Source organism: Ambystoma mexicanum, chromosome 7q (assembly GCF_040938575.1).
Source record: "Ambystoma mexicanum isolate Mex_15411 chromosome 7q, UKY_AmexF1_1, whole genome shotgun sequence".
In the NCBI taxonomy this organism is placed as follows: domain Eukaryota; kingdom Metazoa; phylum Chordata; class Amphibia; order Caudata; family Ambystomatidae; genus Ambystoma; species Ambystoma mexicanum.
This window is the reverse complement of record NC_090941.1, coordinates 1,131,439,594-1,131,583,772: the sequence shown is the minus strand read 5'-3', so window position 1 is coordinate 1,131,583,772 and position 144,179 is coordinate 1,131,439,594. Positions and strand designations below refer to the sequence as shown.

The window sequence follows — 144,179 nt, the reverse complement described above, 5'->3', positions numbered from 1 at the left end:
AAGGTATTCCCAGTATTATTTGGAACTGTGGGGCTTTGATTAAATCAAACACAATAGTCTCTCGATGCCCATCCTGACCCAATAGTGTCATCTCTGCGGTGGAATGAGTTACAGGCCCAGAGGCAATTTCAGTTCAATCGACTGTGGTGATGACATCTGAGGCGGTTTTTCGGCAGAGAGGTAGATTCATCCTGGAAGCCAATTCGTAGTCCACATAGTTTCCTATGGCCCTGCTATCAATGTATGCCCTTACTGCATGCATACGCGATGGCTGCCTTGGATCTACGAGGACCATTGGTATGATGAAATGCGAGGTCTGAGTATCCTTCTTCAAGCTCGGCAAGCGGACCTCTACGCTTATCGGCCGTGGTCGTTTCCCGAGTCTGAATCCATGTGGCTTTTATCAGCATCTCCTACCACCTTCTTGGGTGGTTTTACAGGGCAATCCCGTAGAAAATGCCCAGAAGTTCCACAATATAGACACAATTGCATTTGCTGTCTCCTTTCTCTTTCCTTCTGGGTTAAGGGTCCTTTAACCCCTCCGATTTGCATGGGTTCTGAAGCATCTGTTCCTTTGGGGTTAGCGTGGGTTTTGACCAACACCCGATTCTCAAACTTGGCTCAATCAGCCTTTCTGTTCTGAAGTCTGTGATCTAACTGGACCTCTAAATCTATATATTCAGTGCAGGCTTGAGGTGGATTCACGAGTTGAGCCAAGACATCCTTGAGTTCTCCTCGAAGCCCTCGATGCAATAACGTGATTCGTTTTATCTCAGGCCATCCCGTTTCCACTATCAACCTTTTAAAGGTTGCGATGTAGGATAGAAGGTCCTGGTTACCTTGTCGTAGGGACAAAAGTTCGTTATCCAGGGCCTGTCCTTGGGAGTGCCGGGCAAATAGTCTTTCCATGCTCATTTGAAAGCCCTGAAAATCCCGAAGAATTGGGTCATCCTGAGTAACTAGTGGAATTGACCAATCAGCTGCACTGCCGCTGAGATATGACAATACAAAGACTACCTTGGCTTGATCATTTGGGAAGGCTCCAGGTCTGCATAAAAAGTGCAAGCGGCATTGGTTCATAAACACGGCAAACCTTTTGGGATCTCCGGCAAAGCGTTTGGGCGGAGCTAATGGAATATTTCCTGGTAGGTTTATTTGCACAGTGTTACTCGATGACACAGGAGCTGGATTTCCTCCGGGACCTATTAGGGGTGCTTGTCCAACCTGGCTTTGCAGTAGTTGCCTAGCAATGTCATCAGTTCGCTCCTTTGACAAAATCAGTTCTCCCCTAAGGGCATTGGTTTTTTGACGGGCGGAATGCACTTCAGCCCTCAGTTCCCCTAGTAATTGGGCCAATTGGTCAGTTTCTGAGGTATCCATAATGCCCAGGTGGGAATTTGTGGGTAGGCTTTGCATTCTGTTACGCTCACCTGGCTCCCACAGGGGCGTCGATCTGAACTGGACAGCTGCGGTCTCCACCAATGTGACACATAGTGCCGAGATGACGGACTGGACTGGCCCAACTAGCTTCGTTTGCTTGGCCCGTAGGAATATTCTTCTGCAAATAGAGAAAGGGAATTAACCACCCATGGAGTTGAGTGTTAACCCCCCCACTCCCGCTGTTCTCCCCACTGATCACTTTTGATGTCCCCTCTTATAGTCTCACCTGATGGTTTAGAAAGATGAGCTCCCCATCCTGCATTGAGCACAGGGGTGCGTAGAGAACCAGTTGCTTCACTGGCTCGAAGGAATTGGTGAGTTCCAGAACAATATTGACTCTGAGATTCCCGGCAAGACGCCGTAAGTATGTAGTTTGAAAGAGTTCTAATGTCTGACTTTCACTCTTGTCCGATTCCTTGCAGGTTGCAGCTTCACCCTAGCGAAGAGTTCCTCGTGGCAACCGGTAATATTCAGGTAAGGGTTTATATTATCCAACACAGTTCAATAAAATAATGTCAATATGTAACCTGTTGCTTTCTCCCTCATTCAGGCGCTGAGAGAAAGTATGAAGTCTCGAGGAATAATGCCTCCGGTGGTAAAATCAGGTAAGTCTATTGTGGTGAGGCGGTTTCCCCTTGTTTGTCCCTATGATTCACCTTGCTGTCCTTTTGTTTCCCCTTAGGGGCCGGGGTTCGACGAGGATGCAGTGGAAGCTACGCCGACCCGTGAAGAGGAATAGTACCCCCGGTGGTAAAATCAGGTAAGTCTATGGGGGGTAACTAATATTGCCTCTGTGTATTCCCTTGGCTCACCTTGCTGTTCTTGTCTTCCCCTTAGGTGCCGGAGTGCGGCGGGAACATGCAGAAGGATGCAGTGGAATGTGAAGATGCTGCGAAGGCCGGTGAGTTCAGCACGGTGCTGCAGCAGGCGAGGTGACGCGTATAAAATAACTTCTTTCTTCCAGCTCAAAGGCGCGATGGATCGGGAATTCAGGTAAGGATCAAAGGTATTGCTCTTGTTCTTACCTTTTCTCCTTCTTTCTCCCTTTTTCTAGGAGCTCCAGACTCGAGGCGGGCATGGCAGAAGACTGGATGAAGAGTTGCAGGCACGGTGAGCGTTACGCTGCTGGATGCAGAATAACACGAAGCATGTGCTGCTCTTCGGGCGTGGTTTAAATAGCCTCCAAAGTAGTCCCAGGTAAGTATTCCTCACCAGCCCCACCCGAGTAAAAAAATAGTCCCTAGGTAAAGTAGTCCCTTCCAAGCCTCTTTTGGCTTGGACCTCTTGCAGCATGGTCTGCATCAAGTGAGTTTGCAGCATGGTATGCTTCAGGTAAGTTTTAAACTAAGAGCCTGGCGCCTATGGCGCCAGGACTGACTCTCCATATGAGCCTGGTGCCATAGGCGCGAGGACTGCCCCAAATAGCCCCTAGCAGGAGTTGTTGGGCTTGCTTAGACTAACTTGTTGCCTGCTTCCGTGGTTGCTGGACTTGGTCTGGGTCCCCAGGGGTAGGCATCATGACATCACACCAGAGTGCATTCAGGTCTCCTAGGAGACTAAGCACAGGGAGTTTTGGGCACCTCCCTCACATCCTGTTCACCCCAGACACTCAGGTGCCAGAGAAGGGCTTCAGCACTGAAGCCCGCCAAAGGGCATCGAACAAGGGACCAAACCTGGTTTAGCGCTCAGAGTTAAACACAAGAAGGAACTTTCCTAAAAGAAACGGCAAAAAAAGATAACCAGAGTCTGTTTTTACAGAGGGGTCTTGGGTGCCATATTGAAAAACATGGCTGACATGATTTTTAGCTACTGGTGTTCGCAGTCAGGAAAAATCATGGTAGTTTGTTCTAAAAGCACTGCCACCAGCCATTTCAAGAGGAAAGGGTAACATTTGTCTGTTACATGAGTGTTTAGACATAGGGGATGCTAGGCAACCCCTACATTACTCTATAGGACGATAGTGTGTGCTGGGTCTATGAATTTAAAAAGAATAGCAAAGTCAATTTAACGTTAGATGCACTGGGAGACGATAGTCAGTCCTAGAGAAGGTATTTAAACCTTGGGAAGTCTGAAAGACATCCCTGTGCCACTGTACTGAAGGTGCTGTATGACACACAAGAAAAAGATGATGCCCATGGAGTTGTCTAAAACTCCATATCCAAAGAACACAAAAGTAAAACACACATCAAAATACATGAAAGAGTGGGGAAAAAAGGCTCACACTCTTTCCATGTAAAATTAAAAAATTAAAAACCTAGAAATCCATCAAAGTTGCTGGGGGTCTCAAAAGGTACGGCAAATTAGCACATTCTTGAGAATTCTCCCTAAGTGTAACGCTCACCTGACTCCCATGGAGGCGCTGGTCTAGTCTGGGTTGCTGTGGCCTCTTCGAGCGTGATGCGCAGAACTCGGAACACCGACTGAACAGGACCCTCAAATCTTGCTTGTCTGGCCTGTAGGAATATCCTTCTGCAGATGAGAAAGGGGATTAACAGTCTGCAGAATAGTGTGCTTGCTCCCCCCTTCCCTCCTTCGTTCTTCTCTAACTTCCTCCGAAATCCCCGGTTGAAGCTCACCTTATGGTTTGAAAGGATGAACTCTCCATCCTGCTTCTGGTGCAGGGGCGCGTGTTTGTCCAGTTACTTCACTGGTTTTCAGAATGGCGCTGGCAAAATCCACTTGACTTTTCCGAGCGGAACGCCGTAAGTATGAAGATTACAAAAGTTCAAGTGTAGAGCCTCCTTTTCTGTTGCCTTCCTAACCTGTGATCTGTCCTTTATTTCAGGTGCAGAATGAAGGCGAGGCGTTGAGGGATTGAATTGCTGATGGTAAACTCAGGTGAGTTAGCGATGGGGGCGATCCCTCTTAATGTCTTTATATTCCTCCAGTAATGTCTTTTGTCCTTTCCCCTTAGGGGCCGGGGTGCGGTACCTGCCAACGAAGCGGTGCCGACCCGAAATGAGGAATGGTCCACCAACAGAAGACCGGTAAGTGTTATGGCGGAAAATTAGGCTTTCCTCATATGTTCCTTCTGCTCACCTTTTGTCTCTTCTTCTCTCCCCTAGGCGCAGAGATGTGGCGACCGGTGCAGACAGTCGCGTTGCAGCCAGAAGAACTCCCGAGGACAGGTGAGTGAAGCGCGGCGCTGCAGCGAGCAACGCGGTGCTTTTAAATGAAAGTCTTTTCTCAGGAACGCTGGCGTGAAGGTTCCGGATGCAGGTAAGAAGTTTGGTAAATTCTTGGTTTTCACCTTTCTCTTCTCTTCTTTCCTTACAGGTGTTCTAGGATCGAGGCGGGCGTGGCTGGAGACCAGATGCAGGAGCAGACACGGTGAGCGTTCAGCTGCTTGGATGCAGAACAACGCGAAGCGTGAGCTACTGTCTGGGCGTGGCTTAAATAGCCCCCAAAGTAGTTCCAAGTAAGTATCCTTCCCTGGCCATGCCCGAGTGGCAAAATAGTCCCAATGAAAAAATAGTCCCTTTCAGGTCTCAGGGAGGCCTGAATCTTGCAGCATGGTCTGCATCAGGTAAGTGCACAAAACACCTTCCTTTATGAGCCTGGCGCCTATGGCACCAGGACTGATGTCCAACATGAGCCTGGCGCCAACGGCGCCAGGACAGAGTCCAAAGAGCCCCTATAAGGGGCCGCTGGGCTTTTACCCGGGGGCATGATGTCTGCTCCCGGGGTTGCTGGGCCTGGCCTGGTGCTCCGGGGGTAGGCATCATGACAGCACTCCCCCCCAAGGCCCCTCCCAAGGTCGTTCCCTCTGGAGGTTTCGGCTTGTTTCTGAAATTCCGATGGAACCTTTTTACCAGCCGAGGTGCATGAACGTGGTCGCTGGGTTCCCAAGACCTTTCCTGAGGCCCGTACCCTTTCCAATCAATTAGATAGAAAAGTTTTGATTTTGAGATCTTAGAATCCAAAATGTTCTTCACCTCAAATTCAGGTTCCCCATCTATCTGGATTGGTTCTGGTGGCTTTATTAATCTGGTTCCTGGTTGCACTGGTTTCAAAAGTGACACATGAAAAACGGGGTGAATCCGTATGTTAGCTGGTAGATCGAGCTTGACTGCCACTGGGTTAATTATAGCTTTGATCGAGTAAGGGCCCAAATACCTTGGATTAAAAGTTTGAGGTCCCTTGAGCAATAAGTGTTTGGTAGCCAACCATACTTGATCCCCTATTTGGTATGGAGGCGCCTCACTCTGATGCAGATCCGCATTCTTTTTGTATTTCCCTTTCGCTTGTTGCAAATGTGCAGTTGCATCCTTGAAGGCTTGAGTTATCGTGGAATGCAAATGGTCCACTGCGGGCATTTCAAGGCTCAGAGGTGAGTCCAGGTCTGAAGTACGAGGGTGATGTCCATATAGGGTATAAAAGGGGCTTTGTCCAGTTCCAGAGTGTACCGAGTTATTGTATGCATATTCGGCCACCCATAAAATATCCTTCCAATTACCCTCCGATTGGTGCAACATACATCGTAGGTATTGTTCAAGGGTCTGGTTCGTTCTCTCCGTCTGACCATCGGTCTGTGGGTGGTGGCTGGTTGAGAGTCTTACATCGATTTGTGCCAGTTGACAACACTTTCTCCAAAAATGAGAAATAAACTGGCTTCCCCGGTCGGAGACTAGTATGGACGGGAATCCATGCAAACGGATGATATTTTCGAGGAATTCCTTGGCTAGAACAGAAGCTGAAGGTAATCCTTTCAACGGAATAAAATGGGCCATCTTGGAAAATAAATCCACCACAACCAGAATAGTATTGTATCCATTACAAGGGGGCAGGTCCGTGATAAAATCTAGTGACAAGGTGTGCCAAGGTGCTGGTGGAATGTCTAAAGGCTGAAGAAGACCGGCGGGTTTTGTCTTTTGGCCTTTGTTTTGGGCGCAAACTCCACAGGACATCACAAAAGATTTAATATCCTTTCGCCAGGAAGGCCACCAGAATTGTCGTTTAATTGTTTCCTCAGTTTTGGCAATGCCAGGATGTCCTTCCATCAGGGTATCATGATGACGGGAAATAACCAGTTCTTGCAATTCCTTTTCTGGCAGAAATAAGCGTCCTTGGAAGTAAGGTAGGCCATCTTTGACCGAAAAGTAAGACCCCCTTTGGATCCAATCCTGCAAGGCTGTAGAGTCCAGGAGTTGATTTACCCGTGCTTGAATGTCTTCAAGGGTTTGTAAAGAGGTATCCCCAAAATTCTTTGTTCGGGAATTATAGGCACAGGTTCAGAGTTTGTGTCTATTTCTCACATTCCTATTCGAGATATCGCGTCCGCTTTGCCATTCTTACAGCCGGGGCGGTAAGTGATTACAAAATCGAACTCAGCAAAGAACAAAGCCCATCGGAGCTGACGTGTCGATTGAGCCTTGGCAGTTTTTAAATATTGTAAGTTTCGGTGATCAGTGATCACGGTGATGGTATGCCTGGCGCCAAGAAGATAATGCCGCCAAGCCTTAAAGGCAGACTTAATGGCTAATAATTCCTTGTCGGTGATTGCATAATTTACCTCAGGCGGCGAGAACTTTCTGGACCAAAATGCTACGGGGTGCAGTTGGTTGGTTTCAGGGTCTCTCTGAGACAGGACAGCTCCCATGGCTAAGCTGGATGCGTCCGTTTCGACTACATATGGGAGATCGGGATGCGGGTGCTTCAAAATAGGTGCGGACGTGAATTTAGCTTTCAATTCCTGAAAGGCCTGTTCGGCTTCCTCGGTCCATTCGAAGCGTTTATTTTTTCGCAAGAATGCAGTGATGGGTTGTACCGCACGTGAAAATTCTGGGATAAATCTGCGATAAAAATTAGCAAAACCAAGCATGCTTTGGACACCTTTCACCGAACTAGGTGATGGCCATTTGAGGATGGCATCCACTTTTCATGAGTCCATTCGGACCCCTTTAGGTGTCAGGATGAATCCAAGAAACTCAACCTCGGTGGTATGGAAAACGCACTTTTCCAGCTTGGCAAACAGTTTGTGCTGGCGCAATTTCTCAAGGACGGCCCTGACATGCTTTCTGTGATCAGATTCCGAAGAGGAGTACACAAGAATGTCATCGATATATATGACAACACAAACATCGATGAGTTCCCGAAGGACATCGTTCATGAAGAATTGGAAGGCAGCAGGTGCGTTGCACAACCCGAAAGGCATCACCTGGTATTCGAATAATCCATATTTTGTACGGAAGGCCATTTTCTGTTCGTCGCCTTCTTTTACTCGCACCAGATGATAAGCCCCCCCGAAGATCTAACTTGGTGTATACGCAAGCGTCCTTCACCTGGTCAAGGAGTTCAGGGATCAGAGGCAGAGGGTAACAGTGTCCAGCTTGACCTTGCAAAAACTGTCTAGCCAGGTCATCAGTTATTTCCTTTGATACAATCACTTCCCTCCTGAGAGCATTAGTCTCTTGACGAGCGGCGTGTACTTCGGCCCGTAATTCCCCCAGTAGTTGGGCCAACTGATCAGTCTCAGAAGTTTCCATAGCGCCTGGGTGGGAATTTGTAGGAAGGCTTCGCGTTATGTAATGCTCACCTGATTCCCACGGAGACGCTGGTCTAGTCTGGGTTGCTGTGGCCTCTTCGAGCATGATGCGCAGAACTCGGAACACCGACTGAACAGGACCCTCACATCTTGCTTGTCTGGCCTGTAGGAATATCCTTCTGCAGATGAGAAAGGGGATTAACAGTCTGCAGAATAGTGTGCTTGCTCCCCCCTTCCCTCCTTCGTTCTTCTCTAACTTCCTCCGAAATCCCCAGTTGAAGCTCACCTTATGGTTTGAAAGGATGAACTCTCCAACCTGCTTCTGGTGCAGGGGCGCGTGTTTGTCCAGTTACTTCACTGGTTTTCAGAATGGCGCTGGCAAAATCCACTTGACTTTTCCGAGCGGAACGCCGTAAGTATGAAGATTACAAAAGTTCAAGTGTAGAGCCTCCTTTTCTGTTGCCTTCCTAACCTGTGATCTGTCCTTTATTTCAGGTGCAGAATGAAGGCGATGCGTTGAGGGATTGAATTGCCGATGGTAAACTCAGGTGAGTTAGCGATGGGGGCGATCCCTCTTAATGTCTTTATATTCCTCCAGTAATGTCTTTTGTCCTTTCCCCTTAGGGGCCGGGGTGCGGTACCTGCCAACGAAGCGGCGCTGACCCGAAATGAGGAATGGTCCACCAACAGAAGACCGGTAAGTGTTATGGCGGAAAATTAGGCTTTCCTCATATGTTCATTCTGCTCACCTTTTGTCTCTTCTTCTCTCCCCTAGGCGCAGAGATGTGGCGACCGGTGCAGACAGTCGCGGTGGAGCCAGAAGAACTCCCGAGGACAGGTGAGTGAAGCGCGGCGCTGCAGCGAGCAACGCGGTGCTTTTAAATGAAAGTCTTTTCTCAGGAACGCTGGCGTGAAGGTTCCGGATGCAGGTAAGAAGTTTGATAAATTCTTGGTTTTCACCTTTCTCTTCTCTTCTTTCCTTACAGGTGTTCTAGGATCGAGGCAGGCGTAGCTGGAGACCAGATGCAGGAGCAGACACGGTGAGCGTTCAGCTGCTTGGATGCAGAACAACGCGAAGCGTGAGCTACTGTCTGGGCGTGGCTTAAATAGCCCCCAAAGTAGTTCCAAGTAAGTATCCTTCCCTGGCAACGCCCGAGTGGCAAAATAGTCCCAATGAAAAAATAGTCCCTTTCAGGTCTCAGGGAGGCCTGAATCTTGCAGCATGGTCTGCATCAGGTAAGTGCACAAAACACCTTCCTTTATGAGCCTGGCGCCTATGGCGCCAGGACTGATGTCCAACATGAGCCTGGCGCCAACAGCGCCAGGACAGAGTCCAAAGAGCCCCTATCAGGGGCCGCTGGGCTTTTACCCGGGGGCATGATGCCTGCTCCCGGGGGTGTTGGGCCTGGCCTGGTGCTCCGGGGGTAGGCATCATGACACTAAGACCCTGTGGGAGCTGGTCCTATTCAGGCACTCTGACAGACAGAGGACAGGGGGGTGGAAGTTTCCTCCCCCACTTCCTGCCTGCCCAGACACTCTGGAGCCTAGGCGGGGATACATACTGGTTCCTGCCACATGGCAAAACACAAACAGACCTCCCCTTCCCAGAATGGTAGAAGAAGGGCTAACAAAGAACAACCACTTGGGTTGCCCTATTGTGCACTACCGAGTCTATGGACACTGCCTGCAGGATAGAAAACACACAATAGTTGTTAGAACACGTCCACTGCCACCAGCCATAACTAGGTGATTGTCTATGTGAGTAAAAAGTCACAGGAGCAGAGGGAAGGGGGTATTAAGTATCTCTTTGGCACTACACTGAAGATGGTGTGTGCCAATCTCTCCGACCATAGAGGTTTGAGAGAGACACTAAGTATCTCTCTATCCTTAAGAACTCAAGTTACTTAAGGACATAGGAAAACAAGTCTTAAAGGAGGACCCAAAGCGTCCCCTGCAACATTGCCCATGAGGAGCTGTGTGCTGAAGTAATAAAACACAGATGCCTTTACGAGCTATGGAGCAGACACAAGTTCTATTCAAATCACCCACGAATACAGAAAAAGAACAATTCAAGACACACAGCGATTGCTGATTTGGTTACAATACTTTTCTCCCAGGAACCCCCACCTCCAAACATCAATTAGAAGTGACCCCTCTGGATTGAAGGCCAGTGGCAGTGAGTGGGAACACAGTAGGAAAATCGCTTTAGGATTCTAATAAAATGCACTCTTTGTAAAACGAGATTCAAGGGGGAAATCGTGTTTCTTTTACTTCTTACGCCAGGTGCAATATGAAGGAAAGAAGAGCAATAGGGATTTCTTTTGGCCACACCTAAAAAGAACAGGCAGGGGTTTGTGGTTTCGGTCAGAGCACTATGGGAACAAGGGGGGCAATTTTGTTTTGCACCCTGCACATGCAAAGGCACTACCAGGCTCCACACTTCTGATTTAAAATGAAGGTAATCAATGGGGAATTTCATTTTTACCTCACATGCAAAGGAAATACCAGGCTTCACACTTATGTTTAATAATGAAGGGGATCGATGGGGAACTTCATTTTCCACCTTGCACACTCAGTTGGAAAAAGGGTTTTGAGATTAATTCTTTTGGCCGATCTTTACATCTATAGTGGCTCAAAGCACACCGGGAAGAGCTTGTTGGTTTTGAATGCCAACGAAATACATCCTGTGATATCTATAGGGGAATTAATTGATTTACTTTAATTAAATATGCTAAGGAGCTACACAGACGAACAGGATATTTTGCTAGGGGAAATAACTAGAACAATACTTGAAAATTGCAGGGTTTACACAATCTATGGCTTTGGGGATAGTTTTACTTACAGGAGAGGCCTTGGAATGGGCATCAGGGATCAGCAGGGAACCGCAGGGACAGCAAGGGTGTCAGTCAAGGAAAGTCTACTCTAAATCCTCCATGGGGTCCCAGTCAGCTTCTATGTCTCCTGGTTCTTGTCTCCAACGTAAGATTTGGGCCTCTCTGCTCGTATGTTTCTCGCACGACTTCTGCAGCAGGGTACCTCCCGGAATCAGTGAAAAAGGCCAGTTGTAATGCAAACTGGTATACTTATAGGGCAAATGACATCACACACGTGATATGAATCCCACAAAAGGGATTGGCTGGTTTTCTCGACCCACCTCCCACCTGTGTGTAACTAGGACAAGGAAATCAGGGGTGTGAGTTAGGACAGGTGTGGGAGGAGAAAGTTTCATCATCCCAAAATGACAGTGGGCACGGTGTGTTTAAAACTCTAAAAATCTATCAACATGACAAGCACCCTCATTTTTCAAATCTTTACATGTATGAATATATCTTTAAGAACTACATTTCAGGGCAAATCAGATGATGCTAATCTGAAGTCTGTACAGCCTTCCTATGCAGATATACTGTTTTTCTTCATTTACTCAGGAGCTGTATCAGTCAAAAATATGCCACTTCATAGTTTTCATGTTAATTATTTCCTTCACCCTCACACCAACTTTCAAATATCTTGGAATCAAGTGAAGGCCCAAATCAAATTTCATTCATTACTTTAGTTATGTTTATCACACACAAATCATTTTAGCATGGTTCAAAGGGGGTGACTGTCATCTTAAATAAAAAAAACTGTAATGACCGTTGTGGCATCTATGCTGCCCCTTTTATGCAATAATATGTATTTTCCTATTAATTCAACTGCAGCCTTTCCCTTTGTTCTCTTAAGTTGCATTTACCCCTAGGCACGTGACCAGGCAGAGGCTGGCTCATGTTTATGTCCGCCTCCCCCTTCAAGGCCTGTGAGGCCCAGATAGCAACTCTAAGGGACATTTTATGGGAATTGTGACTGCAAGGTCACTTCTGCTGCAAGGCCAGGCATGGCCTTATCTTCTGCTCTTTACCGTGGTTTACATCTAAGCAGTGTATTTCTTTCTATATTTTTAAGTAATGGCCCTGATTGATGGTTGACACCCAGGTCCCTCTCCCCAGGATAGCAGAGGCAAGGTCTTGGAGGTTAAATTTCATATTTGGAGAAGTGACCGGCTCATGTACCCTGCCAGCACTGGCATTTTAAACCAACTCACACACAGTGCAATTTACATGACATCTTATAAGGCACCTGGGCCTTATCCATGTGTACTATGTTTCTTTAATTTCACAGTTTCAAAATACACGAGTATCCCTTCTGGATTGACCATATGTATAGGGCAGTTATATGAGAAAACCATGCCCAAAGTTTGAAAGTCTAGTGATCACTCCTCTTAGCATATTGTCATTTAGATGAGGGAACAACAAAAAGAAAATTATTTTATTTCTTGTAAATGCAAGGAGCTTGATTTCAATTTCAATGACTGGAGCACAATCTGGTATTACATTTAAGATAATGTACGCACTGCTGTCTCTTTAAGTAAAAGTGCAGCCCTCCATGGATTGAGTAAAATGGCATTGTCAGTCACATGTCTTTCTTTTCTTTTCTGAAATGCATTGCATATATCTTCGCACTTTTGAAATTCAAGCCCACTTTCTCTCCTTTGGGATTTTAGGTCTGTTTTTGGTTCAACAGGCCTCACGTCTGACATCACCATTTCTGTTGTGGCCTTAGATTTCAATGGACATGTACAAATCACTCTGGTCTCTTTTTTTCTGGCCTTCAGGGGCTATATTCCACCCCACACATCCCCCCTCCTGGATCTTTGATTCCAGTGAGAAAGAGAGAAGAGCAAGGCGAGCGTGGAGTTTCTGTTTCCTTGTGTCCTGGGTTAATTCCAAAAATCTCCTTTGGAGCACGTCCACTCTTTTTCCTGTCCTGAGGGAGTGGCACTCTGGTCTGCACTCCACTCTTTTCGTATTTTGGGTATTGGTCCTGGACCCCTCCCTTTCTAGTAGCTCCACCTTCGGCCTGTAGAGCAAGGAGTTATTTAATCTGCCGAGAATAAAAGAGAGGTTAATTATTTCATACAGTACTCATTTCCCTGGTATGATCGACGTGTGAATTGACAACAAAATAACAAGTTATCATTTCATGTGACGTACACAATTTCCGACATGATTATTGCTTTTGGTACATTCCTGATAAGTATCAGTGGCTTTAATCCCTGTAAATGTGTGATTTGCTTCATCCCGGTTCCCTTTATTCTTTAGCTGGTTCCTAGGCTCTAACCTCACTGGGTTCTTCAATCAGTCGCAAGTTCTGTCTAGGATGACACCTTTTCAACAGATTGATATAGATCCATTTCTCTTACATCAGTTTTCCTTTAGGGATGTAGATCTTATAGGCGACTGGTGAGATTTTATCGGCAATTTCAAAAGCGCTGTGCCAGGAGGGGAAGAAATTCCACTCCTTGGTTTGGTTATTTTGGAAATTGTACAGGAATACCCTGTCTCCTACTTCATACACTTACTTGGTGGTATTTAAGTCGTAGTGGGTTTTCATTCCCCTTGCTGACTTCTATAAGTTTTGCTGAGCGCAAGCAAAAACACGCTGAAGGTGTTTTCATAAATTCTCAATGTACTCATGGGTCATGGACGCGTTGATCGGGGTCTGCTCTTGAGTTCTGTAGAGTAGATGTTGAGGTAGCACCATTTTTCGTCCAGTCATGAGCTCAAATGGTGACATTGTTGTCGCAGAAGATGGTGTAGACTTGACGGCCATCAGGACAAGCGGTAATTGGATGTCCCAACTAGGTCCAGAGTGGGCCAGGAACTTCTTCATGAAGCAAACAATCATTGTATTGTTTCACTCAACTCCCCTGCTCGAGGCTGGGTGGTAGGCAATGTAGAGTTTTCTCTTTACCCCAAGTATCGCCCACATCTATGTCATCACCTCACTGGTATAGTGACTTCCTTGGTCTGACTCAAGCCTTTGGGGAATGCTAAAGTGAGAAAAGATGTGATTGATCATTAGGGCGGCAGCAGTCTCTGCTTTGCAATATGGGTGCGGAAGACATTCCACCCACATCAATGTATTAGTCACTGTAAAGGAGTACAATCAAAATACAGCAGCCACCAAAGTTGGGGCAACACAAAAGGCAATGAGCTCTACAGAACAAACAGGTTAAGATATCATATTGCAGTTAATTCAGGTTTTTAATGGCAAAAAGAACAATTTACCACAAAGTAATAGCACCTACAGTTAATCACTCCCCACTGCAACACCCCCCCCCATACATTTGAACTTGATTCCTTTGAATGGAAGGCAATAGTAGGGAGTAGGAATATAGAGGGGAAATCGGTTTTGGGGTAAAGCCCACCACCACAAGATGGGAAGTCAGCAAAGAAATGGAAAACCTGTTTTTGGAGCAAAATGGCAGAATGGGGTTTTGATCAACACTCACAACTGCTAGGGGACAGAATATAAGAACATTCATATTGCTTACTCTTAGGGGATAGGCAAGGTTTTAGAGAATACTAATCAGCAGACCAGGGCAAAATAGAAATTAAGTAGGAAAATCGGTTTTGAGAAAAAGCAAATGCAAAGGGAAAATACACTGGCAAATGGAAATTCGTTTACACTGTGTTCACAATGACAGGCAGCTCGGGAAGGGGTTTAGCTTACAATAGGAAAATCGGTTTTCAGTGACAAGGACAGAGGTACATAACAGGTAGACTTCTAGGCAAAAGGGATTGCTCACACTAATGAAACCAGTTGGGTTTTAAACTGACAGATGCAAATAAGGATTCATATGGTAACGCACACAGCACACGGACAACTTTGGTTTTCAGCACACAATGGGAATAATATTTTGGAGCAACACTTTCATAACTATAACAATTAAATAAAATTGATTTACTTGCAAAAATACTAAGGGTTTACACAGAGAAATGCAGGTTTTATAATGGGGATATGCTAACATATGCAGGCAAACAAGTGATTCTTTTGTGGGGAGATGACTATTGGATATACTACTACAAAAATGAAGGGTTTATGTAAGTTAGGGCTGGGGTTATATGGGGTTATATGCTACTTTCATAGCAAGCCTTGGTTTAGGATTGTGGAAAGCCAGCTGGATCTCTGGACACTCTGGATGGATAGGGCAAGGGGTCTGGTCACTGCACTCTCAAAGATGGTAAGGTTCAGCAGGCTTCTCTCTGTCCTCCTTCTCCTGTCTCCTCGGTTTTTGTGTGTCAAGACCTAGTACAGTCCCCCTTATATAGCAGAAATGACAACACTAATTTTACAATCTAGGAGAGTACCATGTAATTATCCCTGCCGCCAGGATTGGACTGTTTCTCTCTCTCTCAGGATTGGATCAGGGATTTTGGAGCACCATCTGCCTTTCCCCTTTATTACCCTGCTTTGTTCTCAGCTCAACTTCTTGGCAAATACTAGTTATGTATCATAACTTCACAATTCTACTAGCAACTGCCATGTGCAACATATATTCAGGTTGAGTTGGTCATGGGAAATTAGATAAACCAACCACCAAATCTGTGCGATGTAGCATGGCCATGTGCCATCTTTTTGTCATTTTCATAAAATGTACAACAGTTATAAATAGGTAAGTTCTCAAGCATGTTCCTAATTTCATGTTCCACCTTTTCATCAAATCTCATAATTGTCACAAGTTCATAAACCTGATCTAACTGGCCATTACAGTACCCAGAGTCCCAGGTTAATGCAATTTATATCCTTAAAACCATCTGGAAATTACATGAATAATGGCATACAATAACAATCCTCAGTCTGATTGCTGCGCAAAATGCAGAAAATGAAATTGTCTTTTAATATTAATTGGGAGTGTCTTGTTCAACATATGGGAGAGCCTCTTCATTCCCCACAGCCATCTGTTCCCTGGGGTCAGCCTGTGACAAGAGGTTTTTATGAGTCTCTTTGAAATTGTCAGTTTGCTCTTTGTAGTAGGTGCAATAAGAACTTGCACCTTTTCGTCATGCTTTAGCCAAGGATTGCCTTCTTTGAAATCCCTGCATTCCTGCCATTATGTCTGCAGAACAGGGAATTTTGACGCTCTCAGCAGCATCACATTTTATTGCAGGCATGTTTAGAGGACAAGTGTGATACCCAGCTGGAAGTGAAGCTTGTCATTGTGAGGTTCCTGCCTCAGCCAAAACAGGTGAAAACTAATATACATCTGCTTTGGTCGCCCCCCACATCATGTTTCGCTGACATTTGTCTCTGAGCAGTGGAATCTTTTTCCATTGTGGCTTTTTAAAGCCGTTTTTATTTGCAAATACAAGTACAGGCCGTTTTTGCTTTTAATATTGAAAACTCCTGTCTTGTAGGTCACAGGATTCTTTGATTCCTCCCCCTTGGCTGAATTTATATTGCTGCTTGTCCATAGGTGATGATGGATAGGCCCCTTTCAACATGGTTCTTTAATTTTACATAAGCACACAAGAAAAACCCAGGCCGTTTTTGGCTGCAGTGTTTAATTTCTTGCCATTTATGTGAAATAAAAGCAAAAGCCAGGCCATTTCTGGTTGCAGTGTTTAAAGAAATGCTGCTGTTCAGGTGAAAGGGACCTCTCTTTGGGGCATTTATAATCACCCCCCAATGTAGAGATTTTCTTGAACTGACCATTTTCCTCCAGTGTAAACATGCCTATCCTGGACCCCCAACCTGCTCTGCTGTCTTAGGACTCTTGAACAACGGCTGGAGATGGACCAAAGATGGCCTTGCCATTCCAGGCTGTGATATGGTTGAGCCACCAGAGGAGCTCCAACTTTGCGTTGGGAGACAAGAGCACCATCTGTGAAATATGATAGATTTTTGCAGAGATATCTGCCTTGAGGCGTTCCAAAGCCCAGTAATGTAAGGGCGTCAGAAGAATTGACTGAATGGAGGCGGAAAGCATCCCCACTACCCTGAGAGAGACCTTCCCCTTCTTCAGGAGGAGGCAGATTTCCTTCCGAATTTTGGACAGACAGCTGCCAGGCAGCAGATGGTTATAATGCTTGGAATATATATTGAAGCCCAGAAACTGGATGCATTGTGTGGGCTGGAAGATCGACTTGTTCACATTTATGAACAAGCCTACGGTTTGTAACAGGGAGATAATTAGATTGTGGGATGTCGTAACCCACTCATTCAAGCCCTGCAACATCGCTAGGCATTGCTGGCAGCAGAAACATCAGAATGGCCATTGGAAAGCATGCTGCTCGCTCAGAATCATCCAAAAATGTGCAGTAAAAATCTGAAAATAGGCTGCCATTCACTTTTGCCTATCTTAGTGAGCACAGGAGATCACTGGCCAAAACCACCATTGAGCTATCCACCAAGTAGCCTGAAACCACTTGGAAATAGCAATGCTGATTGTCAAAAGCAACACAGAGATGTTTGGGAATTCATTTTCTTGATTGTCAAAATGTGCAAAAATCATGGCTCACAAATCACCAAAAAGATCCAACCTTCTTGTTGGGTGTTCCACATTACTCTATTGCAAGAATCCACATCAATACAATATCAGCAAATAATCATATGCTATCAAGCAAAATCCTATTTTAAAGATACTGATGTAAAGACAGCTGTCAAAAATGGGTGTAGTACCGTTGATCGCCTCCGATAGGTGCTGGCAATCTCTAAATTCTGACAGGAGAGCTGTGTTTCAGAAGCTAAATCTGCCAAAGAAGAGAATTCCATCAAAATGCCATATAGAGTGCTACACAGTGACCTCATGTTGAAAAAGACTTGATTTAAAGATATATTGCTTATTTTAAGTTTTAAAATTCATTTGATTTAATTAAAACTTCAAGAGGCCTTCTGTCCATGGGAACCCTTCAAACCTTGTCCTTCCTACCAACAGGAGAGGATATCGCATGGACATGTTAATTAGTAATTAGAACTGTTGTGAGAGGAGGAGATTTCCCCTGCTGGCAGGAGGAAAGAGACAATAGACTCTTTCAACTGAATAGAATATGCTGATTTGGGTGTGCCTGGTCAACAACTCCTGGCAGGAAACAAGACATGTGACCTATGAGTCAGAGCCAAGCTTCTGGGGGCAGAGACAAACCGTTGTGTGTATTGAATTGAAAGCAAATATATGTTTTATGAATTTGCTTATAAACAAAGCGTAACAAGCTGACAGAAAAATAAAACTTTGAGATTCTTACAATGAAAAATTCACTCACAATTTAAGACTAAGCTGGACGTTGTGTGATTGTCTGAGACCAAACTCCGGGATTTATTAATATTGCAGCTGTAGTGTTTTTGCTATGAACATAAGAACTTACAGTAATATGCCCAGGGAGGATCTGCATGCATGTATCAAATTTGGTGCAGAACCAATATTGCGAAACCCACCAAAAGCGCAAATAAGTTGTAATTTCTGAACCAAAGCTCCTAGGAAGATCAGAGTTGGACAAGAATGTCCCTTAAGTAATCTGTGATATGTGTATGTATTATGAACAAGTTGTGCACCTTGGAAATGTGCTTGTTATGAAAAAGAGATTTTCTTTGTAAAAGCAGAGGGGAGGGATTTCAGCTAAGCCATATACACAGCATCATGATGACACCTGATGACACGCTGATCATTTTCTCTAATCAGGGGACAGGAGATTCTCTGACCTATCAAATCCTTAGGGGGTTGGCCATGTAGAATCAGCCTCCACACCCACTTTGAAAACACATAAAAAGAGACTGCTTCGGACAGATAGGACATTCATTCCACTCTTCAACCAATTTCTTGGCGCAGCACCCTGCCGGAAGACTCCAGATCTAGATCCAGAGACCAGAACTTAGAATCCAGACTCTAGAACCAAGCTCTAGAACCCTGAAGCAAAGGCCTAATTCACAAGCTGAATCCTTCTCAGCAGGCCTTCAGAATCTTTTGCAACCTGATTGTAACCCCTAAACTTCCACTGGGCCTAACCAAACCATTCAGCAGCCTTGCTGAGCTGTGTTGCATCTAGCTAAGAACCCTGTGCTAGAACCAAGATCCAGGGAAAGCAGAGCTGTATCCAGGACCCGCTTGATCAAGTCTAAGAGGCCGCGCAGACCGCCGTGCAGTGCTGAACGCAGACCCAGTGCCTGAGACCTGTCCGGTGGCGAGAGAACCACAGCCCAAAGCCTTGACCAGATCTTGATGGGGTCCAATTTCCATTCCATTCCAAAACTAGTAGTGAGTATCTAGTCTAGAACTGTAAAGAACCAATCTCTTAGTTTAAAGTGATTCTCTTCCATTCAGTTCAACCTATCCAGAACTGCATTATAGAATCCTATGTTCACCCTGTTGATTCCAAATCTGTAAAGCGCCATCTGTCATTTTGAAATTTTGACTTTATGTCTGAAAATCTACCTTCACAAAAACATCTGTATCTTTTCTTTATAGTTTTTCCGTAATCGCGATTTACGCACACAGAAAAATTGCCGCGAATTGCAATTTATCTCCATTTCACCACTTGTAAAAATAGCTGCTTCTTGCTTTCCACTGCTGAATTTCGTTTCCAATTTGATAATCATTCATGAATCATTGCTAGTGTTGACCTGAACCAATCTAAAGTAACTATCACTCATCCTGAATCTCTTCAGTGAATTAAAATCAATTTAGCATAATTTCCCATCCATTGCAATCACATTCAAAAGCTTTGAACTTTGACATATAAATATATAAATAAGGGCTTCCATTGGGCATCCCAGACTAGGCATTGACTGATTTGGAGTGCTGCATTGAAGTCACTTACAAGATGCAGATGATCCTGGAGAATCCGGCAATTCTGCATCAATAGGGACATGTCATCCAGATAAATGATTATTCAAATCCCCTTCGACCTGAGGAAAGCCATTACTGGCTTCATTAGCTTGGTGAAGAACCACAGGACCGAAGAGAGGCCGAATGAGAGAGGCAAACTGCCAAACTGCCAAATGTTACCCCCCCTAGGAACTGGAGAAACGCCTGATGAAGGGGGCAGACCCGGACTACCAGGTACTCATTATTAAGGTCTATTTTGACCATCCTCCCTGCAGCAAGAAGGGTCATCTGAGGAGGTGAATGCCTTCCATCTTGAAATGTTGATAAACTACAAATGAGTTGAGGGCTCGTAGATTTATGACAGGGTACTGAGGAACTGGGAGGCCTTGAAGGTGACCTGGACTACTGCAAACTTGAAAATGAGATCCCAGACCTCTGCATCCACTGCCTTCTGTTTGGCGTTGTCAAATAACATTGCAAGGGGAGGTGTGAGCTGACAGGGAGGGAGGTAACATTCTATTTGAAACCCCTGTACTGTTTGAAATTCCCAAGGAAGGATCTGAAGTGGGCCACTCCCACTGAGGAAAGAACCTTGCCAACTTGCCCCCCAAATCTTTGCGAGAAGAAACACTTACAATACTTGGTAATACCTGGATTTATCCTTGATCAACCTGCACCTCTTCCGGCATGTCCTCTCCTTTGAAACCCCCTCTGGGGGTAGAAAACAGCGTGTGCTCCTCGAGCAAAGGAGGAATGATGTGCACCTCTGCATGCATATTGGTTGGGACGGGTAGAGCCATGCGAGGAGAGGCCAGAAGAGCGGCCTCTACCTCATCCAGCCTTGTCAAAAACCTTAGGGGCAAAATCTTTCGTAATGTTGGCCTGGGCTTTATCCAGGGCAGTGAAAGTATTCACATGTGCAGATCCTTTATGGACCTATCACCGGACAGGTTGCCTTGGGCTTTATGGCCTGCTTCCCCTTCTGCCATATCTTGTCATTTGGAATCAATGCACATAAGTAAGGACTTGCGCCTTCTTTGGAAATTGTGGTGTTGGTATTGCCGAGCAAGCAGACAAGCAGACCACCCTCTGTACCCAGCCCCAAAGAGCTTCAATATTGACTGAGGTATTAGATAGTGCAGCTTCCTCTGATCATTCAAAAATGTGTGTTAAGGGACCCAAAATATCCGGCAACTGTGCAGGACTTGGCCAAAACCCTTCTTGGGGTCCTTTCCTTTCTGGGATAAGAAAGACACCATAGGTGGGTCAATGTCAGGGGTAAGATACACCTTATCAGGAATAACCAGTCTAGGGCATTCAGAACGTAGCTTGCTCCTATCCTCCTTGGGTAAGGGCCTTCTAACCCAATAATGTAAAAAGGTAGACACAGCGTTAGATGGGTGCCACTTCGCAGACCTTGGGTTTTGGATGAGGTAGGGATTAAAAAATGGCACCCCACTGTCATCTAACAAAGGACCGGTAGCTCCTTAGGATAAATCCACAGGGGTGCCCTTCTTTTTATGCCTCTTGGGCAGGGAATCCGGATCCTCAGAACTATCCTGTGTGGACATGGGAGTTGAAGGAGTGTTAACAGAAGGTCCTGACCTCGGGTTACCCCCCATTTTACGCTTCAAAGCCCTTCTAGGGGACTGATCTTGACCTGGGGAAATGGACACAGGACTTAGTTGTCCTTCTGCATGTTTGGTCTTGGCTGAACACTTTCTGGGGACATACACTGCAAGGGAAAGGCCCTATCAGAATGAGGGTGAAAATCTGAAATTTTATTAATTAACCTATCAAAACCTAAGGCCAGGGTAGAGTTAAAATTATGAAGGGCAGAGTCCATAGAATCCTGAATTGCTCTATTTACTGAAGGGGGGCATAGAGGGGGCCCTCCCCAGAACCCTTATAACGAGAATCGGCCCCAGACCTTTCACTTTTCTTTGAAGGCCTAATGAAATATCTTCCCACACCTATTGGATAGTTGAGATGTTTATTAAGTAGATCACAGATTAACCCACCAGATCTTCAACAACACTAGCATAACTGAACTTAGTTTTGCATCTTTTCTTTAGCATTCTACATTCTCTGTTACACACTCGATGTAAGGAATGGTGGCGAAGTGTAGAAAAGGAGCATAGAATGCTACACACCTCCCCCCTTTACAGAATTACAGCACACAACATTTACTAATCCTACCAAAATGTTTCTATTGGAAGAAGAAAAAGTTATTAGGTTTGTCAAAACACAAACTTACTAAATGGTGATGAAGGGGGAAGAACAAAGGGGCACATATATCTAAAGCCTAAAAACAAAAATAACATTTTGAATATTAGTTTATAAATAAAGCACAGGTAAAACAGCTGGAGATCTATTGCACAGTGTTTCACAGTGATTTAGAATGAACAGTTTCTTGAACTTGAGAAAACTTTCTTCACTCACATAACTCCTCAGATATGAGGGCTTACAGCAAACATGTTTCATACAAGTACCAAACCTCTCTTCCCTGGGTTTCTCTTTCTCAGACCTGACATCTGTCTTTACCTTCTAACTTTCTTTAATGCTAGTGGTACTCTTTGGAATGTTCATGTAACGTTTGCACACCTTGCTTACGTTCCACAACCTACCATCCGAAACTTTGACAGCACCATGGAACCTCTCTAGTACTTGTATGGGTGAAGACCCACCAACACATCAACACATCTACCAGCACCTGATTGTGGAAGCTTAATTCTAACCCAGTCACCCCTTTCATGCAACATTCCTTAACAGCCTTCCTTGTATCAAAACAGATGTTATTACTCAACTGTCTGTGAGAAATATTCTTCTCAATTCTTTTGAAATCTTTCTGCCCCTCGGCATTTCAAAAGGAGACATTCCAGTGGTGGCATGTGGTGTGAATCTATATGCCACAACTGTCTCTTCAACAGCTCTCTTCCAATCACCATTATCTGCAATGGCACCCTTAATGCTTTTCTTTATGACCTTATTAAACCTCTCGACAATTCCATTTGTCTCCAGATGATAAATAGAACTGGTTTTGTGCTCTACTCCATTATACTTGAGAAATGTTTTCCTTTCTTCTGATACAAGTTGGACACCATTGTCTTTGACAATTGTTGGAGGATAACCTTCCCTTTTAAAAATGGTATCCAAAAACGCAATGATGTCCTGCACCCATTCATTTTCCACCCTTCTAGATAACATGTCTATCAAGACAATACAGAACCTCAACGTTCCTTGACTTCTCACAGGACCCACAATGTCTAAACCTACATGCTCCTGTGGTATGGTCGGAATGGAAATCACGGTCATAGGCTCCTCCCTTGGCTGAATCCTCACATCTACAGCAATCTCTAATGAGTCTCTCTACCTGCAGGTCCTTCCCAGGCCACCAATTATCTTCCCTAATGAGTTGCTTTGTTTTTGTCATACCTTGGTGTCCTTCATACGCTAACTCTAAAATGTTCTGCCTTACACCAATGGGTGGAAACAATTTGTCACCTCTTGATACCATACCCTTGTGCATGTGTAATTTATTAAACACATGCCTGACAGCCTCTGGTAATTTACCTTTCCTAATCTCATTTCCTTTTACACCACTCTCAAGACACTCTTTCACAACTTTCAGAACTTCATCTGCTGATATGGCTTTCTCCAATTCTTCTTCTGATGCAATTTCTTGATCGATATATGATTTGCTCCTCAGCACACTCATCATTATTATCACCATCCACAACATTAGTTAACCGTGATAAACAGTCAGCCATTTGTTCTTCACTCTGCTTCAAACTCTACATCCCAGTTATACTCTTGCAAACCTGCTACCCACTTATGAATTCTTGAAGATACCTTATCCAAACCTTTCGTAGTCAATGGGCCTCATTACGAGTACGGCGGTAACCAGGTGGTTTTACTGCCTCGGTTACCGCCGGACTCGTATTACCATTCCGCCTCCGTGACTCCCGGAAATACACGGGCATTACGACCTTGGTGTCCCGGGAATTCCGGAGGCGGAATTCGGTAAATCACCATTCCCATTGAGTCCCACAGGACCTGCAGGACTCGGGTTCGGGCGGTCCAGAATTAAGAGTGGCAGCGGGTTTACCGCCACTGTTAATTCCGGACCGCCCAACCTGTAATGAGGCCCAAATATCTCCTTGAGTGGTTTGTGGTCTGACCTTACTACAAATTTCATTCCCCAAAGGAACCAGCAAAATTTATCAATCGCCCACTTTACAGCTACCAGCTCCTTCTCAATGGTGGAGTAGTTGCATTCTGCTTCCCTTAGAACTCTAGAGGCAATAGCAATGGGGTATTCTATTCCACCTTCTACTCGGGACAATACGGCTCCTAAACCATGATTACTGGAATCCGTAGTCAGAATACCTTTTTTGTTGGGATTGAAACACTTCAAAGTGGGTGCATTGTTTCAGATCTACTTTTATCCTGTCAAACTCCAGCTCACATGGATCATCCCAGTTAAATTTTATACCTTTCTTCACTAACTTCCTAATGTGAAAAGTTGTACTTGCCAAGTCGGGAATAAACTTGGCATAATATTCAGCCATGCCCAAAAACTAAATGACTTTATCCTTACTATCAGGACTAGGAAAGTTAAGAATGGTGTTCACTAATTCCTCCTTGGGACTGATCGGAAATCTATTCCCCCAAATATTGTATGGGGGATCTGTTAAACTTGCATTTGTCCATACTAACTGTCAAACAGGCTTCCTTGAAAATATCTAACAGTTTGCAAATCCTAATGTCATGTTCTTCTTGATTCTTTCCATAAACTAACACGTCATCTTGAAAACATAGTTCCCCTTGCATGTGATGAAATAATTGATACATTATACGCTGAAAAACAGCAGCTGCAGATATAAGCCCAAAAGGCATTCTTTTAAATTGTAATACACCCTCAGTGGTAATGAAAGCTGTAACATTTCTGTTAACAGGATGCAACATTATTTAATGGTATGCAGATTTCAAATCCTAGGTACTCATCACCTTGGCACCCTTAATAGTACCCATCATCTCTGTTATGTTAGGCATCGTGTGTCTGTCCAGAATCACACATTTGTTCACACATCTGAGGTCTATACATAACTTATGTTTGCCATTGGGCTTGTGAACTTATAACCAATGGTGATATCCATTCAGATGAATCCACTCTCTCTATCACACCCGGTGCTTCAATTTTCTGGAGTTCTTCCTTTACTGCCGCCCTAATTGCCAACGGGACTGGTCTCACTTTCTGTACTACAGGAATGGCATCACTTCTCATGCAAATTGTGTGTCTGACATTTTTTAAACCGCTGAGTTCCTCTCGAAAAACAGGATGTTGATCAAATAATCCAGCTGATGTCTCTCGGTCTACAGCATAAACTGTTTCCTCGGCATTGGGATCCAGTCTAATTTTAATTCTTTTTGGTGAGACCAGCTTAGAAGTGGGAACATGCCTTTCTTGGAAACATACATTTTTCCTCTGGCTGTTCTGTCCTTAAACTTCAAAGTTGACCAGAACTAACCTTCTAACTCAATGCGTCTTCCACCATAGGCAACTGGTTTGACATCTACTTCCTTTAATGTAATATTTTCCTTGATGAAACTTTTCTCGAAAATGACATTGGGCAACAATGTATACTTGGCTCTGGAGTCAATTACAGTGCTGATTTTTGTGCCTTCAATTTCTATTTTTGCCATTGCTCACAGATTTTTCATAATGCTTATCTAAAAGTACACTTTTCATACTCTAAGTCCCAAAGATTCTTCATCAGAGAAGGAGGGAAGATTCTCAAATTGTTCTTGCCCATAGTTGCCTAAAAAGTGTATAAGTAAACACTTTTTGCATTTACTGGAGAAGTTCAAACCATGAGCTGCCAACACATAATGGATGAAACATGTTTTTCATCGTTTCCACGGTACTGTCGGTTCACCCTTTGTATCCAGGAAATAGTTTGGTGGCTTTATCCCTTGCATGACTGGTCGTAGTATATTAGATGTGGCTCACCCAGTGAATAGTTGCTACTGAAATTACTAGATTTGTGCTTCCTTTTCTGTGGATGAAGTTAATGATGGTACACTTCTGCAAGGTATCGTAATCGCACGCACTCGAGGGACATGTGATTAATTAACAGTATCATAAAGCAATGGCGTATTGCTGGTGGATTTCTTGGCAATATAATAGTTGTTCTTGTTTTAAAAATTGTTTTGATTATTTATTTATTTTTTTAAGCTGGTGGTTTTCTAAATGTGGTCAAATTTTGATTTCTCATTAGTATGATCTTGCTGGCATGGTCAATCAAACTTGTTATGCAATGTCGCATGAGATAACAATTATTTATTGTAAACTCTTTATTGTACACTCCTGCGATTTGATTTGACATTCAGTTACCATTTGTTTGCTATAGCACTTATTTTTGCAATGTTCATTATTACCTAGTGAGGAAACGTCTTTAAAATACAGATGGTTTGTGCAGGATGGTTCACGTGATTTCTTGGCAAACTTGTTTTTTATGGTTGAAATTGATTAAATCCTTACACAGAGTGCTCACAGCTTTGCATCCATATCATGGATTGCATTGTTTGAATGTATAGCGCGTCCTGTTGCCAAGGGAAACAAAATGGAGGCACGCAATATTGACGCAGTAAGGTCCTTTACTCTAGCATTAGGACGCTGCATCACTGTGTTTGCTCTGTGCATGGGTGGGATGCAGAGGTTGAAAGATGCGCCGTCTCACTCTGTTTATAATACAGCATTGGCTTGCACAGTTATTAAGGTACAGCCTTTGGTGCAATTCAACTCCGCCTCTATATGCAGCTCGAGTTTTATCTCCCATGTAGGGTTCTCCTTTGAGAATGGCTTTGAGAATGGCTGGAACTAGATTGTCAATATTTCCTCGCCACGGAAGGATCTCCACGCACCTATTGGATAGTTGAGATGTTTATTAAGTAGATCACAGATTAATCCACCGGCTCTTCAACAACACTAGCATAACTGAGCTTTGCATCTTTCCCTTAGCATTCTACATTCTCTGTTTCACACTCTACGTAAGGAATGGTGGTGAAGTGTAGACAAGGAACATAGAATGCTACACCTAACCTGGGTACTGGCTGAAGAATGGCCCTCTATTCAATTGGATGCAACCATAGTTACATGGAAATGTATGTGAAAAACGTTCTTTCTCCAAGGGATAACAAAGTGCTGTTAATGTAATGTAACTGCTCCTCTGCACAGGGTAATGGCTGCGATACACTGAGGTAATAAGACAAAGCAATGTAGGCAAGTAAGCGCAGAGCAGGTGTTGCCCAAAAGTACCTCCAGCTGAGGTAAAAAGGCTGGAAACGTTGTGCACATAATGTGCTTGTAAATAAAGCCTGGCGTAGCCTGGAAACCAAGCAGGCCGAGGGAAAATACCTGCAGTGTTAGAGATAACAGGCGAGGCCAGGGCGCCAAGCAGGCCACACTCAGGCGAAGCACACCTGAGAATGAGAGAGGGTGGGGCTGGCTGCTGACCCACACAAACGCTCTGCCAAGTCAGCTTGCGTGTAATGCTGAAGGCCTTGAGCAAATAGAACGCTTGGGCCTCAAGCAAATAGAACAGGGGGGGGGGGAGGCGGGCGTTCATGTGAGTGCGGCCACTGCAGGATGAATGAATTAAGCAGCGATCGCCTACGCACTGTAAAATAAAACAAACCTGAGAGGAATTGAGGGACAACGGGCCTGCAGCTATGTAATGACACACGCTTGCAACAAACAATGTTTCTGCACTTTCAAAGACACCAATTAGCAACAAAGTACACAAGTGAATATGAATGTAATTAGCCTGTGGCATCAGCAGGATAGGATGCTAGAGGAAAGGACTTATATGGGGAAGGGGCTCTGCCTATTGGTTGCTAACCGTGCATGACCTGCCCTTGATCTTGGATTGGGGATTCCTCCCTTTATTATCACTGAAATGCTGTTTTTCAGTTTAAGTTAATGAAACTTGTTTTGTTTACACGTTTTTGTTTTGCTGCTGTGGTGTCAGAAGTAAAGATTGTATTGCACACTATGAAACCTCCTGTCCTGACATACAATTATAATGTAATATGCGGCCTCCTGATCATATTATGCAATCACTGTGTGCAATAAGAAAACATGATGTAGAGTGGGATGTATACAGGTGCACTGTTACTGTCTCACCCTATAAAAGGGACCATTTACTTGAGAACATTTCATATTCCTAATGTGCATAGCAAACCTATTCCTCAGAAAACAACCCTCAATATTATCTTAACAAGAACATTTAGGCATTTTGAGTATCTGTTTCTGTAGCTGAACCTGAGGCAACTCTTATTTGATTGGCTGGATATGTTGGAAAAAAGCCTTGAAATAACTGGGTCCAGTTGACTATCACCGGTATTCAGACAAAGAAAAGGGAAAATCCACATGTATTCAAAAGTTATTTGGAGGGGTTAGTCATGGAAGTTTTATGAAAGACCAGTGCCAATGCTCAAAAAAGAGTCATCAAAAGGAGGAAACAGAAGAAAATACAGGTGTGTATTCAAAGTTATAAGAATGTATTATCAACATAAAAATAGTTTCAAGCATTAATAGATATGCAAAAAAGGTAATTTGAGGTGAATATTTGGAAGAGATTGAGAAAGAATAAAAACATTGTTGAACAAGACAACATTAAGAAAATCACATGAAAGGTTTTTGTAGTGAGAACAATACAGAAACAGTTCAGAGAGTAGTTAGATATTTTTTTATCTACCACTGATATGCACCAACTCCTTCCCTCATTGGTTAGAATTAAATCATATTGGTTGGTTGCATAGGTGATTATAAGGTAGTGTATGTGTGTGATCAGATTCTGATCATATCTGGTTGTGATAAACTTGCCAAGTCTGCCGCCGGAATTGGCTGCATCAGAGTTCATCCTTCTTTGGGGCAAAAAACGGGGACCTCAGTCTCCCGGAGGTTTCAAACAGGGGTATTAGGAGGTGTAATCTTGGTTCCAGAACCGCAGATTTCCTATGGTGTGGCCGTGCTGTACATTACTTCTTATCTTAATAAAGAAACTGCAGTATTCTTGTAGTAGGACTAGTGCTGGTGGTTCCTGGAAAATGTGACTTGGCCCAGGGTAGATTCCACGGCAGGTAATGATTAAAGCTGCCTCTGGAAGATCCGGATCTTGATACACGGAGTGTGACTCGAACGTGGGCGGAGGATCTACGCATAAGAAAGGTGCTGCTGTATAGGCTGCAGAGTTCTGTGAACCTCATGCAGAGTCTCCACATGTAAAGAAGTACCGTGCGAGTAAGGATCTCGCTGTAGGATCAGGTGTAGTCTGTCCAATGAGTGGAGCTGCCGGAAAAGGAGCTGTCTCCGTAGTGACTATCACCAACAGCAACACATTTATGCAGGTTCACATTTTGGATTTGGGTGAGTATGCAGGAACCCTCAGGCAAATTAGGCCATGAACATTTCTAGCTACCGGATGACTTTGGGCATGAGGGACCTTTCTTCTTATTTTGAGATCGGAAGAGAGGGAGGTACTTTAACCTTCATCTGGTGATTGTTATAGGGGGCCTGCCATGGGCATCCAGCAGTCCGCCATGGGTGCCATGTCTCATCAGCACCTTAGAAGGTTGCCGGGGGACAACCGGTCTTGAGTGGGGTCAGGTTGGGCCATACCCATGACCATGCGGACCCTTGACACCTTGCTGGCTTGAACGTTCCATGTTATCATGGCCTGAAGGTCCGTGCTCACACGGTGTGGGCCTACAGGCCTAAAAGAGAGACAGACTCAGTCATTCCACTTTGGGAGTCTGCAGCCATTCTTTTTATTAGCTTGGGAATGACATAGTCATGGCCTATGTTAAAAGAGCAATACACATGGGAGGGACACATTCCCTTAAAGGGGCAACACACTTGGGAGGCTCACGCACTCCTCCTTTTTCATAACAAACAAACAAATGTTACTGAAACATTCATTATTCCTTTCCCCTGTTACAGAATTACATTACTTAGGCCACTTTAGAATTGCAGGATCAACAACAAATAGGACATGTCACTGCTATACATGGGGCTCACATAGTTATAGTTATTATTATTATTATTATTTATAGACATACAACACATATCAACACACTGTACACATAACCAGCGAGTGACAGTCACGGTTGGCGAACTGCGGGTGGAATGTTGGCAGTTCAACCACATGTTACAAAACCCTTTATTAACATAGGCCAGTTGAACTATCACCACTGATTAACGCCATTGTTAGCTGCTGGCACCAGTTTGCTCCACCGTCCTTTCAGGATAGTCATTTCCACAGTTCCAGGTCCATTGATGTTACAGTTCAAAGGCCGGTAAAGCCGCACCTGGAGGCACCAGTGGCCACATCGGCTTATTCCCTTGATGTTGAGGCAATCAGCGAGATGCAGGTAGCAGGGCGTCCAAGTTGCGCCACATGATGTCGACAGGGCAGGGGTGGTAGCATGTTACTCACTCCCCTCTTTCTTGGCTATACTCCACCAGGCAGGAGTGTTTCTTCATTGTCGTGGGACAGGAGGGCGCACAAGCACTTGTACAGACCTACAACCCTCTCTTTCTCTTAGCACTTCTTCTGGGTAGTGGGCTTGCGGGCTGAGAGACGTTGGTTGTCTGGACACAGATGACAGGGTGTATGAGGCACTTCTTCTCCTCCCCCAGGCAGGAGTCACTGCGTGTTTATGGGGCAGGTGATGTCCCAGTTCGGGGGTGGTATGAATTGTACCCTGGGCAACACCGGCCTGGCCCATGGATTGTGGGCACGGCAGGGTGCCCACCAGTGGCAGGGTGATGAGGCTGCTTGCACAGTTCCTTCCTCCAGGCAGGAGGGTGGGCAGGAAGATGCAATTAGCAGAGGGGCGCCCACCAGTGGTAGGGTGAGCACTGGGGGCAGGGTGTCACTGGTGGCAGGGTGTTAGGGCTCCTTGTCTGTTCAACTCCCCCAGGCAGGAGTAGTTGGCATGTGTGAGGAACCCATGGTACTAGGGTTGTAGGATGTTATCCATAAGATGTTGGAACGTAGCTGAAGCAGTGTGTAGGCCGAAAGGGAGGACTTTAAACTGGAATAACCCTAGGGGTGTTGAAAACACAGTTTTTTCCTTATGTGACCCCCTTGGTTAAATCTAAGGTAGATAGAGAGGTGGCTGTTCCTAGTTTATGAATTAGGTCATCGATGCATGGCATGACTTGACAGAAATCGATGCAGAATCTCCAAGACCGGTCAGGTTTAGTGACCAACATGATAGGAGAGGACCATGGACTTGAGGAAGGCTTGATGATATTAGCCTTCAACATTTTTTCAACTACCTGTAAAAGACAATAGAGTTTTAGGTGAACTACTTTGCCTTGAGGTGTTCAAATATAATGATATGTACCTTTATCTTTTCCCGGTTTTTCTGAGAATACATTAGGGAATGAGGCTATTATGTCTTTTAGATTTTTTCATTGTTGGATAGATAACTCAGGTGGAATTAAGCCAAAGGTATCTATGTCTTCAGGAACCAGGCAAGCTAGAACTTTGGCATGTGTGGCGGACGGGTTTTCTGTCCACTCTTTTAAGTGGTTAATGTGATATAAGCAGACTTTCTGTTTTCTGTCTGGCTTGGCTATTTTATATGTGCACATTCCTGTTCTTTCTATTATCTCATATGGTTCGTGCCACTTGGAGACAAGTTTGTTTTCTGAGGTGGGTAAGAGGATTAGTACATTCTGTCTGATAGAAAAAGATCTTAAATGTACTTTTTTATTGTATCTAGCCTTTTGCTGGCTTTGGGCCTTTTCCATGTGAGTACATACTAAGTCCCAGACTAATTTCATGTGTTCTGGCATTCTAGTGGAGGTTTGGGATATTGGAATGGGGGCCGCCTTGTGTTCTTCCCAAGTTTCCCGCAGCACGTCCAGGACATCTCTCTGCTCTCTTCCATAGAGTAGCTCAAAGGTAGAGAACCCTGTGGAAGCCTGGGGGGGTTTCCTCACTGCAAATGGTGCCCATGGGATCATTCTGTCCCAGTCCCTCCCGTCCTTGTCTACCAATTTACGTAGAATTAATTTCAAGGTCTTATTGAATCGTTCTACTACACCATCAGTTTGTGGGTGGTACACTGAAATTCACAAGGTAGTAATATGGAGTAGCTCTTTAACTTCGGCCATAAGCTTGCTCATAAAATTCAAACCCTGGTCTGTTAGTATTTCTTTGGGAAAGCCGACCCTAGAAAAATATGGTAGAAGATGTTTCAGGATCTGCTGGGTGGTACTATTCCACATTGGGAATGTCTCAGGGTATCGGGTTGCATAATCCACTATCACCAGGACATACTTGTTGCCCAATTTAGATGTTTCCAGAGGTCCTATTATGTCCATGCCAATGCGTGAAACAGAGACTTCTATTATTGGCAACAGGTTCAGAGGGGCAGGTAATGGAAAATTCGTGCTGGTCTTTTTACATATCTCGCATGTTTGTATGAAAGTTTTCATTCGGGCTGGAAAGTTTTCATATCGGTGTGGATAGCTGGCCAGTAAAACTTTCCACTAATATGCACCTGGGTTTTGACTTGGCCGAAATGTCCTCCTGTGAGATGGGAAAGTGCGATCTCTAGCATGACCTTTCAGTGACTTTTAGGTATTACCAGTTGAGTTTTTATTAACCGTCGGGTGAGGTTTCTTTTCTGTAAAGTAACCCTAGTTTTAAGAAGAAAAAGGGACTTCCTTACTCTAAGCCTTCTTCTTCGGGAATTGTTAAGCAGAATTATATGCAGTACCCTTTGGGAACATCACACACAATTAGGGCTACAAGTGACAGTACAAATTCACCTTTAGTACAAGCCTGTACTACACAGTAAAGTGGTAGCGATGGCTGAGCAGCCATACTTATCTCAAGAGGAAAGTGAGCAGTATCAATAGTTACACAAAGGACAGCAATTACTATGATTCAAACAAACACTCAAGGTTTCTGAGTAAAAGAATATACATTTATTTACACATCAGTTATTAAACATTTCATTATTATCAAGCAGTTGAAAAATCACGATTCTAATACACTACACGACACCCAATAGATTCTGGACAAGTTAAGCTCAAAAAGAAGTGTGAGCAAAATGGCACTGCAGAAATAAAAAGGGGGTGAAAGACCAAGTTAGACAGGAATTGAGCAGCACCAACACAGTTGGGAAGTCTAAAAAGACAAATCTGTGTCACTGCACTGAAGGTGCTGTGTAACATGCAGTAAAAAGATGATGCCTATGGAGTAGGTGAGGCTCCACAGTCTATGAACACAAAAATGTTAAACACATGTAAGAGTGGGAAAAAAGGCTCACACACTTACCAGGTGAAAAAAAAAATCCTAGAAATCCAGCAAAGCTGCTGAGGGACTCAGTAGGTAAGGGAAATTAGCCATTCTGGAGAATTCTCCCTAACAGGAATTGCTTGTAAAAAAGCTTCAGCCAGGGCTGGATCATTTCGGTGTGCAAAGGCTAGATGGTGGGTTCCCCTACTTTCTGTTGCTCGATGGTAGGGGATTTATCAACTCCTCCAAAGCCTAAGATACCTCTGTCTGTGTTATCTGGTTCACTTTCTTGGTATTTAGGAAACAGAGCTTTTTCCAAAATTCCCTGTGCAATTTGGTCTCCCCGACGTACCTCAAAAGAGACTAATAGAACATTCACATCCCCGCGGAAGTCAGTATCAATAACAACCACTAAGACTTCTATGTATTTGTACTTGTATTTGGGAATTTGTATAGGGCATATCCATAAGAGGAACCGGGCAAAATAAATGTGCATCTGGGCGCAGATGGTTAAATAGCAGGGAAAAATAATTGACATAGCTATTGTGTTTTAAGTAAAAAGATGGGTTTTCAATTTTTTCCTGAACTCCAGCAAGGATTTGACTTTGTTGAGTTCATGTGGTAGGGCATTCCACGCTCTAGGCCCTGCATGAGAAAAGCGTCTGTCACCCCAGGTAACAGATTTTGAGTGAGGGACCACCAACAGTTTTGCTTAGATGAATGCAAAGAGTGTTCAGGTTGATAAACTGAGATTTTTGACACCAGGTATCTCGGGGCTGTCCCTTGGATGCACCTAAAAATCAAGCAGAGGGTTTTGCACAGCACCCTTTGTTGCACAGGCAGCCAGTGAAGATCTCTCTGAAGTTGTGAAATATGCGGGCGTCTTGGCAGGGAGAAAATCAGCTTAACGGGCGAGTTCTGTGCAACCTGTCGGCGCTGAATTTGTTTCTTCGGAACACCCATGAGCAGTGCATTACAGTAGTGGAGCCTTGAATTTACCAAGGCACCGACCACCATGGGGCGATCTTTAGGCAATATCAATGTTAGTAATGGTTTTAACAATCTGAGTTGATAATACACATATTTAACTGTATCATTATTCTGTTGGTTACAACCAAGGTCTGCCTGCCAAGTACAACCAAGCTTTTTAACTTTTGAGGCAAATGATGTTGTGGCCGCAAAGAGCTCAGGACAGGACATCTGTGACAAAGTTGTTGCCAGTTTTTTTTAGAACCAAACATAATGATCTCAGATTTGTTTGGATTGAGCTGGAGCTTATTAGCAATCATCCAGCTCTTAATTTTACTGGCGAACACTCTCTATATGGCTTCTGTATCTGTGTATCGTCGGTGTAAGAGTGGTAAAATAATCCAAATTCAGCAAAGATTTCCAACAGAGGGCGAGGGTTTCTAGGCTTTGTTGAGTTGCAGATTGTATACAAAAGTAAAATAAGATAGACTTCGCTTTTATCACACTGGAGGGAATTCCTTTTTTGCTGCACTTCACAGAGCTTAGGTTGCTGAATACACGAAGAAACCAATGAATGGAGTTTTGCATAGTATAGCATAGCATAGTATTTGCATGGTTTATTATATGGTTGTGAAATAGAGTTTGGTTACTAATATTTCTGCAGCCACAAGTAACAAAAAAATGGCCTCATTACGGGTCCGGCAGTAACCGTACCATTGCTTCTGACAGTTTGCCGCCGGACTCATAAACATTTACCGGTGCCTGACTACAAGGTGCCACCAGGAGAATACAACCCTGGTGACCCGTTAAAGCCAGGCAGCGGTAAAATGTTGTTCCCCATTCCCTGTACGGGAATGGGAACACGGAAGCACCGGCACCGTTCTTAAGGGTGGCAGTGCTTCCGTGATGGGTCTGCCTACCATGGCCGATATGCCCGGCAGGGTCAGACCTGTCGGGCACAGCGGCTCTGGCCAGTCCAGAAACAACAGTGCCGTTAAGCTTACCAGCACCCTTGTTTCCGGACTGGCAGGGTCAGAATGAGGCCCAAAGTATTATAAATGAAAATAGTAGCTTTGTTGACTTTTGCTTGCAGAAGTGAGCAAAGGTACCACCATTTTTAGACAAAGTCACCATTTGCTATGATGGGTTATTTATAACATGCTTAATAAATGTAGAGGTTTCTAAGTGCAGACCTGGGGATCAAACCTGTGTTGCTTCGTGTCGTCTTGCTTCCAAGGAGAGCACATTGCCCCTGAGCTATCCTCATGCGACAGCTGCAACGTGCTATTTAAAATGGTTGGGCTACGTTGGTGAGATTTGTTCAGTTTATGAAAGACCTCTTGAGTCCTGTTTTTTGAAAATACTAAACAGCAAAGGTCAGCTCAAAAGTGAGTACTGGATGGTGTCAACTGGAGCTATGAGAATGGGCTGTCCCCAGGACTTGAAACTAGATAAGCACTAGACAGCAGCTACAAGAACACACATAGCTGTGATCACCACCTGCACGATAATCCATGCACAAACATTGCCAACGATACAAACCTTAGCTGCATACATAATACCCCAAATGACAGGTTAGTGCATTGCACTTGCAATAGAATGCAGTACTTTGAACAGTAAGTATGAGAAATTCATTTTGGGCACAGGGCCTCATCATGTTTTTTCTAAAACACGTATTCATTCCATGACCCAATTAGATTGTGCGCCTGCATTGGCAACATGTATCGAGACGGCAAGTTGCAGAATGAGCTGTTCAACGTTAGGCAATTATCTGGGACCATGGGGACCCCGTATGGGGCATGGGATGGGAGTATTTATTTGTTCTTAAGGCCAAGTTTCGATCTCTCTGTTCACATTAATTAATCATTTGATTGTCTTGGAGGGATGCAACATCCCACCCTAAGAAGTGCCAGCCTGTGGCATAAAGATATTTTATCACAGTCAGCATAAACTATGCCAGCCAATTAATATGTGAATTGGCGATGTTCATTATGATGACGTTATATTGATGGAACGGACCTGGGTGGGTCTGGAGATACTGGACTAGCCAATGGTAGATTTGATTAGAGAAGCCAATGGGCCTCATTACGAGTTTGGAGGCATGGCTGTCTCCAAACTCGGGTCCGGGGTCTCTGAATGGGGAAATACCAGGACATTCCGATCTTGGAGGGCCCGGTATTTCTCTTTCAGGGAACCCGGACCTGGACCATCCCCATTCCCATTCGAGCCCCCATAGGGCTCAATGGGAATGGGGAGCATCCTAACAATGGGCCTGTTAATGACGGGCCCATTGTTAGCATGCTGGGCCGCTCGCGGGACACGCTAAGGACGTCTGGTAAAACCAGGCGTCCAGAGCGGGTCCCATGAGCGGACCTCGTAATGGGGTGTTAAGGGTTTAACGGCTCCGGCACCTTTCCTGATGCTGTTAACCCCTTACCGCCCATATTATTAAATGTACATTTTCATGATTATGTCAATATTGCAGTTTACCTCTATATTATCCTCCGCCCGATGTGGGCATTTTGAGAGTTACCCTTGTTTCCCTCTTGGCTGTTTACTCTACTTAGAAATGAAGTAAATAGAGCTGTTTTTTTCATTGGATTGATTTTGGGAGCATGTATACATTTGCAGACCGTAGTGAGATATCCAACGTCTTCGATGGGCAGAGTTCTCCTCGTAGCACACCTTGGACAGCAGCGTCTTCCTATTGAGATCTGGTTCAGTGCGTACGAACGAGGAAGTGAACGGGCTCCAAGTTCTACAAAGTTCCACCTGATCCCCCGGCGATGCGCTGCGCCAGGGTGGTGCAGGCAGTTGAGGGAGGAGGCTCAGCATTGTGTACCTCAGACCGTACAACGTGAGTGTACCTCTGCATGAAAGCTGAAGCAGTTTAAATATTTTGGTTTTTATTATTGTTGTAAAGGTTTATTCGGTTCACTGTGATATTAACGAATCAATACATTATTTAAAAAAATGTAACGAAAAATGTTTACTGAAAAAATACTGATTTCTTTTTTTAAAGCCCCCATTTCCCTTTGTTTATAACCCGACTCCAACCCCATTGCCCCCTTTTTAACCTCTTACCCCACCCCCCATGTATATATTTAAAAATATAAAAATGTTGTTTGTTATTATCTTTTTGTTATTATCACTGGATACCAGTTCATTTATTTATTTTTACATTTGTAGAGCACACAAAATCCACAGGCCTCAAGTCGCTGGTTGCATGGGGTAGGGGGAGAGGGTGGGATTGGAAGGGGAAGTGGAGAACTGGTAATTTTTTACAGGAATGGTTCATTGTCAATGGAATAAGCTGTTTTAAGTTGTTTCCTGAAAGGCCAGTATGTGGGTTGTGAGCACAGGTGAGGAGGCAGGTTGTTCCACAAGCGGGTGGCAACAACTGGGATGCTAGTACCCCCAGCTCGGGTGCATCTGAAGAGCAGGGTGGGCAGACTGTGGCTGTAGATTGATCTTGTGTGTATGGAATAGCCGTTCCTGGTGATCCTCTGTGAGAGGTGGGGTGGAGAAGAATTGGAGAGAAAGTTAATGCATTCTGTGACTAGTAACCGGTGTGCATATTTTTCTGTGTGCTGAGATGTGGTCACGTTTGGTTAGGTTCATAGCAGCCCAGATTATTGTTCTGTATGGTCTGGAGCTTGTTAAGGTTACGCTCTGAAGTGACATGGAGGAGGTAGTTACAGTAGTCAAGCCGGGATCCAATTACTTCTCTGTCTATGCTCATGCAGTCTTGTGCAGAGAGGAAGTGTTCAGTCAGTGCAAGAGGTTAGTAGTGTGGACTGCTGTCGATGCAATCACATAGAGTTTTGAGGGAGTAGGAAACAGGGGTGTTGAAGGCATCAATGGTGAAGGATTGAAAGTCTGGGTCAAATTTGGCTAAACATGACGGGGGGCGAGTATCAAGATTGCTGTCTTGTTGTCATTAAGACAAAGATGGCGAGTGGCCATCCAGGCCTGAATAGTGATTCTGTTGATATTGCGGGAGTCTTGTTCCTAGTTCCCTGAGAGGGAAATGAGTATTTGGGTATCATCAGCGCAGTTGGTGTACAATACATGCAGAGAGTTGAGATGTTCAAACAATGGTTATGTGTAGATGTATAATGTTGGGGAGACACAGGTGCCTTGTGCACCCCAAAGGGAACCTGAGTTGGGTGGGCAGCTGAGATTCCAGCAAAGACTCAGACAGTTCTATCCTTGACAAATGAAGCAATCCACTTGATGCCTTGGGGGAAAAGATGGCAGCTGTGGTGAGGTGGTGGCAGAGTGTTTGCTGGTCAACCATATCAAGTGCTGCTAGTAAATCTAGCACTAGAAGGGAGGGCAAGGTTGCCAGAGTTGTGGATGTCATCAAATTGTTTTTTAAGGTCGAGGAGGGCTGATTCTGTGCTTTGCCCTGGACATAAACCTTGCTGTTGGGGGCTGAATATTTTATGATGTTCAAGGTAGGTTTGTATCTGAATGTAGGCAATGTAGTCCAGGATTTGTAGTAGGAGGACAGTGTTGATGGGCCGGTAGTTAGTGGGAATGGCAGGATCGAGGGAGGCTTTTTTGATGAGTGGGGAGATCCAAGCTTTCTTAAGGTTATGATGTGATATGATATGGCATTTATAACGTGCCTATACACAAGTGTTTCAAAGGTGGGATAGCTGCAGATATAAGCACTCCAGTCATTGCTCATCTTAGCCGCACCTGCATCTCATTGGCTGATGCTGTAGCCACGTCTATAAATAATAATATTTAAAAAATATACAAATTGGTGACCCTGATGTGATCCCAGATTCTCAGTGATGTGGTGGGTGTCCCAGCCGTGCATCCTGGGTTGTGGCGCCCATCTGCTGTGGGCAGTCCTCCAACAAACAACAAGAGTGTGTGTGTGTGTGTGGAATTAGTTGATTGTAGGGGGGTGGTTTGTAAAAGACCATGTGGCAATATGTAGTGTTTTTATATATATAGAAGTGACCAGAGGGATCTCCTCTGCCGAGAGGAAAGGTGACATCACATCATATATCGTGAGGAAAAGAGAAGAGAAGGGAAACAGGATCTTCTCCATTGTGGAGGAAAGGCAGCGCGGCAAATAAAATAGAGGTGTGGTTCAGTATATGGAGGACCTGGGATCCCTCCACTAGGGAAAAGGGGAGTGTGAGGAGGTACATTTCCTCTTCCCGAGGCAAGGGGATAGAGGAAACATCTAAAATATTGTGTAAAATAAGTGTGATTTTGTTGTATAGGATCAATATATGGCAGGCCTGGGATCCCTTCACCCAGCAAAAGAGGGGGTGCAAGGAGGTAAATTCCCCTTGTCCCGAAGAGGGAGACTGAGGAAGTGTATAAACCATTATGTATATAATTGTGTTGTTATTGGTTGGAGATTTAAGGTGTTTTTGGAGTGGTTATAGTGTAGAGAAGTGTGATGTCATAAGTGTGTGATGTGTGTGTGTGGATGAAGAGAATGGGTAGGGGTAGTGGGATGGGATTACATTGTAACCTATGTATTCAGATTTTGCGGATTACCGCTATATAACCTGTACATTCTTGGGAAGTGACAAGCTATGTGTCAGTTTGGTTCTACGGGACCGTCTGAGACCTTTTTGGAAGGAATAAACCCTGTTTTCCTTTGCAAAGAGGTGCAGTGAATAATTGGCCTTTTGGATTATTGTTACCATTCAGGTTTTGGGTTATCTTCCTCTTTAAACAATCAGCAAAGTGAGGACATTTCTGAGTAAGAACGTCTGGAGGGATCAGGGCAGAAGAAGGAGGGCCTGTCAGGTATGTTCTTCTCACATACATGTCTCATCTCTTCAATGATCTTCTTTGTTCACCATCTGGTTCAAGATTCAGGTCAAAGTGGTGTCATGTGACTGTTGGGTGACTGACCTTTCAAGGGGGCAGCATTGAATGGCCATTGTCAGGAACAAAATTGAGGAGCTCTTTGATTAGAGGGTGTCTGGGAGTGGATCAGGGGAAGTGAGTGTTGGCCTGGTATACTAGTAGGCGAGGTTCTTCTCAATGGTAGGTCTCACTTCTTCAATGATTTAGCTTGTGGGCTGGCTGCTGTAATAAAAATGCAAGTTCTGCACGGTGAAAAGGTGCGCACATATCAATTGCGAGAGTAGCACTGTAAAAGGGGAGGTGGCTCCTTCTTAATCGTCATAAAAGTCCAGGCCCAACATAAAACTAAGTCACATATAAAAGAAATGCAGGGGCTCATGAAATATAACCTAACTTAGTGGTAAGCTGAAACACAGTAAATAGGCCTTACAGCATGCTATGCAGAAAACGTGTGTTTACTTTTTATTAATCTGCAATGAAGCCGCAGTGGCTGGTAACACATGACAGGTCCAACGCCATGCTGGTATGATTTTTAGATGGAGTCAAAAGAACCACAGCAGTTTCAAATTGCCTCTTAGTACTTTTTGCCTGGGAAGAAGATCAAAGAGTTCTTAATATGCAACATTTGTATAGCAGTATGTCCATGGTTCAAGGCTCTGACAGTGTCATGGTAGGGAGCACTTCTCATGAGAACTTAGATGAGATGACCGGGGCAGATGAATAAAGTTCTGCTGGTCATCTCAAATGTTTCAATGAATTGTCATTATAATGTGGGAAGAGGGGGTTGGATTGTGACATCACATATTATATTTAAGGGCAGTGTGGGAAGGTTTGTGGACCCAATTGCAGAACAAAATGTAAGTTCTTCTATAAGGGTATAATGTGCGAGCACCAACCAGCTTGGTGAGGGGAGATTTTTTCATGTTGCAAAGTTACTAATGTTAATTAGCTAGATTGTTATAAATGTCTTAGATTTAGCTGTGTTTCTTTGACATCATCTTTTCATGCAGTTTTGTTCCGCAAACTGCTTTAATATAGCTGTCCCAGCTGTGTCTGGGCCCTGAATAAAGCTGCTTTACTTCTTGCTTGCGTACACTCCTTTTTTTACTTTTTTCGTAATTTTTGATTGGTGAGTCCCAAGGCGACCCGCAGACACACTGCTATGAGGTTCAAGTGGAGTGAGGGGACAGGTGACTGCAGGAAGGTTCATATGGTGAGGGTATAGCAACAAGCGACAAGCAGGACTGATGTTCAAATGGATACAACGAGGGACAATAGGGGGGATAGTTTGGGGAGAGGAAGTCAGATGGGATCAGGACAGGTGAAGACGGGCGTACTGAAGTACTCTCAACACATTTGGATGTGCCAGCGATAATTTGTTTCACCTAACTTCCCTACCTGTGGTGGGGAACAGCAGGAGAGGAAATGCCGATTTGGTCCCCTGTGGCTTGCTAATCGCTGTGTCAGGGTTTATGAAATCTATTGGGAGTTTGAGTATTCTCAGATATGGATCTGGAAAATCTCTGTAACCCCCTTCTTATAATGAACTGGTAAACAAATTACATTGTGTGCCAGAGGGACAGTCATGAGGCACAGCAGAAGTGGAATATCTTAACATTGGGACAGAAACTCTCAATACGGGCTTAAGATAGTTACCCAAGCACATGTGTAGCTATAGACCTTCCCCTTTTCGACAACTGCTACAATAACTTCCTCAGGAGAACCTTGAATTTGTGATGGCGAAGTTGCTGGTGTTATCTACCATTCCATTAGTAGGATCATCTACAACCCTTCTTTGGCACTTTAGTTTTTGCATGTCCTCAAAATGTATACAGAACCTACAATTATTTTCTTGCTAAGTTTCAGCCTACTTAAGATTAACACATCCCAAAAGGTTCTTTCATCACACTTTATTATTGCTAAATGTATTTTTACCAACCATGTGTTTTTTGCTGTTCTTTTCAGGCTGTAACAAAATTATATAACACTTGGGAAGGAATATACAACCGAGAAGCCCAGCGCTGGAGCACAGGATGGCAAACACCTCCACGGCCACCATGTACTTCCCCCGCATGCTCAGGTACGCTGGGATGAAGGAGATCCAGACACTGACAAACACCAGCATGCTGAAGGTGATCAGCTTGGCCTCGTTGAAGCTTCCAGGGAGATTCCTGGAGAGAAAGGCCACTATAAAGCTGACGATGGCAAGGAGGCCCATGTATCCCAGCATGGAGTAGAAAAAGATGGTGTCCCCTTCATTACATTCAAAGATGATCTTCTCATTATAAGACTTGATGTTCAGTTCTGGAAATGGCGGTGACATCAATAACCACGTAGTACAGATAAGCAACTGGACCAGAGAGCAGAAGAAGACTATGCAGCTTGGAGTCTTTGATCCAAGATACTTCCGTGCAGTGCTGTTAGGATGTGTTGCCTTGAAGGCAATGACAACGATGATAGTTTTAGCGAGAACAGAGGAGACACTGATGGAAAAAATAACCCCAAAAACTGTCTGCCGGAGCATACATGTAATCTTCCTGGGATGACCAATGAAGATGAAGGAGCAGAGGAAGCAGGGCACGAGAGAGAGGAGGAGAAAGGAACTGAGCCCTCGGTTGCTGGCTTTGACGATGGGTGTGTCTCTGTACTTGATGAAGATACACAAGATGGAAACATTCAGCACAGCTACAAGGCTGGCGACCACTGCAAGGATCAGCCCAAGAGGCTCTTCATAGGAGAGGAACTCAATCAGTTTATCAATACATTCATCACGTCTCTCATTGGGCGATTTCATGTCTGAACATTTGAAACATGCCACTGCATCTGCAAAAAGACAGCACAGGGTTAATTGAAGGTTATGGTATGATCAGAAGATGCTACTTGAAAGGAATCCACTCATTTTCAGGGGAGTACATTTTTACAGTTCAGGCTTAAGCTGTACATCATTTATCATTTGATAGAGCATCAGTCTCACTGGATTCTGGGTGAGGAACCAATCATGTTGCTCGGAATGCTGCCTGAATCCTATGCCATTAGCTGGTATTCCGAGCAAGCTGATTTCATTTCACATGCTCACCCCAACCCTCTCCTGCCACCCTCTTCCAACTATTGTACATTTTAAAAAACTCATTGACCTTTTTACCTGCTGTTGTTCCCTCACCTCATCAGACACTTGGCTGCCCTGTCACAAGCTCTTTGCCCCTCTTCCTTTGCTCTACTTTTCTTTCTGGAAACTGGTGAAACCCATGAATGTGTATTCAAGAAAGAGAAAGCCGAAGAGAGTCCCCCTACCGCTGCCCCTGGGTGCTAATGGCAATAATTCATGATGCTAATGATCCTGAGCCCTTGTCGGAGGTCCTCGCTAAATTCTATCTCCATAACTTGGGGCGAGGGCCATTACCACCTGATAAAGCCTCCTCCCCTGTGGATTGATCCCTAATCATACCATATTGTGAAGATTCAACTTCAAACATCTGCCTTCATGGGAGGCAGAAGCAGGTGAAAGGAGTGCCAAGGGCAGGTATGATGCTGAACAAGCAAAATATGTAACCTATTCTATAACAAACTAACTGCCACAAAATGTTGAAAACAATCCATTTTAATGTACTATCCATAGTTTGGCGAAGAACAGCAACTGTGAAATCTGATAACAAGAGTACTTTTAGAAGAGTTTCAGGATATCAATTATCCCACTTTTAGAAGGCACAGAGTTCCTTCACTAATCACCACTTATAATTTGTAATATTGAAGCATATCAGTCATGTGGTTGCAGATAAAGCGTTCAACATCTACCCCACACATGCTTCCACATTCTAACAATAGATTGGTACCCCCCTCTTTAGGGTGGATGTCCCCCTATGAGGAGTGAGGTTTACTTGTAATGGTTTGCCCATCTCTGAACAGTCCACATCATAGAAGGTTGTGTGGGCATTACTGACCTAAAACTTTGCATTTCTGCCTTTAGTTTTTGAGGGTACAGGTGTTTCACCCAGAAACCCTTACAAAAACAGCAGTGCTTTATTTGATTGACTGTCAACATGATATTGACCAAAATATAAAGATGGGGATGGAGCAAGGAAGGATAAGCAGAGTGCGAAGACTATTTCTTGAGTAGGCGAGGTATAGATTAGTGAGTGCAAGGGGACTGCATTGTGAGTGTGCATGAGAGAGTAACGAGTGAGGTCAAGAAAGGAAGTGTAGGGTGCACATGCAAAATGTCTGTGTGAGTGAAAAGAGGGTGTATGCATAGTAGTTGGGGTGGAGTGGAAGTAGTGAGGTTGAGGGAGTAGTGTTTGGTGGAGAAAAGGGGGTATTGGAGTATATGTGGCAGTAGTGGTGTGGAAGAGGGGGTAGTAGAGTTTAGGAGGGAGTAGTGGTGTGGAAGAGGGAGTAGTACAGTATAGGAGTGAGTAGTGGCGTGGAAGAGGGAGTAGTAGAGTATAGGAGGGAGTAGTGCTGTGTAAGAGGGATTAGTAGAGTAGAGGAGGGAGTAGTGGTGTGGAAGAGGGAGTAGTAGAGTATAGGAGGGTGTAGTACATGAAAGAGGGATGTAAGCGACTTCAATTCAACACTACAGCTAAGTCAATGCCTAGTCTGGGATGCTGATGGAAGCCCTTATTGATGTATTTTGTGTCCAGTTAGTTTACTCTGGATGACAACCCTTATATAACACCCCTCTCTTAGAATCCCCCTGACCCCACTGAGCCAAGAAGTAGGTTTGTTTTGCAGATTAAAAGGTTTATTTGAAAATTAAACAATATATATCTATCACACGTGTATAGTAAATTAATATTTGATATCACACTTGAGAATATGATGTTGATCAACAATGGATAATGTTATAGTGGTACACTCTTTTTAATGGCTTAGAAGTTGATATAGAGAGGATAAAGTAGCTGAGAATCCTTTTATGGCTTCAAGGACAATGCAATGATGAATGAAAATGCAGTACAGAAAATAAACTTGATATGATTTCAACCAAAACAATGCAATCACTTTTCCCCCGGTAGCAATTCACCCCCCCCCCTTTATGCAATGTAAAGAGATGGAAGAAAAGCACACAGTTCTCAGGAATGCAATCAAATATAATTAAATTCCCCCCCCCCCTAGAAAGCTTAGAGCAACAGGGATGATTTTAAACACAGGCAAAGTACTTTAAGGTGGTATGCAAAGAAGTGAAAAATATGCTAAAATGATTTTAATTCCCTCTAGAGGTTCAGGGTGGGTGACAGCTACTTTGTATTAGTTCAGGATCACTTTAGCAATGCTCTATGAATGATTGTCAGGTTGCAAACGAATTTTAGCAAAGGAAAGCAAGGACAAATATTTTTACACGTGGCTGAAATTAAGCAAAATGTCAAATCGCGGCAAATTTAGTTGCGTGCGTCGAGCGCAATTACGGAGGCACTATAAGGGGTAGCAAGGTTTGTTGGAAAACTTAGAATCTTAGCTTTAAGATGGCAGTTAAAACTCGCTCCTAGCACAAACGGTTTCGGAGATACGGCCGATTTAGTAAAGGTAGTTTTTCGGATTTGAAATTTTAAAGCTCAGAATGACAGATGACAGTTTTCAGGTTTAAAGATGACAGAATGACACAATTCTAGGAGGCAGTTCTAATAGGCTAAAATAGTTTGGATTAGATTATTTTAAACTAAGGGATTGGTTTTGGCACAGTGCTAGCTGGGTACTCACACTAGATTTTGGACAGGAATGCGACTTCGTCACGGATCGGGTCAGGATTGGACTGCGGTTCCCTAGCCACGGACGGTCTCTGCCTGGTTCTGCTCACTGGATCTGGGTCAGCTCTGCTAGCGGCACTGCACAGCGATCTGGTCTCTGGTTCTCTCTGGTTCCGGATACAGCACTGCTTTCTGGATACTGCTACAGGTTCTTGCAAAAGTTCTTGGCAAAGAATTCAAACAGCTCGCCCGGCTGTTGAATAGTTTGGTTGGTTTTGAGGCCTGCTGAAGAGAACTCAGCTTGGGGGTTAGGCCTTTGCTTTGAGTTCTGGAGTCAGAGTTCTAAGTTCTGGTCTCTGTCTTGCTGGAGTCAGTCTAGGTCTCTGGAGTTCTGGATGTGAATTTGTCCGTCAGCGTGCTCCGCAGAAAATGGGAATTGAGTGTCTCTACCTGTCCCAGCAGTCTCTTTTTATGTGTTCTACAAGTGGGTGTGTGCATGGACTTAACTGAGCCGGCCCCTCGCAATCTATCATTGGCCACGTCCTCCTCTCTCCCTTGATTGGAGAGCTGGGTTGTGTGTCATCTTTATGGCTTACAGACAGACACTCCCCTTGTCAATGTGCACACAAATCTATTTCTGATCCAAATACATATTTCCTAGATACACAATTTGTTGAAATTACATGTACATATTACAGATTCCTTATGGTCCCTGCTTGTCCGACTCTGATCTTCCTGGGGGCTTGCATTAGAAAATGGCAACTTAATTTTGTTTTTAATTGGTTTACCAATGTTAAATCTGTCTCAAAAATTACACCAAATTACACCCTCCTTCTACACACAATCCAGTAATTTACTAGGTTTCTAGAATAAACCCGATGTCTGTAATATCAATAAATAGCGGGGTTTCGCCTCAGAACATGGTACAACGTTGAATCAAGTCTTGAATTGTGGGTACATTTCTTGGATAAAGGTTCTCCAAATTGCACATTTATGTGAGCTTAATACAATATTTTAGAAGCATTTAACTTAAACATATATTTGCTGCAATATGATTCCACAAAAGTGTCTGAGCCCACCCCCAGGAACTGGGTAAGTCAGGAAACACATGTCTCTCCTTCCAGGCAGGGCTCTGTTTACAGTCCACACTGAAAATCAACATACCCCATTCAATTGCAAGGGTCTATTGTGTTGGGTCCAGCAGGCTGAGGTCAACAGACCAGGGGGCCAATCTGCATTTGATTAACAGATACCTGTGATTTCCTGGGCTGTTGATGCTCATGGCTGGTGTGAATGCCTCCCATGAACAGAGACTCTTTGAACTTTTAATTAACTAAGACTCCTTCTGATCAATGCACAGTTCTGCAAGGCAGCTCTCCTGTAAGAATTTAGACCGCTAGCGCCGGTTTGTGGACAAAACTGGTAGGGAGTAGTGCTGTGTAAGAGGGAGTAGTAGAGTATAGGAGGGAGTAGTGGTGTGGAAGAGGGAGTAGTAGGATATAGGAGAGAGTAGTGGTGTGGAAGAGGGAGTAGTAAAGTATAGGAGGGAGTAGTGGTATGGAAGAGGAAGTAGTAGAGTATAGGAGGGAGTAGTGGTGTGGATGAGAGATTAGTAGAGTATAGGAGGGAGTAGTGGTGTGGAAGAAGGAGTAGTAGAGTATAGGAGGGAGTAGTGGTGTGGAAGAGGGAGTAGTAGAGTATAGGAGGGAGTAGTGGTGTGGAAGAGGGAGTAGTAGAGTATAGGAGGGAGTAGTAGTGTGGAAGAGGGAGTAGTAGAGAGGAGGCGGGAGTAAGAGTGTTATGAAGAAGGTAATAACATCAAAGGGTGGAGGTGAGACCTATAAGGAGCAAGAGACATCAGAGCAACATATGAGGAGATGTAAGGGAATGGAGCGGGTTGAGTTTGGACAAGGGCAGTGAGAGGTAGAGAGAGGGAAAGATAAACCTGGGTCTGATAGAAAAGAGAAAGGGTGGGGCAGATTGTCCATAAGGTACACTGGATGGAGAAGGGGCAGTTATAGGAAGTCCTTGTTCACCTTTGGGTCTTCACTTGTAGCTCAAGAAAGATTGTATATAGTAGGGGTTACTAATGGGACTGACCCAGGGATAGGGACACCTGGTTTAGAGAAGTGGTGCTGTACAAGATAAGAGAGAGAGGGGTGACTATAGGTCCATGACAATATTCATACAATCCCTTGACCCGTCTGAGTGTATTGTAGCATTCTTTGAACCATGTGTGACAGTACCCATTGACTGTAGCTCATGCAGAACAACTGACATGTATTAAATTACATGAGCACCATATCCTCATCGACTATGGCAAGTCACTTTCAGGAGCATCAGATATGAGAGTTGAGTCAGAGAATGACCTGCATCCCAGCGGACGTGGCCGTCTGGTCAGTGGAGGGGAGGTGGCAGCTACTTTGGTTTCCATTGATACTACTAGCACAGGCTCTAGTGATAGCATTGCATTAGCTGGTGATGGATGGTGATCAAGATGAGGATGAACAACAATGTTGATAATGCACGGCTAACCAGCATTTGAAGTACCAGGTGTACATGATCAATTGACCCTGGATATTCCATTGATCATATCCATATGTGGTGGGAGCACTAACTACATTGTTATGTCTCTCCTCTATCACAGTGTTGGGAGCACTAACTACATTGTTATGTCTCTCCTGTTACGCATGGATGAGGGCACACACTGACATCTTTCCTCTTTCCATTCTCACAGGAGTGAGGGTACAGACAGAATTTAGACATCTCTCCTGTCTCGCAGGGGTGTGGGCATGCACAGATTTTTGACATCTCTCATATCTCATAGGTGTGGGTGCACACACTGAATTTGTACATCTCTCTTAGGTGAGATGAGCCTGAACAATGAAGTGTTACTTGTAGAGCCACTCACAATTCTAATAAAAGTACTGTCACGTGGTGGGGCCCATTTTAAAACTGCATTACCAAATATGAGCAAGGCACAGCCCACTGTTTCCACTGGGCAGACTCTCAAGCATCCATATGTACTAAGTACCCAGTCATTTTATTGCAAACATTACAGAGTGGTACATAACAGAGTGGCCAATAACACTGAAAAACTCTGGTAAGATTAAATAAATATATAAAGGGAAGTGGGTAAGGGGTTAAAATGATTCGTGATGGGGTTGGAGTGGCGATATAAGGGTAGAACATCTAGTGGCTTGGGGGGGGGGGGAACCCCCCAAATAAAAAACAAAAGAAAATAAATTAGGTGTTTTTCAGTGTTTTGCCCATAATGAAATGTAGCACTCTGTAATTGTGGTCGGTAAAATCACATATAGCCCTTACTAGTGTGTATTGTTTTAAGAAAGACAGCTCTCTCTATTTACAGGCTGGCTCCATAGAGAAGTAAATGGTGGAACACGTGTCTAAAAGTATATAGCGCGTCGATACAAAGTCTCAATCAGTGTCATATGATTCCATTCCTCTCCAAAATAATCCCTTCCCGAACCCTGAAGCAGGCCACCTGCTTTTGGAATTTATATCCTAACTTGAAAGTGTATTCTTCTGCCCCCAAAACATTACACAAAATGAAGAAAGTTTAACATATAGGTTTTTTCCACCATGTTTTAGACATTTTTTTGTAATTGTAAGGTTTTGTAATGTGTTTGTTACTTATTTCAATAGAGACAGAGAAAATGGAGACCAAAATGAAAAAAATTAAAACAACATAATAAGCCTCTGAATGATGCTGTGCACTAGTCATTATGGTCACATATCAATCCTCCGTGCCTGCAGACGCGCTCGCACACTGGGCACAATGTCCCAATCTGCTGGACATTGTGGTCTGTGACACCGTCCTCCAGGAAATTGCCCCTGTCCCCCACACACCTTGTAATGAGAACTGGACTTGGGCTGACCGTTTTGTTGGAAGGTACTAACCATTCAATGCCTAAGCAGGACCCTCCTGTGCTTATGACGACGGTGTCGCTGTTCCCCTGTGCCCTCTTGGGAGGAGCCTGCTGCAGTCTCATCAACATCATTGCTATGGGCTTGGGATGGGTGGAACGTACAATACACATCCCAGTGCCCAGGGGCGTTGTTAGGCGGGGACTGATGGGGCTTTAGCCCTGGGTCTTTTGGTTGTAGCCCCGGATAGAAGCTCAGGGCCTACAACCAAAAAGGCTAGCTAGCCACGAGTCCGAGCAGTCCCAAAATTAGCATAGCCCCAAATCCTTTCCAGACCTAGCAACACCCCTGGCAGTGCCAATGCGGCACGTGGTTCAGGGGAGCTGCTGTACCCAGAGAATGAGTAGCACAGAGGTTTGTCTCCTATTGGCCGTTTATCCTATCAATCAATTTGCATCCTGTTTGCTCTGGAATGTGCTCCGGATCTGATCCTTCCAATGACTCTGATTTCGGTCTGTAAGGGGTTGGATTGATGGAGGTTGTAAACTTCTGTGTTTATTTAGTTACATGAATTCAGTCAATGCTGCAAAAACGAAATTAGACAACTTAAAATAATCCCAGACCAATTCAGCAAAAGAAAGTCAATCCTTTTACTTAAACAGATCCAAAGATGCCACATACAATGTAGCAGAAACAATCCAATGCTGATCCTGACACCGCAGAAGACATGTGTCCATTCTGCCCAGACAGACTCTCCGACAAATGATTGCTTGATTTTCCTGCATAATTTGCTTTTTAGTTATTTTTTGTACATGTATATCTTGGTTCATTGCTTTCCTGCAGAAGTGAACTGGCAGTTTTTATTTTTTATCTTTAAAAATATTGATTTTTAGGAATAAAACACAAATAAAAAAGGGCCAAATTACATGTTTGCTGGTATTTTGGCAGTAAATCCACTGAAATACCACCATATGGATTTGCCTTTATCACCACTTGGTCCAGTGGAACTATCACTGGATTACAAGTGTCCATAGGTCTCCATGAGGATTTCAGCATCATTACCGCTGGTGGTAATTCTGACAATTTTGCCAATTTTGGGAGGAAAAGTGGCATTATTTCCTCTAGCTTTTTGCTGGAGGTGAATCCTCCACTTCACCACTTAACATTTAGTACGGAGGTGCAGTAATGTGACGATAACCGGCCCGCTTGTAATGAGGACCTCTGACTCCCCGTGAATCATGACTTTGGATCTGATCATGCTTCTAAAGTGTCGCAATCCCAACAGTGGGCTTTACTAAGGGGGCACTGTAAGAAATCCTCTGCTTAAAGGGGACGTCTTCAATTGTGTAATAATATTTGACAGAAAGGTGACATCACATAAAACTATCCCACCTGCGACTTTGCTGATCTCTCCTTGTGAACAGGGGAGACAGTCATAACAGCACCGCGGCTTCCCCTCCCTGGCCGCCTTCCTGTGCCCGGGAGGACAAGGATCACTGCAGACAGAACGCGGGACCTGGAGGGGGCAGCAATGGAGAAAGATGCATGAAGAGTGCCTAGAGGTATTATAATAAGCACAAATACATGTACAATTGTTAATCGTAGGCTAAATGCATTAAGATACACGCATGTATATGGATACAATTCAATTAAGATTCATTGCTAAATCTCAAATTTAGAAAAATAAAAAACACTTAAATATATAGAATTAAACATAATTTAATTAATGAAAGTTTTATTCATTCATCATAAATTCGATGACACCAAAGAAATCAATTTCTATTCACATCAGCGTGCTTTCCAGAAACCTTGCCTTTGGGAGACTGCCAACCGTACTTTGCTATTTCTAAAGGAAACACAGACGGGAAAAAGCAGGTTCTTATAGAATAAGAGAAATAATGGACTTCAGCCATTTGCTCGAAGGTGGGAATATAAAGAACAGAAATGTATAAAGTGAATGCAATATTTATTTACAAACGTGGAGGACAAACAACTTCCAGTGGGACTTAAAAGCCGTTAATAGCAGTATCCTTAGTCTCAATTTCAAATATAACACCTTGGAAGAAAAGGGCTTAATCCAGTCCTATAATGGAGCATAACCTATTTGCAGAACTTTACCTGTTTAGTAATCTATGAATAATTATTTCATTCCATTTTGAGCTCCATAGTGCAATAATTGAGACGTTAGGGTGCATTGGGTCAATCCTGTGGAATCATGGGTAAAAACCACTTGAGCACTATGTACTCTTAAGTGAATAATATGTTAAGTCATTCTTTTATGTAATTGAATGTATTATGTTCTTTTAAAGACAGTATTTTTCTGAATCAAAGATTTATTTAAAAAGTGTGTCAACATGATGTTATTAGAATGTAGATCACTCTCTATCATTGTATCCCTCAATGACTTCAGTCTGGAGCACACACACTATAATGAATGGGTAAAATTAAACACATGTAAGTAATAATACTTTGGTCATTACTTATAATGTGGTACAGTCCAAGGGATTTAACATTTTATTATATCAGCTCTAGCAGTGAAAACACCATTTAAAACATAACCCCTGTGAGAAATGATTGGCCCAAAGTCCCATCCTTATCCAACAACTCTCCAAGAAGTTATCTTTCCCCCTTCATTGAGAGGTTAATACCCCCTTTAAGATGGAAGTTGTTCAATGTCTGTCCTACCAATAAAAGAAAGGAAGTTTTTCATATTTCCTCTTCCTCAGCTGTTATGGGATATTTCCAATTCCATGCCATCTCCCCCTCCCCATTTCCAACATGCACTGGGATGAAGATGAGGTGATCGAGAGTAGTAAGGATTACCCATAGGGAGGCAGGAAGAGGCCTACTACATTTTACAACTAGACTGTCCCACTGATAGTCAGGCAAGGTCAGGAATTTCACCTTAACCATGCACACCTGACTCCACTTGACTCTCAGTTAGGGTACAAAGGGTGTGGTTCTACCAAAGAAGAGGGGACGAGCTGGGGTTTCTGGTTGGAACGTGGAAGCCAGGGAGCAGTAGACTACAGCAAGAGAAGCATGGGAGATCCGCAGAAGAGCGGGACGTCAATACGCTGACCCGGTGTGTCAGAGGGAGAGCACCATGGTGAGTTAGTTGTCTCTCCAGGAAGCCAGAGTGAACCGTGCTGCACGCTGCTGGCTGTGTCCAGGCCAGTGCTCATTCCTCTGGGATGTGTGACAGTCCTAGTGGTGTTTGAGGGGCAGGTGGTAAGATCCTGACCACAATTTCCAGATCCCGAGGACCTGCTAGTCAGCACCGCGCTACCGGGTGAGTTTCGCAAAGAAAGAGAGAGAAAAACTCAGTAGCGTGAGGATGGTTGGCGCGTGAGCAAAATTGATGAAAGATGCAAACAGCACGTTAATCGGAAAGCAGAAAGAAAGCGAGGAAAACCAGAGAAACAGTGAGATGATAGCGTGAAGACAGAAACAGTGAATTTAAAGGTAGTGGAAAGCAAAGAGAGGCAGCGAGCGACAAGAAAGCCAGAAAGAGGGGGCGAGCAACACAAAATTAGAATAAATAGAGTGGAAAGCAAAGACAGGGTGCAAGTGACCCAAAATCAGGAAAGTGGGCGCGAGCAACCCAAAAATCGAGTGGAAAGCAAAGAGAAGGTGCAAGTGACCTGAAAGGAAAGAGGGTATGAGCGACCCGAAAGTAGAAAATAGGAAGGTGCAAGGGAGTACGGTCAAGTGAGAAGAGTGTGCCGGGGCACGGCAAAGCAAGAGGAGTGTGCAAGAGACACTATAAAGGGAAATGGAGGTGCAAGTGTGCACAGCAAAGTGGAAAGGAAGGCAAAAGAGAAACAAGAGCAGAGTGGAAAAGGCGCCTCAGGAAAAAGTGCCAGAAGAACTATACAAAGCGTAAAGAGAGGGTTTAGAAGTCAGAGTGGTCGCGCAGGGGAGGAGCAAAAGCCCAGCATTTTCGAAAAGTCTCTGACACTGCCCAATGAAAGGTCTATGTGTTGAAGTATATACTAACAAGGTGAACTTTTATTTGAAACCAGAGGGGCCTAAGCTTGGGGAAGGGAACCCTGAGAGGCCCACATACAGATTTTGAACTTTGCAAGTGAGGACTAGACTTGAGCAAGGGATCCCTAAGAGGCCTAGGCAGAAACTGTGTCTTCTTGTTTGGAACTGGAAGGATCTACGCTTGAGGAAGGGAACACCAAGAGACCCAGAAACACTGGGAACTTGATTGACTTGCTGCAAGAATCCTACGTGGAAGGTTCTGAGGGCCACCCTTTTGAGTTGAACTATTGTTTGAAACTGGCAGAACTACACCTTATGGTAAGGCTACCTGAAACCAGTCGTGGATTGCATTTCTTTTTTTGAGCAAACATTTTTTCTTTAAGAAGACCCAGAACAGATTTTGTCTAAGAGTGAGAGCAAGCATAGGTTGGTGACAGAGACAGATTTTGGTTTTGGATTTACGGATATCGACAACCCTTAGAAATATCAGATTAGGGAGCAACCCCCCAGAGATAGGGCCCCAATGGGGATAATCACATAGGGCCTCATTCCGAGATTGGAGGCAGCCATGGCGCTATTTGCGCCATGGCTGCCTCCAATACCGGGTATGGCACCGGTCTGGTTGAATGGGGACTTACCGGGTCATTCCGACCCTGGAGAACCCGGTAAGTCCCCATTCAACCAACCATTCCCCATTCCCATTTGACCACACATCCTTTACGGATCCCGCTAAGGGACCTCGGAATTGGGCGGTAAGGGATTACCAGCACCGGTCTCCTTACAGGTGCCCGGTATCCCTTACCGCCCAACTCATAATGACCCCCATAGTTTGGGATTGTCAAACATCACACAGCAATTCCAATAAACCTTCTCCGTGTGCATCACATTTGGGGGTTGAAGGTCACATCTGAACCTGACATTATGGGACAACTTTCTATACTGGAAAATGTGAAGAGTTGACAGGGAGTTTATTTCCTTTGATCAATACAAATAATTAGGGATACCTTGCATTCCAACAGTTCTTAGAGGTGAGCCTTCTAAGAAGTTCCTGTCATCCTTTGAGGCACCCAGGTAACCTAAAGTGTAAGCTGTTTGATTCAGGCTATATGTGCAGGAAGGAGGACCTTCCTGCTGCATTAATAATCAAAAGATGGCATTATTGAAGATCTCGACCCAAACCCCATTGTTTCGCAACAAAGTGACAGCATAGCGGCCTTTATGAATTAGCCTATCATACACATTTCATTTAAATCAAGTTATATTTTTAATTGAACTGACACAATTCTGTTAATAAAAACAAACACAGGGCTAAATATTTCAACACACATTTTATAACGAAAACCATTCTAATTATGTTATAACACAACAAAGGGCAAATATGTATTAATATTTGCACATATTGACCTGGAAACCATGCATTCATTTAATTCATGGAAAGGTAGAGAAAGAAAGGAAAAATATTAAGAAATGCGTCATTAATAAGCACATTGAACTACGTTTTGTAACTGGTTTGGCAGGAAATAGATTTACCGCTGAAATCAGTAACCATTAACGCCGGCGGAAAGGTGATGGGATTATGAGTGATGGCCTGGTGGTGTTACTCCCCATTTTTGGTCTTCATAGGACTCCATAGAAATGTTTACAGATCTATTTACGTGGTAAATCCACTGATTAAAGTGGAGATACCTCCAGGATCTTGCTGGATGCAAATCCTCCACTTCAAGGTCAAACTCGGAACTCTTTGATGCAGTAAAAGTGGATTCTGTTACCATCAAAGCAATATTACTGCCACTTTGTTACAGTACCGGCAAACTGATGATTAGGCCCTTAGTCGATAAGAGAGGAGCGAGTCAAATCTAGTATCAATATAATCGGTTTTACTCATGAATGACCTGCACGTTTCTTCATTGGAAAAAGTGGATGATTAAGGGCAGGCCTTTGTAAGACCCGAAAGACCGGGGTACTGGGAACCTGCATATACAGATAAACATATGTTTATTCACTGCTATTGTGTCTGTGATGCTATACATGCCTTTAGTAGGGACAGGGCCTCCCAGTCCTTGTCCTACCACTTTTCTGTATGTGTTTTCTTTATGTGTTCTGCCAGTGAGGTCCAGTCTGGACCTCTGGCAGTGCAGCTCTTCATGTTTTCCTTTTCGTGCACAACGCCCATGGGATACCCTTATGGCACCCATGGGTGGGGGTGCATCATTGTACCCCTTATGTGTGGTTTTGGGCACCTGTGTGTTACCCACAGAGCAGGCTATGGGCTGGTGGCAGCTACATGCTGTTTTGAAAGTGGCGCTGAGTGTCCTCAATTTTTGGGACACCCAGGCCCTGCCATAGGAATCAATGGACTCCTGAAAAAAGGGAAGATGGCTTCCGTAACCTCTTGGTTTCTATTGCCTTTTACCTTGTTTTCCCAAAATCCTGGGGGCCATGCCTCTGTTCCTTCGCCCTGACTGGCTGTTGGGTGGAAATACCATATATGGCCCTGGGGCTGTCTCCTTTCAGACTGACTGGATCCTTCCCAGAGGCTTTGTGTTGTGGGTACACCCTAGGGGTGGGACCTGTGTGAATGGAGTCTGAAGTGAAATCACATTTTGTGCTATTGCTGTCTGGTTTCTGCATGGACTGGGCTGAATAAGACAAGATAAGTCCCTCCCCAACATTTCCATTACAGGTTGCCCAGGTGGAGCGATCGTCACACAGAATTGTATATCTAGTCTAAAGAAAGCATTCTGCCACTGTTCTCAACTAACTTGCCTTTCTTCCCTATTCTATGCTGATGCACCTCACTTAAGAATCCACCTGCCTATTTAAAACTGTCTGCAGTTAGTGCATCTATTACTGAATTTAAATATTGTGTGGTGCCACATAGAGTGTGTACATTTGCCATTCTTTGAATAAGTATTTCCAAGTACAATGTTTTATTATTTACATGTATATATTTGGGTAGCAGCCTTATTTTATATAAAGAAGCTGTGCTATCACCTAACATAGTGTGTGGAAATTCCTGTGTGGGGGCTTGGTGACTCACTGTACTTAAAAACCTGCCAGCATCACCTCCTGGCAGCTTAAGTCTGACTGCTCATCCATTGGTACCAAATTGAGAGCCTTGGCTGGGGTGTTCTATGCCTTTACCCTACCATATAGAGAGCAGAAGTACAGATACCCCCCTCAGTCTTTACAGTGACTCAGAGGAGTATGAGGATGATTTGGGGTAAAATTGCCACCTCAGCCCTCACGCTTCTAGAAACCAAAACACAACGCAATCATAAGGTAAAACAGGGACAATCAAGAAATATACTTTCTTTGCTGTTTGTGGTAACGCAGGCCGAGGGACGGCTATACTCTCATGAGGAGTGTGAAGGTGAACCAACAGTGACCGAAACAACATAGTATCATAGTCCACAATAAAGGGAATGTCCAACCATGGATTCTATACAAATATAACACTTTAATAAAATACACAATCTGCAAGTAAAATGAAAAGAGATACTATAAAGCCCACCCCGAACGAAAGAACAGAGAAGAAGCAACAGACTAGAAAAGGTAGCACGCAGCATGGTTCCATGGGTGGTAGGTGTTGGGGTGGTCAGGAAAGGTCCCAATTAAAAAGGGCGGTTCACATTGCAGGCACCTTATTGATGACTGCGGAGCAGCAAAGTTGGCACAATGTTGCAATTTTATATGTATCTAGCGTAGTTAATGAAAATGGGATATGTGTTACTTTAGAGTTACTTTGTGTTTAATTGATATATTTTAGATGTGCATGCACGCAGCATGATAAATGTCAAAACCACTGATGAAATATGAATGCAATATAGGTATGGTGTGTTCTGAAGCACCAAGAAACTAGGCAACGAGGAGATTCATAATGCACATGTGAGAAAGGAGATTTGTCATGAAGGAACAACTGTGAAGAGGATGCATTAGTTTTAAAACATGCATGCACCAACAAACATACACAGGGGTCTCAAGGGATACATGTTGAGGACTGTTTTGGGGACATAGGAAATGTACAATTCTGAATGCCGTGAGATTTTTGTAGTTTGGCCAGATCATGCAGCTAGGACTTTGTAAGGTGAACACCGTGTGACGGGGAAAACTGTTTTTTTCAAGGTTGGGGGCCGAGGGAAGGCAATGAGTAGCCGCAAGATTATCAGATGGTCAGTTAGAGCCAGGCTGGGTTTTTATGACTTGACAGTATTGTGGAAATGAGATGCAATCTTTTTAAGTGCATGGGAGCTTGTTATTTATTGTTTAGAGGAATCCAGACATCTGTTCATGGCTGAGTAATAAACCTGTGGTGAAGAGACACCAAAGGGTAGAGTTGGCTGATACTCAGGGGCAACACACTCGCCTTGGAAACAAGACGAGGCAAAAAAACACAGGTTTGGTCCCCGGGTCTGCGCTTAGAAACGTCTGGGTATTAAGGGTGTTAAAAATAACCAATTACAATTGGGATTTCCTCTGGGCATAATTGCATTGCTTTATGGTGTTCCATTATCTTCTCAGATTGTGTGTGCTGAATTTATAGCTGTTTAGATTATAGTGAAACAAGGTCGCCAGAAAGTCTTGTTGGGTGAGATAGTTATCACTTGTTCAAAGGAAACTTATTTATTCTCCCTCTCCCCAAGAGTGGTTCCTATTCCACTGTTGGTATCCATTGGTATCTGTGTTTGTTGTGTCCACTAGGCTCTCTCCCACTCTCTGGGTTCCCACTCCACTGTGGTTTCAGTTAGTACTGTGTTGTTCACCTGCCTTGCTTCTTCGTGTTGTGTTCCCTACTGTGTGATTCACCCCTCCTTTTCTGCGCATCTTGCATTGCGCTGGGCTGTGCTCCTCTCCCTCTCTCTCTCTCTCACATCACCTCATCCAACTTCCTCCTCACATCCTCTATGGTTCTCTAGATTTCCCCCATCTTCTCTAACTGCTACTCTATCTCCTATCCTATCCCCCTCCCGAAGTCTGGAAGGAAAAAGTTCAAGAGGGTTATTCGAGGCTTTAACCTAGGACTTCCTATTGCTGATACCTACATTAGTGTTTCCTGGAGACAGACTCTCCCCGACATCCCCTTTGTCATTCCCTCCCCAGACCTATGGACCCCTCATATGGTCTCGGTTCTCTCTCCTTTCTCCTCCTCTCCCATTAATGGTGGCACCCTGTGGGAGGTCCTCTTGGCCTCCTTACATTCCTCCAAAGCCTTTATCAGTGTCTATCTAAATGGGACCATCCTGGTCCAGGGCTCTCAGCCCAATCTCCTCCTTTTGGATAGGCTTCTTCCACGTCTTATCAACTTCCTCCCTTCTCCTGCTGCTCCTTCTGGCTCCTCTGCCACCTCCCTCCTCCTCTGCCGCCTCTCTGGCCCCTATGCCATCTCCTTCTGCTGCCTCATGCCCACTCTACTGCTTCTGCCATGGTGTACCTCACTCCTGTACCACATCCCAGAAGTCTTTCAAATGTAGCAACCTGCTCCACATTGCTACTCTCAACTCCTGCTCTGCTGTTTAACACTCCTCTGACAACTGCCACCTCCTTCAAGACCTTGACCTGGATGTCCTCGATCTCACTGAGACTTGGCTCATGGCCAGTTCTTTCACAGGTATTGACACTCTCCTCCCTGAGGGCCACAAGATCTTCTCTGAGCCCCAAACCAACCGTCCCTGAGGTGGAGTGGCCCTGATATTTCCAGAGTGGGTCCCTGCTTCTGTAATTCCTAATGCATGCCTACTCCAAATTTGAATGCCTGGTCTGCAGGCTCACTATCTCTCCTGGTCTCTCTCTGACTGTGGCCACCATCTACAGGCCAGCTGGCCAGGTCGCCCTCTTACTCTCAGAATGGGCTGACCTCTCTTCTTCTCTCCTTACCTCTACCTCTCAACTTCTCATCCTTGGAGACCTCAACATCCACCCGGATGCTTCTAATTCCACCTCTGGGCTCTTCCGCAACTTTTGCGACTCTCTCTGCCTTTCCATTCTACCCTCTGGTCCGACACACTCTGCTGGACACACCTTGGATGTTCTCCTCATCTCATATATCCCCCTCTCTAACACTTTCACTACTCCTCTCTCTTGTACTGATCACTTTCTGTTCTCCTACCACCTGAAACTTCTTGTCCCCCATGAAAAGCCTACCCCAGCACTGGCAACTTCCTTCTCAGAGACTCGACCCATGAAGCGAGTGTCAGTGGATACCTTTGCCTCTACGTTCTCTGCTCCTCCTACTCCAGCCGCAGACTCGTACTCTGACACATACCTCTGTAACCTGCATCTTTCTATCTCCAACACTTTGGACATCCTTGCCCCTGTCATGAGAATCCATCTTAATCCTATCTCCAAGTGCAACTATTGGTATGATTCCGACCTCGCTGTCCTGAAACGCAAGTGCAGAATGGCTGAGAGGAAGTGGAGGACTTCAGGCACATCCTTTGACAAACAGGCGTACCTCCTGCTCCAAAGGCAATACAGACTCTCTGTCCTCTCCAAGAAGAGGGTCCATATTCAAGCCTGCATCTCTTCAGCTTCTAACAACATGACCAAACTCTTTAAAATTTGCAAGGAGTTGGCAAATAGCACTGCAGTCTCCATCTCTCCTGTTCCCTCCTAGGCCATCTGTATGGCTCTGGCCTGTCATTTCACCACTAAAATTCAGAACATCTTGTCCTTGCTTTCCTCTTCCTCTCCCTCTACCTCTCTCAGGCCCCCTTTGGCTGCCTCTCCCTCTCCTCTTCCTTTTTTTACTCCTTCTCTCTGATAACACCTGACAATCTTTCTAGACAAGTCCGATCTATGAAAGCTTCATCCAAACAGGTGCTCCCCTGCTCTTCCCGAACCATCAAGAACAACATTTCCACCCTCGCTCATGCCTTGGCCGATTTCTGTAATCACTCTTTCACCACTGTATCTTTCCCCTCTCTCCTCAAGCACTCCTTTGTGCACCCCTCCTCAAAAAGTCTTCTGCTGATCCTACCGGTCCGGCTACCTATTGCCCGATTTCTGTCACTCCTTTCCTGGGCAAACTCCTGCAAAAGCTGGCCATCTCCCAGCTTACTCTCCACACTGAAACTGTTGGTTGTCTCCATGATCATCATTCTGGCTTCAGAGCAGCCAGAGGCACGGAAACTACTCTCTTGAAAACCCATGAAGATCTGCTCTCTAATCTTGGCTCCAGCTCTCCCTCTGTCCTCATCCTCTTCGACCTTTCCTCTGCTCTTGACATGGTCAATCACGCAACCCTGATCAATCGTCTCCTTGAGAACCTGGGCATCACGGATCCGGCCCTGGCATGGCTGACCTCCTTCCTCCTGGACCGACCCTCCCAGGTCCAACTTGGGTCCTTCCTCTCCACCACCTCTTTCTCCACATGCGGTGTCCCCCAGAGCTCTGTCCTCTCACCCTGGCTGTTCAATGTCTATCAAACCCCTATGGCCCACTTGATCTCCATCTTCTCTTCTAACTTTCAGTGTTATGAGATGACACTCAGCTCTCTTTCAGGCTTACCTCAGCCTCCTCTCCTCCCCCGCTCATTCCTGACTGTCTATCTGCAATTTAGGATTGGTGCAGCTCCAATGATCTCTGCCTTAATGGCAGCAAGATGGCGCTCCTTCTCATTGGGTCTCCTTCTCCCGCTTTCCCTCTCTCACTCTGGTTCTGGGTGCCCCCTTTGGGCCCTCTACCCTCAACCTCCTGTGAGGCACAACAACCTTGGTGTCATCTTTGACCCCACGCTCTCCTCTCTCCTCTCATCATGGACCTTGCCAAGAAGGCCCACTTCCAGCTTCACCTTCTCAGAGGTGTTCTGTCGTTTCTCACTTTCCTCCAGAATCTCACTGTCTCCGGAGCCCTGGTTCTCTACAGGCTGGACTACTGCAACAGCATCTTTCTCATCTGCCTAACTCTACTATTCCCCCCCTGCAACTAATCCAGAACAGGACTGCAAGACTTATTCTTGACCTCAAGCCCAGGGGCCGTATCTCCCTAGCCCTAAAATCCCACCACTGACTCCTGGTGGCTGCAAGGATCAAGTTCAAGACCCTCTGCCTCGTCCGCAAAGCTTTCTGGGGTTGAGCCACACTACATCAAACTCTCTCTGCCGAAAAACCCTCCTCTAGAAACCTTTGCTCAGCTACCTCCAACTATCTGAGGGTCAGACGCTTCTGAAAGCAGAGAGCGGGAGAATATCTCTCTACTCTGCAGGCGCCTCCCTCTGGAATGGCCTCCCTGCCCCTCTCAGACTTGATCCGGACAACCTGAAGATCCAGAAGAATATCAAGGCCTTCCTTGTTTCTCTGCCTTCTCTCACTTCCTTGCTAACGTACCTATCTGCTGGGCCGACTGGTTGCTTGCTACCCTCAGAGTCTCACTGTGTACCAGGCTCCTCCATGACCAGTCATCCTTGCACTGCCTCCTAGCCTACTGTGCACTTAGAGGCTATAACTGTAACCCCTACAGCCCCCCTGCACTTACCCAGAGCCACACTGCACTGGCTGCACTTACTCTTAGCCTGGTGCCATGATCGCACTTTCCCCTTACCCTCTCCCTTGCACTTCCTCCTCTCCCTACCTCCTGCACTTCTTGTGTCACACTTACACAATCTGAATGACACAATGCCTAGTAAGATTGTTTGTCTTGTCTTGCCTCTGTCTTCCCTCCCATGTCTTGTGGCACCTAGAAACACTTGTTTACAGGTGCATTATAAATGCCATATCATATATCATATCATTGTTTGAAGTGTCCTTGCAAACCATGCGTAAGCACGTCTGGGGTGAGAAGGTCCCAGGCCAGCTGGAACTTGTAATGAATTATGTTTTTTAAAAATGTTATTTTATTATGCATTTGTAAAGCACTTATACAGCAAGAGCTATCATGGAAGACTCCAGGAAAGGGGTGTGCTACAAATATGAGCTGATGATGGTAGATGAATGAATGCGACCAATGAGAAAGTGGGAATTAGAGAAGATTGGATTTCTTTTGTATAGGCGTGACCAATCACGCGTGGGGGGATGATTTGTAATAAAATAAGTGGGAGTGTTTTAACTGCTGTGAAGTGTTTGTGTGGTTCAGGGAGAGTCGGGTTAGTTTGACTCTACAGCTTAATCTACCCCCTCCCGGATGTTTAAATAAACATACTTTATGGGCAATTATGCACTCGCTTCTTAAATGGTGGGCCTCATTTGGGTTATGGTGATTAGAGGCCCATCCACACATAGGTAAGTTACTAACATAAAAAAGATATTGGCTTGAAAGCAGGAGCGATCGTAACCCAACCGTCTCTAGAGCCCAAGTGGACCGTGGGGCCAGTTCAGTGTCACGGTACCTGAATTCAGCTCTTGGTGGGCTGAGGCATCAGACCATGGTTCGAACGTTGATGCAAGCTGATCAGTCTCAGTCGAGCACATAGGATAACAGAGGTCCTGGCAGCAAGCAGGCATCGAGTATGGTCGAATGCAGGTGTTCTTTGATGTCCAATGGCAGTGGTTCAATGATGCAGGTCAAGGCAGTACCAAGAATGCTTCACAGTTGGCCAAGCTGAGTCGGGCTTTGGCTTTTGGGAAATATCAGTGAGTGACGCTCCAGCGATTCGAGTCTGTGGGCAATCTTCATTGCACTGGTGATCGAGGATGCATCCATGTGCAGTCAATGAGGCAGTGATTGTCGGGCTAGCTGGGCCGAGCCGTGGTTGTAACTGCCGGTTAGAGTCACAAGTGACCCACCAGAGTTTTGGTTTGGGCTCCAGCATTGAGTAGACATTTCGACCTAGCAGATGGCTCTACAGAAGCTTTGGACTACGCCCCCCATGACCGTTCACCATTTACTATGATGGCAACCTGAGGCTCTCTAGAAGCTTTATACTAGGCCGATCCCTCACCGTTTACTATGATGGCACCCTGTGGCTCTCCAGAAGCTTGGACTGCACCCCCCCATGACCCTTCACCATTTACTATGATGGCAACCTGTGGCTCTTCAGAAGCTTAGACTACGCGCCTGTGATCCCTCACCATTTACTTTGATGGCACCTGTGGCTCTTCAGAAGCTTAGACTACGCACCTGTGATCCGTCACCATTTACTATGATGGCAACCTGAGGCTCTGCAGACACTTGGTCTATGCCCCCCATGATCCCACACCATTTACTATGATGGCACCCTGTGGCTCTCCAGAAGCTTGGACTGCACCCCCCCATGACCCTTCACCATTTACTATGATGGCAACCTGTGGCTCTTCAGAAGCTTAGACTACGCACCTGTGATCCGTCACCATTTACTATGATGGCAACCTGAGGCTCTGCAGACACTTGGTCTATGCCCCCCATGATCCCACACCATTTACTATGATGGCACCCTGTGGCTCTCCAGAAGCTTGGACTGCACCCCCCCATGACCCTTCACCATTTACTATGATGGCAACCTGTGGCTCTTCAGAAGCTTAGACTACACGCCTGTGATCCGTCACCATTTACTATGATGGCACCTGTGGCTCTTCAGAAGCTTAGACTACGCACCTGTGATCCGTCACCATTTACTATGATGGCACCTGTGGCTCTTCAGAAGCTTAGACTACGCACCTGTGATCCGTCACCATTTACTATGATGGCACCTGTGGCTCTTCAGAAGCTTAGACTACGCACCTGTGATCCGTCACCATTTACTATGATGGCACCTGTGGCTCTTCAGAAGCTTAGACTACGCACCTGTGATCCGTCACCATTTACTATGATGGCACCTGTGGCTCTTCAGAAGCTTAGACTACGCACCTGTGATCCGTCACCATTTACTATGATGGCACCCTGAGGCTCTGCAGACACTTGGTCTATGCCCCCCATGATCCCACACCATTTACTATGATGTTAACCTGTGGCTCTCCAGAAGCTTTGGACTAAGCCCCCCATGTCCTGCCCTCTGCATCATCATCGACAAGGCCTTCCGGGGCCTGGGGCATCAATACCTTCAACTCTCCCTTCCTAAATACTTCCCTTCTCGAGCCCTTCGCTCATCTGCCTCCAACTCCCTCAGGGACAGTCGCTTATCCAAGCAACAAGTTGGTGGTAGATCTCTTTCTTCAGCCGGGGCCTCCCTCTTGAACAGCCTCCTTGCCTCTCTGAAACTTGAGGAGAATCATCTCCGGTTCCGGAAGCATCTCAAAACCGCTCTCTTTGCTTCTGCTTTTTCCCCTCCTCTCCCCTGCTGACTTCTGGCTGAAATTACACCGGTTACCTGGCCACCCTCTGATCTCAGGCCCAGGTCCCATTCCCTGCCAGTCGTACACCTGCACTGCCTTCCTGGCAACCCCCGCTCTTGGGGACTGTTTCTGTGTCCCTACAGCCCCACTACCAGCACATGACACCAGATGTCTGTTACTCTTGCACTTGCCACCTGCTGGCCATATTTTATTTATTGCGTATTTATTTCCAATATCCCATGTACCGCACTGTCCCCTCGCCCATACCCCCTCACTTTCCCATTTCCCCCTTCCCCTGCACTTGCGGGATCTGAATGGCACCTGGCCTAGTATGATTGCTGTCTGTCTTCCCTCTGTTCCCACTCCTTTGCCTCGTCACGCCTTGAAACACTTGTGTATAGGTGCGTTATAAATGCCATATCATATCATATCATATCATGATCCCTCGACATTTATTATGATGGCAACCGGTGGCTCTCCAGAAGCTTTGGACTTCGCCTCCCATGATCCCTCACCATTTACTATGATGGTTAGGCATGATGGCAGTTGTATTGCAAAATATCTGGAGAGTCAAAGGTTGCAGACACATGACCCAGCAATATAAAACTACCATCCACCTAATTTTGAACAAAAAACTTGCCTTTTTAAATTATTCTTCATGTATAGAACTTGTCAGTGGGCCAGGTCTCATTACAGCTATACTGGCAATGCAGGTGGCACACCTTTTTACCATGGAAGGCATCACTTACTCACCTCTGAGGTTCTGCCACTCCACACAATACTGCTAATGTTGACTGTGACCTCTTTGTCTTCTGCTGCTTTGGGGTTCACGGTCCCCACTTTTATGAGCTGGAATTCTCCATCCGGTGAAACCTGAATGTTGACGATATCAAACGTGGTTGGAACATCTCCATTTTCATCGAAGAAGACCTCATGCCCGCTGCGAGTGGTAAATCTCACTTTCTTCAGATAATGGAGAATCTATGGAGTGAAAGAGGGTAGAGGGTCAACTAAATAGGAGTGTCCCCTTACCTTATCTCCTAGTCCTCCTCAATCCCTTTATAATCACTAATGTATCATCATTTCACTTGATATATTAAACTGTGCATGTTTTCTTTCAGAATCTATTTTGTCCTCACACTCATTGTGCCTTTCACTTTTGCTTCTTTGCCCTCTTGGCTCCCTACCCCTTGATAGCAGTCACCCGGATGTTGCAAACAAAATGACTATTCACATTTTGTCGACTGTCCTAAAAAATGCACCTCCTATCTCTTGAAAGACCACCTGCCTCCCTACAATGGCATTAAACCCTCCCCCCGTGTTCCACGTCCTGATATATTATTGTGCATATGTGCATACTTAGTGAAATTCTTGTGCATACCTGCGCATGGGTGAATATTGTTGTATATAATTTTACTGTTTTTTTGTGCTCTGTGTTGTCACCTCTGCTTGCTACCATTTTCCCCTGCATCAACCGGTTTACAGTACGGATCCCTGGCGGCATGCCAGTACTGTTATTGAAAAGCTCATGACAATGGAATTGCTGAATTCTGATACTGTTATCTCTTTTTCATTGTTCAAAACACCATGCTCCCTCAAACAAATACATGTGATAACAAATATACAAAGTACCCATTTCATTGATATATGTGTGATACAGCAAACCTGGCGTGGCTCTCCTTCCAGTGCATCTCTCTTGTGTTGCAATACTTCCATCCTGCCACCAGGTGGCAATGCATGGCGGCCTTCTGAGACATGGGTCCTCATTATAAGTATGGCGGTAAGGTAACAATGGCGCCGGTATCGCTACCGGCCCCGCTGCTACCTTACCGCCATACTATGAGTTGTGCTTGTGGGTCTCGCTCGGGCAGTGCGGCACCCGCGAGCATAGCTTGTGGATGCACCGGCACCGTTACAAACGGTGACGGTGCATCCGAGTTCCCCATTCCCATTCAGCCCTATGGGGCCGAATGGGGATGGGGAGTCCCTTATTGCCGGCATCCACGAATGGGCAATTACCGGAACCTGCGAACTGGGCATGACCCGGTAATTGCCCATTCGCGGGTGCCCGTAAAATCAGGGGTCTGGTGGTAACCGTGCCTTTGTTACAGGCAAGGCTACCGCTAAACCCGACGGCCTAGACCCTTTATAACCGTCACCCACTTAAAACAGGTCTCTGGGCCTCATTACAAGTATGGCGGTAAAGCAACAACAGTGCGGTATTGCAACTGGCACCGTTGCTACTGTACCACCATACTAGGAGTTCTGCTCGCGGGTGCCCTTGCAGCCACCAGATCTGACCTGGTGACTGTACCGGCACCCGGGAGCAGAACATGATGGTAGCACCGGTACCGTTATTAACGTACTAGTGCTACCACCCTCCCCATTACCATTGAGCCCTACTGGGCTCAAATGGGAATGGGGATGTACCGGGCACGGCACCCGCGAAAGTGCAATTACCGTAGAACCGGCAAGGGTACCTCCAACCTCGTAATGAGGCCCTCTGAATTCATTGAAGAACTTCCCAAGCAAGGTCTGCAACTGTATATGTTCCACAGGCCAAACCAGGTTCTGGATCCATATGGCGATTGCAATCTGGGAGCCATAGGAAATCCCACTCTTCCGAGCTGTTCCTTAATGGCAGCCAGCCCTGCCATGTGCAGACTAGAGCTGGAAGAGCCTGCATGTGCTACTTCCAACTGTTGAAGGTAATGTTCCAATTCCTGGAGGTGTGGCTCTTTCTCCAGTTCTGTTAGGATAGTGCTTCTGGTTTGGTTTCTTGGCTTGTTTACACTGGTGCCACTCTGACTCCTAGCTTGTTGTGCATGCGGCCCCAGCAGCCCATGGCTTGATTGTTTAGAGCTTCCAGTCTTCTTGACAGCTCACATTTCTCATCCCGGCACCCCTCCCCTGGGGTCTCTTGCAGGCCTGCAGCATTATATGTTTACTGCATTGGTAGCTGCATCTGGGTCTTGAACTCTGCTTCCTTCACTGACTCACTGTTTCCTCCAGGTGCTCCCTGCAGTGTGAGCTGAAAGCTCCCTCCACTCAGTGTTGCTTCCAGCGAGTGTCTGTGTCTTGCACTCATGGCTTCCTGGTGTCCTGAACTCACTGCTTCCTCCAGTGACCCTAAGACCTGACTGCCAATAGCACTCACCTGCATTCAGGAGGAGCTGTCCTCTCTCTGCTGCTGCACCCTCTTCCACAGTCCGGCCTACACAATACTGCAAGTATTCATACCACCCACCAAGAGCAAGCACACAACACTAGACAAAGAGAAAACAAGGGGCGAGGGCAGCACTCAACACTTCCTCAAAGCACAGAACCTCAACAAAGCCCACACCTGCCTCTGCAGCGTTACTAAAAGAAAAAAGGAAGAAGGCTCCTGACCACTAAAGACCTTATAGCAAATGGAATCTATTAACAGTCCAAGCCTTCACCTGGCCACAGCCAAACCAGCTGCATGCCTCATCTTCTTCAGCACCAGCCCAGAATGAGGACATGCCAGTCCCCATTCACATATATTCCTATACAATATCACCCCATCACCCGCACTGAGACCCGACTTCCCAAATCAAAAGTCGGATGCGTGATCACCTTAACATGTCGGCTTCTGAATGTTAGGAGCATCATATGACACCGGTCCTGTCATGTAAAGAGAGGGGTGAGGTGCCCTAACACCATTCCACACATGTCGCACAGCTAATTATGAAAACAGTGTTATACTGAGTATACCTCCCCGGCCTAGCAGAACACAATTGAAACACTAGATAGAAAACAGTCTGTTGTTGCCATCAGGTGACCCCTATGCACTCAAATAGGACTTGGTCCTTTAGGTTCCGTTATAATATTTCTTGACAATTTAAACAATTTTAGCCATGAAATGTCATAAGAAAGTCTCTTTAATGGCACGTTCAGGCATCTTTTCAACAAGACATTGGTTGATGATTTTTCAGAACACAAAAGCAGTAACTTAATGCTCATCCAGCTCGTGGTTTCTTTACACATAGAACAGCTTGGCATTTAGAGTCAGAACAGAACACTCGACAACGGACTCTCCTTGGTGCGGACGCGTTTCGGTTACATTGCATGGTCCATCTTCAGGGCTTTAAGTCGTCCTTTCTTTTTGTCAAGCAAACTAGAATTCTTCAATATACCTCCAAAGATAGTATTATATTACTCCTTTATACTCATGCGTGTTTCATAATTCCTTAAAGTGTACGTTTGCTTCACTAACCTCTTTTGTTCCCCTAGTGTCAAACTGTGCGCGTGCGTAAAACACAATGAATTCTGTCATCAGTCCAATAGCTGTCGCAGATATGCTGAGAGGACATTATGCAAATCATAAAAAGGCTTAACGCCCACCCAAATCCACTAAGTCAAGCTACACAGGGCCCTGCTGCTCTTACATTCAACCTCAACATTATGCAACCACCTCAGCAACAATGTTGGAATAATGGAGTCCGTAACTGCCTCTACTTTAACAATACTTACTCAGCAAGGGTTGACAACTTCGTGGACAGGGAGGCAGCAGAGTGGCAACACCGGTCCGGTGCCCTGCATCTGCGTATCAAAAGCATCATTGCTCACTTGTTGGAAATTAGCTCAAATAGTGACAATCGACTTCAAAATCCGGCGGCCATCTTGAAATGGCATCCTTCTCTTGCACATACCTAGGCGTCAATGTGGGAAACCCGTCACCCATGTATCCTCTCCGGCAACTAACTCCTTGCTGCCCAAGAAAGTATCTGCCGATTCCACATATTGCTGTTTTGAAAATCTCTGGCAACAAGTATGCTTGATTTTGTTTCTATGTTAGCGTCCCACGCACATGGAGCAAGCTCACATGTCTCCTCCAATTGGTTAATGGGTGAGGACGCTGTAGAGTGGAATTTCGGTCGGGTGACCCGCACCCATAATTGATGTTACTCTAGTGTGCCTACCCACTAGAAACTAAGAAATCTGTGCTTTAGCAGCCATCATTTCGATGAGTCTTTGTGTACTCCTTACCTGCTGACATTTGCATATAACTATACAACCTCTGTTGAGTTTAAGTTGTGTTACATGGATTATCTCGGTGCTTCATACCCTATCCTAAAGAGGATGGGACCAGAAGGCTCTCAGGTCAAACCTGCTCATAATAAGCAGTTGCCTAATTCACCAAAGTGTAATATGTTCTCAATGTCTTGCATCCTTGATCACATAACAACGGACCACAGCATCTCCCCGGTCAATCCTGCTCACAATCTATCCCTATCCTGTTTATCACAATCTAGCTGAGCTGACATGTTGTTGTTATGGTGGAAACTCACCTAACTACCTTCCAATGGTCTTACATTCCATAACGTTACGCTAGGTCTCTCAGGTGAATCCTGCTCACAGTCTACAAGTGTGACCACAATGCCTCACCTAGATATAACATGTTGGATCCCACTCGGAATTCACAAGAAGGTCAATCCAATCAATCTCCCTCTGCATTAGTCTCCTCTGTAAATCACCTCCCCTTATAGGCATTTAAGTTGCGCTACAGTCCTGTCTTGTCCCATAAAGCTCAAAGCTAACAATCTTACATTGTCCAATGCTGCACCTCAGCCTTCCCCAGCTTAACTCCAAACATGACTCCAACTCGTGCCTAGAAACACTTGTGTACAGGCGTGTTATAAATGACTTATCATATCATATCATGATTACTCAATTTACATGGTGAATCGCACCATTCCCTTGAGGATGATAGTGAGGCATTCTCTAATGCTTCATTGCAAACCTTTCAGGAATCCCTGTAGACTTGGAGCTGTGAGATGTTATGTTATGTTACTTGGCATTTATATAGCGCCTTATATATCATTGGTATGACCTCCAAGTGCTGGTAGGTTGAACGCCCTTGGGAACCGTAGTTCAGGTCAGTAGAGAGAGAGAGATTGTCGTATGGTGCGTGGGTGCACCGGATATGTGTGCAGCAGGTGTAGTTGTTGGATGATAGCTGCTTCCTAGCAATAGGCGTGTTGCTGAGGATATCAGTTGGATTTGTTCTGGCTGCGTTAGGCCTGAGGAACGCCTATGTGGAAAGCTGGCTGGAATGTGCTCAGCTAGCTGCGTGTTATTAGGGTGATGAGGTGTTCATGGGTTCATATTCGTATGTGAACAGCTAAGCCTAATTATCAGGGCTATAGCTGTGTTCTAGTTGAATGATGGTGGATAGTAGAGAGTAAGCGTTGTGTTGTGATATGATGGTTATCTTTAAAGCGCCCGAGACCAGGCACGTGAGCAGGACAGTGGGGACATACATAGCGATGTACAGATATATAGCGACAGGTATATATGGGATACAGATATATATGGGGATACGGATAGATAGCATATGTAGGGGGTAAATCGCCTGAGCATAATGTTTAGATGCAGAATTCCATATAGTAAAACTTCTAGGGCACACTCAATGTTGTTTGGCCACACTATCTAGATGCGGAATTCAGCACAGTCAAACTTTTAGGGACACTCGGACACACTGGGCCTCATTAGGACCCTGGCGGTGATGGTATGAACGGTGCCGGTAAGGCACCGGCACCGTTCATACCGTCCCTGCGCATTCCGAGTTTTGTTCGCGGGTCCATGACAGCCCGCCAGGGCTTACCTGTCGGGCTCTGCGGCACCCGCGAGCATAACTCGCAATTGCACCGGCACCGTTATCATCAGTGCCGGCGCAACCATGCGGTAGAATGGGGATCGGGAGCCGGGCAAAACCACCACTCGCGAATGGGCAATTATCGACCCATTCATCTCGTTATGGGCCAGTTATTGCCCAATCGCGGGAGGCAGTGCCGTTAACGGGCATGGCGGTAGCCGTGCCTGCCATACAGGCACTTCTACCGCCATGCTTGTAATGAGGCCCACTATCTAGTTGCGGAGTTCAACACAGTGAGACTTTGGGCACACTCAATATATCGCCCGACCATAATATCTAGATGCCGAATTCAACACAGTGAAACTTTTAGGGCACGCTCGATGTTGTTTGGACACACTATCTGGATGTTTCACAAATGTGGCATCAGCCCATTTGCAAACAGATCCGAAAGAACATTTACATATGGTGTGCCTCCAAGCAACCTCATAAGGGGCCTGCAATGTGTTTGGCAATTCTAATGAAGGAAGCTATGGACATTCAAGAGGAATTAAGAGCTGATTGTTAATATTACAACCTTTATCCCATATTGAAATACAAAACAATCCATCAGTTTACTTTCCACCAACTTGTTTAGGTCTGGCCTCCAAAACTCTTCTCTACACCTCAGTTTGGTTTTGTTAACACCAGTATGGCCTTCATGTGCAGCATCAAGCAACAATTCCTAAATCCTGGTAGTACAGCAGCTCTGCCTCCTCTGCACAATGTCCCTCTTCCACACTCACCTCTTCATTCACTTCCAGACACTCCTTTACATGGTCTTTCATGCATAGTTGGTGTGCTACCTTTAACTATCTTAATTACACCCTTGATTGTTTAAGCCTCACCACACTCTTGGTCCCAGGTCTCCGTAGGCACAATATACTCTCTTATTATACCTGAGAAGTCAATGCTATTATTTCAAAGCCAATAGACATTTTGACTAACCAATAGGATGCTTGGTTTTTCTTCCCCAGTAGAAAACATACTTCACAGCTGTTCCAGAGCAAACACACAAGTTGGGTGCTTTGAGTGAGGTTAGGAAGGTTTAGAAGGGGTTTCTTAGTTATTTGTGCTCTTATTGATATGTGTTGTTTATCCCAGTTGTATCTTCGTTTGTTGATTTGTGTGCCTTATTTAGGCTCCCTCTCAAATCTTACCTTTTTATCTTAAATCCCTTGTACAAGAAAGTCATCCTTTGTGTCACTTCAAAATGAAAATACAGTTTCCTGTTTCCTTTCCTTTCCTGTGTTTGTTGATAAACCTTTGTGTGTGAAGCAGAGAGTCCTGCCTGTGCTGTGCTTAGTCATCTTACCTGCTGTGTGCATGCTTTGAGTCCCCTTTCCCATCATGCGAGTCTTGCACGAGACACTTTGTTTTGTGTTTTGCACATTGACACCTTGGGGGCATGGGGCACCTTATGGATAATTGTGTTTTTCAAATGTGTTACCTTAGGCAACATGTCCTTTTATTTAGAGGAGTGCTGGGTGAAGTTGAGGAGCTGGACTGCTCAGTGTCAGAGACAGAAGTAGAGTAAGTGGAGCAGGCAGAAGATAGAGGCTGAGGAGAGGCAGGCGTTGAGATGGCGTGTGAGGAAGTGAGATGGGAGAGATGGGGAGATGAGAGGGTAAATGCTGGTTGAGGAGCCGAATATGATGTATAAAGAGAGGCAAGCAAAGCCTGAGGAGAAGGCTATGGCTACCTATTCTACAACATCCGTGATGATCTGCTCTCCAACCTTGACTCTAACATTCCCTCTGTCCTCATCCTCCTCGATCTCTCTTCTGCCTTCGACATGGTCAACCTTCCCATCCTGCTCAGCCGTCTCCATGAAAACCTGGGTATCACTGATCAGGCTCTGGCCTGGCTGACCTCTTTCCTCTCAGATCGACCCTCCCAGGTCCAACTTGGGTCCTTCCTTTCATCTATCTTCCTCTCTACCTGTGGTGTTCCCCAGGGGTCTAACCTCTCGCCCTGGCTTTTCAACCAATACCTGGAAACTCTCGCCCAATGCATTGCCACTTTCTGCTCAAATTTCCAGTGCTACGCTGACAACACTCAACTCATTTTCCGGCTGCCCTCTGCCACCTCCTCTCCTTCTCTCATCTCTGATTGCCTAACTGCCATTCAAGATTTGTGTGCCACCAATGATCTTTGTCTGAATGCCAGCATGACGGAGATCCTCCTCATCGGCCCACCTTCACCATCCTTTCCCCTCACTCTCTGGCCGGCCTCCCATGGCCCTCCTCCTACCCCCACCTGCAAGGCTAAGAACCTCGGGGTCATCTTTGACTCCACCCTTTCCTTCTCCACCCACATCTCTGAGGTCTCTAAAAAGTCAAATTTCCGACTGCACCTCCTCAGAGGTACTCTGCATTTCCTCTACATCCCCCAGAAGCTAATGGTATCCCAAGCTCTGGTTCTCTCTAGCTTGGACTGTTGTAACAGCCTCTTTCTTAATCTACCTGCCTCTACTCTCCGCCCTCTGCAACTAAGCCAGAACAGGACTGCGAGACTTGTCCTTGGCCTCAAACCCTGGGATCGTATCTCTCCAGCTCTGAAATCTCTCCATTGGCTCCCAGTGGATGCAAGGATTAAATTCAAAACCCTCTGCATTCTCCACAAGGCTTTCTGGGGCTTGGGTCCAAAATACCTTCAGCTATCCCTCCGCAAATACCTCCCCTCTTGAGCTCTTCGCTCCTCTACCTCCAACTCCCTCAGGGTCAGTCGTTTTTCAAAGAAACGAGCTGGGGGTAGATCTCTGTCTTTGGCTGGGGCCTTCCTCTGGAATAGCCATCTCTGCTTCCGAAAGCACCTCAAGACCTTCCTCTTTTCTTCTGCCTTCGCTCCCCCTGTCCCCTGCTGATCTGTTCTCTCTTGGCACTGTGCACCTGGCCACCCTCTGTCCTTCGGGCCCAGGTGCCTGCTCACCCTGGCACCCTCCTGCACTGCCTCCAGGCCACCGCTTGCACAGGGGTCTGTATCTGTACCCATACAGCCCCCGCCCCCTTTTTCTTCCTGCACTTATCAGACCTACCCTGTCTGCTGCCTTAAACCTAGCACTTGCAAATTGCTGGCTGCATTACCACTGTTTGTTGCCTTTATTATTTATGTATTGTTATTAATCTATTTCTCCTCTGCTTCGCACTTTCCCCTTCTCCCTCTTTCCATGCACTTTTCCCCTCCCCCTCTCTCATGCACTTGCGTGTTCTCAATGTCACTGGGCCTAGTAAGATCGCTGTTTTGTTCTCCCCTGTTCCCTTCCCTTGCCTTTTTCGCGCTCTGAAACACTTGTGTACGAGCGCTATAGAAATAAAATATCAATCAAACAATATTCTCAGGAGTTTGTGGTAGCTGCAAAGTGACCCAGGGAGTAACTGCGGAGACTGGTTGAGTACCTTTACATGGAGTTGGCCGGGAGGAAGGATAGTCCAGGAGTAGCATGGAGAAGTAGCTAAAGAGGTTCGGGAAAAATTAATCCTGACTCTGAAACAGCCAAACGTCTTTTTGACTGGCCACGTCTGGCCCTGAACAGCCTGACCCAGTGGTAACATTGACTAGAAGGCTGCATTACCATCACTCCCAGTGCAGCCTCCTGTTTTCAAGGGTAGAGATAAAGGTTTGGCACTGTTTGTGCAGGACAGGTAACATAGAGTGGCGAGGAAGGCAGGCACAAGCTGCCAGGGGTAACTATATCCCACGGCAGTTGTGGATACTGGCATCACCATACCCGCTGATAGGTGACTGAACAGGAGGGTAGCAAATGTGTTACTAAGATGTTTACACCCTAATGTCTCCACTGGATGGGGCAGCCAGAAAAATTGTGTTTGAAGCAAAAAAGCAAAAGATGTACTTTGGCAATCTATGCAAATACTATTGTTAGAGTGAAGGTGTCTGCCTTTTTTGCCATGCGCCTCTACTTAGATGGCTTGCACACACATCTTCATCATCTGAGGGATCTGTCATGTGGCCTACCAAGACATGGGCCTAATGTTTCCTCCCATAGTAGCCTTAAGCAATGTGATGAGTGTTTACTTTTATCAAAATAAACATGGATCTGTATCTTTGAGGCGTCTCCCGTGGTATAACACTAGAGACTCTGACATTTTAAAAACAAGTTCACTTTGAAACCTATGTGAGGGGCAGCTGAGTCTTTCCACGGCTAATTTACAAGAACAGATTGCAACATTAACTACTTGCCATACCAGAATTGCAGGTTACCATCATCATCATCATTCCCCAGTTACATAGGCCTTACCCATCTGGTTTTAAGTGAGCCAGCTGTACATGTACCTAATTGGGGACCCTTGTGTGTTGGTGGTCAGTAGGAACTCTTTGGTTGCCAGCTCTGGCTACTGCAGTAGTCACTTACTTTAATTCACTGTTCTTGCAGCTACTCCAGCATATGGAGGGTTGAATTCCCTCTGAGTTAGAATTGCGGCTTTCAGCTGGTTCTAAGACAGAGTATGGCATGACAGTGTCATGTACTTTAGTTGAACCGAGGGTCATACATTCAGGAGATACGAGAATTATTACAAACCAAGTAGTCTTTTTAATGCTTAGTAGAGAAAGATAAAAGCACAGACAGCTTGTCAGGGAACAGTCTAATGTAAATTGTATTCACAAACTGAAACTAACAAATGACTCCTTTTCCATTTTCTGTGCAAGTTTGTGTTTTGAGCCATATTATCAGTTGTTTTGGTACACGGAGAGAACACTATAAACATAGGTTCGGGGCTGTGATCTAGCAGCTGTTGTGTTTATGTAAATAGTCCACGATGTTCCAGTAAATGTAAACAATGGTCTGGTAGACTCCATGATACGCCTGGGCAATATTGTTTTACAATCTCAGAGAGCATTGTTAAATATTCCCGAAGGATTTGTGCAAACAATCTTGGGGATCGTAGTTTAACATTCTCGTGGAATATTGTTTAACTATCTCAGAGAGCATTGTTTAATATTCTCTGAGTGTATTGATAAACATGATTGGCCAATATACATAAAGAAACTGGTGTCTATATCAAGTGATGTTCTGATTTATTGATATTTATTTCTATCAGGCTCGTACACAAGTGTTTTACACTTCTAGAAAACCTTCTGCATTCTGGCTTATGGAGGAAGGAGTGGCTTGTTGCTCCTCTTTTAATGACCTGGTATTTTTGCAGCTTTAAAATTGATTTTTGATGGATTTGTTAAAGCAGAGGCTTCAACATCTTCCCCGTTCTGATTTTGACAGTTACTCCTTTTTAATTGTGCTCTAGAGGGAAGCATCCTTAGCCACATCAGCTCAATACCCACTCAACTATCTTATTCAGATTTGGCTTATGTTTGCATTATGGTCACATCTAGTTGACACTTAATGGCTGATTCACGGAAGCAGTTTATAATGGATCAATCCCATAGGAAATGCTCTATGAATCAGGCCCGAAATATCTTTTAAGGCTTTAGGGATATGGAAATGATAGAAATGTTTTCATTGATAACCTTTCTCATATTGAGTTTATGTGTCAACATAATAACAGTTGCTCTGCTTTTCTTTTGCTTGTATCGCCCAATAAATAGAAGTGTGAGAGCATTCACTGAGAGTTTATTTTAGTTTTTTTATTTTATTGAACATTTATTAGGTGACTTATACAACAGAATTGTGTTTTAAAGTGCCACAAAGCTAAATGGGAAGGGAACAGGGGAACCGATAACAATCGGACAACAGTAAAATACAGTCATGGTCCTACTAGACCTTGTGGCATACGGATGTGCACGTGCAGTGAGGCAAAGTGCAGGAGATAGGAAGGGAGGAGGGGGCAGAGGAGTGGACAAGTGCTGCTGGAGGGCCAGGAAGGGAAGTGCTAAGTGGAACCAAGGAGGAGAACCTCAGGCTAAGTGCTAGTGCAGCTGACTCCCGATGGTGGGAGGCAAAGCCGCCAAGAAGGGGCCAGCAAGGGCAGTGCAGTGTGGGGTGGGGGGTGCTGGTATCAACTCAGAAGAAGGGCCTGGACTCCTGTGAAATTCATGAGGATCGGGCCAATGGTCACAGCAACAGTAGGGTGATTAACATAGCTGGGAAAGAGGGAAAGGGGTAGAGAACAGCAGAGTTTTTAGCAGTTTCTGGAACTTAAGGGGGTGTGGCTCAAGTCCGAGAGGGGCAGGGAGTCTGTTCCAAAGGGAGGTGCCAGCTGGGGAGCGAGGCCTGCCCCCCACTCTCTGCTTGGAGACGCGTTTGACAGTGGAAAAGTTGGAGTTTGAGGAGTGTAGGTCTCTTGCAGGGGAGCATTTGGGGAAGGAAAGTTGGAGATAATGTGGTCCCAAGACCCTGAAGGCCTTGTGGATGATGCAGAGGGTCTTGAATTTGATCCTTGCAGCCACCGGGAGCCACTGGAGAGAATTTAGGGCTGAAGAGATACAGTCCCAGGGCTTGTGGCCAAGGATATGTCTTGCAGTCCTATTTTACGGATTAGCTGGAAGGGGTGTAGGGAGGAAAGATTGCGATTGAGAAAGAGACTGTTGCAGTAGTAAAGCTTTGAGAGGACCAGTGCTCTGGAGACATTGCGTTTCTGGGGGAAGGAAAGGAAGAATACCTCTGAGGAGGTGGTGCTGGAAGTGGGACAACTTAGTAAGATCAATGAGGTGAGGGGTGAAGGAGAGAGCGTAATCGAAGATGACCCCAAGGTGTTTGGCGTCAGAGGATGGTGGGGGAACAGGGCCCAAAGTGGGTGACCAAAGGAGTAAAAGAGGGTGCAGGTGTCCCAATGAGAAGGATCTCCATTTTACAGGCATTAAGGCAGAGATTATTAGCTGCACACCACGGGGGGGGAGTGTTCTATTCTGAGAATCAATTCATGAACATGTGTGCATGTGAGTTAAGTGTGAGGCATCTCTATACATTGCCATATGTTGTCTTACAGAATATTGTGTGTGTTTTGATAAGGAAACAGTATATTGTGTGGGTTTTGATAAGGAATGGGTTGGAAGCAGGTTTAACCATAGACCCTATATAAATTAAATGATATCAGAAAATCAGTCATGTGTGGACGAGTGAGGGTTGCTAACCCACTTCAGGAGTTAATTGACTACTTTCCCTTTGATGCATAGTGACAGGTACATGCTTTTCTCTGCTTCTATTTCTAGGACAGCCTGTGCTGGGGGGAGTCTAGCACGCTCCTGTTGCTGTGGAGGAAAGGCTATGGTTGTAGAGGTGATCAAATTCACTTTAACTGCAGCTTTCCTGACATATTATGGACACTATGGGAGCTGCTAAAGTCACCCCAGATCTGCTGGGACACATCCATCCTCTCATTTAGAAGTGTGTGTGCTGGTTTATGAAGAAGGTCACCAAAAGATGGAGGACACAGTAGATCACATACATTGTTTCTGCTATGCCCAGGGCCGCTACAGCCATTGTTAGCTGCCACAAAGCCCCTTTGCAAATATGGGGATTGATCACAAAAGCATGACTTTTCTTTTTCTTTTCCCAGAGAACAATTCCAATTTGGCAACTGCTTTCAAAGCCTTCCATGCACAAGCTGGCCTGTAGTAGAATGATAATAAGCAGCTGATGTCCTGGGGTTTCCTGACAAGAGAATGGGCGAAGGTGAACCAGTGCCTGGTATTGGCCTTGAAATCTGGTCCTTGAGCACAGGTTCACCGGCCCATTCTAAAGTAGACTTTCTTACCCTTCCACTGGTCCTGCGGCATTCACACAATATGATCAGATCAAAACAATTAGAACATCATATCAAGAGTTGAAATGTAAATATGTGAATATAAAACATAACACAACAAATGAATCATGCCTGTATGCTTATTTGTTTCTGATACTTCTTGAACATTATTTGTAAATTGATACATTCATATGTAGTGTTATTCCGTGTACATCTGAACATTTAACCCAAATTGCTTTCATTAGTGAAGGAATCCATTTACCTTTGCTTTTAATTATTAATTTATCTCATGTTTTGTGTAGTGTCAACCAGGATACAGTAGCTTCATGTCTCCCCATGTTAATGAAAATGGAGAGGGGGAAGAACATTGAGGGAGGAAGGGTCTAGATTAAGGAGGTGGAAACAAACCGTTAAAACTTTTGAACATTCCAATACAGTATAGGTCCAAGGGAGAGGGGAGGGGAGAAGTGAAGAACAAGGAATGGGCATGGAATTATAAGAGAAGGGCCAGATATTGCGATTGAAGGCAAAAACAGGAAATAGTGCTCTTGCAACGAGGGCAGAAAAGATGTGGAAGAAAACAGCTGGTAGATGGATTCATGGAAGACACTTCTTGCCTAAGGAACCAGGGAGAAGACGCACTCGAAAAGGTTCCTCTTCAGCTATGTATTATGGTGTTCAAGCCCCTGTTCCACAGGCTGGAACGGGGGATAACGGCACAGCAACCCCAGTTATCACGCCGAGCAAACTGAGGGTGGAAAATTAGGGCTCTGGGCCACCCCCATTCCAGCCCTTGGAACGGGGGCTTGAGGCCATTAGCACCCTGGGTTGACAAAGAAGTAACCCAGGGTGATAAAAGAAAAAGGATTTTCCTTCATTCAACAGGACACGAATGGCGTCCCGTTGTACAAAGGAAAATCCTTTACAAAGATGGCTGCCATGGAACGGGAAGGCAGGGCTCTGTACAGAGCCTCTCTTCCCTTTCCATGGCATCCATTATGAGCAGAGCGGAAGGTGCAGCTGTAGTGGCGAGTGCCGCCACAGCAGAAATAAGCTAAGTTGGGGGGGGGTTAGAAAAAGAAAAGAAAAACAGGAGGATGGGGTTAAGATGGTGGCGGGTGCTGCCGGCCATCGGCCGCATGGAACGTGGGCTTTCACAGGTAGTTCAAGTCCACTTTCCTAGACACCTGATTGGCTGGCATCCCAACCAGGCTGATAATAATGTGTAAGTTGTTGTACATATTTATCAGTGCTACAGTGAGTTTGTTCTACGTACAATATGCACACTGTGTTCCGAATCTTGACACCACTTCTTTTTCCTGGGGTATGCAGGTCAGCAAAAAAAAGAAGAACCTTGTATTTGGGATCTCGAAAGGCAGTATTTCTTGGATCTGGTATATCAGGCCTTTGGAAAGAGCAAGATGTAAGCGATTGCAGTAATCTATATATCACATCACATATGTGAAATATTGAGATATGTGAGGATGTATATAAACATATGTAGGTGGAAGAGTGACTCAGTGGTGACACTCTGAATGAGGGAGGCAAATTAGAGCTTCCCATCAAATGCGATGCCTGCACTTTTTGAAAATGAATACAATGTGGGAGGACCTGCAAAGTAAGGTTGCCTGGGGTGGAAGGATTCCGTTTTGGAAGAGCTAGGCATATACAATTAATAATTAAAATAAATAATAATTAATAATTATCTAGTCATTAATGCTGGACATGCTGGTATTATATGTTAGGTGCATCATGATGAGTGTTTCCTAATGAGAACCCAATCTGGGTTTTGTCAGCATATTTCTGGATCGATGCAGAATTTGAAGCTATGATTAAAGATAATAGTTTGACATACACATTAAAGATACAAGATGAGAGAACTGACCCCAGGGCCGGCGAGGGAAGCAATCCACTAAAGTGACAGACCTTTTAATGACTGTGAAGTCCTTAAAGCGAATGAGAACAGGTGTGTGGTTAGCAGTCTTATAATCAGCCATCAAATTAAGGAGGATAAGGATTGCTGGAGTGGCCTTGTCCACTGAGAGCAACACAACTTTGCTCTTGAAGAGCAACTGTTCCTCTGGTAGGCCGGAAGTCAGATTAATGGTCATCTCATTCTTGCACTTCAGCTGCTGGATGGCCCTTTTCTACTCACATCTGCCCAGGGATAGAATGTCAGCTGTAGGGAGTTATTCAGCCATACCTCATAGGATGGGTTCTTCAGACGAGGAGTGATGGAGGTTTTATTGAGTTTTTGGGAGACATGGATATAATTCAAGGACCTGTTGACAGACTAGCAAAGCTCGTAGCCATTGATTCAATGTTTTCTGGAATGGTGCCTGTCAGACAGGAGGGAAGCTGTACTGAAGAGGCGTTCATCTCCTTAACAATCCTGAGGACCTCTGCAAGAGTTTGTTGGATGAATGTCCCAGTATCCGGGGTAGTAGGCTGCTGAGGGGTGGTGGATTGAAAGTAGGGGGCAATATTAGATTGCATCGATTTCACTCTCTCAAGGAAGAATGTAGGTGCATATTCATGAAAGTCTTGAGAGAGACAGAGGGGGATGCACTGTTTTCTGGTGGGAGAAGAGATCTTTGCAGATCTTGAAAATGTCAACGTAGTTGTTTGACGACTTTGAGATGTAGATTTGCCAGAAAGCTGTTTTATTATAGTTGGTTGTCTAGTACTGTCCTCTAGCCTGCTCTGATGAGGCAACTCATCTTCCAGCAGGCATGATTTCCATCAGATGCGTTCTAGGATTCATTTTACATATTCATAACCATGGACACATTTATATTAATGAAATAACTTACTTTGTTTTTCAAATGTTGTGAATTATGTATATTTTAAAAATATATTAAAAATATTGGTTATAAGACATATTCAATATAATTGTATACATCTTGATTAATTTTGAAGTTACAGTACACAAATCACCATATAGAAGAATATGTAAAGTCAAATGTTTCTATGTTACACCAGATAAATACAAAGTTATACATGCAATTGCTCTTCCAGCTAGAGTATTTGGAGTAATTACTTAATGTTCTCATGTTAGATTGAGGGTGAAACACCTGCCTTTAGCTTAACTATCAGTTATGCAATTTTTGCAACTACCTGAATAAGGATGGAATGTTATGTTGACATCTACATGGGTTTTATGCAATAATGAATTTACACACATTTTTCAAAAAATAAAGAATGTATGTAACAGTTTCCTTGTGTCTTTTCACAAATGTTCTATTATAATCACATGTCTATATCTAATTGATTCTGTGAAGGCCAAGTTCTATGATAATTTGCTTTCAATGTAAACACTGTCTCCACTCTTCGGAACATTACAGGCTCCTAAATCTTTATTGGTGTGACATAGGATTCCTGGTTCATCATGTCTCTCCATCTATATGGCATATTCCTCTCCAATGTGCTCACACCCAACATTTGTATTACATCTCTAGATTCTTATATTTCAAAATACACTATACTCGTTTCTCTCACCTGCCATGGTTGGACATCACTGATATCAGAGCACGTCATATTAGTAAATGGTCCTCGGCCCGGTCGGCAGGATATAAGAGTCTTTAATGCTTCCCCAAAAGCATGGACTGCCAGATAGCTCTGATAAGTGGACCTCATATCAAAAAGTTCAAACAAAGAAATGGCTTCTTCATTCAATGTCTCATTCCCGGAACAATATTTTAACTGTGTTCCCGGTGCTTTGATGTCTGTGGTTGTAACCTTGTTAGATGCCAACCATTGGCAGTGGAATGCTTGTTCCCAAAAGCGTTTCAGGAAGATATCCTCAGGAAATCTGTCAGGATGGAGGCTGTAGAGGAACTCCTCGAAGCCTGGTATAATGTTGGTGTAAGGTATAAAACCAAGGGTCCCATTCATTATCTTCCAAGATTGATAACTAAAATATCCAGGTGATATGTGAAAAGATGCTGAGAATATCCAGGTCTTATCTGTCAAATTCTGTGTGTAAAGGGTTTCCAACAGAACCTTCACTTGTGGAGCTACACTGTGAATAATGACCACCTGCACTGAATGTGTTCGTATCACTTCTAAAATCTCCAAAACCTTGTCCTTGGAGTACCGGATATGTATTTTCTCGATAAAAGCCACACAGCCGCCATTTTCTTCAATGACCTCCTGCACTTGCTGACCTCCCTGCAAGCCTGTCTCATCATCGGAAACGATCATCCCCACCCATGTCCAACCAAAGTGCCCAATTAACTGGGCCAGGGCGATGTTCTGGAAAGTGTTGGCAGGAACAGTGCGAAGGAAGGATGGGAACTGGTGCTTGTCACTTAAAATGGAAACAGCCGATGAGTAGCTGATCTGTAGATATTAAAAAATAAGGACAGAGTAATAATTTATAGGTTTCATGTCATTAAATATTTGATGTTATAACACAGAGGAGTAAGATGCATTGTTAACAATTCCATTGGACTAAGAAAGCTATTCACATGCTTAAAAAAGTGTGCGAAGGGATTGTGCCTAAATTGAAATGAAATAGACACAGAAAGGATCCTATAAGGCAGAGGAACAGTTTGTGCTAGTTCCTAGTAGGGAGTCGGAGGATGTTAAAAATTAAGTGTATCCACTGAAGAACATAACTGTGATGGAATGTGATATGCATACATGAACACGCCTTATAAAATTATGCAGGCAATTCTGATCCTGAAAGTGGAATCTGCTAGTAAGCCGCCCCGCTTGAGTAATGCTCCATGTCAAAAATCAGAATGAGCACGTGGGCCTTTCTATGACCATCTCCTGGCTTACTCAGCAGTTGCCCTGCTGAGTAAATCAGCAATGTCAGAACATTCTCACTGGGCCTTCAGGAAAGCACTAGAAACTTGTCTCTTTGCCTAAACATTGCCCTGACTGACGATAGACATTGGTTTTTACTTGTTCGCCCCACTCTTACCTGATTGTTAACTGTTATATTCTTCTAGTATATGTACCGTGTAACTGGTTTGCAACAGCGCCTGGATGCTCTTGGGTTTAGATGCTTTACAAATATAAATAAATAAAATAAATAAATGGGCAGAAGGTTTTGAATGTATCTTTAATGCTGGCACTGCTCTGGGAAACCTTCCACCCCACTTGTCTCTGGAGACTAGAGCAATTGCCAGAGGCTAAGATTAATTTGAAACCTTCCAGCCGACAGATGTGACAGATGCATTCCAGAACACACCTGCTGTATCCCACATGTCTAATAAATAGAGGTGCCATGGGGGCGTGGCCTGGAGCTCATGGCGAGTGGAAGCTGAGTCGCCGTGCTCCGGCCGAGGCGCCGTATCCTGATCCTTTTGCCTGCCTAAAATTGCACCTGAGACGGAAAGAACCGACCCCAAGGGAAGGGGAACCGACCCCGAATACGTTGCTGTGGTCCTCCCCTGGACCTGGACCTCCAAACCCACGGATTCTTCCCGATAAAGGTCCCCCCCATGGTGGGACCTAAGATGGCGGCCATCTTTCGAAGCTGATGTCGCTGGAGAACGCCAGCCGCTTTCGCAGTGAAACCGACTTGTAAACTGCTACCGAGGGGAAGAAGAACATCTGCCTCTGCAGCGGGGAGCCAACTGGGGGCTCCCGACCGGGCTCGTGCCCTGGACTACGGCACCGAGTGGGGCCGCCCCGACCCCCGGTGCGGGGGACCCCTGCCATCGTCAGCCGAGGAAGGCGGAGGTGAGGAGAGCGCTGGGCGAGGGCATAAACTATTTGAACATGTGCCATTGTATATTCCCCCGAGAACTTGACCACTAACTCTGCCCGAATCGAATCACCCTGCTTTCGGAACCATAAGCTCCCCAACCTCGCCCGCCGTCATTCGCCTCCACACGACCGAGTGACGCCCATCATGGCGGCCAGGAACAAGACGAAGGCAACCACCATGGACACGTATGTGTCCGCTAAAGCTAAAGCTCCTCCGCAGCCATGCGCTTCTACTCCCGAACCTCCCCGAACAAATCCGGCAGACCCTCCCGAAAACCAAGCCCAAGTGTTGGAGGCAATTGCATCACTGCGCGCATTTATAGATTCTAGAATCGGAGAGTTCAAATCCGAGCTACAACTCATGCGCCAGGATGCCCGCAATCTGACAGAAAGAGTAACCTCCGCCGTATCAATCATAAAGGAGACGTCGGGAGATACAACGGAGCTGAGGCCAAGGTGCTGGACTTAGAACGGAAGGTGCTCACACTCGAGGCCAGGGCTGAGGAGGCCGAGGGCCGAGCCAGACGCGCCAACATCAGAATACTGGGGGTACTGGAGGGAATTGAAGGCCCGAACCCGACGGCCTATATAGAATCCTTGATACAGCAGCAGGTGGGCGCCGGAAAGCTGACGCAAGGATTTTCGATTGAAAGGGTGCACAGATCGCTACAGAAGAGACCCCCGCCAGGCTCACACCCTCGCCCTATAATTGCCAAAGTCCTCAACTTCCAGGACAGAGAGACCATCCTCCGGCACTCCAGAGAGGAGGGCCCATTCGAACGTGGGAGCTCGAAGATTACGATCTACCCCGACTACACCCCGAAAGTCCAGCGGGAAAGGAACTCATTTGTGCCGATTAAGGCCCGACTCAGGCAACTGAACCTGAAGTATATGTTACTATACCCCTCTAGACTGAAAGTGATCCACAAGGGCAGAGCGATTTTCCTGGAATCCCCGGCAGCCGCAAACATGTGGCTAGAAGACAACAATTTAGCTGCAGATAATGACCCTCAACCTACTGAAAATTGTTGAACCCCCCGAGCCTGAGACATCGAAGATACCGTGACTCATAAACCCTACTTGGACGTAACGTGAACGACTTAAGAGAAGGTAAAATCACCCAACAGCTAGCAATGATGATACGGCCCTCGCTCGGCCCACGCCAGGCACAGGGCCCCGCCTCCCACGAACAGCACAGGTCAGGCCCGTTGCCTGACCGACCCCCCTCGTGCCCGACACCCGGATGGGTCCTGACGGTGCGAGAGCGCCTGAGCACCAGCAAGACCCCGTTGTTGCTGGGCGCACCAGTTATAGTTTTGTTAATTGTTTTTGTTCACACCACAGTCTTCAGAATATCAGCGGAAAAGAAATATGGGGCCGGAGGCCCTTGGGGGAGGCGGAAGAGAAAACATCAGAACCTAGAGGGAAAGCCACACCACCAGGAGACAGGGGCGGCAGGGAAGATGAAACCAAGACGCAGGCCCAATGGCGCTCCAACTTAAGGTGATGACGTGGAATGTGAGGGGCATGGGCACGTATCTGAGAAGGAACCGGATCCACTCCTACTTGCGTAGGAAAAAGGTGTCAATAGCGATGCTTCAAAAAACCCACCTCACGGAAGAAACCACGGCTAAATTATCTGATAGATGGGGAGGTATGGGGAAAGGAGCCCCATACTCCAAATTCGCCAGAGGAGTGTTCACGTGGGTGAGTCCGACTGTGCCCTTCCACCTATTGGGCTACGAAGCAGATAAAGAGGGCAGATACCTAATATTATGGGGTACCATTGAAACCACGCCAATCTGCCTGGTGAACTCATACTTTCCGCAACATGGAATACCCTCACACCTCTCAATGCTCAGTGCCAAAATGATTCCTCGGAGAGAGGGCGCCTTCATATGGGGTGGCGACTTCAATTCCATCAGAAACGGCGCTGTGGACAGATCAGACCCCCCCCCGCCTCTCGAACAGCCCTGCATCCAAAGCGCTAAACACTGCAATAGAACAGCTCGACCTGGTGGACATTTGGAGGGAACAACATCGCACCGAGAGGTGCTACTCCTATTACTCCGCCCTGCACAAAGTCCACACGAGGATAGACTACCTGTTCATAGATCGTGAGCTGGCTCAACAAGTGGATGACACACTCTACCTAGGCAGAACCATATCCGATCACTCACCACTGATCATGCAATGGGCCCCGAGAGGTCCCAGACCGCCTATCCCCCTATGGAGAATGCCACCCGCAGCACTCACAGACCACGCATTTAGGGAGGAACTTGGCACCAAACTTGAGGAATACCTAGACATTAACACAGGCTCAGTGTCAAGCTGGAACACACTATGGGAGGCCATGAAGATTGTGACAAGGGGTGAAGTAATATCAGGAGCCGGTGGTATCCGTAAGCTCCTGAGACTGGAACTGGAGGAACTGGAGAACAAGATCACCCACCTGGAATCCGGAATCAATACTAAGCCGGACGCCGAAATAGAATTAAAGAGCACCCGGGAGGAGTGCCTTTTGGCCTGGAACAGACTGTCCAAATTTGACTACGCGACCTACACGGCCAGAGCTCACAAAGAAGCGGATAAGCCTGGTAGAATGTTGGCCTGGCTATGTAGGCGCGAGTTCCCAAGACATCTCCCAACCGAAATAACCGATGAGAGGGGGATAACTCACCGGACGCAGCTAGACATCAACTCAGCTTTTGCGGCCTTCTACTCCAGATTGTACGCCCACGATACCAAAATACCAGTGGACGACATAAAGGCCACACTGGCCGAGATTGAGCTCCCAAGACTGACGGAAGCCCAAAGAGAGTTACTGGATGCGGAAATCACTATAGAGGACGTGACAGACGCGATTAAATCCCTGACCACCTGCAAAACCCCAGGAAGCGATGGGCTCCCGCCTGAATTTTACAAAGCCTACGAAGCGACCCTTGCCCCGACCCTCCACAAGGTGTATATGGAGGCATACGAAAACGGAAACTTACCCAACACCATGAAAGAGACGATTATCATCCCTATACTCAAACCCAACAAACCCGCCAATAACTGCGAATCATACCGCCCGATTGCCATGCTAAACTACGACTGCAAGATCCTGACGACAATCCTGGCCAAGAGACTGGCGAGGGTGATTGGAACCTTGATCCATGAGGACCAGAATGGCTTTGTGCCAGGAGGCAACACCACCGCGAACCTGAGGAGGCTCCAACACATCATGGCAGAGACCTATGATCGGGACGAGGACCTAGCGGTGCTCTCCTTGGATGCCATAAAGGCCTTCGATTCAATCTACTGGGAGTGGCTGATCGAAGTGCTAAAAGAATTCGGCTTTGGCGAGAGCTTTGTAAAGTGGGTCGAGGTACTGTATAACACACCGACAGCGAGAGTGAAGACTGGCAAGATATTGTCCAAAGCCTGGCCGATACAGCGGGGCACGCGGCAGGGATGCCCGCTACCCCCAATGTTATACATACTGGGCCTGGAGCCAGTGGCTGCTTATTTCAGGACACAACACTTCGACGCAGGCATTGAGCTGGGCAGCGATTACGCCATAATATCCATGTATGCAGACGACGTCCTCCTATATCTGAACAATTCCCAGCTCAATGCACAAGTCGCATTGGACATCCTCGACAACTATGCTCGATACTCTGGAATAACATTCAGCAAACTAAAGTCGTGTGCGTTTCCACTGGCCAGACTCAGGGGTCTAGATGCGCCCGACCTCCCAGATGTCGGGATACGATGGCAACCAGAGCAGTTCAAATACCTGGGAATTGAGGTGCGCCATACCCCAGCGCTCACGCACGATCATAACACCGAAAAAGCAGTAAGAGCCCTCCGTAAATCTATGAACTTCTGGTCGAAGTTACCACTGGCAGTTATGGGTAGAGCGGCAATAGTCAAGATGATAGTTCTCCCCCGTCTCTTATGCCACTTCACGAACGTATGCTTCTACATCAGACCTCCTTTCTTCAAAAAATTGGACTCTTTGATCAAGGACTTTATATGGGGGTCGTCTAGACACAAGATCTCCCTACCCACACTCACGCTTCCATACAAAGAAGGTGGGATACAACTACCCGATTTGCAAAGGTATTACCTAGCCGCGCAGCTTAGCCACACAATGAAATGGCTCTCCGACGACCTCTCAGCAGAAGTAGGGCTCCTGCGACATCCGACTCCCAAACTGTTCCCTAAAGAAATGCTTTGGAACCCGACGAAACAAACTTCTGGAGTCCCCATGATTGTCAACCTGGGCAGGCAGGTATGGGCTAGAATTGGCTTCCTTCGACAACTGCAACACCCCTATAATCCCAATACTCCCATCCTGGTGGATGTGTGCAAAACTCAGGCGGACTTGGCGACAGCCAGGAGGTGGGAGAGAGCTGGAATCTATACATGGGGAGATCTGTTTGAAGACGGCATGTTCAGAGAGCTCGAATCGCTACAGGCCAACGAAGGCATCTCGAACACCCAGTTCCTGTGGTACCACCGCCTCAAGCGGACAGCAAAGGCACAGTGGCCTGACTGGCCAGAAGAACCCCCGCCGGACCCCCTCCTCCAGGAGATGTACGATCTAGCAGATGGTAGGAAACTGGTCTCCTGCTTGTACACCAAACTAAATGATAGACCCAACCCGAAAAGCGCGTCCCTGAAACAGAAATGGGAATCCGAACTAGGGACCGCGCTAACCGACAGTGAATGGGAGCGAATACTACTATACCCCAAGGAGGTGTCGAGGAACATTAGATTTAAACAGGTTCAATTGAACGTACTGTACAGGACATACATGACCCCACTCAGAGTTGCAACTTTCAACAAACATGCATCGCCGAACTGCCCCTGGTGCGGAAATGACAAAGCGGACATGGTCCATACGTTTTGGACTTGCACCAAAACAGCAAATTTCTGGTCCATGGTGGAACGTACCTGCACCGCAGCGGGACTCACGAGATATGAGTGGAACCCTAAGGAATGCCTGTTGGGAGCTCATCCCAGGCCTAGCAAACACAAACACCTGGTCAAACTGATGGACCTAGCCTGCATCCTTGCAAAACGTTCCATTGCAATGGCATGGAAATCCCCAAGGGGCCCAAGGCATGGACGTTGGCTTATGGACCTGGAAAAGTGGACGGAGGCAGAAACTAGGGCCTGGCAGGATGGAACCCGCTCAAACGATGATGACTCCAACAACACCCTAGACTCATGGAAGGCCCTGGTGCGTGACATCCAATTTGCCTCCGACCACAAACCCCCCTGAGCTTTCACCCTCACTAGAGACTTGCTTGTGACTTACCCCAAGAATGGTCACCCTGATGAACAAGCCCCCGTGAACTTGGGTGTGCTGCACACCAGCCCCTCGCCCACCGCCACAATTACGAACAATATATTCACCTATGACGACTGTGGTAGTTAATTAGTTAATTTGTTTTAGTTTGTTTGTTGTGTTACCGTTTGATGGTTGTGTTGTATTCATATAAATGCCAATAAAATACTTAAAAAAATAAAATAAAATAAATAGAGGTGCCATGTTAAATGCATGAACCTCGGGTTCAAAACCTTATAATTGAAATCTCACAAGTTGGTTGCATTTGTTTTATTTATTTGTATCTTATTTAAACATGTATAGCAGAGCTCATAGACCAGAGGCAACTAGGCGCTAGTTACAATACAGGACAGAGGTGGAGAGAGTAGGGGGAGGTAGTACAGTGGTTAATTGAAAATGTAAGGTTCAGCCCGCAAGTGGGGGGTGTGGGGGGGGGCTGTCCCAGAGGGATGCAGCACGGACTGGGAATCTGGCACCCCCAGCTCTTTTGCAGTTGTATCTGGGTATCGTCAGGCAAGATCTCAGATCGGCTTGTCTTCTCAGCTTCTGGGTGAGGTATGTTGGTGTGTGGCTGGCTAAGCACTGGTGGGTGATAGAGAGCGTCTGGAAATGTAGTGCCTCCCTGACTGGGAGCCAGTGAACAGATCTTCTTACTTCAGAGATGTGGCCGTGTTTGACCAGGTACATAGCTGCCAGCAGGGCGTTATTTTTAATACCTTGCATTTGTTTTATGTTTTTTTCTGATGTGCCACAAAGCAGTCAGTTACAATAGTCCAACTTGGACCCAATAAGTGCTCGGTGATGTTGGTATGGTTTTCTGTTGAGAGGAACGGCTTACTGGCATTGATAAGCATGACATGAGGGTGGCGTCCAGGTAGACCCCCAACGTTTTTACTGCAGAGGAAACAGGAATATTGTGGCCGCCAATGGTGAAGGATTTGAAGGCGTTGTCGTGTTTGGCGAGGCGGGCTGGGGATCCAATGAGCAATAGTTCTGTCTTTTCGTCATTCAAACAGAGGCTACGCGTGGCCATCCATGTTTACAATAGTTTTGTGGATGGTATTTAGCTGTGTCTTGGGTATGGTTGCTAGATGGGTGGATAAGAGTTTCATTGGCACAATTTGTATAAGAAGTGCTAAGAAAGTCAAGGAGGTCAGAAAAAGGCTTTGTGTAGATATTGTACAATGTGGGTGAGACACAGGAGCCTTGGGGTACAACACAGGAGATGGGTGCAGGGGTGGCTGCTGCGTAGCCAGTGAAGATTCTTGAGGTTCTATTAGAAAGGAAGGAGGCAATCCATTTGGCGGCGACGGGGGAGAAACGATCAGAGGTAGTGAGGTGATGCAAAAGGTAGTGGTTGACGAGATCAAAGGCTGCTGACAAGTCAAGAAGGCGAAGGAGCGAGAGTTTACCAGTCGATTGCATCATTCAATTTGTTTTTATAGTCAAGGAGAGCTGTCTCAGTACCAGTTCTGGGGCGGAAACCTGATTGCCGGGTACCTGGAATGTGATGGGATTTGAGGATGTCTCGGATCTGGAGGTAGGCCACCCTGTCAATGATTTTCATCAGGAAGGGGACAGTCGTGATAGGCTGGTAGTTAGTGGGGATCGCCAGATCTAGGGAACTTTTTTTAGAAGGGGGAGAGGTAGGCACAGAGCAAATAGCAAAGGAGGAGTTTGTGATAGCTGCGATTAGTGGGAGTAAAGGCTCAGCACAGTCTTTTACAAGGGATGCTGGGCAGGTGTCCACTTTACATCTGTACGGTTTCAGGCCCTTGATAATGGTAGCCATCAAGTACTGAGATGGGTTGGAATTGGAAGCGAGGAGTATTCACGTTTGTTGTGGAAGCGGTGGTGGGGCTACTATTCTGTGGCAGCACTTGGTGGTGATTTTGGTTTGGAGCTGCCTGGTTTTCCCCGTGAAGGTGTCCTGGATGCTGTTGCACCAGGTGTTGTCTTTTACGGTTCCCAGTCAATTGGTCGAAAACATTTGGTCGACAGGACAACTGGTCGACACCATTTGGTCGAATGCCAAATGGTCGAATTTTTTTTTTTTTTTTACCCCTTTTTTGGTTTTTTTTGGGGGGGTCCCCCCCAACCCCCTTTTTTTTCTTTTTTCTTTTTTTTCCCCACACGAAAACCCACAAAACACATATATATATATAAAAAAAAAAAATTCGACCATTTGGCATTCGACCAAATGGTGTCGACCAAATTGCAGTCGACCAGTTTGCTGTCGACCAATTGACTGGACACCGTCTTTTACCACAAGCAATGGGGAAGGATGAGGGTTTCTAGTTCCCTCAGGATGGCAAATTGTTCTTGTGAGCTGGATGTGGCAGTGGTTATTTAGTTGTTGTATTTATAGGCTTTGGCTGTGTGGATACTTAGTTTGTATTTTGCGGCAATGTCAGAGAACAAGGCTTTGTTTGTCATGGTGGGATCTTTCAATCATGTGTTTTTGGCTGCTCTTTTTGTGTGCGTAGGCCTCAGAGGTCCGGGAATTCTGGCATATAGCATGTTTTGCTTTGCAGACTTTGAGTGGAGACAAGGAGTCAATGCCGTTCCCTAAAATGGTGCTATAGTGGTCTACCAGTGCGGCTGCATCTTGGTCAGTGAGCATAGGATGACTGAGCAAAGGGAGGGTTTGAGCACTAGTGAGTTTCCACGTGCTACAAGCAAAATTAGGGGGTATGGATGTGGAGCAGGTGGTAGTGTCGACTTTACTGCTGGGGATAGGGACGGAATACATGATGATATGGTAGTCTGACCATGTGCAAGGGGTGTTAGAGTGGACGGATATTCCACATCTGTGATCCATCACCCAGTGGAGAGTGAACCCATGGGCATGCGTGGGGTGGATGATACATTGGGCACAACCTGCCCGGCAGAGGTTGTTGGAGCCAAGGTTAAAGTCCCCTAAGGTGATAAACTGGGTCGACGGCTTGAGGTTCAAAGATATCAATTGGGAGAGGTCTTCATCAAAGTTGAGTATTGGGCCTTGTGGGTGGTAGATGAGGTGGAAGTTGATGGTGAAGCTAGCTGTGTAGGTAGGTTTAACAGAGAGAGTCTCACAGTTAGGGAGCTGTGTGGTACTGACATTGGGTAGTGGGAGACTGTCTTTGTAGATGAAGGCTACACCCCAACCTTTTCTGCAGGTTCTGTCGCTATCTTTGATGGAATAGTCATTGGGGACTGCAATGGACAGTACTGGACCGGACGTAGGTGTCAGCCATGTTTCCGTGATGGCTAGGATGTCTGGTTCGTTCAGCGTAATGAGGTCCAGAATATCTGGGGCGTAGGCCACTAGGGATCTAGCACCGAGCAAGATGCAGCCGATCGGTGCTGTTGGAGTGCTGTTAACTTGGGTGTCATGATAGGCCGGCAGTGTGGGCAGGTGAGGACGGAGCTGTGGTATGAAGCCTAAGACCAGCATTCCATACCCTGATATAAGGTGGAGTAGATTAGGAATGGTGGAGATGCATGTGTGTACTGGCAAGTTGTCACAGTGTTCTTATCAAGGGTGTGGGACAGAGATGCTGATAGACAGCTCTAGACCGGGAGCGCTCGGAGAGGAGTTAGCTTCCCCGGGGGAAGTGTGGCTGCAGGCAGGCGGTGGTTATGTTGTGTGACCACCTTAAGCATGCTAGCAAGGTGTGCTGCAGGGAGTTGCTGACTCGAGGTGCTCGACCTGGCATATCTGTAGTCTGCAAGGTTTGGTATTTTTGTTGGAGGGAGGCGAGGGTGGGATGTAGTTTAGTGGAAGGTCTTCTTTTTGGGCACCTTTCCTGATGGACTGAGTGCAAGCTTTCTTCGACCATAGTGGGGGAAGGGAGGTGTTTTGCTGTCATAGGCACATATGACTTGGTAACAATGAGGGCTGCTATCCTGGCACTCGGGCTCTGTGCAGATGGCAAGGTGGTTTGTGGAAGGCGGAAAGGTGGGAGGAAAAGGGTGGGGATGGGTAGAGGGGTATGTGTGTTGATGGACGGAAAAGTGGGAACATGGGCAGATCCCAAGTTTGCCGTAGGTCACGTTGGGATGCAAACTCGGCATGAGTAGGCTGAATCGTTTAAGGCGGGTGACTGAGTTCACTTGTGCAAGGCAGCACCCTGTCTGTGTATTGCTGACTTGCAGGGTGTGCCTGTAGTCTAGTGTGGCGTTGCAAACCTGGGTACACGCTGCACTCGGTTGCAGAGCGTAGGAGTCACGCATGCTGGGGTTTGTAGCAAGGGGTATGTCCTGCGTTGTTGTGTTTTAAGGAAATGGGCAGTGCACAGGGAGGAAAGAACTCGGAGCTGGCAGGGTATTAAGAATAGCACAGCTAAGGTGGACGGAGCGGCGAGACAAATCAGAGGCTAGACATTGCGTTTTCGGGACACAGATTTGTTGCACATGAGTTTACCTTCGTCATGTGTGTAGTTAAAGGGAGTGCATCTCTCTGATTATGGAGTTCCCAGCAGGGCAGGCGCAATGTGTATCTGGCTGAAACCTCCACCCTTGGCCTTGGGTGCTGGCTTTGGGGTACTGCTGGCTTCCCCATCCAGCTCGAGCAGCTGGTCTGCAAAGTATGGGCCGGTACCCAATCAGAATGCTCGCAACGAGGTGCTTGTAGAAGGCCATCCGCTTGCATATCATTCCAGGTGGTCATCATAACACGCATGTCGGCTACCATGGGATGAATGGATAAATATAAATAAATATAAGTCATGTCCACTTCTGACATGGAGGCTACTTAGATTGCACAATTATTCAGCCACATAGATGTCAATGTATTGTCAGCTTAGTGGACAATGACGCGTTCATGACAGGACATGGAGTGTATTAAGCTGTCTGGGCTGGATACACATACACCAGGCATGTGGGTCCAGCCCAGGAAGCCCTCTCTTTGATCCTCCTGAGAATGGTTGTCACTTAACTCCAGGGAAAAGGAACACTCTCCGGGAGGTCCCATGGGAACCTTTGCTTCAGAAACAGTCCATTGATCTTAATGATCTCCTCACACCAGGGTGTGATTACTGGAGACCTTTTGCTGCAGGCCCACAGAGGAAGGGGGCACCGTAGAGAAGCCCAGGTTAGTGCTTAAGTCCACTTAGGGGTCTCACCATAATGGACTTTGCTGGGGCTCACAAACATCCTGCCCCCTGCCAACTTGCCGCAGACAAAGCAATCTGGCTATGACATCTGGAAACACAGGGCAGACTCGCAGTGGACCATTCCAATGTCACATTCTGCTTAAATAAGGGGGGGCTCCTTGTCTTAGCTGATGCATCTTTGGACACTGCTCGAAGAAGGATTCCCTGGGACCTGATTAGAGGTGCAGCCGACTCAAATATTCTCTGCCAGAGATATGGGGACTGGAAGGCCGAAAAAAGAGGCACGCTCCTCTCCTTAACCATCCCAAGGACCTCTTTGGCAAAAACAGCAGTTTGGAGAAACTTAGTGCAACCTAGACACTGGACACAGTGCCCTGCTCACTGGAGGTGAAAGAACCCTGTAAGTCCTCTCTGCAAACCTTTAACGTTGGGTGGGACAGAATAAAGGACTTACCTTACCCTGAGACGCTGGACAGGGCCTCCCTGCACCCAAAGAACCACAGAAATGAGCCCAGACTCTCAGTCCATCTTCAAATTTCCTTAATACCATTTTGGGCAACTCTGATGCCCAAGCCGTGGCAAGGGAATCTGCCTAGTAATCTTCAACGATGACTCTCAACAGCCTCTGCATCTGAGAGTTTCACTTGACACTGACGCTGAAGTTCCACTGGCTACATGTCTGAGACCTGCTGAGTCTACACGCATCCCAGACTTGACACCGCCGGCCTGGATCGCAGCTTCTTTGAGCTCCGAGTCGTTGTCGCTGCAGTGCCCCAATGCATTGTTGAGCTAGTGAAGCCCTCTAGCTATCAATGGCAAGTGTCTGCTTCAACACATCAGAGGCTGCCGAGCCTTCAAGCTCTTACGCATTGACACTGATTAGTTAGTCCCTGCGTCTTTGACCCAAAAGGCATCACTGCTGCCGAACCACACTGCATCATTGGAATCTATTTCATCCATCCCTACTCGAACCCGGCTCAGACCAAATAGCAACCCAGACTCCGGATCAATGCCGAAAAGCCTGCTTCAACAGTGTTGAGCCCCAAGAACAAAAACAGACGTATTTAAGTAGCTCTGGCCCCCTGATCTGCCTACAAGAGCTCTAGTGACGTATAAGCCCTCTACTTTGATTAAGAAAATCTTCAAAAACGTTTATATTGTGCAGCTAAAACAATTTGCCTGAGTACTCCTGACTAAAAATCCAGAGCAACCCACTATTCTAATAAGTCTGCTTCTCTGTGTATGTCTTAACAAGGGTGCCGCATAAATCTTTACTTCTGAATTTTTATTAGTTTAATTAAAGATCTTATTTTTATTAAACAGTAGTGCTTTTGTCAGAATAAACACATGATATTTCAACAAAAGTAGATGAGCACAACACTTGCTGGCCCAATGCTTCAAGATAGGCACAATGCTTACACACCTTTCACCAATGTTCCCACTTGAAAGCATGTGCAGGAACCCATTTGCCCTGGCTCCTTTTGATCTCTCTTAGAATTGCAGTAACATTCTTTACCGTCTGTGCTTGCGCCTCATTGCTCTTATGTTCTCTTATTCAAAACGTGAAATGGATCATTTTAAAAACTACCCAGTCAAATCAGGTGATGATCTGTCCCCCCCCCCCGTGTGCAGCCCCTCATCCGGAGCTGCATGTGGTCTTTCCCCTTGTATAATTGCGTGGGAAGGTGGGAAGCAAAGGTCTGTAGGGGTGTCCCCAAAACATGCCCCTGGCTATGATCCATTAAAACCTCCCAGCTCAGGATCTCTCTGAATCTTGAATGAAGCGCACATGCCATGGCCACATATGTGCAGTGCAAACATGCATGGGTCTACTAGACATCTATAGGAATGCTGCTTGCATTAATTCCATTGATTTTAATATGTCGAGTATATTTAGAAAATCTATTTCTTTGCTTTTCTGTGCTTTTGTTGACTCTGGCTTTGCGTTTACCCTCCACCCACCCTTCATTAAACCATAGGGTCATGATTTGCCCCACACACGCCCAATTCCTGGGGAGTGAGCCCCCTCTTGATAACCTCCTCTGTACTAGCATAGCTGGCTGAAAAGCCCTGTCTTGGAGTGTTCCATTTCTTTACTGTGCATTTAGGTTCCCCCCTATCCTTTACCACTGTCTTTGTATTGTCTCCTTTTTTTTACTCATTTGTAGGAGGGACACCCCCAAAAGCATCTTCTTAGCCCCACCCAGAACCCACTATTTACCCATTATCCCCTTTGCCCAACTAAACATATATATATATATTTTAATATGTATAGGTTTGCAATGCAATATGTCTCAGAGCAATTCCAGTGATTGCAAATCCTGGGAAGCCTTTGCTGCATCCTTATTCAGTGTTGCATGTGTTATTTATGTCATGCTTCCTTAACACTTATACATGGGTGCACATTATGACTGAGCATGTTATTCATATGCAACATAGGCATGCGCTGCTACACACCAGCCTGAGATACAGGAACACACACAATGGGCCTCATTACAAGTGTGTCGGTATTCTGGTGGTAAATTCACCAGAATACCACCAAAAGGAATTGCAGTTATCGCCACTTGGCCCAGTGGATTTACCAATAGAATACACGTGGTGGTGGTGGTGGTGTTAGTCCCCATGTATGGAGTAGGACTCCATGGGGATTTCTGCCGATGTTGCTGTTTTTTGGCTGTAAGGCGGTGGAATCACCTTCAGAGTTTTGCTGGAGGTATTTTCTTTGCCTCACCACCAAATGAGTTGTATGGTGGTAGGGTAATATGGCGTCAATGCAGTGGTAATAAAGCTACCACTGCATTACTGCTGTTTTCTCCCACGCTGCCATACTCGTAATGAGCCCTTGGTCCTCAGCTTCGTCCTCTTCTGTGGGACTGCGTGCGGAGAGTGGATCAGGTGGTCATGCCATTGAAACGCTCCGCTCTTCCGTATTAGGTCAACCGCCTTGGGCTGCTGATACGTTTGCACAGATTATGTGCACTGAACTCAAATGTCACCTCTGCAGACCTAAATCACTGCTGAGTCATGCTTTACCTCTTAGGCCTAGCTGGTGGTCTACATGTGGGCTTGTGTCACAATGCAGTGACCTCCAAGAAGGAGGCGTCTGAGGTGGGTCGGGCATCCACACCGGTCACAGTCAGACGCCTTCCCCAACCTCTAGAACATTTACCATAGTTGGTCATTTTAATAATAGACCACTGTCCTTCCTTGGTTCTTCTCAATCTGCAATCAGGCTCCCAACAGTCTCCTGCTCATCCATCTGTACAAGTGAAGCCCCATTTTCTCTCCTTGCCCCTCTACACTGGAACGCTCTGCCTCTTTCTCGTCGTTCTATTTCTCTCTTCTAATTTCTGAGTCTGTTTGAGATCTTATCTTGTTTCTTCTGGTTAACAAGATTACTGTAAATGCAGATTTCCTCTGTGTTTTCTATTTTATCTGCATTTTATTGCGCCGTGTTATTCTCATGTTCAGTGCTTTGGTGTAAAGCGCTGTATAAAAATCAAACAAATATAAATACTAATAGTTACCCATATTTACTGTGAACGTGCCAGTTCATCAGCACACATTTCCTTAGAGGAATTCCCTTACTGTGAGGCTCTTGCATAAATATAAGAAGGAAAAGGTAAAGAGAGCGGGACACAAAGGCACTAACGCTTTTGTAAAAAGAAATAAAAAAATAGAAAGTAAGGGTAGATTTTAATCTGTTTTACTCAGTTTTGAAGGAATTTGCAAAATCGATGTGAAAAAGCATAAAGGGTAGAGTGTGAACGTTGGAGAAGAGTTGTCCAGAGTTTGAAGGCTTTGCACCCTGAATACTGAAAAAAGAAAAGCGATTCAAATGCACAAATGCAAAAACATCAAAGTGCAAACATGATAGTGCAGAGGGTATCATGATTATTTGATTTTCAGAAAAATTTGTGATATCCAAAAACCTCTGGCAGACACCTTTTCTCTCATGAGGCAATGATGCCCAATGGTATGCCAAAGCATCCAGCACAGCTGATAAGTGTGCCCCTCTTCAGGATTGAGGTTTGTCAATGGTTGATTAGCAGTGGAATACCGCAAAATCCCTCCAAGACAAAAGTTAAACTGGGTCCAAAACCCTCACTGAAGGACCCATGTGGAGCCTGATCCAAGTCTTCCTCTTTAGTTCAATTAAGTAGTGGGATCAGCATTCCTTGCCTCTGTTTGCTCAGTCCTACGCTTCACTTTATTTATACATGGATTCATTTGAGCATAACACCTTCTGCAAGGAAGTCAAATTCATCACAAATTTGAATAGATATATACACTATTTACAAATCGCTAAGAGCAATGACATTGTGTTTGATTCTAAAAATCATTTCTGTTTAAAGTCGAATAATAATAAAGGAAATGTCTAAACTAAAACTGTCTTGTTCTACCTTAAGCTGCACAGTCTAAACAGAGATATCCGAGGGTTTCAATGCCAACTATTGTCCTCTGAAAAGGACAGATTCTCTGTGACCTTGGTATTCACTGTCTCACGGCCGCTTCTTCATATTTTTACAGAACATTAAAACAGAACTGCTTAAAAGTATATCAGTGCACAGATCTTGCAGAGGTTTATCAAGTAAACTCAAAGTAAGCACATCGCTCCCCCTTTCAATAAAGCACATGCGAAGTCGTGTGCTAAGTGCAGTGCAGTTCTGAAAGTAAAGGTAAGTGGGTGAGGTCTATAGTGTAGAGAAAGCCTTTACTTGTTAACGGAGCATGAATCTACTATCTACAATTCCGCCTTGAAGCCTTCTGTACTCGGTGCTCCTCTTACCTCACCTGACTTGCATGCAATCCCCAGGCTAGCGCGAAGTGCGCGCAAAGTCAGGTGGAGATCTGCAGTTTGCAGATTCATGGATCTGGATCTTGGTCTCCGTGTAGCCTTCACCAGTAGGAATATCTGACCTATATTGGAAGATTTGCACTAGATGTCGGTGTGGTCGGTGATATGGTGGGCGGTGCGTTTTAGCAAAACTGTTTGCTAACACTACATTCTTTTACACAGTGTTCACTTGACTACCTTTTTTGGCATATAAGGAGCTGTTTCCCTTTCTGGTGCTGACATCAATGTTAATATTTGCATATGTACTTGCGAAGTGGTAACAAGATGGCATTATTTGTGTGAAAAAACCTGGCGCCAATAACAGATCAAGAAATGTTATTGGCTGGTAATCTTGTCTCTAGGAGAAGGTCCTTCAGGACTTAACGTGATTACCGATGCGCCCCAATCTTCATGTGAGATCCTGTCTCCAGCCCCTTGTCAAATTGGATCGTTTAATAGACAGACTGCTGTTTCTGAACAGGGGAAAATAACATATTTCTTTCCACACAACTACAGAATCAAAAACAATGCCATTGTCCACAACAAGTAATCATGACTGTGAACATCATCGATGGTCCCCTAATTATTCTCGTCCTGCACCTACTAGTGAGCCTACAGTTCTGAACATGGCTAATGTAATCCATAGCCCTGTTCACAATTCTTTCAATGACTCTGGCACTATGAACACACCGCCCAATTTATTTCCAACGGTACCACTTAATATCCATTCAACAATCTCATAACACAAATCTACACCTGCAGAGGGGCCTCCAAGAAGGCTTACCACAATGCTTCGGCACCTTGTTAATAGACGTGAAGCTAGCAAAGATGCAATTTTAACGGAGATTAATCAAGTCCTTTGTGTTCTGGTTTCCCTGTACAAGGGTTTAAAGACAGAAACTAAAATTCATTTTGCTATGCTAGAATCCTTGCATTTTAAATTTGAAAATATTAAAGGACATAGGGCCTCATTACACGGTAGGCGGTAAGGGTTTACCGGTACCGGTAGGGGCACCGGTACCGGTAAACCCTTGCCGCCTTACTACGAGTTTCCTTTGCGGGACTCGACCTTAACGGCTGGTTTTACCAGCCGTTAAAGTAGGGTGCCGCAAAGGGACCTTGGTGCTAATTACGGTACCGCAATTTGCGGTACCATAATTAGCGCCTTCCCCATTCCCATTATGCCCTATGGGGGCAAAAATGGGAATGGGGAAGTGCCTTGGTGAATGGGGAATTACCGCCCCCGCTCACCTTGGAGTAGGGCGGTAATTCCGCCATCCACCAAGGCGGACACGGTAAAATACCGACGGCAACCATGGCGCTAATAGCTCCATGGTTACCGCCTACCGTGTAATGAGGCCCGAAGTACTGCTAAAGAATTCCTCTTTAATCCAAAGTAAGAGGTTGTAGTGTTAAAAAAAAACATTGTGGAACCGAATCAGGAGGACCGTATTTGTGTGTCTCTGTCTAGCCAGGGTCAATCTACTGGAGCTATGTCTAATGTCCAGATTCAACCCCACTAAGGGCACACTTATAAGACATGAGAGGGTTCACAGGACGGTGGCGGTTCTAGGGGAGATAGATAAACCTAGTTTAAGTACACCTTGCCCTCCCCCATTATTAACTACAACAGAGACAGTTTATTTACCTATGCCTATGACCATGGTGACTGTGGTTCCCAATAATTCATCCTTAATGGATGATCTTGGGATGGCAGAAGGAAATTGGCAGTAATTGATAAATTATCGTCAATAAAGAAGAATTGGGTCGGGGTTCAAAGTTGACAAAAACGTGGAAAAATGGGAGGTAAACCGATTCCTTAAACTAAATATGTGTCTATAAATCCTTTGAATAAACCGGTGACGCGAAAATGTGTTAACTCATTTTTGAAGAGACCATTAGTTAAAGCAGTATTGTGGTCTGAGGTGGTGAAGTCCCAGAGTTCATTTGATTAAATGATTAATACAGTGGGAATTACAATCTGAAAGGCGTCAACCCCAATATTCTATGTTTGATTTCTAATCCTACCCCTGTAACTAAATTGGCAGTACCCCCATTGTTGACAGATTTACAACCCCTTACTATTGCAGCTGGTTTCTGGCAAGTAATTCGGTCCCAGTTGGCACCGATAAGAGACAATGGAACTCCTACCACCATTAGTTTGGCTCCTCCGGTCTTTCAAGAAAATTGCCTGCAAAGAAATTGTTGATTAGATATTAACAGATTGGAGCCGATTGGTCCAAATTGGAATGATCAAAATCAAACATATAGCATATTGGAGGGGTTGAAGGGCAGAAGGTTTCAGAGTGAAACTCCTGAAAATCGTTTACCGGTAAGTCCCTCTTAGATAAAAGCAAAGGGTCTTAATGATTGGAATTGGATGATGAATGTTCACGGCAGTGAAAATGCATTCAAGATGTTATTGAAAAGTGTTCTGATAGAAAACAAACATGCAGTGCTGAACTGCACAAATGTATTTTGGCTTCTGAATTCAATTCCAAATCTTAAAGCTATAGCTTCTTGTGATATTGACAGAATTGTTTTCATTTACCATTTTAGAACTGACCATGTTGTCATTTACTTTAAGTCTAAACTGCTATTTGACATCGTAATGACTGTATTGCACACCGTTTGTGCACTCGGCCTCGATTTGAAACGCTATTTGTATAGGGGTTATAATCAGGGAAGAGGGGCTGCAGTGTTCAAGAGTAACTCTAGCCAAATGAAATTGTGGTTTGCCTAGACCCAGGTAGTGGCCATGATCACACAATCCAGATATTAAGGATTGACATAACAGTGGTAGATAAACAAAGTGACTGGTTCTGGGTGGCTGGTGCCCTACGTGTTAGGAAGCAAGGGCAGACATCATTCAATTGCCTTCATGATTTGAATAAAGCTTTTTCATGTTTGTCTTGCAACATGCAAAGTCATACTCATTTACTCACTAATCTTACAGTAGGCCATATTTTGAAAATGCATCCCGTAATATCTTTACAAGAAACTTGACTAATGAAAGCACCGGCATTGGGTGGCTATTCCTCCAATTTTCAGAAATCTAAAAAGGGTGATTATGGACAACACTTTGGAGGCCTACTTACCCTTGGGACATTTTGTGAGGCTGTTTGTATTGTTGAATGTATAAATGTGTCCACCAGTGTTTTGGCAACTCAAATGAGGTTCTTTGTTAAGTGTGACATAGATGTTTTGATTTTCAGTATTTATTGGCATGCTAGTGTGTGTAATTCTACTTTGTTTTTAGATAAAATCATGACGAGTGCAAATGATTGGCTTGATAAATATGTGGGTGCTAACATTCTGCTTTCCAGTGATTTAAATGCTAGTTGTACAATGATAGAGACTAAAAGGGATCTGTCCCAAAAAGTGAATGGCAAGGAACTCTATGGGTCAATGTGGCTAACTAGTCTAGGTGGTAGGGCCCTAACAATGTTGAATGGTTCAAAAGCCGGCGACATCCCAAGCAATTTCACTTAGAGTAACAGAATAGTTTGTTCCACTGTGGATTAAATCTTTGCTACTTGGGGTCTTTTTGATAAATCTAAATCTTTGTTTATATGTCCCTCAGATTTCACTGACCATAGTATTATGCTCAATGAATTTGAAATTGTAACACCAAATAATAGTTGTTTGTGATCTAAGGGTGAACAACTTAGGTACTCGCGTGTCCTGGAATCCAATGTCCATGCAACGAGTGAATGACGCTCCTATGACACACATGAATCTTAGTTTCCCTCATCGGGAGAACAATCGTTTGTCAGTGGATACCTATGCTATGAAGAGCTCATTGATGAAGTAATAAAGATTGGTTTGCCAACTGGTAAGGTGAGAGTGGGTGATTGTAAAAAGAAACACACTCACTGTTTCAAACTGAGAAAGATGATAAGAGATTTTAACAGATGCAATCATTTTGTCAAAATCAGAAAAGTATTGGAACATTAAAAAAGGGAAGCAGTTTCATAAAAAATCCCAGCAAGGTATCCATGCCATGTGCTGCAGTGGGATGCAGACAGCATGTTAAACACCCTGAGAAATAAAAATACACAGACATTTTGGAAACTCATAAATGACCTTGAGAATGTTCAATCAGTCAGAGGGTTGAATCTTGTATGAGAGCCGGATTGGGTTTGTCACTATCAAAAGGTATTTGGATGAACTGCGGGGCAAGCAACTAGTGACTTCAATTTAGAATCTGTAAATGAAATAGCACAGCCAGATAATAGTTGGAAACCGCATGTGAGTTGATCGAGGAATTAATCAAGAAGATCAGTACTTCCAGGGCACTCGGAGCAAATAATTGTCTAATCTATTAAGGGGAACCAAGTGCTATGGGCTAACATCTTGGCTAAACTATTTGAAACCATTGCTGTCTCCTAAAGATTCCCTAAATCATGGTCAACTGCATATATTCTACCAATATATTAAAAGGGTTTGTTTGTTTGTTTTGTTATTTGTAATGCGCACCAGACCCGGGGGCATCAAAACTACAATATATACCAATCGTGATACTTTGTGGCCATGCTGTTGGAGCATCTAGAAGACTGACAAACTTCAACAGGTAGAATCCAGAAATGGCAGACAGGGTTCCGTAAACATCTGGGAACATCCCTGAATGGTTTCATCCTAAAGAGTCTGATGAGCCAAGCTTGGTTTAAAAAGTATTATGTTTTCTTGGCACCATTGATTTATCAGCCGAATTTGATGCGGATGATCAAAAATTGCTCTGGGTAAAATGAAGAAATTGGGGGATTCCAGAGAGACTCATCATTGGGTTGTATGCGGAGTTCGACATCCAAATTAGACTCAATCAGAGTGGAACACTTTACCGCAGAATTGCAACTTTTAGAGGAATCAGGCAGGGATGCGTTTTGGCACCCTGCCTGTTTAACCTCCATATATCGGATGTGGGTGCCAGCCTGCAACCAGTAGCGTTCGGCGCCACATAAATATGTGACTAGAAACCAGTTTGGATGGCGTATGCAGACAATTTGTGTATTTTTGACTGTACATAGATTGGGCTGCAATGTTTGCTTACTGTCTTTGCAGATTTTGCAGCTTCCCAAGGTTCAAAAGTTAATCCAGACAAAGCTAAAATTGTTGGAGAATCAATGTAATATTTTAGAGATCTGCATTGTATCTTGACTCTTTGTACTATTTGGGAAATTGTATCTGTCAATAAATAAATAACCCATAAATATGCATTTGTGCTTTTTCTTAACCCATGCATTGGTAATGCCTTACTTTTGATGGATCATTTCTTTTAAAAAATAAAATCTGTATGTAATTGAGGTTGAATTGTTGAAATAATGTTGTATTTAATTTTCTATTGTGTTTTTTTTTGTTTTCTGTTGGTATTCTTAAAGGTGACTGCATAACCATATAACATTAATACAAAAAATAGTGCACATGCTTGAACTACACTAATGAATAATGAAGTTGAATAATAATAAATACAAGTCTAATATAACACTGGGTCATGCTGTCTTAGGCTACACAGTCTAAACAGAGATGTGCGAGGGTTTCATCTGAGGAGTGATTGATCCCCTGCAGTAAAAGGGAATTGTGTGACAAAAGAGCTTATTGAAATTGGTTCTTAATAGTTGAAAATATATTTTACTATGTTTTCAAGGATATCATACTTCATATTAAAAAAAACGACTCTACATTATTTTATTATGTTATTTAGTCTAATTAAAACTTTTCACGTATACAACACAATTCAAATAAAAATAATTTAAATATACACAACAATATTAAAAAGAGAGGAACATCTACAAACAAATAATAAAACAAATCCAATTCCAGGACTTTCAATACATCCCCTCCAATACAACAATGTCCCTACTTATTCCATTTTTAGTTAATCTTATTCCATTCTAAGATTACACTGGTTTCATCAATTTCTCTTCAAAGGACTGCCAGACTTGTTTCACTGCAATTGTTAATAACTTACTATTGTCATACTAGGTTTTTATGTGTGTTGTTTCTTGTATTTCTCAATTTGCCCGAAGTTTAGCTAAATGCTTGCGTCTAACATTGTCTGTTTTATTTTAGATCTAATCGTAGGCTGTAAATAAAGTACCAATAATGAGATGTGGATATAAGAAAGGGTACACATCGTGGGATAAATAGTTTTCTGTAGACTTAGGGCCTCATAACACGGAATGCAGTAAGGGTTTACCGGTACCGGTAAGGGCACCGGTACCGGTAAACCCTTAGCGCCTTACTACGAGGTTCCTTTGTGGGACCCGACCTTAACGGCGGGTGTAGACCAGCCGTTAAAGTTGGGACCCGCAAAGGGACCTTGGTGCTAATTACGGTACCACAATTTGCGGTACCATAATTAGCCCCTTCCCCATTCCCATTGAGCCTTATGGGGCAAAAATGGGAATGGGGAAGGGCCATGGAGAAAGGGGGAATTACCGCCCCGCAAACCTTGGAATAGGGTGGTAATTCCCCTTTTCTCCATTGTGGTACCGGTATGGTACAGTCGGAAACCATGGTTCTAATAGCACCATGGTTTACCGCATTCCATGTAATGAGGCCCTTAGTATTTTTTAATGTGTTGCATTTCAAGCATCTTTCCATTTACCTGTGGGTAGTGAAGTACTCCTGTGATTCTGGCCATGGGGATGGTTGAGGGGGACAGTGTCTCCCCGATGATCCCAGCCAGCAGAGGGTGTGCCGGACATCTGTATCCAGGAAAGGACCCGTTCTTTCCTGAGAGCATCTCCAACGTCGCCTGGATGGCCTTTACCTCGGATAAACATGAATCATATATATGGAAGCCAAGGGTGATGTTTGGTAAAACATCCGGAGATACGTTAATTTCTTTTATGGCGAAAACAGTGGCCAGGACAATCCGATAATATCTAATATTCCACCTGCAATACCACAAAGAGATCAATTTTTAACATGACATGGATGTGATTTTTACAATCAAACATTTACTAGATTGAAGAAAACATGTAATGTATTCTTTGTGTCACCATGCACATTTGTATTTGGAATGATCACATAGTCAAGAACGATAACCTTGTCTGCCTTCTCTGTCGGAGCATTGGGAATGAGATTGATTACACTGAGTGAACACTCAGCAACACACCACAGTGTCTAACATAGATTTTCTTCTAAATGCTCTGTTGTGTTAAGTGACGAATTTGGTGATATCTTGTGACACTTTGACACACAAACTTGAGACATCACGATATGAGAATTATATTATGAAATGTTCATGTTAAAAAAGAAACAAGTGATGTTGACTTAACAATCTGAAGGATTTAAGCAGCATTGCACAATGAAGTTCTTGTCAAAGGCCTTCAAGCGATATTCAAACAAAACCTTCGACAAGAGATACTTATGGTTACATTGCCGCAGGAAACATCATCTGCACAGACTTCATTGATGGTTTACGTTTGTAATGCTGTACATTTCTTTTTTTTTGTAAACTGAATTTAATTGATTTTGAAATAACATGGAAAGATACAAACCAGGAGGCGTTTGCCTTCGGCACATGTTTCCAACACAGGATCTTTCAACTGTTCTTCCTCCCTCCACCCCAAAGCCCCTGTTATGGAGAATTCTCCAGAATGGCTAATTTCCCTCACCTACTGAGTCCCTCAGCAGCTTTGCTGGATTTCTAGGATTTATTTTTTTCACCTGGTAAGAGTGTGAGCTTTTTTTCCCACTCTTACATGTGTTTTGCTGTGTGTGTTTTTAACATTTATTTTTGTGTTCATAGACTGTGGAGCCTCACCTACTCCATAGACATCGGCCCTCATTAGGACCCTGGCGGAAAGGGGTTTACGCCAGCGTAAACCATGGCGCCCCTTTCCGCCTGAGTACTAGTTCCCGTAGCGCCATGGTGATTTTTACGCCTGCTTTTTGCAGGCGGAAAAATCCATGGCGCTACGGGACTTGTTGTGAATTACGCCACCGTAATTTACGGTGGCGTAATTAAGGCCTTCCCCACTCCCATTATACCCTATGGGGCAAAAATGGGAATGGGGAAGGGTAAATGGGGATTGGGGACTTACCGCCCCGCCAAGGTCGGAATGGGGCGGTAAGTCCGCCAACCCCCATGGCGGAGTTGGCAGCTTAGCGCCATGGACCATGGTGCAAATTGCACCATGGTTCTCCGCCAGGGTCGTAATGAGGGCCATCATCTTCTTACTGTGTGTTACACAGCACCTTCAGTGCAGTGACACAGGGTTGTCTTTTTAGACTTCCCAACTCAGACTTCATTTTCTGGGACTGACCACTGTCTCCCAGAACATGTAAAGTTGCCATTGACTTGAGAATCTTCTCCCCTTGAGGTGGTGGGAACAAGCAGTTCACCAAACTGCAAGCCAGTCCTCCCTCCTCTGGTCGAATTTGCTGTGCACAGCTACAGTGAACTTGAAAGCCAGGAGGATCGGACCCTGCTTCGGTTTTATGGAGCGCACCTTTTATTCATCGCTTTGCTCCGCTGCTAGTTTCTGCCATGGGCACTGCAGGACCCTCCAGTCTTCCTCTTTCTTGTCAGTCCGACAGTCGCTTCAGGAACCGTGAGCCTGCACAACCTGCCAGGAACGTCTGCCGCAGCACAGCATTCTTCTGCCCTAAAGTTACTGGGCTAACCCGGTTGTTTGTTTCGTCCAGCCGCAGTGAACGTGTGTGAAATCTTTCGCCAATCCGAGGGCTTGTCCTTCTCTATTCATTAAAGTAACTTTTCGTCCGGCCAACTTCGTTCTGAATTCTTGGCAAAGACTTAACCGCAAACTACTCTGAACTGTGTGATCCTCTGGATAGACTTTGGTCCATTGACTTTGGGCCAGGCCCCTTGATTTAATTTCCTCACTGTTGTTCCTTTTTCGAGATTGCCCTGCTTACTTACTTGTTGCTGCTGCTCAACGTTTGTCTAACTTTGTCTTTCTCTCCATTTTAAATTACTGGAGTGCCATTTTGCTCACACTTCATTTTGAGATTAACTTGTCCAGAATCTATTGGGTGTGCTGTAGTGTATTAAGATTGTGATTTTTCAACTGTTTGATAATAGTGTAAAGTTTTATAACTTATTTGTATTTGTATTTTATTTATAATGCGCACCTAACCCGGGGGTAGCCAGGTGCAGAGGCAGCAAGAGGGTTGCAAAACTTAGTTACATACATACAGTAGGGTGAGGTCCAGCTGCGGTTACAGTGCCGGACAAATCACGCCGAGCAGGAATGGTAGAGCATATACACTATAGGCAATGCTAAATACATATTTACATGCAATGAGGTAGGGAGCCATGTGACACATCTGGGCATTGGCACGGTCGTTATGAATCAAGAGTTTTAAGCCAGTAGGTAGTCCTGGCTCTGAACTGATGGTAGGTTAGGTCCTCCCTGCAGGTAGGAGGAAGGGAGTTCCAGAATTGCGCTGCTTTTACTGGAAAGCTGTTACCTCCTGACATTGTACGTTTGAACCTGGGTACAAGAAGAAGGTTGGAGTTGGCCGTTCTTGAGGGGCGGGAGAGGGTGGGTCTAGTAAATCTGGAGATGAGGTATTGAGGGGCTGCTTGGTGGAGGCATTTACAAATCAGAGACACCGATTTAAGGAATATCTTGTCCTTGGTCGATAGCCAATTGACCGATCTTCTGGAAACAGAGATATGGGCTTTCTTCGGGATACTAAGGGCCGCTCTGAGGGCATTATTTTGGAGTATTTGGATTTTGTTTGAGATATATTTATTACAGCCTACATATAGAGTGTTGCAATAGTCCAACTTGGACAGGATCAGTGCCCTGGCCAAGGTGGTGCAGTTGGTGGGGGAAAGAAAGGGTTTGGCTGCCCTGATGAGTTTGCAAGTGTAAGAGGTGGCAGAGGCCATTGCATTCACTTGTTTGTTGAAGGTAAGGGTGGAATCAAGATAAAAGCTGAGGGTTTTAACCTCCTTAGCTACCTTAATCTTGTTATCGTCAATTATGAACGCTGAGTATTTTTGGTCCAGCTTGTTGAGGTAGTGTGTAGAACCTAGAATAAGGAGTTCTGTCTTGTCATCATTCAGGCATAGACCGTGTGAGGCCATCCATGCCTGGATGATGAGGTACACTCTATTAACGAAGGCCAAATCCTTGTCATAATCCCCCGACAACGGGATGAGGATCTGGGTATCATCGGCGTAGTTAGTGTAGGTGATACCCAGGTCATCTAGATCATCGAAAAGGGGCTTCGTGAAGATATTATAAAGTGTAGGGGAGATGCAAGATCCTTGAGGCACGCCGCAAGTAATAGGTGTAGGGTCGGCTAATGCTGACAGTGAGAAGACTCTCATTGTACGGTTGTTAAGGAAGGATTGGATCCAGTTGGTTGCTTCTTGAGAGAAGTGGGCAGCTGTTTGAAGGTGGTTGCATAAGATCTCATGGTCGACCAGATCGAAGGCCGCCGAGAGATCAAGGAGTAACAGTAGTGCTGTCTTACCCTGGTCTCTCAGTTCGTCTATCTGTGCCTTGAGATCTATAAGTGCAGTTTCAGTTCCATGCTGTGGCCTGAAGCCCGATTGTCTGACACCTAGGAGATGGAAGTGCTCAAGGTAGTATTGGATCTGTTGGTATGCTATTTTGTTGAGAATTTTAAGAAGGAACGGTACTGTGGTAATGGGGCGGTAGTTAGTTGGAGTGGATGGGTCTAAGTTCTGTTTTTTAAGCAGGGGGAGGACCCAGGACTGTTTTAAATTATTAGGTGCTGTGCCTGATGTGAAAGACGCATTTATTAGTTTGGTAATAAATGGTGCGAGATCACGGGCTGCGTCCTTGATCAGTTGTGCAGGGCATAGGTCTCCGTGACAGTTTGAAGGTTTGAGGGAGAGAATAGTATTTTCTACCTCTTTGGTGGATACTTTATGGAAATTAAAAGGGGGGTTGTGCGCGGGGGGGGTGATTGAGTTGGGTGAACCTTTTTATGGGTGACGTTGCTCGGCTTAGTGGAGGAGAGCAGAGATTCTTTTTTGATGCTTATCTTAGTCTTAAGGGAGGAGATTTTGTTCGCTAGGGCATTTTGTATGCCCGTGCACCAGTTTTTATCTTTGATACATGAATCTGGCACTTGGATCGTGGATTCAATCTCTTTGAGTATTGTGAAGAGCTCTCTAGTGTTAGATTTAGCTTGTGAGATTTGCGTACTATAAGATGTTTGTTTGGCCAATATAATTTCTTTTTTGTAATGGGAGGCTAGACTACTCAAGTTTTTTTTGTTATTTTCTGAGGGGTGGGCTCGCCAGATTTTTTCACAGCGCCTCTTTTCCTGTCTGAAGGCTTTAAGATGGGGTGAGAACCAGGAGTTGATGTGTTTCCGGGGTTTGCTCTTTTTTAGCTTCAGAGGGGCGATGGCATCGAGGGATGAAAGCATAATATGTGTAAATAAATGTATATTCTTTTACTCAGAAACCTTGAGTCAGTGTTTGTTTGAATCATAGTTATTGCTGTCCTTTTTGTAACTATTGATATTGCTCACTTTACTCTGGAGATAAGTCTGGCTACTCAGCCATCGCTACCACTTTACTGTGTAGTATAGGCTTGTACCAAAGGTGAATTTGTACTGTCACTTGTAGTCTTAATTGTATGTGGTGTTCCCAAAGGGTATTGCATATAATTCTGCCTAACAGCCCCCCCTCCAACCACCATTGCTCATGAGAGTTCCAACATTGAGTATGCAGCTGCAACTGAGAGAGGTCAAGAACACTTCTGTGCGCGTCCTGAGCTCCCTGCTGCCTCGGCCGGGACAGAGCAAAACCAAACAAGCGAGCTGCACATCCCAATTCTAAGCCCAAAAAGGACAGCGCGAAGGGGAAGGACCAAGGGTACCTGATGCCCTTATGCATCAGCAATTGAGACAGGGGACCACAGTCTCTCTGTCGGGAAAGGGTGAGGCCGATAAGTCCTGGAAGACCTTGACTGTGTCTCCTTCAAGTTGGACACTGCCCAGTCGCTTGGCTTTTTCTCCATCTTCTCTCTGTACCTGAGGAAATGGACCACAATTGACCTCGGGCCTCTACCTCCTCCACCTCCTCCTCTGTGTGCCCGTTTGAGTTGGACTTCTTTTCCCCCATCTCCCAGGAAGAGGGCATTGATCAGACCTTGAACCTTCCTGTGCAGGTTGTTTCGCTGCCCTCTTTTCTCGATGTCATCCAGTTTCAGAAACGTGTCCTCCTCACGGGACTTGAGGTCTGTGAGACATGCCTCATACTTCATGTCCAAAAGGTCCACCTCTAGGTGGTTATTCTCCATCCCTTCCATCGTGTACTCCAATTTATCAACCCTTCCATTTAGATCGCAGATGGAGGCTTGGATATCTGTTTGAATGGCCTTGATCTCCTGTAGAATGTCTTTCAGGTCATTCCTAATCAGGCCGGTGCTCCACCACCCTCCGCCATTGTATCTTCCACCCCACGTCAAATCTCTCTGAGTGGGCAGACCTCTCCTCCTCCCTCCTGGCCTCTACCACTCATCTCCTCCTCCTCGGTGACCTAAACATACATTTAGACTCTCCTTGGTCCTCCTCTGTACTCTTCGGTGACCTCTGCGACTCCCTCTCCCTGTCCATCCTCCCCTCTGGCCCGACTCACTCTGCAGGGCACACACTCGATGTCTTGATCTCCTCTGACCTCCCCCTCTCCATCCCTCTGACCACTCCTCTCCCCTGGAGCGATCACTCCCTCCTCTCATCTCATCTCTCATTCTCTTCCCCCCAAGCCAAGCCTACCCCAACACTGCCACCTACCTTCTCGGACATCCGGCCCATGAAGCGTGTGTCAGTTGAGGCTTTTGCCGCCACTTTCTCTCCCCCCCTCCTCCTTTGGCTGTCTCACATCCTGACACAGCCCTGTCTCTGCTCTACTCTTCAATTTCTGATACGCTGGATGCTCTTGTCCCTGTAATGAGGATCCGTTTGAAGTCCAAAGCCAAGTGCAATTCCTGGTATGACTCTGACATAGCTACACTTAAACGTAAATGTAGGGCAGCTGAGAGGAAATGGAGGACTTCCTGTTCATCCTCTGACAAAGTGGCCTGTCGCCTGCTACAAAGGCAATACCGACTCTCTGTCATCACCAAAAAGAGAGTCCACATTCAAGCTCGTGTCTCTGTGGCATCTAACAACTCGGCTGAACTCTTTAAAATCTCCAAGGAGCTGGCCAACCCTGCTGCAGTCTCTAACCATCCTGTTGCCTGCCAGGCTCTTTGCAATGCCCTTGCCTCTCACTTCATTTAAAAAACCCAGGACATCCTGTCCACCCTCTCCACCCACACTCCTCCTCTTCCCTCTCCATCTGTGCTTGCTGACCCTCCTTTAGCCACCCTCCCACCATCCTTCTAGTCCTTTCCTCTTTTCACTCCTGACGAGGTTGCTAGACAAGTCAGATCTATGAAAGCCTCTTCAAAACAGGTTCATCCCTGTTCCTCTAAAACCATCAAGGACCACATTGACACCCTCACTCCAGCCCTTGCTGATTTTTGAAACCACTCCTTTGCCTCTGGATCCTTCCCCTGCCCTCTGAAGCACTCCTTTGTGCATCCTCTTCTCAAGAAACCCACAGCTGATCCTTCTTGTCCAGCTAGCTATCGCCCAATTTCCATTACTCCCTTTCTTGGCAAACTCCTGGAAAAGTTGGCCATCTCTCAGTTTAACCTTCATTCCAATTCTGTTGGCTGTCTCCATGACCACCAGTCTGGCTTCAGAGCTGCCAGAAGCATGGAAACTGCTCTCCTAAACATCCGTGAAGATCTGCTCACCAACCTTGACTCTAACATTCCATCTGCCCTCATCCTCCTCGATCTCTCTTCTGCCTTCGACACGGTCAACCATACCATCCTGCTCAAGCGTCTCAGTGAAAACCTGGGTATCACTGATCAGGCTCTGGCTGACCTCTTTCCTCTCAGATCGACCCTCCCAAGTCCAACTTGGGTCCTTCCTTTCATCTATCTTCCTCTCTACCTGTGGTGTTCCCCAGGGGTCTAACCTCTCGCCCTGGCTTTTCAACCAATACCTGGCAACTCTCGCCCACTGCATTGCCACTTTCTCCTCAAATTTACAGTGCTGCGCTGACGACACTCAACTCATTTTCCGGCTGCCCTCTGCCACCTCCTCTCCCTCTCTCATCTCCGATTGCTTAACTGCCATTCAAGATTGGTGTGCCGCCAATGATCTTTGTCTGAATGCCCAGCAAAATGGAGATGCTCCCCATCGGCAAACCTTCACCATCCTTTCCCCTCACTCTCTGGCCTGCCTCCCTTGGCCCTCCTCCTACCTCCACCTGCGAGGCTAAGAACCTCGTGGTCATCTTTGACTCCACCCTTTCCTTCTCCACCCACATCTCTGAGGTCTCTAAAAAGTCACATTTAAGACTGCACCTCCTCAGAGGTACTCTGCCTTTCCTCTCCTTCCCCCAGAAGCTCAAGGTATTCCAAGCTCTGGTTCTCTCTAGCTTGGACTATTGTAACAGCCTCTTTCAAATCTACCTGCCTCTACTCTCTGCCCTCTGCAACTAATCCAGAACAGGACTGCGAGACTTGTCCTTGGCCTCAAGCCCTGGGATCGTATCTCTCCAGCTCTGAAATCTCTCCACTGGCTCCCAGTTGATGCAAGGATTAAATTCAAAACCCTCGGCATTGTCCACAAGGCTTTCTGGGGCCTGGGTCCAAAATACCTTTAGCTATCCCCCGCAAATACCTACCCTCTCGAGCTCTTCGCTCCTCTACCTCCAACTCCCTCAGTGTCTGTCGTTTTTCAAAGAAGAGAGCTGGGGGTAGATCTTTGTCTTCGGCTGGGGCCTCCCTCTGGAATAGCCTCCCTGCCACTCGAGAACTTGAGGAGAACCATCTCCGGTCCCGGATGCACCTCAAGACCTTCCTCTTTTCTTCTGCCTTCGCTCCCCCTCTCCCCTGCTGATCTGTTCTCTCTTGGCACTGTGCACCTGGCCACCCTCTGTCTTTTGGGCCCACGTACCTGCTCATCCTGTCACCCTCCCGCACTGCCCCCGGGCCACCCCTTGTACTGGGGTCTGTATCTGTACCCATACAGCCCCCCCTTTTTCTTCCTGCACTTATCGGACCTACCCTGTCTGCTGCCTTAAACCTAGCACTTGCAAATTGCTGGCTGCATTACCACTGTTTGTTGCCTTTATTATTTATTATTGTTATTTATCTGTTTCTCCTCTGCTTCACACTTTCCACTTCTCCCTCCTTCCATGCACTTTTCCCCTCCCCCTCTACCATGCACTTGCGCGTTGTCAATGTCACTGGGACTAGTAAGATCGCTATTTTGTTCTCCCCTGTTCCCCTCCCTTGCCTTGTCGCGCTCTGAAACACTTGTGTACGAGCGCGATAGAAATAAAATATCAATCAATCAATCACCCTCGGGTGTCACTGAGGTTCTTCTTCAACTGCTGCTGAAAGCACTGCAGGGATGCAACCCCAGCCAGCCCACTCCTCTTCTGTAGAGTTGGGCTTGAGGCCCTGTCCAGCTTTCCCAGGAGTCACAACGCCCCCCTCCTGTCTGGTCAGGATTTGGCCCCCGATGTGTCCCTCAGGCCCATTCACCCAGCAGAAGACCTTTTTGGTTCCCCTTTCTCCCTGCCACTCAGGACTGATGGTGTCCGCTGGCTCCGACCCCCGAACCTCCTCTCAGACCCACTTCTCTGGACGGGTCCTGCGGGCCTCTATATCGATGTAGACCTCACTTGCTGCTTCACTTCCTTCACTTCCTTCACTTATGAAAGGGGCACTGACATCCTGCAACGCTGCCCTCCCCAGCTCTGGGTCTGCGGCGGAGTTCCACCTCCTTCTGGGGGCAGGATGGCCTTCGTCAGCGTGGCCCTCGCTGGCACTGTGTTATGCGCAACCGCCCCCGGGATTGTGCCAGACCAGCCTTCTGTCCTGTTGGTCTACCCTCTGTGGGACTGTGCAGAGGGAGCGAAGGGGTCTGCCTTTACTCACAGGCACACTGCAGGAAGAACTTCTCTTGAGCTAGGTGGTGGGCAGCGACTGGGCCCGGTCCGCCATCCAGCTCCTCAGCTCACAGTGTACTCTCAGCACTGCTGGACTGCTGAACTGATCAGGGCCAGGAGGAGCCCCTCCCTCAGTTCCACTTCTCCTCCAAGGCCTTACCACACTCTTGGTGCGTTCACCGCCGATCCTGGGCAGGTCTCCTGACCAGCTGTGGAACCGCAGAGCCTGGGAGCATCCACCGCACTGTGTGGGTGTGGGGTGTGTAGAACTTCACAACTCCTTCTGTTCATGCCCTTTCAGCTGCTCCAGGCCTCCCACATCTCCACCTGCTCCGTCAGAGTCGGGCCGCCTCCGCACCTGTAGGGGTCAAGATCAGCACTGATATCCGACTCCCCCTATGTGTAACTGCAAAAGACACCAAGTTTGCGTCTCTAACGACTGATGGGAGCCAGAAACTGCTTTCTAGGTATGGTACATAGCAGAGCTCTGTCTTCACGCAACCATCTTTGTCCCCTGGTGGTCTCCAGCGGTACATTTTTTAAAACCCCTCATGTGCTTCTATTTCCAATAAACAATATATCTGCAGGAATTAATATAATCAAAAACATAGGAAAATTATGGTAAGTACTTTCTTTATAGGGGCCAACCATGAGAAGTCATGCAATTTAGATCTCACTGGCATGGACGGATGACCCCCCTCCCACTCAAGTTCTACAGAGGTATTGCTGGCAGACTTCCATTATCATGATAGTGTCCACCACCTCTGAAAATGTGACCCCCAATATAAAATCTGTGATTTGCAATTCTTCTACCACCATTTTGAATGCTAGTGTGCCAAATGCTATACCACATGTGTCCACCACCTCTGAAAATGTGACCCCAATGTAAAATCTGTGATTTGCAATTCTTATACCACCATTTTGAATGCTAGTGTGCCAAATGCTATACCACATGTGTCCACCACCTCTGAAAATGTGACCCCCAATGTAAAATCTGGATTGTGCATCCCCCCTAACACCCAGAGCTCAACCCCCCCCTCCACCAAACCCTCTCTCATCATGAACCCCCTCTCAGGCACTACTGAACCCCACATGAAATGCGCCATTATTAATGCTAGGTCCATCAATGCCCACGCCCTAGACATTCACGACCTCCTAACCTCCCACAACCTAGATCTACTCATGATCTCAGAAACATGGCTACATGAGGCCTCCGGCCCGGCTCTATCCCTCGCCCTACCCCCTGGCTATTCCATAACTAGACAAGACCGCCTCTCCAAAGGTGGAGGTGTAGCAATTATTGCCAGTTACTCGCTCTCTATCAGAAAGATAGAGAAATCCTTGACCAACAACAACAGCGACTACCTCCAAGTTAAAATAACCCTCTCTCCCCATTGCACCATTACTGTGCACACCATTTACCGCCCTCCAGGCCCAACAGGTGACTTCCAAGCCTCTCTCATCCACCTTCTCTCTGACAACCTCAAAAAACAGTCCAAAGCCATTTTCCTCGGGGACGTCAATCTAGGGCTCCGGGATAGTAAGGACGTAGCAGCCAATTCCCTTGACTCTGCCCTCAATGCTCTAGGCTACAAGAACACCATCCTTAGCCCTACTCACACTCAGGGCAGAACGCTTGACTGGATAGCACAGCATAACTGCCCACTCATCATTACAGGTAACAATCCCACCCCGTGGTCTGACCACCACATCATCACCTTTAGCATCCTCACCACTAGCTCCCCTGCTGCCCCCTTGCCTCAACCGCTCCCACCTTGCCTCGCCAGAAGCTCCCGCCAGCTCACTAAGGAAAGGCTACTGCCCTTCCTCCAAGGCCCAGCCTTCAGACCACCTTTTTCATCAGACCCAGAAACACTCGCAACAACCTATGATACCGCCATCAAAGCAGCTATCAACTCCATTGCCCCTCTCAAACCACGCAAATCCAAACCCACTACCCATTCCAACTCTTGGTTCACCACTGAGCTCCTCACACTCCGCAACGAGAAAAAAGCTGCACTCACACAGTGGCAAACGTCCCACTCTGAAAAAGACAAGATGATCTTTAAAGCCCTATCCACCAAATATAAAAAGGCAATCACCCAAGCAAAGGCCAAATCCTTTGAATCCAGAATCTCGGAAGCCCAATCTAGCACAAAAGAAATCTTCGCCATTTTCAGAGAGCTCGAGACACCCACTCCCGCCCCCCAGAATTTCACCAAAGACAAAGACTGGTGTGACAAAATACAAACGCCCATGCAAACCAAATTAAGCCTCCTCAAAAGCAAAATACTAGCCACTAAACAAGCCCTACCCAGTAGCCATATCCCTATCCCGTCACACGCCACAGATCCCCCCCACCCTTCTCCTTCAAACCCATCCAAGAAAAAGACACCATCAACATTATGAGGAACATCAAGCCCTCTAACTGCAAAGGTGATGCATGCCCAGCCTCCATTATCAAAGACTGCACGGAAGCGCTAGCGCCCTTCCTAACAGCCTTCGTTAATGCCTCCTTTACCACAGGGAAAGTCCCCGCCTCCCTCAAGGAAGCTTGGGTCCGACCTCTCTTGAAAAAACCAACTCTCGATCCCACCTCCCCCAACAACTACAGACCTATCACCACTGTCCCATTCCTCCTCAAAATATTGGACAAAGCAGCCTACTTGCAGGTCCAGCACTTCATTGAAGAGAACAAACTCCTTGGACTCCGCCAATCTGGCTTCCGCCCTAGACACGGGACCGAAACCGCCCTACTTGACTTGAAAAACCAAATGGACGATGCTAGAGACATGGGTAAACCAGCACTTCTCCTACTCCTTGACCTATCCGCAGCATTCGACCTCGTGGATCATGGCGTCCTATGCCACCACCTTTCCTCCACCGCCAAATTCTCCCCAGAGGCCACAGCTTGGATCACCTCCTTCTTACAAGACAGAACCATGCAAGTATTCTCTGACCTAGCCGCCGCATCACCAACTACTATACTTTGTGGTGTACCCCAAGGCTCCTGTCTCTCCCCCACCCTGTACAACATCTTCACACGACCCCTCTTCCTCATCCTCGACGCTAGGGGCATCTTATACACCAACTACGCCGATGACACCCAGATCCTCCTCACTCTCACAGGGAACTATGACACCGACTCCCTGACCCTCAACAACCTCTACAACACCATCCAAGCCTGGATGGCTGACAACGGACTATGCCTCAACTCTGACAAGACAGAACTCCTCCTGGTAGGTTCCCCTGACACGCTAAAAAACTTAGATGTCCAATTCAGCCACTTCACCATTGACTCCATTAAAATCCCGGTCTCCGATTCTGTCAAAACTCTGGGAGTCTACCTGGACTCCAGCCTATCCATGGATAGACAAGTCAACGCAATAGCATCCGCAGCTGCATATCATGCTAAACTTATCAACGCAATCAGGCCCTTTCTATCCAAAGAGAACTGCACCAACATAGCCAGAGCCATCACCGGCTCCAGGCTAGACTACTGCAATGTACTCTTTCTAGGAACCTCCAACAAAAACTTAGAGAGACTACAAGTAATACAGAACAATGCTCTCCGGGCAGCCCAAGGCATTGCTAAAAGAGAACACATCTCTGAAGCCAGAAAACTAGCCCACTGGCTCCCAATAAAGGAAAGGATCATATTCAAAGCCCTGACACTGACCCACAAGTGCATTCACTTCACTGCTCCTGCTTACCTTTCTCAAAGGATCCACCCTGTCTCCACCACCAGGCCAACCAGATCCCCGTACACCAACATGCTCTCTGTGCCACTAGTAAAAAGAGTAAAAGCGGGTGGATCCAGCTTCCCCTACCTCGCGCCCACCCACTGGAATGCCCTACCTCCCACCATCCGTGGCGAGGACTCCCTCACCACCTTCCGCAAAACACTGAAAACTACCCTCTTCACATAAGGACCGACACATCAGCACGAATACCTATCATTTATGTTTGCAATATACGACCAAATGCAATATTTGTAACAATAGTATGATTTCTTGTACTATTCATAATGTGTCAACAATCGCTATCATATGTGCCATGTAAGTAAGTTATTGCAAGTAACAGCGCCTCAATGCCCCTGGGCTGCTTGCGCGCTATATAAATTTAAATAAATAAATAAATGATGCCATACTATCTGGCGGTCCAGAAGAGGGTGAGCTTCTTTCTTCAAAGGCAAGGAGGCTGCATGTAGAAAGATCCAGCAGCCCTGTGACTGCCACAAGAGAAACACAGTATGCCCTATGCAATACTCCATTGATTTGTAGAGCATTGGGTTTATCTTCAGCGTCATGCTGTGTTCTCTTCAAATACATTTTCTTTGTCCATTTAATGTATTCTGATTTTTTCTTTTGTTATCTTTTTCATTTATTTTTTTTATTTTCTGACAAAAGATTAGCAATATGTGCAAATCACTGTTTGATGATTGATAAGGTCCAGTTGAAAATTAGTGTTTTCCATTTTAATTTTGTTTTCTTTTAAATTTATTACATTGTTTTGCTTTTTTGGAAATAGGCATAGGCAATAGCCAATGTTATCTATTCTATCATTTGAGTCATTTTTCAGTTATAGTTCAATTAATTTATTTTATGGCAGCTGTTTCCATGTCCATTCATGTCCTTATCCTTAATACTCTCAGTTATGTGATCTCTGAAAAAAAATATAATTCCAAATAAAACATATTCTCCAAAGGTTATTAGTGGCTAGCAATGTGTAAAAGAAAGGAGAGAGTAGCATTTCTGTGTGGGAGAGCCATTACCAGGGGGGTTGCTAGGTCTGGAAAAGACCCGAGGCTAAGCTAATGTCAGAACTGCCGGGACTGGGGGCTAGCTAGCCTTTTGGCTGTAGCTCCTGAGATTCTATCCGGGGCTACAACCAAAAGACCAGGGGCTATAGCCACCCTTAGCCCCCCCCCTAGCAACGCCTCTGGCCATTACAATTGTTAAGAGTGAATGTTTTCAGTAAGGGGTAACTATTTTAATTTTTTAGACATGTGGTTTTTTGTCAAAGAGAACCTTAACAATTGCTCATGGAGCAGATGCTCTGTGATGGAGAGCCAGAACATATTTTGTGAGAAGGAAGCTTTTGGGCGTCTTTACTGCACATTTGGCTCTAATCACATATCCTGCCTGAGGAAATTCTGGGGCGGGCTTGATGGGGTATAATAAAGGACTAGCGAACATAATCTTAGTTCAGTCTTTATTCAACACCAGACAATTCTCAGACATTGAAGATTGATGGATAATAGGACGTGTTGAATTTTTCAATAATCCAGTTTAGAGTCAGCGTATCATCAACATAGTCTTGAAAACCTACTCCGTGATTTGGACAGAATGTCATGTAGAGGTTTAAAATACATATTACATGCATGTATGGTGTTCAGGAAACTATGCAAGTAGTGGTTTTCTCAGAAGCACCTGTTATTTGTTGAAAGCACTGGAGAAAGATGACTTAATCCAACGTGTCAAAAACTGACAACAAATCCAAAAGCCTCAAAAGACCAGTGACTCCCCTCCCATTATGCGCAGTAGGAAGCTCTTTACATCAAAGAGTGCCGATTCTGTTCCTCTTTGAGAATGGAAGCCTGACTAGCAGTCGCCCAATATTTAGCTTGTTTAAAAAAAAAAAAAACTGCAGTTAAATAAGAACTGCCTTGCCCAACTCATTTAGTAGCAAAGGGGATTTGGAGATGAGCCAATAGTTGGCACTATCCCCTGTGCCTTGGTTCTGCTTCTTCATTTGTGGTGTAACCCATACTTTCTTTAGGTTAATGGGAAAAACTCCATCTTGAAATTAGGTTTTACAAATTGTGGAAACATTGGTCCAATGTAGCCCACACTGGTTTTAATATCAATGGACGGACACAGGTCCTCTGCACAGGTGGTGGGTTAAGAGTAAGGGTAATGGATGTTATATCCTCTGGCGAGACTGCTAGAAATTCAAATGAGTGCTTAGAGATCCTGATCCCACTGGTCCGAAAAGTTATATGTTATGTTATGTTATGTTATGTTATGTTATGTTAACTGAATGTATTGAGTGTGCGTACGCCCAAATTCATCATGGCGCTGGTAGCATGGAGGGGCTTTTAATGAAATGTCTGATTCTAGAATAGCAACATTTTCAGTAGCCGGCGAAAAGCAAAATGTTCAGCGGTTCCCCGTAAAGCAAGAGGAAGGTTGTTCCAAGCTTTAGCAGCTGCCATCGAGAAGGCTCACCCTCCTGATCGAGATAACCTGAACCGAGGGACCACTACAAGAAACGCCAACTGGGATCGGAGAGAACGAGTGGGAACATAGTGCGTGAATTTAGCTTCCAAATATTCTGCAAAGACATTGCGTAGTATTTCTGTAATTGAGTTGTGCATCAGGCTCAGTAGCCTGGGTCTGTATGCAGAGGCGTATCCCAATTACAATAGACGAATTAGAAAACTAAGACTGCAGCATATTGCACACGGCTGGAGTATACTTTGGTGAACACGGGTTTCTGATCTGTTGTGCTAAGTAGATTTGTTTGGCTTCTATAATGGAGGATTGACACTTTTTCTATACAATCATTCACATTTCCTCTCCATTTTAGCTCTAATTGGTTTAGAAAGAGTACCCATGTACTAATTGTTCCTCAAAGTTTTAATTTAAAATGTCTTTGGTTATAATTGGGGCTGACTGATTTTTGATGTGGAGAAGGTCATTGTATACATAGTTTATGCTGTGGTTCCTTCTTCAATTTCTAAATACAGCTTCCTCAGTTCTGGGCTCAGTGTGTAAGTGGTAGTTAATCTATATCTGACCAGTCTACAAGTAAACAGTGGACACTTGAAAGAGAAATGGCCAGTGATGTAAGCGACAGTCACAGAATAGAGGGATTGACTTGGATATAGACTCTGCAAATGCTGATTCCATAGAACCTTTTGCAGAAAGAGCGACCCAACATGCCACTGGGCAACAGTGAAAACATACTATGCAAATATTCCATTATTTTGAATCTAGGAAACCTGCAAAGTAAACCATCAGCGGCCTGACAAAAAGACACAGAATAAATGTAGATGTCGCCCACACCAAGAACAGACCTCAAAATGTAAAAACACAAGCCAGCATATTCCAGGTTTAAGCACTAAACCCACAACATCCATTGTTTGCAGCCTCTTTGAAATCAATTACATGTAACTGGAACATGAGGAGTCAAAAACAGGCAGAGTGATTCAACACAACTTTGCTTGTGTGCCATCTTGAACAATGACATCCACTTGCTGTTTCTAACCATCTAACTGGCCTCACAAAGTGTTGTCGCCAGATGACAATATTTCCACAAGGGATGCAATCACTTCAGAATGTAGTAGAACATCATTCCACCTGCCCACTATAACTGGTGTGTTAGAAAAGAGAACAACCTATGCAAAAAAACACAGAGAATCTCTGGAAATCAATCTGTTGATTGGAGAGAGGTTTTAGCCAATGACATGCAACCATTCAGCCTCCTAATACTTTGCACCACGAGAAAAACATTCCAAGTCAAAAGATGTTGAACTGTTGAAATTCCACAGTTTTATGAAAATGTGCAGAAAAACTACACATTCTGCCCACAGGGTCAGTAAATGACACACTGTCCATTCATCAACTGATATGTGGACCAGCTCCAAAAAGCAGATTGCATGTGCATCACAGCACGTTGGGTGTTGTTCTCACATGCAGAGCAAGACATCTCCAGTTCTATGGCCTTGCTTGCCTCCAAAATGTTCCTCTACCACCACAAGCTGTGGCATGCAGATCATGGCTGCTCTCTGCGTCAGCACACAAGCCGTGGCATGCAGATCACGGCTGCTCACTGCGTCATCACACAAGCTGCGGCATGCAGATCACAGCTGCTCTCTGCGTCAGCACACAAGCTGTGGAAAGCAGATCACGGCTGTTCTCTGCATCAGCACACAAGCTGTGGCATGCAGATCATGGCTGCTCTCTGCGTCAGCACACAAGCTGTGGCATGCAGATCATGGCTGCTCTCTGCTCATTTGGGAAACCTCACACTTCAAATAATATTTGCCAAGAGCTACAAGATGGTATGTATGAGTGGAGTCAGCCACTAAATCTGCATGCAGGTTTTGTGATATCTTATAATGTGGCAATCATAGTGTCTACATTGTGAAAGGGTATAATCCACCATATCCTGTGTTATGTTATGTTAAAACACTTCTTAAGCACAAACATCCACTCGCCAGGGCATCTTGGCGCTGTGTAAACTAGTTGAACGTCAAGGAAGGGAAACTAGAAGAGGAACATTCTGAGACCGGCCGAAATGCCAAAGGATCACACAAGGTTCGAAAGGATGTAGGAAGAGTAGCAACAGAACAGAAGTACCCACCAATGCAGGAGCGCTTTTAGCGAGGGACTGCAATACAGCAGGGCGATGATGAGCGGAGGCAACGGGTAGTGACGTAGGAGCAAAACTTGACCTTTAAGTATTCAGTCCCAGATTTATAGAAAGCCAGATGGCCAATGCACAAGGCCTTGAAATGAAACCTCTTGGCTTCCAAGGCCACCCTGGCTGCAGCACTCTGCCGGCTCTGCAGTCTTTGAAGAAGATAAACTGTGCTTTGCCCTCTGCTTGAATCTTCTGGCCCATGCCTTTCTGAAGGTGGGCAGCAGCATTGTAACTCGGGCATTTTCAGCATTTAGGAAGGCACGAGCAGCATGGGCAATCTACAACTTGCCATGTGTCGACTTGTTACAAGATATGCCCACAATGTGGTACTCCACTCTTTGTATTGTAGTGACAGATGGTGTTACACCTAACACGTTACAGTGGTTCATGGTACAGCACCTAACACTCATTCTGAGATCTTTTGAGGAAGTCACTCACTATATATGCAGGGGGACTGGAACACTGAATATGAATGGGTTTAAGCTGCACAGTGAAATGCAGCATAGTTCCTATGAAAGCATATTGTTTGCTGACCACATTTTTAACTGCTCCATAATAGTTAAACATTTAGCAAATTGATGGGCACAGGACACTGCCACTAGCAACCTTACTTGACCATCAATTTAAAAAGACCAGCTATCAAAGTGTCAGAGGTTTAATATTATATAAGCACACGTCTTCCTGCAGAACTAGAAGACATGGGCATAGAAGGTTTGGCAGAGGATTGTGACCAGTTCAATAGTAGCCAACTCACCACTTTCACCAAACGACACCACTTAACAAGTAGGAATACAAGTCGGAGTACCACGTGTATGCTAAAATGTACTCCACATAAAATGAGATGCAACACACTATGGAGCGACACTATGATTGTGTCAAGGGAGTGCTTATAGTTCACTATTTACTGCTACCTCAGGGAAGGAATCACACCATTACTGGAGGGAAAAAAGGCAGATCTGGTCAGGACTTTCCAGATGGTGAGCTGCCTCCAGGCAGTCTTTACTGCAAGGGGAGATGTATTACAGTTGGAAATATCAAGTCTAGAGCAGGTACAAGACTCAGAAGGGTGCAGAAAAGATTCAGTGCCTTTCTTCTTGGAAAGCAATCTAAACTATTTCCCCCAAACTTTGCTGCTAAAGGAAATGGCTGGCAGGGCGTCAGAGTGTCAGAGTGAGATATCCCTGGCCTTATTCCAGGCGGAGGGGGGCCATCATTAGCAATTGCAATGAGTGATGTAAACTAAAACACCCATTTGAGTCTCAGAAGGAATGAGAGAGTTCTACCGAACACACCAGAAATATTTCAGATAGATAACTTTTTGTGAGAGAGAGAGAGAGAGAGAGAGAGAGAGAGAGAGAGAGAGAGAGAGAGAGAGAGAGAGAGAGAGAGAGAGCAGTGAGCAGAACTTCTCGGGATGGGGGGGGGCGAGGAGCTTCCAGATTGTGACTTTTCTGCAAAAGAGAGGCAGAGCAAGAGAGTAGATATTCAGTGATGGAGACCCATGACACATTTTGACAAATGTGTTTTGTGAGGTGGAGAGTCAACACAGTTTTTCAGGGACCAGTCTTTATGGTAAGACATAGCTATTATACACAGTTGCAAATCCCCTCAAGCAAATCAATTATATTTCTTTTTATACGTAAAAACCACAGACACCCATGGTTCTAAGTCCAGCCAGTCAATTTTACTTTATGCCTACCCTGAATAACTGTACTACACTTAGATCCTTATTTGTCAACACAGAGACTGTCTCTAACAAGAAAGTCGTAGGAAGCATGTTGTGGCAGGAGATACAAACTAGGGCCGAAATATTATTTGGATCCCCTTTTGAATGCAAGGGATGCCTCTTAATTTTTTGAGGTGCTCGAATGCACAACAAATGATACTTCACAATATTTCAAGCCTTGCCTTATGCCAGAGATGACCCTTAACAATTCTTCAAGGTGCAGCGTATGTACATAGGATGATACTTAACCACTTGACTGAGGGAGTGGACAAAGCCTACAAAGATTTCTTATGGGAACTCAGGACGAACATTTATTTCATGTATTTATTTATTTATTTATATACAGGAGGAACAATGTTCTTTTGATCACACAAGAATGCCCAATAGTTAAAATTCATATTTGACGGGAAGCAGTGAGCTTCTTACAATGGTGAAAGTTTGAAGGACATTCTGACCAGGCTGTGCAGGAGAGTAAATGGAACAGTCACTGGGGACAATACATAAGTGGATATACATAAATTAAGGAGAAACAACATTGGACATGTTTAAGTGCAGGTAGGCGGTACGGCCAGCTGTGCTCGGGATGTAACCATGATTGGTGAGGTGCTAGAGTGGAGACAGAGGAGGTGAGTGACAGAGGCAGGTTAGAAGCAAGGGACAAATGTTAGCTAGCAGGCAGATGAGAGGTAGGTTATGAGGGTAATTGAAAGGCGAGGAGGTAGGCCTTTAGTTTGTTTTTATAAAAATCCATGTGGACTGTTTCTTAGATGTCCGTGGGAAAAAAAGGTCCATGCAAGTGGAGCAAAAAGAAAGAAAGAGCAGAAGCAAACAGAAACACAGGGAGGGTCAGAAAAAAAACAAGGGTAGTTGAGGAGACAGAGCAGAGATTACGAGAAGGCTTGTAGGGTTGGAGAGAGGAGGATAGATTCAGTGGTGCCTTACTGTGGATAGATTTGTGAACCAGGAGAAGAAACTTAAATCTGGCCCTGTTTTGCATCATCAGCCATCCAGCCTGGTAAGGAAGAAGTCTGTGAAGTGAGGGAGTTCAAAGAGAGTCCTGGTAGCAAAGTTAATGATCTTGTCGAGAGGACAGAAAGCGTAGTTGAGGAGACCAAAGAGGATGCTTGCACAGTAGTCCAGTTTAGAGAAAACAAGAGTTGTTAAGAGATGCTTGGCAGTATTGAAAGGAAGCATTTGCCTGATTTTTCTAATATTTAGGAGGTTGAGGAAAGCTGCTGCTACAGTTTTGGAGATGAAAGTAGCAAAGGCGTGACAAGGGTCATAGATGATGGAGAGGTTTCCAGCTGAAGAAGAGTAGGCGAGAGTGTCAGGTGGGAACTGCATAGGCAGAGGAAGAGATGAGAGAGAGATTTTGCATGGGAAGAAGAGCACCACTGTTTTGGTAGAGTTTAACATCAGGGAGTGCAAAGCCATCCAACATTTAATGGCAGAGAAACAGTATGACATTTTGATAGAGTGATCAGCTGAGAGTTCAGGAAAAGAGAAGAAGATTTGGGTTTCGAAGATGTGGTACAAGAACTCAAAGGAGATTAGTGCCCCAAGAGTAGAGGTGTAGAGTGTAAAGAGGAGCAGACCCAAGACAGAGCCTTGAGGAACACCAACAGTGAGCAGAGTGAGTTGAGAGGTGTTGTTGCTCCAGGAGACAGAGAATTGCCAAGGTAGGATTCAATCAAGGGTAGGTCTTGATTGTGAATCCCAAGAAGAAAGAGAGTATTAAGAAGATCAGAGTGATCGACAATGTCAAAGGCAGCAAGGAGAACTAGGATAGAGGATAGGCTGGAGTGCTTAGCAGAGGCAATGAGCAGTTTCTCTGGAGCGACAAGAGCGGAAACCTGCTTGCAAGGAGTGTCAAATGTTGTGGATGTATAAGACATTGGTAAGATGGTTTAACACAACCCGTTTGATCACTTTAGAGTAGTGTGAAAGGAGTGACAGCGAGGCAACAGTGTGCCAGTATTTTTGGTCAGCCACTTCCTTTTTTAGGAGAGGGACGACCGTGGCTGTTTTAAAAACAGAAGGAAAGCAAGCATGGTCGAAGGACAAGTTGAGTTTAGCGAGGTGAGAAGCCACTAAAGGGGCAATAGGCTTGATTAGCTGAGGAGCAAGAGGGTCTGATGGGGCAGAAGAGGGGTCAGCCTTCATCAGTGGAGACAGCACTTTGTCAGTATTAGTGTGACTAAAGTGGGAGATGGAGGCAGAGGATGATGGTAGAGTAGGCAGAGTGAAGAATGGAGGAGGAGGGAGTGTAAGGAAGGTCAGCAGAGAGTCTCTAATTTTAGAAATGTTTGCAGAGAAGTTTTTATCTAGGTCATTAGCTGTAATAGTGAGTTTGATAGTCATAGACTAAGGAGGAGAGAAGAGTGAGTTTAGGGTGCACTGTAGCTAGTGTGGATGGTTGGAGTGAGAGTAAATGAGGGTTAGGTAGAAGTCCCCTTTCACTCTGCCAAGAGTGGACTTGAGAGTGTTTAGGGCAGAGAGGTAGAGTTACATGGCCTCATGCGAGTGGGTATGCCTCCATTTGTGCAGCAGCCAATGCATGTCTGTGCAGAGAGAGCGTATGAATGGGGTGACCCATGGCTGAGGATGCTGAGACTTAGGGGTAAAAGTAAGCAGTGGGAAGTGAGGGGAGGATGAGCCATATAGTAGGGATTGGATGCTGGAGAAGGCAATGTTGGGGGAAGTTGCATCAGTTGTGAAGGAGGGAGAGAGAACTTTAGGTTAGAGAGAAAAGGGAGGATGACCAGGGATGACACTTAACAAGTTTCTGAAGGCGAATCTTCACTATAAGTGATGATTCATAATATTTCAAGACACAGGGCCTAATTACAACTCCGGCAGTAGCTGTGCCGGCAAAACCAGCACAGCTGCCACCGGAGTTGCATTTTTACCGGCACCTGCGAATGGGCAAGAACTGGGTCATGCCGAGTTCGATGGACCCAGTAATTGCCCATTTGCGGGAGCCGGCAATAAGGGACTCCCCATCCCCATTCGGCCCTATAGGGCTGAATGGGAATGTGACGTCGGATGCACCGGCACCATTGAGAACGGTGCCGGTGCATCCGACGTGCTGTGCTCGCGGGTGCCGCTCTACCCGCCAGGCCGGACCTGGCGGGCTGATAGGCACCCGTGAGCACAGCTCGTAGTATGGCGGTCCGGGAATGACAGTACCTGCATGCTTACCGGTACTGTAGTTCCAGGACTGCCATGCTTATAATAAGGCCCATAGGTTTGCTACAACGGATGCACCTGCCTGATTTCTTATCTGCCTTTTACTGACTAAGCGACCATAATAACCCAGACAGACTATGGCTTTCTTTCTGGTCCTCAGGAAATAAGTAGCTCATGGTTCTTACTCGAGTTAGTCACTGGTATTTTTATGTCCCTCAGAAATAAATAATCAGGAAATCATTACTGTTAAAATGGGTAACAATAGCAACCATTATCACAGATGGGATGAATCCAGCACAAATCACTGCATACACTGGGATCCTTTTGTATTTTTTGATTTTGTAATTTTTTGGTGGGATTTTTTAATTTACTTTTTGTTTTACTTTTTTAAACAAGAATGCTAAAAACTGGGGATTGAAAATTTGGGCACAAACAAATAGCAATTATTCTCTGAGCCTAGATCAGGTGGGTCGGCCATGTGGGGCATGGAAGATCTTAAGGCGTGTCACCCTTGCATGACCTCAGTCTCTCACGTGTGACCTCGACACAACGACTTGACCAATGTTGCATACCTGGGACACATTCTCTGGAGACCCGCAATCCCTGCTCCCTTCTGGAATCTGCGAGGCTTCCGGGCAGCATTCTCTGGGCCGCTCCTTCTGTAGGGGGCGTGGCCAGTGTGGCTGATGCTGAGATACCTGCAGAGACTTTGACATTGCGGCTCCTACCCAGGTGTCTCAGCCTGATTGTGGTGGTAAACTGGGAGCCTTGACAGTGACCTACCACCTCCCCACAAAGGTATTATACCACCCTTGCAGCCATTTTGTTTGTAGGTACACTTACCCTGAACCTGATCCACTTGTTTGACCTACTTCGCCAAATGTTTGGGTGGTTCCTTGCTACCCCTTCTCCTGCTGCAACCCAGGGGTGGCGGGTAGAGGCTGCTGACATTTAGCAGTCTAAGGCGGTTGTTGCTGCTGCTGTTCCTGACCTGGTATCTCATGGGTTGGTACAGTGGAGAAAAACACGCCAATACGGCCCTACGCAGTTCATACTTCTTCTTCCAGATTCTTCTGCTGCACTTCCATTCTCCTCCACTATTCAAACACATAGGTCCAACCGCCTGCCTGCTCTGACTCTCTCCCTCTCTTGCCCTCTCTCTCTCTCTCCTCTCTGCCCCTCTCCCACTCTCTCTGTGTGTCTCTCTCCCTCCTTCTCCGCATCTCTCTCTCGCCCGCCTATCTCTATCTCTTTCTCTATCCCCTCACTCTATCTCTTTCTATCTCTTTCTTCATCACCTCACTCTCTCCCAGTCTCCAAACAAAGGCAAAAGCATGATACAGGAAACAGTAGGTTTGTAATTTAGTTTCACGTTCCCTTACTAGGGGAGCAAACTCAACATGGCTAAGGTAAATAGCTTCCTGTGGCTCAACATTTTCTAATCTATTGTGAATCAATATATGTCTATTGTTCAAAAAAGTTTTCATCCAACGTGAGTGGAACAGATCTGTTACCTCAAAGTGGATGAAGCCGATGTCATATGCCTATGAGTCTAATTGGACGTTTACTGAGTCAGCTCGATTTCACTCATGGGCCATCGCTATGGAGGCTTGAATGGCTCAGAGCAAGTGAAACCAAATGTGTGCACTGCTCAAGCCAGCATTTAACAGGAGCACTTCAAAACGTGCCATTCCTATGGCACACAGAGCACACATTCAAAAGTGAAATGGAAACTGCGGCCGAAAGGAAAGGAGTTACAGTAGGATGATCAGGATTTACAGGATTACTAAAATGAGAGGACTGAAAGGGAATCAGAGGAGAACAAGAAAAAGACGCATAGAGCGAGTCGTGTTATGCGAAAGAAGATGTAAGACATGTTTCCAAGAAGAGATGCAACAGATGCATGGTAGATGCTGCATTCCACAGGGACCAGTACTCCACCAGATAGACCAAAACGCTCCAGAGGGATTTGTAGTAACAGCCACGCACACCGTGATGCCCCTCACAGTGGGGCAGGCCCAGGATGAGGAGGGCAGTAGAAGCAGGCTGAAGCCACATTGGGGGGCATGTTGACCTGTGGAAGGGTCGGCAGTCGCAACACTCTCCCAGAAGTGGGACTGTCTGGGAACAGGCGCTGCAATATTCTTTGCCGTGGACTCCTTGATTTGTTCACGAGGTTCCTTGCTCTCTGTGGCAGGGTTGACACTATGTTCCTGCTTGTACATTATCTCACGCGGATGTCTGGAGTCCTCCCTTATGCATTTCTTTGTATCCAAAACAGCACTACTGTAGTCAGCAGACACTTCTACATGATTTCCTGGTTTGCTTGGAGTGTTCTTATTGGCGTTCTCCTTTGGGCTATAAGGTTCTGTTTAGTTATCTACTCTGTTCATGTATGTCAGATCTTTCACGAGACAGTCCTGTTTCAGTCTATGGACATATGTGTCCTCCCCTCAACCTATGGAATGTAAACTTTTGTGGAAGAAATGTCCAGCTTTATATTGTGTTGTTATTTCAATAAGTGCCCACCATCTCCCACAGAAGTATATGCAACTTGGAAAGCTAATTATTACATAATACGAAAATACTATTTTCAGTTAGCCTAATAAAACTCACAATTGCAGATTTGTTGTGTTAGGTGTTGCTAGCCTGGCAGAGCAATTTTGCATGCGGGAAGACAAAGGGGCTTATGTTGAATGGGGTGTAATGTTGCGTAACAGCCTGGCATAAGGCTTGTAGGCCTTCCATTAATGTTACTGTTAGGAAAGATTTCATATTTGAATGTAATTTTCCCTCCATGTGTCAATCCCCAAACTTTTCGCTGCTGTTTTACACCCTGATCTAACCTTTGCCACTGAAGCGCAGCCCTCCACCGCACTCCTCTGGGCTTTCGCTCAATTCTTATGGGGAAACTGACATGCCCTTAAAACCATCAGTACTGGGAGACTTCATTTATTTATTTATTTATTTATGTTTATTTTTTACATTTGTATAGCGCACTGCAGCCCAAAGGCATTGAGGCTCTTGTTACAAGAAGGTGTACGTAAACAAGATTGCATAGGAGGCAGTGGTTACTTAGTTACAGCGGTTACCAGATATTTCGTCGAAGAAAAATGGTCGACAAGACATTTGGTCGAAACCATTTGGTCGAAAGACAAATGGTCGAATTCTTTTTTTTTTATTGTCACTTTTTTTTTTTTTAAAGTTTTCTAAAAAAACCTTTTTTCCCTAAACTAAAACCTAAAAAATATATATATAAATAAAAAAAAGAATTCAACCATTGGGTTTTTGACCAAATTCCGTCGACCAAATGTCTTTCGACAAAATGACTTTCGACGAAATGTCCGGACACCAGTTACAGCATATTGGCAGGTTACATACAAGTAGCAGTTTAGACAAATAGTGTTGTTTTGATGGCTTTGCGGAACGATAAGTGGGAGTCAATTCCCCTGATGTGCGCTGGTAGGGCATTCCAGTGGGTAGCTACAATATCGGGGAAGCTGGAGCCGACTGCGCGTACTCTGCGTGTTATGGGTTTGGTGATCATGTTGGTATAGGCAAGTCTGGATGGCCTTGCGGAGGTGGGCATGGTAACCCGCTGAGCCAAGTAAGGGGGGGCCAAATCATAGAGGCATTTGTGTGTGAGGGAAAGGATTTTGAAGATGATTCTTTGTTTTACGGGAAGCCAGTGGACTTGTCTCCTCGGGTCTGAAATGTGATCCCTTCTGGGGAATCCTGTAGCGGCTCTAAGGGCATTGTTCTGGACAAGTTGTAGTTTAGCAATGTTTTTACCTGGAGTCCCTCCAAGGAGAGCATTGCAGCAGTCAATCCTCGAGCCGATAATAGCCCTGGCAATGGTGAGGCAGTTTTGTGTAGTTAAGTACGGTCTTGCTGCGTTGAGCAGTTTAGCGTAATAGGTGGATGATGAATCAATGGCGTTGACCTGCCTGTTCATGTTGAAATTAGAGTCTAAGTAGACTCCCAGGGTTTTAACTGTGCGGGACAACGCTATGGGTATATTGTCGATGATGAATGAGCAGTATTTATTGTCAAGGTTACCCAGGATGGCGGGTGAGCCGATCATCAGAAGCTCAGTTTTATCGCTGTTGAGACAGAGCCAGTTTTCTGCCATCCAAGCTTGGATGGTGCTATAGATGGAATTAAGTGTGGCCTTGTCTGCTTCGTAGTCGCCCGTGAGTGGAATGAGCACCTGGGTGTTATCAGCATAATTGGTGTATGAGATGCCCAGTGAGTCAAGTAGGTTGAAGAGGGGTCTCGTGAAGAGGTTATAGAGTGTGGCCGCGATGCAGGATCCCTGCAGCACTCTGCAAGTGATATGACTTGGCGAGGCACAAGCTGAGTCGTAGAATACTTTCATGGCCCATTCCTGCAGAAAGGAGGTAAACTATTCACGGGCTTTGGGAGAGAAATTGGCTGCAATGGAAAGGTGGTTGCATAGAGTATTATGGTCCACAAGGTCAAAGGCGGCTGATAAATCTAGGAGCAGCAGGAGCGCTGGTTTGCCGGTGTCTCTAATGTCATCCATCTGATTTTTTAGGTCGAGAAGGGCAGTTTCGGTCCAGTGTCGTGGTCTGAAGCCAGACTGCCGAAGGCCAAGAAGGTGGTGGTCCTCTATGAATTTTTGGACCTGCAGGTAAGCTGCTTTGTCCAGAATTTTAAGCAAGAAGGGGACGGTAGTGATGGGCCTGTAGTTCCCTGGTGCCGATGGGTCAAGAGAAGGTTTTTTGAGGAGTGGTCGTACCCAGGCCTCTTAAGGTCAGTAGGGACCAGGCCAGACTGGAAAGAGGCATTAATGAAAGCTGTCAAAAATGGGTCGAGAGTTGAGCCACAGTATTTGATGAGCTGAGCAGGGCAAATGTTGCCCTTGCAGTTGGAGGGTTTGATCGTTTTTAGATTCCCTTAATCCTTTCCTCATGTTGCAGCTTTTGTGCAACATGTAACAAGAGTGCAATGTAACTTACTTTACCACACTCTTAGGTCTCTAATCATTCCAAAGGCCCTAGAAACTCTTGCTGGACTTAATATGAAATGTGCAGGTGGAAAGGACTGGTAGCAGCTATCGTTTATCTTATCTTTTGAACCCTTTTTTGCCATATAATCCGCGCTTACTGCATTTGGCATGGATAGGTGGCCTGGCTCCAAAATGGCCATGCCTCACGGTTCTTTGTCCTGTCCTTTGGCCATATTGCTCCTTCACCTTCCCCAGGTCGAGCCGACCCGGGTTAGTCCTTATTTGGTCATGCTCTTTCCCGCGAAACCCAAAGCTTTTGCAGGCTTCTGCATGTCTTGTGTGTGTGCCTCCAGGATGTGGCCTGGGATGTCTGTTCCCAATAGACATCCTGGGTGCCAGAGAGTCTGGAGTGTCCTGAATGCCTGGGACTACCATGGTCCGTGATTGGTCCATGTATGGAGTGAGTGTTTGTGAGCAAATCTCCCATTGGGTCCCCTCTGTTTTGGCGCAAAGGGAACTTTGGATAAGAGGAGGCCGAAAACACCACTACCATGTCGATCTCCTGAGTTCACACCGAACAACGGATAAGGAGCCAAGTATCCTGCAGCAAGAAGCTGAGTCGAGAAACCGCTGGTGACCCACTGAAAGGTTAGGCACCCTGAGCCCGCTGTCGTCCTGCAAGATCCCTCTGCGTCTGATCGTCCTAGAAGGTCTGCAAAGGCGCTTCGACCCATCGACCCATTGGAATAGTGGGACCAACTATTCCCGGCACCTTCATCAAACCTTGCAAGCAAGCCTCTTCGGAAGTGTCCCTTGGCCAACCAGTGGGCTGACCAGCTTACTCGGGACGTTTTCTCTGTCACCGCCGCCGTTTCGGGGAAGCCCTCGAAACTTGGCGTACTGCTGGATCTGTGTCCACGGCACCCTCACAGTGAATTTCGTACACTTGGCATTCCCAGGTCTGAAGTGATACGAGTGCGCCCGGACCAGAGTAAACGCGGTTGCCGTGTTGCCCTGCTGTGGTAATGACCTGTGCACGTTCGCTGCATTTGTGACCCCTTCGACCCTGAATCCTGCTACCGCGGAATCTACACAGTGTCGAGACGTCCTGATTGTCGCATCGGAAACTGCCAGCAACGTGAACTGAACTGGCGAAGTCTGGATCTGCCTGCATCGGGGACCGGTGAGTAGTCCATACCCCAACCAGTGGCCCCTAGCACAGGAACCCATTTCTCTTCTCCCGCTGTTGCGAAATAGCGGATTCATCCCACACTCTCACCCTGCCTCTGCCCGCAAGTGAAGGCCTTGCTTGAGTAGTGGGGACTTGTTCTTCATCGCTTCATCCACCTTCCTGAAATGTCAGAGACCCTTGAAGAAACCCTATTTTGTCCATTGGCACTACAGCGTGCCTTCGTAGGGCTTGGACTCCCTCTTAGTTAGGTGTATTTCTGATGTCGAACTGGGTCTAATGATTACTTGCACTGCCTGTTTTCCTCCCCATCTAGGTGGTCTAGATATTTCGTGCTCCTAACTCCTTAGACCCCTCGGTCTTGTATATATATATTGTATTGATTGAGATGTGTTGGTTTACTTTAGTATTATTGTGATTCTTTACTATGGTCAATGTTACAAAGGCCTTGTAATAAATGTGTCAATATTTTTAATATAACACCTGTCTGGAGTAATTTGTAAATGTCCTTCCCTTGTGTGCTCATTGAGGTCTTTCAGTCACCCTCACCCCTCTTGAGACTTAGTCTTGACCACCACCATCGCTACCCTGATTGGTCTGGCTTGTCCAGAGGTTACCCTGTTCCAAGAAACTAGGCTGGCCTTCTGAACCTCTGCCCCTCCAGGTCCGAGTTCAGAAATCCATCTTAACTGTTACCACTCATTTTAAGTCATGCGTATGGCAGAAAGAAGGGGAGGAACAAAACTTGCATCTCTGCCACTTCCTTCCGCTCTAGAATACACATGCTCAAGCAGTCGCTCCGGCAGGGATTTTCATGCTGGTGCAAATGCTGGAGATCCCGATGGGTTCTGCCAGCTGTATTCACCGACCACATAGGGATCTATTGTAAACATTTACTATTATAAACAAACCGGTCCAACATGCTTGCATGTCGGACAGCAGTTATTTTTAATTGTGAACACTGCTTACCAAGTATGGTAAGCAGTGTTCACAATGATAATTAAACGCTGTCTGACATGCGCATGTCAGATAGCATTTAATTGTAATTGTGAGCGCTGCTTGCCATGCAAGGATGGCAAGCGATGCTCACAATCAAAGCTACTTGCTGCCTGGCATATCAGCATCCCAGGCAGCGTTTACTCATTTTGCACTGTGGAGTGCAAATGTGAAGGGCAAAGAGCAGCATTCATGCCTGTATGCTGCCTTTTACCCTTTTACATTTGCGCCCCACAGTGGAAATGACCAACACTTGGCAGCCGGGTCCTGCTTCCGAAACAAGTGTAAACGTAACGGGTTCCGCTGCCAAATTTCGAATTTTTTCAAAACGAGCTCCAAACTGTTTGAAGAATCTGACATGGCTTGGCTTGGGAGAGTAGGAGCGCTTAGGTGGAAAGAAAAAACAGCACCTGAAAGTTTTGGCTTTTCTGTAGGCCATGGATAGGCATTGTCCAGGCGCTGCCATAATGTTACTACAATAGCTCTTCCTCTCCCTCTGCACTTGCACAATCTTAATGCTCACAAGGCCTAGTAGGACCACCTCCATCCTTTTCATTTCGTATTCTATTTCCTTTGTCCCATGTTCCCTCCCTTTGCCCTGTGTGCGCTTTGAAACACAATGTCTTGCTGGATAGTCGCCTTACAAATGCACAATAAATAAATAAATAAATAAATGGTGTTAATATCTGGGCATATTATGGCAGTGCCTGGCAAATGCACATTTAGGGCCTAATTCACAGAAGCATTTTATAATGGCAAAAACCCATTGGAAAAAGCTCTGTCAATTGTCCCTCAATGTCTATGCAATAGGGCACAGGGACTTGTCTATGCTGGATTAAGCCATTAGTGTACTGAAGGCTGCTCTGAAAGTGCACAGCTAGAGTCAAACATAACCTATCAGGCCACATCTTTGGGCGGGCAGGGGCAGGAAGTGGCCTGAAATGGCCATATGGATTAGCATGCCCATGGGTATATAAATAACCAAACAAAACACTCAGATTTGTGTCCCTCCTCACGCACATCCCTCTCCTTCCTTCACTTCCCAAGGCAATTGTTTTGGCTTGCAAGTAGTGCTTACAGCAGCACTTAATAGCCAAAACTAAAACGTACAAAAAGGGGGCGAGAAAGCACTAAATGGTCTTGAGCACAATTTTTGCAATGATGAGCCAACCACGCCGAATAACTATCTTTTAGATTGGGTGGTGTCTTGTACTCTAGAAACTAAAATTGAAGGAACCATCCCTTGCATCTGGTCTAACCACCATCGTGTTGATTTTCTGATCTCGGGCCCATTTCCTAAAGCCCAGAATTGCCATAAAAGGGTCCTGTTTGGCAGAATTATATGCAGTACCCTTTGGGAACACCAGACACAATTAACATTACAAGTGACACTACAATTTCACCTTTGGTACAATCTTGTACTACACAGAAAAAGTGCTTTAGCTGAGCAGCCAGACTTATCTCAAGAGTAAGTGAGCAGTGTCAGATAGTTACACAAAGGACAGCAATTACTATGATTCAGGCAAACACTGACTCAAGGTTTTCAAGTAAAAACACTGACTCAAGGTTTTCAAGTAAAAGAATATACATTTATTGTACTCTTCAGTTGTATAACATTACACTATTATTAGCAGTTTAGAAATTACACTCGGAATACACCACGCTACTCCCAATAAGTTCCAGACAAGTTAAGCTCACAAAATGAAGTGGGAGCAAAATGGCACTCCGAGAATTTAAAAGGGAGGGAAAGACAAAGTTAATAGAAATTGAACCACACCAACAGGTAAGTACTCAATTGAGCAAGAGGAACTACAGTGATATAATCAGGTAGAAATCAGGTAGAAAAGGCTTAGGGCCAAAGTCAATGGGTCAAAAGTCTTTTGCTCAAGATCACACAGTTCAGGGTAGTTCGCGGTAAAGTTCGTGCCACGGATTCCGGACGAGGTTGGTTGGCAGACAAGTTGGTTCAAAGAGAAGAGAAGGACAAGCCCTCGGATTGGAGAAATATTTCAAACACTTTCACTGCGGCTGAAGGAAACGAACGACTGGATTTGCAGAGTATCTTAAAACGGAGAGGAAGCTGTAGCTGAGGTGGAGGTTCCTGGTAGTTCCTGCAGGCTCCCGGTTCCTGAAGCGACTGTCGGACTGAAAAGAAGTAGGAAGACTGGAGGGTCCTGCACTACCCAGGAAAGAAACCAGCAGCAGAGCAAAACAATGAATAAAAGGTGCGCTCCTTAAAATCCAAGCAGGGTCTGACCTTCCTGGCTATCCGGCCCACTGTAGCTCTGTACAGGGAATTCAACCAGAGGAGAGGTCCTGGCTTGCAGTTTGGGCGATCTGGTTGGTCCCACCAGCTCAAGGGAAGAAGTTTCCTGGAGGATCTTCTCTGTCGTCGGATTCTGAAGATTCTGACCTGCAGCAGGGCTTCACCGGGCTGTTTTGTTGTTGTAGAGGTCCTCTTCCATCAGCTCCTCATTGGTTATTTCGTTCCAGTGGCGACTCCGCCTTTCCAGTCGCAGAGACCTGGTTTTTATGCAGTTTTCACCCATTCATACAGCCACGCTGTCAATCACACAGTAGGGTGGCTGTCCTGGCAAGGACAGTCACCCAGCCAATCAAACAGGAGTGCGACTTGGGTTACCAAGGGAACCCATGGCAGGGGTCCTAAAACCCCTCCCTCACATCCTGCCTACCCAGACACTCAGGCGCCTAAAAGGGGGGCTTCTGTGCAGAAGCCCCGCGAAAAGACGGCAAACAAAGGAATCAACCCCGGTTTGGCGCGCAGAGAAAAACACGAGAAAGAATTTAACAAAAAGAAATGGCGAATCAACCCAGCCGGAGCAAAAGTAAAATGTATTTGGTCAAGCGGATTTATGTTTGAGGCTAATATAATAGCCTAAAATAATGCCATGGTTGTATAAAATAACCGCAGTAGAGAAAATAGGGTAGTGACCACTGCCACCAGCCATGTCTTGATGAAAAGGGAGAGAAACAGTGCTCCAAGAGAAACAGACAAAAAGGAATACAAATTAACCCTTTCCAATACTCCATGTTTCTGGGAGATAGTAGTCAGGACCAATCCTAAGCACCAAGGATGGTTCTCCCTCGCTCTTAAAATTCAAAAGAGAGAAAAAAGGAAACTAGAACTTCAGTGGCTTAAGCAGTCGAGATCGGAAAATAAGAGCAAATGGAAGGAGGTAGAAGCACGGCATAAATTGAATATTGTGGGAACCAAGAAAAACATCTACAATGATCAAACCAATAAGGCATCCAACTCTGCTGGCAAGCTCTTTGAGATCCTGAGATCTATAGAAAAGCCCAGGGATCTGTCTGCACCGGGTCAACCGACCAAGGCAGACTGCATAAAGGTGCAAGAGGATTTTGAGGCAAAAATTCTCAAGGCCAGAGAAACTATTAGAGTCACCCAAGCTCAGGTTCCTTTGACAGAAACGCTCACTGGTGTCCAGCATAAGACACACAAAGTCAACAGCTTCATTTCCTCCCCCATGATGACCAGAGACATGAAGACTTTACTGTGCGCTAGGAGACCAACCTCCTGTGCAGAGAACATTCTGCCCCCAAGGATAATACTGGAACATCAGGACCTCTTCACCCCATTCCTTATTCCTCATTCACAAACAACTATGTTCCAGAATCCATTAAGACAGTCACAGTAGCCGCTCTAGTTAAGAAACTCGGACTAGACCCAAAGGACCCAAGCAATTTAAGGCCAATCAACAATTGCAATTTCCTATTGAAAATCATGGATACGTGTGCCACGGTACAGCTGCAAGGTTTTGTTGAAGCTAATAACATCTCACATAAACAACAATCAGGGTTCAGCCCTGCTCACAGTACCGAGACAGCACTGATCGACTTACAGACCCACATGCGATGCATCATGGACAAGAGTTAATCGGGTATGCTGGTCTCACTTGATTTATCTGCGGCCTTCGACCTGCTTGACCATGAACAGCTTCTGTGGTGCTTGAAACATGATGGTAATTGCACAACAGGGGCAGTAAAATGGTTTCAATCTTTTTTCACCAATCGAAGGTCTAAAATTCACTGGGGCAATACTTTTTCACCTTTGGCACCCATCAACTCTGGTGAGCCACAGGGGGTCAGTCTTTCCCTGGTGCTGTTTAACTTAAACCTCAGACCACTCTGCTCTCTCCTTGAAGGCACCAGAGTATTCTTTACGAATTACGCTGATGACATTCAGCTGGTACTGGAACTGAGTGGTGAGTATGAGCAGGGTGCCAGCAATCTCCGGACAGTTTACGACATTGTGGAGTCATGGATGGTCACGAATTGGATGTGCCTAAATGGCAGTAAAATTTAAAGACTTATCTTTGGTTCTTGGCATGCCCGTCCCCTAAACTATACCTGGGCTATAAAAATGTCCATATCAAAAAATGTGTCATCCTGGTTCAGAACAAGGTAAAAACACTAGGCATTTCATTGGGGGGGGGGGGGTCCTTAAGCGCAGAATCCTATGTCAACCAAATAAACAAGAGCTGCCAATACCACCTGCGACTGCTCAGCCACATCAGACCGTTCGTCAATGAAAGAACTGCCTGACTATTGCTGGAGCATCTACCCTCTCAAGGCTGGACTACGGCAATGCCCAGTTGATCGTAGCTAATAGTTCTTGTCTGGCGAGATGCCAAACAATACAGAAGATCGCAGTAAGAATCATCAAGAAGAAAGCAATGGGCGAACACATATCGTCCGACCGAAGAGCTCTACATTGGATGGCAATGAAGGAATGGATTATCTTGAAATCCATTACTGTTATCCACCGTATTCTCCATGGGCTTGCCCCATTATACCTGAAAGCCCTGATGTTCCAGTACGTACCGGGTAGATCTCAATGCTCGGAAACCTTGGGTCAGATCACCAGCACACCATTCAGACACACAAATGGGCTGGGTAGATCATTCCCTGTAAAGGGTGTTAAAGCATGGAACGACCTACCGGTAGCTAGCAGACTGGAAGGTAACTGCAGTGCCTTCCGTAAGGTTCTGAAGACCACCATCTTTAAATAATCCAGTGGTTTTGAGCAGGAGTTCCACTCTCGGTGTTCACTTTTGTCCTGTTGATTCTTTATGTTGTGGCTGTTGTTTAAATGTTGCGCCCTGATGCCTGCGGGATTCAGCACGTTACAAATAAACAAATACAACATGGAAAGAAGGAAATCCATTAAGAAAGAAATATAAGTGTAGAAACAGTTAACAAAAGGGGAAACAAGATGAAGAAAAAAGATGAAGAAATACACAGGAAGCAGAAAAGGAGGGAAAGGGGCTAAAGGGGAGAGGTTAAATGGAGATAATAAGGTATCAAACACTGGATGAGAAAGACAAAATGTGACGAAAGAGGAAAATATGCATTTATAAACATGGTAAAGGGCAAAATAAAAGAGCAAAGGGAATAAAGGAGAGAACAAAAAAAGCAAAAAATGCTAAATCTGGGAAAAGAAATCTAAAGAGGAGGTTTGGTGGAGAGTTTCATTGCATTATAAAGGGCCTATCCTGGGCCCATTCACAGCGCTCCTCGAAGACTTGCTTTATAATGCCACCAGTCCAGGGTAGGTAAAAACAAACTGTATTTTCCTATGTCGAGGATAAATATTTAAAGATAATATCTATACTTATGGAAATGAGGTGCTCCTACCTGACGCAAAGCATCCTGGGAGAGATTATCAAGGAAAGCATTTGTGCATTTGCTCTCCCATGCCATCATTTGTTACACCTTTATGCACACTGTAATACACTGCTCTCACAGTCGTGCATCACACTCAAGAGAGCGAATGAAACATTCCTTTCCCCCTCCCAAAATGCAACAAATCATTCTGCCTCAGACCCCAAAAAGCAACATATATGTGTCAAACTAAAGACAGAGCCTCATGCTTACCTTCCGGTCCGGAAACAACGGTGCCGGTAAGCTTACCGGCACCGTTGTTTCCGGACCGGCAAAGAACAAGTCTGGTGGGCGGCTGGCCTCCCGCTCGGTAGGTCTGACTTGCCGGGCAGACTGGCGCCTGCCCACAGACTGTCACAGAAGCACTGGCACCGTTAGTACCGGTGCCGGTGTTTCCGTGGTCCCCATTCCCATAGTCATATGGCACTCTACGGGAATGGGGAATTACTATTTTCTGGCACCTGACTTTCCGGAATGCCGGGGTTGCAATCCCCGGTGTTACCGGCAAGCCAGGAGCCTGTAACTGTTTACGGGTCTGGCGGCTACCTGCTGGTTTTACCTGGACAGTTACCACCGGACTCTTAATGAGGCCCAGTCACTTTGATTGTTTGCACCCTCGGAAAACAGCGCCCATGTTTTTCACACTCAAGAAAGTGACTAGACAGTTTGCACCCTCAGAGAACAGTCAGCCTCTTTTCCCTCCCCCCAAAAATGTATGTTGAAGTATAACAATACATTTATTTGTATTTGTTTCATTTTAAGGGTAATGGTGTGCCAATAGCGACCACCGGTCTGTTGCGAGAAGTGCATTTCTGGCACATTTCAGGAGTTATTCCAAATTGATTGTGAGCGTTGCTTGCCATCCTTGGATGGTGATATTGGTTATTTGTTGTATCCCGAGGTTTATCTGTCTTAGGGTCTGAGGTGGAAATGGGATTTCTTTGTAATGTCATTTACTGGTTTGGTAAATGTGTGGTCAGGTCAAACGTCACCCCAATGTTTTATGGTTTCTCTGTTGGGTTGGGCTGTGGACCCATAGCCAAAGAACATGTGAAAGGGAGAGAAGCTTGGGTTGGGATTGTAAGGACCGTTATTTAGGTTTCACTGGCATGGAGGGAAATGTTATTGGCAACCATTTAGTCTTGTACTCCCTAAAGTCAGAGTGGGGTATTGGGGTTATCAGCTGAGTTTTAGGATATGATATTTTATGTGTATTACGCTCATACACGGGTGTTTCAGAGTGCAACGAGGCAAGGGAGGGGAACACATTTGAGAACTAGTAGCTCTCTAGGGGAATACATCCACAGGCTTTGGTGGGTGGTGTATTACTCAACTCTATAGAGAATTTAGATGATATGCGTACATTAATTCTGGATGATTATCCAAAAGTTTTGACTACCATTTTGGCATCTCTGATTAGTCCCTCAGGACCTGTTAGAACAGCTGGACATCATCATAGGTACATGTACGATGCAAAAGTTGGAGGCATAAACCAGGCCCTCCATAATTACCTATGCAACATTACTGAATGTTTTGGTAATATCCACTGTATTGGGGAACTTATCCAATGTGTGGAATTCTTTTTATCAAGTATGGCTCAAAAATCACTGCAAGGCGCAAAAGCTAGGAGGATGGCAAGTCCTCACTAACACCATTTTGGATAACAACAGTAGTTAGGCTTCAGAAGCAAACTTGCCTGCCAGTCTCTAATGTAAGTAAGAAAGATTGGGTAGTGTACAATGGTTCAAACATTGGCATACTGTCTTCTGAGACCATCTTGTCCGGCCGAAGTCAAGCTTTGTGGGAGTTTACCTTAAATACACATGAATCATAGTATTGTTGAATTGAATAGAAAATGCGTATAGCTTACATGCTGAGGGAACCAAGTGGCAAGACACATCTAGGCGCAGATTCTGTCAAGAATGAGATGTTAAACAAAGACACAGTTCATATCACACATTATTCAAATAAGTGTGTTTTAAACTGTTTTCTAAAAAGAGCCAATTATTCAGTTTTTCTCAAATAGAGCAGCAATTCAGTCCAGGCCCGGGGTCCAGCCGTTGAAAATCATCATCACTGCTGGTGGATCTTGAAGGTGGAACTACCAGAAGGTCTCAGTCTGATGACCTTGATGGTCTTGAAGGAGTATGGCTTTTGATTTTTTTAGTTAGATATAATGGTGCCAGATCCTGTAAGCACTTGAAGACTAGGCATACAAGTCCTGATGCATTGGTGGATTAGCAAT

At 45.4% G+C, this 144,179-nt stretch overlaps 1 protein-coding gene across 1 annotated transcript; it reads right to left on the bottom strand.

The window, feature by feature from the left end:
- Positions 1 to 41,606: 41,606 nt before the first annotated feature.
- Positions 41,607 to 112,022, bottom strand: LOC138528229 (extracellular calcium-sensing receptor-like). The gene is made up of 6 exons (XM_069639685.1): positions 111,745 to 112,022; positions 106,358 to 106,649; positions 82,254 to 83,096; positions 65,196 to 65,423; positions 50,662 to 50,785; positions 41,607 to 42,526 (listed from the first exon to the last, which is right to left on the bottom strand). Exons 1-6 carry the CDS (start codon positions 112,020 to 112,022, stop codon positions 41,607 to 41,609), a joined length of 2,685 nt encoding a protein of 894 aa, XP_069495786.1.
- Between the last annotated feature and the right edge of the window lie 32,157 nt (positions 112,023 to 144,179).

Coding starts and splice junctions, on each gene's coding strand:
- LOC138528229 (XM_069639685.1), bottom strand. CDS start 112,022: ATGGAAGGGATGGAGAATAACCACCTAGAGGTGGACCTTTTGGACATG. Junction 106,650..111,744: donor ATTGTGGTCCATTTCCTCAG/GTACAGAGAGAA, acceptor GTGGTATTGCAG/GTGGAATATTAGATATTATC. Junction 50,786..65,195: donor GGAGTGGCAGAACCTCAGAG/GTGAGTAAGTGA, acceptor TGCCCCCTCCAG/GTCCCGCGTTCTGTCTGCAG.